The sequence below is a fragment of the Amyelois transitella genome, chromosome 6, assembly GCF_032362555.1.
Source record: "Amyelois transitella isolate CPQ chromosome 6, ilAmyTran1.1, whole genome shotgun sequence".
Taxonomy (NCBI): Eukaryota; Metazoa; Arthropoda; class Insecta; order Lepidoptera; family Pyralidae; genus Amyelois; species Amyelois transitella.
The window spans coordinates 2,914,292-3,058,470 of NC_083509.1; the positions used below are offsets into that span (position 1 = coordinate 2,914,292).

Sequence of the window (144,179 nt, forward strand, 5' to 3'; positions counted from 1 at the left end):
CAAATATGATCCTTTTAAACTCAATACAAAACGAAATGTAAGACGCGAATAATTATTCCCATATAATTATTATTATATTAATATAAATAATTATTTATTTATTTATAATTATAAAATACATGAGGTTGATAAAATTGGGTTCATCTTTTTAGCGATGGGCTAGCAACCTGTCACTATTTGGAACTCGACTTTATCATTAAGCTAAAGTGAACGTGAAAGTGTCCTATCAGTCTTTTCAAGTCTGTTAGCTCTGTCTATCCCGCAAGGGATATAGACATAATTATATGTATGTATACAACACAAAAGCTTAAACGAACAACGTGAATTTCATAATTCATCGAAAATTACTTACTGCTAATATAGTAACGTAGGAAGAAAATTTTAATTAAAATTTCCGAGGGAGCTTTTTCGTAGGGCGCCTTCTCTGTAGATTATTAGGAGCCTTATTATTTTAAGGCTCGGCCAAGTAATCAGTCGCTTTTATCTGGACCTACATAAATTACGTCAGCTGTGCTTGTACATACTCGTAGACTAACGATGTTTGGTGATAGATGGACGTTATTTATAAGATTATATCGGAAATTATATTTCATAATATATATTTGACTAAAAAGAATAGGACCGCACCATATTTGCCCACACATGTCATAAAAAGCGACTAAGGGAAGGGCGAATAAACTTGGGATTCTTCTTGTAGGCGATGGGCTAAAAACTTGTTGCCATTTGAATCTTTATTCTATGATTAAGATTTATAGCCGTAACGTGGCCTTTCAGATTTTTCGAGACTGTTGGCTCCGTCTTACCCGCAGGGAATGTGGACGTGACTATATGTATGTATTGTATTTGATATCATTTGTATTAAAATTGGCCAAAAGTCTTACGGCTTATATACTGCGACTATTGCTTTTGTAAGCTTACCACTATCATTAATTTTTCGTTGATTGTTTTTATCTATAAACGTATAAATGAGAACAATGACTGACTAATTAACTAACAAATCAATATACAGTCCAAACCATTTGGGTCTTTAAATTTCAATTCGCGAACTCGAGGAGTTATTTGACCTAGAGGTGCATTAACAAATGTAATTCCGGAATTTTCGCGGGAAAATAAATTAACTAGGTTTTTTGGTGGTGGAGCCTCAGTCTTACTTTATCTAGTTAGTAAATTATAATCTGTAGCACGGTCAACGCTTACTTTGTGATTAACAAGTCTACTCCCAAAACAAGTCAATGTGTCATAATGAGCTACAACGATATACAACGTTGCGGCGTTCGTTTTAAATATTTATAAGCGAGACAAGTGCTCACCTGGGCTTCTAGGATGCGTCTACTTAGTTGCTTTTTATGCCGTATTATGGGAACTTTGGAAGAGGAGGGCCAAGACGAGCCTTGATTAAATCGAGGATGTTTAGATATTGTTTGTGATTACTACTTCATTAGGATCACACGCAAAGACCCTCGGGTGGAAAGCATGGCCAGCAACTTATAACTAGTCACCCAAACATTGAGTCTAGATCAAGACGTGCAGGGGAGCCAAAGAACATTGTGTTAGAATGCCAGTGATCCCACGATACCCTTAAATGAGTAAGAATGGCGTTTGGAGAGGTTTTAGTGGGTTAACTGGCACAAGATGTCAGGAGTCCGTATATAAAATTTCTCCTTCGGGAACATAAAGCAAAATAGGAGAACGGTAAACTTACTAGCTTACATAAAGAGTGATGAATGTGAATGAAGCAATAGTATATAGAGATTGTGGCAAGGGGAGCGATGTAGACTCCTCTTACCCCTAAGAGCAAAAGGCATAGAGACTTTCTCAATCTCAAAAGTTACTCCTCTAAAGTTTACATCGTATGCAAAGACAGAACTTAATTCAAAACTTGTACAACCTTCCCACGCCCTTTCCCTTTGATAGTTCAAGATAAAAGAAAACTCCGAACTGGGACTGTAAATACAGTTACACAAGAGTTATTGAGAAATAGCTAAACTATGAAAAGGGCTTATAGAAAACGTCACATTTCAACACACAGAAAGGGTAGATTTACGTCACAAATTAATTCCAAATAGAAGTGGCATTTTATAGAACTTCGTATAGTTCTTTATTAAATTTTAAGAATGTCAGTAACAGTTTAGGCCCACGACATAATAAACTTAAAGAGAAAATATATTCAAAATTACAAACGAAATAATAAAACAAATTAATTAATGTAACTAATTTATTTCGTAAACATTTTGAAGTTCGATTTTTATCATGAAGTCATTGGGGGAGGCCTAAGTCAAGCAGTGGACGTCCTACGGCTGAAATGATTATGATGATGATGTGTATATTTAAGAAATTGTCAACATTTTCTTACCACCAATTGTATAAAAATGTGCTCAATTTGTATTAAAACAAAATAAAACACGTTGGTAAGTGAACACCGCCATTTTTCACCATAATCATTATTTTCTTGGCGTCCACATCGTGTTTTACCTTAATACAAATATGAAAATGTTATTGGTAAAAAATGACATATTTTTATGGGCTATTTCTCCGCCTACGTTATTTTATGATTGTATACATATAGTGAGGGTTCATACCAAAAGGTTTTAAGGTACAATTCCCATAAAGTAGCACAAATGGCGTCTGAATGAGAGTACTTTCCGAATCGACCGTTACCTTTCTAGTTCAATTTGGGTAAATTTCAATTTTGTGACATGAACAAATTGGAATAGACCTTTTTAGGTTTTGGATGCTAATACAGTGAGAATTTTCAGAAATTTTATGTTTTATTTTAGAATTTATTTCTGTGTTAATGGAGACAGCAATTTGAGACAAATCGTTGTTTCAATTAAAATAAAATTAATAATTTTAATGTTCAAAGTATTTAATACATTCAACGAATGTTATAAATGTTAACGTTGTGTTAATGTGAGGATTTACGTTTGTCTTTCTGGGAAATCTACTTTGCCAAGTTTGTAAGCCTATCCCTTAGTCGCCTTTTACGACATCCGTAGAAAAGAGATGGAGTGGTCCTATTCTTTTTTGTTTTGGTGCCGGGAACCACACGGCATTTAATCAAATTAACATTAAACAAAAAAAAAATACATGAGTTAAATCTATCGTTACACTAATTCGCATAGCAAAGTTTTCAATCACACTATGTCCGCTATAAATTTGAAAGCCACTTATGGCGATACATCGACGCGGGCGGAATCCTAAGCCGGCTAACAGCCTACAAATTGCTGGTAGTTTACTGTTATTTACGTGAGATGGATTCTGAAAAGTTGCTGTACGGGTGATTTCGTGTAAAATTTGATCTAACAAATCAAAAGTAATTAAATTCAAAGTATGTGAATAGGAAGATGGAATGGGAAGGCCTAGGCGAACGTACTTAGATCAGATCCTTCAAGGAGACATTCTGGCAAAAGGTCGAAAGAGTGCCCAAAACCGACGAGCTTGCATGAAGAGAGTTATGAATGTGGATGAAGCGAATGAAGTATGCAGGGATGGTGGCAACTGGTAAGATGTTGTCTCTAGAAAAGATGCCTGATATGTATGTAATATTATTCATGGGAATGACAGTTTGGACTTCAATTATTATCGTGAGGAAACCTGCACATTCAAGCAACTAAATGTGTAACCTTGATCGATCCAATACGAGTAAGGTTCTCCTGCAAAGGTTGCGGAGGTCAAATGGGAGTCGCTTCGTGTGAAAAGCTGACTCATCCAATCTAGGATCTATGGTCATAGGCATACAGCAGATGGATTTCAAATAGGAACAGTTGCTACCTGTCACTATTTGAATCTTAATTCTATCATTAAGCCAAACAGCTGACCTTTCAGTCTTTTCAAGACTGTTGGCTTTGTCTACACCGAGTGATATAGACGAGACGATACGTATGTATGTACCTGTTCTAATTTTATTTGCACGTCTATTTAGATCAATAATGTGATTTGAAAATATAACGACGTTTTTCTATGAACATTGCAAGCAAAAAAAATGCAGCGTGCATCCTTAAATAGTGGATTGCATGACTCTAAATTGGTTCTACTTTTATTGAAGTTGCGATGGAATTTTTAGAATAACGAAGAATATTGTGTTACTCGTAGATGGGTAATATGAAACAATGCGGCAATTATGCAAAATATTCTGCTAAGGAAGACTTACCTTTTTCCAGTCTCGGAAACATTTTTTTTTTGTACCTTGGCTTATGGTGAACGTTTTTTATTGAACAAAAACCTTTCTTAACAGATGCGTACTTTATAGTCATCATAATCTGAATGTATTCTCTTCCATATCTCGTATTCTGTTCCATATCTTTTAGTTGTATTTCTTCAGGACTCGGGGACCAAATACCTTACCTACCTGCTGAATTCACAAATAGCGACTGAAACGAAAAAGCCTCTGCACTCAAGAACTGCCTGCGTTTCCACTGAAGAAGAGCGGAGCGGAGAGGTGTTAAGAGACGTAAAGAGACTTGAATGATATAATGATAAGTGAAAAGTTGTGAGAGTTAATTTTATATGAAAATTCACTCCTCTCTGCTACACTGTTTCCATTAAAGTGGAGCGGAGATTTCGAGCATTGTGATTGGTTAATTCAAATCCTCCTCCGCTAAGCTACACTCCGCTCAAATCCGCTACATTGGAAGCCTTAAGATAATTTTTTGTTGTTTATTAAGCTTATATTTTTTATAAGTCGCATACAAACTTTGAAAAAAATTTTCAAGTTTCATTTTATCAACTCTAAACGGGTACCCATACATTAGTTTTATTTACTCGCCCGAATTTCTGTGACCACGCGTAAGCACGCGAAGTCTCACTTAAGATTTTTTCACCATTCGCTTCGACCGCCAAAGAAATGTGTTTACACCGTTTTTTATGGAATTCTTTTGACATGGCATCGAGTCATTAGATTGGTAGATTGTTAACACAACTCGTTGTATGGGAGGTTCGTTGATTAATTGTGATTTGAACGGTGTGGTGTAATAAAGAGTATTGGTCGATGTTATAATTATTGCATATAAATACTAGCTTTTACCTTGAGCCCGCATAAATTTACCACCATCTATTAAAAGTCGTGTGGTTGTCGGGACTAATATAGAAAATAATAGGATCATCTAGGGATAGTCTTATAAACTTGGGATTCTTCATTTAGGCGATGGGCTAGCAACCTGTCACTATTTGAATCTCAAATCTATCATGAAGCCAAGCAGCTGAACGTGGCCTTTCACTTTTTCAAGACTGTTGGCTCTATCTTTCCTGCATGGGATTAAGATGTGAGTGTATGTATGTATGTCTACTAAAAACGACAATTTAAATTGTACGCCATCTAACAAAATAACAACAAATTAGCGCTACAAAAGAAAAGTACAAAAGAATCCAGGTTTTTTTGCAAACCCATGCGAACTGCAATTTTTACCGGGATGAAAGGTACTCTATGTCCTTCTCCACACTCTTAATTACCTAATACATGATATTTCAAGGAGTTTAATTGAGTAGATAGCCTATTCACGGGTAACAAACAAAAAAACAAATAAACTTACTTTCTCTTTTTATAATAATACTAGAGGCCGCCCACGACTTCGTCCGCATGGAAACCTTATCAATCCCACGGGAACTCCGGGGTAAAAGTATATGTTATTCTGGGTCTTCAGCTGCCTACATACCAAATTTCATCGTAATCAGTTCAGTAGTTTTTGCGTGAAACAGTAACAAACATCCATACTGACATACAAATTTTCGCATTTATAATATTAGTAGGAAGTAGGATAAAATATCTATAAATATAACTGGCGATTGGATCAATGATGGCAATGGTCGCAGTCTAAAACGCTTTTTGGCTCCCATTCTGAACAGTTAGCTAAGTGTTTTTGTTACAAAACGTAATTAACTTAATTCCTCTGAAATGGCCGAAGTTGGACCGCAAGCAGATAGTTTTCTTAATCGCTAGTCTGGGAAAATACGCACTATGAAACTTCTCACTGGAGACGTCGTGAGGAATGGAAAATGGTAACGTTGTTGTCGTAATTTTATATAAATTTTGAAATGAATGAAACTAAGAGAGTATCTGTCTATTTCACTAGTATCATTGAGCTGTACCATTGTTAGAGAAGTGGTATATTGGTGCCGTATAGGACGACTCCATCTCTTTCCTATGAATGTCGTAAAAGGCGACTAAGGGATAGGCTTATAAATTTGGGATTTTGGGATTATTCTTTTAGGCGATGGGCTAGCAACCTGTCACTATTTGAATCTCAATTTTATCGTTAAGCCAAACAGCTAAACGTGGCATATCAGTCTTTTCAAGACTGTTGGCTCTGTCTACCCCGCAAGGAATATAGACGTGATTATATGCATGCATGTATGTTAATGAAGTGGGACAGTTTTGTCTCAGTATAATGCCAGAGGACAAGGGGGACTAACGAAATGATCTCAGTTAAATCCGATCATAGCTCAACTCGGGACTAGTTGGATAGATGGAATATTTTAGTTCCAAAAGTCCCATAACCATTATCACTTAATAAATGTAGTAATTTCAAAGTCATGATATTTTTAACATTTCAATGATTTCGCCAGAATTGTAACCAGCTAAGTACTTATGAAATAAATATACCAGTAAAATATGAAAGAGACATTTCAAATTATATATATGTATATGTTTCCAAACTATAAGTAGATGAAACTAAACGCTAAATTCAACTAAATTCGTTTTGTTCGCGCGTGAGCTAACGCATAAAAACGTCATGCGGACTCATGAACGATATCAATAAAGCGTTTTCTTTTTTATTTTGTAAACGAAAATCTACAACGAGTATTCATTTCAGTTAATGTTGTTCCGAAACGATAAAATGATGATTTGTAAAAAGATACACAAGTATTTCACGTTATTTTTACATACGGTAAAGACAGCGTATGTGCACAAGACACGAAAACCACGGTGTATTATATATACCTAGCTAAATACAGAGGAAGTGTCAGGTTGAATCACGTAGAAGACGTGAAGAGAGTTATGAATGTGGATGAAGCGAAGGAAGTATGCAGAGATCGTGGCAAGTGGAAAGAGGTAGTCTCTGCCTACCCCTCCGGGAAAGAGGCGTGATTTTATGTATGTATGTATGTTTAAGAATCCAAGTTTTTGAAGCCTAACATTTCATAGACTTTTACAATCTGCGTGAGAAGAGAACCAAGTATAACATGTTTCTTTGGTACCAGACTAGCTCGGAACCACAACCAATTAAGATTGACCTTGAGAAGTGTTTTACGGTGAGGGAAAACATCGTAAGTAAACCTGTACATTCAGGCAATTGAATGTATTACCATGATCCAATATGAGTTAGTTCCTCTGCAAAGGTTGCGGAGGTCAGTTGAGAGTCGCTTCGTGAAAAAACCTGACTCACCCAATCCAGGATCATAGTCGTAAGTGTGCACTTCGGGCCCCTCACCAAAAAGGGGTTTGTACCCGGGACTAACGCTAGGAAGAAGAAGAAGTGTCTCAAAATGATAAATAAATAAATATATACGGGACAAATTACACAGATTGAGTTAGCCTCGAAGTAAGTTCGACTTGTGTTACGAGATACTAACTCAACGATACTTATAATAAATACTTATAAACATTTTTTTATTTATTTTTTTCACCTTCATGCAAAGTAGTATTAAAAATTTCACTTGGGCAAAACTAGTTTAACAAGAATAAATTTAAAGGGTTGGTTTATTATGACTCGTGAGAGGAATATTCGCTGTAAATATAACACGATTATTGCGGAATAACGAGCATTTAGTGGCAATTAAATTTAGTAGGTTAAAGACGTCAGGTCAATGACCCGCAAATACCGCTCAGCACGCAACCCCTATACAAAGGCAGGGTAAGAACAATGGTTGCCTTATTTCGATGGAGAAAAATTATAATCACGTTAAGAATAATTGGAAAACAAAATGAATATGTAAAAACAAACTTAATGTCGATAAATTAAAGTTTATTATTAGGTTCCCGGTCTTTTTCTTCCTCCTAGATTTTTTCCCGGTTTCATCCTCTATGCATCCATCAAGGTCAAGGGTGGACCCGAGCTCCTGCCTTGACCATGGATTCTAGATTGGGTGAGTCAGGTTTACACAAAGCGACTCCCGTCTTATCTCCGCAACATTACCCGTATGGGATCGATCATGGTTACACTGTAGTATAGGTATCACTTAAGATATAATAAATTAAATATTAAAGACATTGGTTATATTATGATGTCATAGTTTGGAATGCATGCAAGTCCTTATAAGGCATAGTTGATAAAACATTATTGTTTATATTTAAGATCCGTACATCGGAATGTTAGGTACTCTTTTGAGGCACCGCTATTTGAATTAATATTTTATTTTTATTATTAAATGTAAACATCCAACCACCCACTTAGGAGGGTGACGTGTATTACTAGTATATAAGTTCCCTTATAATCAAATAAAAGTTAGTTACAACACAGCTCGTACTTGTTTTACTTGTGTCCCGATCACCCATCAACACATGGCGACCCTGCCAGTGCGCGCGCGTCCAGTTACTTAGCTCGAATCTGAGAGGACCTTCCAAATATAGTATACGACTAAATTCCAATCTATCTCGATATGTAATTTACGATGGGGAATCATCAAACTGCTCCAGTCCCGCCTGCCTCTAGCACACCTCCCGAGATTTATACTCAATTGGGAAAAAACAATTTAATTGAGCAACATTATTTAAGCCAAGGACTTAATAATATAAATTTATACCTCTGTATTGTGGTAGTTGCTGGATTTCTAATTATCATTTTTGTATTGATTCGTTATATCAATACCTGTTTAAACAAAAGAATTGAGAAACGTGCACAGGGAGAAATATTTAAACAACAAGTAAGAAACTAAAATGGAAAGATACATTAAGGCCGTAGAAGAAGAAATAAAGATATTGTGTGAGTCGTATAATCTCTTTTGTCAAGGCACAAACGTTACCAAGGAAGAAGGGCGCACAGCGATAGTAACATATGTGGAAGGACAAAAAGGTCACTATCGGTGGAGTCCCGAGAATATGACAGCAAAAATATTTGCGGATATTTCTAGACTATTGGACGTAGAGTTTGAAGATGGGACTAAAGGTATAGCCCAGATGTCCGAGGGAAAGTTATTATTTATATGGAAAATCGTGTGGGAAAGAGACAGCACATATGCTGAGTGGTGAAAAGTGTTAAAGTGCGTGTGAAAAGTGCACCTATGGACTCTAGGTGATATAAATTGTAAGTATATTAACTAGCCTTTATATTCATTAATTATGTTCTTATATTATGTATCATCAATTTACTTTATAAAAGTGAGTAAGATCTATGGCAGATATAGAACAGTTAATTGAAGGGTTAAAAGATATTAGAACGTATTTAATTAAATTGGGACCAACACGACGTAAAACTCAGAATTTAGAGATAAAAATTAAAGACGTGGAACAAAATTATTTAAAATTTAATGAATTAATTAAAAATTATAGTGATCTTATAAAATCTGGTACTATTGACGAAAAAGTAGTAAAAAACATTAATAAAGTAAGTGCAATATACATAGATTTATATGATAACATTAAAAATTTATTTACTGAAAAGAATCAAGAAGACATGGAAACTTTTAATATTAAAACAGCTTTAGGATTAATACCTGTAATGACAGAGGATGAAAAAGCTATTCAACAATTAATTGATAATATTGAGTACTATAGCTCAATGTTAACTAAACCGGAGTGTATATCAAAATTGATACAATTTATTTTAAAAAGCAGGTTAACACAATCCGCGAAACTAAAACTAAATAATGACTATCCTACTATTGTCGCATTGTTGAATGATATGAAGAGTAATTTACTTGCAAAAAAAAGTGCTAACGCAGTACAAACAAAATTACATAACGCAAGACAAAATAGTGTATCTATTTCCGAATTTGGACAAGAATTATCAGAACTTTTCGTTAAATTAACAATTGCACAAGCCAATGGTAATTCCGATGACTATAAAACATTAAGAGCAATTAATGAGAAAATGACAATTAAAAAATTTGCTGATGGGTTGCGAAATCGTAGGATTAGCACCATAATCGCAGCTAGAAATTTTGACTCCCTTTAAGATGCCATTCAGGCAGCAGTAGATGAAGAAACAACTGCACCAGGAGCACCTGAAGGTGTAAGTTTATTCTATCGTAATAACACACATAGAGGAACCTATCGTCATGCAGTAGGCAATAATCAACAGAGAGGTAATTTCAGGGGAAATTATTATAAGACATTCAATACTACTACAAATCGAAATAACAGTAATAATATGCGCTATAACCAGAAATTTCAACGAGGTTATAACGCATCAAAAAGTTTCCGGGGAAGAAATACTTCAAGTGGATACAATAGAGGTATTAATAGAGGTATCAATAGATATCAAAACAATAGGAGCAATCATCAAAATACATATAAAAATACGGGAAATATTAACATGCTTAGTAGTACATCAGGTAATATAAATAGTGAAGAGAATTTACAACTTGATGAGTTTTTTCGTGAATAATAATCACATATTTACAGTCGGCAATTCAATGACTATAGAGTTATATTGTAATGGTAACTTAAACACTTGGTTGATTGACTCAGGAGCCACGATATCAGCAATTAAATATGAATATATTAAGAAACATAACATAAAAATGCATTTTAGTGATTTACAAATCTGTGGAATTGGAGGTAATATAAAAGCAATAGGATATACTTATTTACGATTACAATTAGGGAATGACGTTATTACTCAAAAGGTTTATGTTTTCAATTCCTTACCATGTATTACAACAGGCATTCTTGGACATGATTTCTTATACAAAAATAAAGCCATACTTAATTATGAAACAGATACAATTTCGATTGCATTGAATAATCGCAAATTAATAACGTTAAAATTAAAGAATAAGTCATGTTACACATTAACACCACGTTCAGAATCTATTGTATATGTGAGATGTAACATAAATAAAGATTGTGTAGTTTGTGCTAAAGAATTAAATGAAGGAGTATTTATCGCTAGCACTATTGCCAAACCTATTGATGGAAAAATACCTATCTTAATTTTAAATACTACGAATAAAGAAATAAAATTAGACAAAATAAATACCACAGTACACGACCTTGATGATTACAATTATTGCAAATTCGAAAAACCTAATGAAATTAATGCTGATAGAGTTAAAACGTTGTTTACTCAGTTGAATTTCAATCATTTAGATACGGAAGAAAAAAAGGAATTAAATAAAATATGTGCCAAATACGCCGATGTTTTTCAATTACCAAATGATAAATTAACCGTCACAACATTATGTAAACAGTCGATACAATTAAAACCAAATATTGATCCAGTATATACAAAAAATTATAGGTTGCCACAAACACAAAAAAAAGAATTAGATAAACAAATAGATAAAATGTTAAAGGATGGAATAATAGAACCAACAAGAAGTGAATGGTCTAGTCCCGTATTATTAGTACCAAAGAAAGTTGATCCATCGGGCGAAAAGAAATGGCGCCTTGTTATTGATTACAGAAAACTTAATGACAGGATCCAGGATGATAAATTCCCTCTGCCTAACATAACCGAAATATTAGATTCCTTATCTGGTTCTATTTATTTCAGTCATTTAGATCTTTTTTCTGGTTATTACCAACAGGAACTCGAAAAAGAATCAAGAAAATTTACAGCGTTTTTCTCAGGCCAGTATCAAATGACTCGATTACCTATGGGTCTAAAAATTAGCCCAGGTGCATTTAGCAGAATGATAACATTAGCTATGTCAGGTTTAACGTACGAAAAATGCTTCGTGTATTTAGATGATATAGTGGTTTTCGGCCGAAATTTAGAAAATCATAATAGTAATTTAATAAGTGTTCTTGAAAGATTAAGAAAAGTTAACTTGAAATTAAATCCAGTAAAATGCGAGTTCCTAAAGAAGGAACTACTATACTTAGGTCATGTAGTAACAGCTGAAGGAATTTTACCAGATCCAGGCAAAATAGAAGCGATTCGTAATTACCCAACACCAAACAACGAAAAAGAGGTAAAAAGTTTTGTTGCTTTGGCAAATTATTACAGGAAATTTATACCCAAGTTCGCAGAAAAGGCTTACCCATTAACCCAGTTAAGTAAAAAAAATATTAAATTTCATTGGGACAAGAATTGCCAAAATGCTTTTTGTAGTTTAAAGAAAGCAATAAGTTCCCCGCCGGTATTGCAATATCCAAATTTCAGTGAAAACAACGAATTTATTTTACAAACAGATGCATCAGGATATGCTATAGGTGCGGTTCTTTCAAATAATGACGATCGCCCAATAGCTTTTGCAAGCCGAAGTTTAAATAAATCTGAACTAAATTATGCTACCATAGAAAAAGAACTTCTTGCTATAGTATGGGCAATCAAATATTTCAGACCATATTTATATGGTACACATTTTAAAATAAAAACAGATCATAAACCTTTAATTTATCTTTTTAACATGAAAGATCCCTCTAGTCGTTTAACAAAGTTTAGACTTCTTTTAGAAGAATATGATTTCACTGTAGAGTACATAAAAGGAAAAGAAAACATAGTGGCAGATGCTTTATCACGTACGAAAATCACTGTTAAAGATTTAAAAGAAATGAATGAATGTATAAATGTCATGACGAGAGCAATGAGAAATAGAATGGCAAAACAATCGAGCCAAAATATGAATCAGGAGAACAACTGTAGGACTGATCACCCGAAAGTTGTAGATATTAACTCCAAAATAAATGGATGTGTCGAATTACGTTTTCTAAACGTTACTGAGCTCAGAAAAATAAAAGCATTAATGCGCAGTAAAAACTATGATATTCAAGAACTAGGAAATTTTACATACGTTAAAAATCAAAATACTCTTTATATTAAACCACTTTCCTCAGAACAAAAGGTACGAGATACCCTTGTGAAGGAACTTGGTATAGCATGTGAAAAATGGAAAATAAATCAAATAACTGTTATTAAAGATAATAACAATAAAATGATAGTAGAAAAGCTAGCTAATGAAATAAAAAACGATGTTAATTGGACTAGTCCACAGTTATGTATACTAAAAAATGTATCAAGAGTAGAAAATAAAGACGATAAGAAGGTAATATTAAATGATTTCCATTTACTACCCACTAGCGGTCACGCAGGGATTAAAAGAATGTATAACAATATAAAAAGACGTTATTTTTGGATAGGACTAGAAGACGATATTAAAAATTTTGTGAAAAAATGTTCTAAATGTCAAAAAGAAAAGTTTTCTTTGTATACTAAGGAACCTATGACTATCACAACCACAGCCAGCACTGCATTCCAGAAAATTTTCTTAGATGTTGTTGGACCCTTAGACACAGATACAAAGAACTTTTCTTACATTTTAACCCTTCAATGCGACTTAACGAAATATATTGAAGCCTACCCATTAGTGACGAAAGGTTCAAAAGAAATCGCTGAAACTCTAGTAAGTAATTTTATACTACGTTATGGTGTTCCAGAAATGATAACAACCGACAGGGGTTCCGAATTCACTTCAACTATTTTTCAAGAAGTATGCAATTTGTTACAAATAAAAAAGAATACATCTACAGCATATCATCATCAAAGTATTGGGGCATTAGAAAACACCCATAAAAGTCTTGGCGCTTATCTTCGAATACAAACTGATAATAATCCAGAACATTGGAGTAAGTGGCTACCATTTTGGTGCTTCGCTTACAATACTTCAGTTCATACTGAGACAAAATTTACACCATTTGAATTAGTATTTGGTAAAAAGTGTAACCTACCTAGTAATTTAACATCTCAGATTGAACCTCTGTATAATCATGAAAATTATCCAATGGAACTTCGTTATAGGCTTCAAATATCTCAAAGAGATGCTAGGGAAAATTTAATTAAGTCTAAAATTGTAAGAAAAGAAAAGTATGATAAGTATATTAAGCCAACAGTATATAAACCAAATGATGACATACTTATAAGAAATGAAAATAGAAATAAGTTTACTAGCATATTTTCAGGTCCATATAAAGTTGTGAGAGAGTTAAGTCCAAATGTAGAGATAATAAAAAATGGCAAGATAGATGTAGTTCATAAGAATCGTACTAAGAGATATATACCCGATACTAATTGTACTAGTTAAAAAAAAAAAAATAATGATAAAAAAAAAATATATATATACATACATATATTTTTTTTTGTAATCGGTGGAGATGTAGTATAGGTATCACTTAAGATATAATAAATTAAATATTAAAGACATTGGTTATATTATGATGTCATAGTTTGGAATGCATGCAAGTCCTTATAAGGCATAGTTGATAAAACATTATTGTTTATATTTAAGATCCGTACATCGGAATGTTAGGTACTCTTTTGAGGCACCGCTATTTGAATTAATATTTTATTTTTATTATTAAATGTAAACATCCAACCACCCACTTAGGAGGGTGACGTGTATTACTAGTATATAAGTTCCCTTATAATCAAATAAAAGTTAGTTACAACACAGCTCGTACTTGTTTTACTTGTGTCCCGATCACCCATCAACACAACACATCCAATTGTCCGAATGTGCAGATCCGTCCTCACGATGTTTTCCCTTTCCGTAAGAGCATCGGTTAGCACCCTAACTAATGTTCGTGACTCAGAAAAGAGTTATTGATTTATGGCCGAGGTCAGATTTGATCAACATGTTCAAATATGTATGTAAAGTTGCACATAGATTTACCTTCTTTTATACATTTGTAACCATTACACGTTACATCTTCTCAAGAATTGGAATGAATCTAAACAGCGTATACGAAAAAAGCCGCGGGCAGACAGGCGCAGGCGTCTACAAACAATTAGATTCGACATTCAAATTAACACAAGGTTAATTACTGCCTTATAGAAAATCTGCAAACGTCTTCAAAGGTTTATTTTCCAATTATGTATAGAACACAATTTCGTTTGAACCAGTATTAATCTAAATGTAACATGATTTCAATAATTGAATCTGGCAAGTCAACAGAAATAATAATTGAACAAATATTGTGAAATCTAAATGAAGCCGTGAAGATAATTTCAATGGTTTGCTCATCAAAGGCAAACATATATTGGGAGAGATCATAACTGTAATAAAGCCCTGTTCATACTACGTGGTTTTGGACCTTTGATTTGACGTTTAAAATACTTGAGAGTATTATATACGGCTGCCAAATAAAAGCGCCGTCGCCGTGTGGTTCCCGGCACCAATACAAAAAAGGAATAGAACCACTCCATCTCTTTCCCATGTATGTCGTAAAACGCGACTAAGGGATAGGCTTACAAACTTGGGATTCTTTTTTTAGGCAATGGGCTAGCAACCTGTCACTATTTGAATCTCAATTCTATCATTAAGCCAAATAGCTGAACGTGGCCATTCAGTCTTTTCAAGATTGTTGGCTCTGTCTACCCCGCAAGGGACATAGACGTGGCCGTATGTATGTGTGTATTTATTCTTCTTTCAGGCGATGGGCTAGCAAACTGTCACTATTTGATTTTCAATTCTCTCATTACGCCTCACAGCTGAACGCAGCCTATCATTCTTTTTAAGACTGTTGGCTCTGTCTACCCCGCAAGGGATATAGACATCATTTCATGTATGTATGTATTAAAACGTACCTATAACTATAGATTTGTGTTTTCTAACCAAATTTCAAATGTTTGACCCGTAATAACTTTCGAACCGATAGTCTGTTTTTGAAGAAATTTTAAGTGTATGAATAATCGGGCAATAGAAATTTTAAAAATCAGTTAAGAAGATTTTGAGTTTTACATTTTTAAGTTATATTTCGTTACTTTATTTCGATCTGTTAGGATTAACTCTGAATTTAAGATACAAGCCAAAACTATTAATTGAAATTTAAATAATAATAAATACCTAATAAAAATATTTATTTGATAAATACGAAATTCCCACGGGAGCGAAGCACCGGGGCGCAGCTAGTTATCAATAAGCTTTATCATGAAAAACGTTATCCCGATAATTTGTATCCAAAGGCAATAATGTAAGGGGATTAATGTCTAGTCACGAGCAGGCTTAAGGAATTAATCCGATGTTTAAATTTTAATTGCTTTGTTCTAGGTGAAGATAGATTGCAGAAGAAAGGTTCTGTTAGAACAATCACGTTCATACGTTACTAATTCTACTCTGAAACTTTAAAGACTATATATACAAATAAATTGGTTTTTGTAGAACGTGACCTTTCTGTCTATTCGAGACTGCTAGCTCTATCTACCCCGCAAGGGATATAGACGTGACTATATGTATGTAGAACAGTAATACAGGATCGTCGTATGTCAACATTTATGCAATGACATCGGTAAGGTAAAATCCCGAGTACATGAAAAGCACAAGCACACAAAATTCTATTATTTTTATCGAAATAAGTACTATTGTTAAATTACGTTTGAATTCAGTGACACTATCAGTTTTGCAAATAAAAAATGAACAAACACGCTAAACAGTCGCCGTATTTGCGTATAAAATCATGGAGTGTTATTTTGGAAACCTAAAATAAACATTTGTATTGAACACAAATAACAATACAACACTTCAATTTACACTGTACAGGTTTAAAAGTAAACAATTGAAGCTTGCAAACAGAATGCAATTGGAACAAGTCTTGGTAGTAAACACAGTGTTTGAAGTACCGCCCAGAAGGCGCATTAAGGCGACATTCCATTGCTATGTATGACGGTGCTATACTTGCACGCTTAGCTAAGCTTCTGCTGAAATTATATAGATTACTCCATTGAGAAAATTTTGATACTATATTTACGCTGCGAATGTTTACGAAGTGATCGTAACTCAACAGATATTACAAAATAAATAAATTTGTTACTTCGGAACGTTTTCCTCCATGTGATAATTCCGCGGTTGTGAACTAGGTATGAAACTAAAAGAAAAATATTCCCATTAAGACACAAAGTCACTGTCAAGAGAATTACATACAACAGCAATATTTGAATCACGTAAGTGTATACAATAAAAACTTTTGTAAATAATTTATCAATACATATGGACATACACAATACATACTTAAAACACGCCTACCTCCCGGAGGGGTGAGCAAAGACCACATCTTTCCACTTGTCACGATGCCTGCATACTTCTCTAATAATTAATTAATATCGTGTTGTTAATTAAACTTGGTTTGTTAAAATGCGGCGCATTGCATCTCAAATTATTTCTGTTTATTGTCCTAGGGACCAAGACAATAAACAGAAATTATCTAAATAAGTTAGTTTAAAATCGCTGACAAGCACAACATAATGCATTGTATCTATGGAACAGTATCCCTATCACTACCCATAGCTCTATCATGCTTCAGGTTATATGAGCCGACTTATGGGAGGAGTGCGATGCTCTCGCGTTTGCTCTCTGACAGCGCACCCTTTCTTGATTCCCTACAGAATCTCTTTACTGCCCCTTTTAGTTCTATATTACTCACCCCTTATTCTATGTATCTTAGGAACAGTGGATTTGTGGCTTTAGCACAGTATTTGAAGGACCGCCGAGAAAGCGCCTTTATTTGAATAATTTGATTAAGTCACTGTTACAGACGGTCGTGGTCCTTATTGCTTTGAAATAGAGACTACTTTGTAGAATATGGCTATTGATCGAAAGATGTGGTCTTATTTGCTAAAATGTCGGAGTTTTGGAATTTAATTACAATTAGTAACCGACCAAATTATGTTTCGTTACACGTACTACGCGGTAAGTAAAAGTGTAAGACTCAAACTTGCACCTCAATCATTAGCTTGTCTAAATAGGCAGTGCAATAATAATCCAATGCGCTAAATATATTTTAGCGTGTTGAATTATTACTGAAAAGTTTCATGAAAATCCGTTTATTCCTTTTAAAGTGTAGTTCTAGTTAACAGTACTCGTAACAAACACATAAACATGCTTGCAAACTTTCGCATTTATATATTATTACAGTACAAATATAATACCTAAGTATAAATATAGCATCTAATTATGATACCTTTAATGAGAGATCCTTTGACATTATTTTCCACTCAGTATAGGTTTATTGCACTCCAATTAATTCGGATCGCGTTTTTGTGTTTATTTCTTATATTCTGGTTATTTTTGAGGCTTATTTCCAAACCACAAAATAAAGATGCTTACAAATATGAGTCATTTCTCCGGTCTGCTTGGCGTAGTGAATGTGTAGAGACTTTGGACTACAGGTTCGAATTCTGATTAAGTTATGATTGAAAAAAGACACTTCAGGTCTATCATAAAATTCTTCAAGTCTAGAAGTTATTTAGGAACATGATCGTAACCTATGGTTCAGAGCTAGAAGATTTTTTCTTATGTAACTCATATTATTTTTAACTCGCTTATGGTAATGGGAAATTTATTGCCTTTGTTATTTTTTTCTAATTTAAGTAAGGTAAGGTAATTTTCTGTTCACTCAATGTTTATGTCGACACTTAAGGGAACATCTTAAGAATTCCTTATTTCAAGGTTCAATGATTTTGTATCTGCGCCAAAGAAATATTCAAAACACTTCCCTACGTATTTATTTGGATATATTTTATCGCTGTGTTTATTAGAGCATTCATAGATTACGACTTCTTTTTAGACTCGGTTCTACCAAAAACATTTTTTTTTTCATAAATAGAGCGTATCTAAGACGATTTTTGATTCGTTTGTCAATAGTAGGTAGGAACAGGTTTTCTTTAAAATCATATTCCAACTACCAAAGCTATACTTCTTTGCGGGGATTCTGGTAAATATTTTGTAAAGACTAAGGATATTGGCAATAATCTATTTATATATAATATAAAAAATGTATAAGTTTTTTAATAATTTATAAATAAACAAATGGGCGTCGGTGGTAGAACGGTTATACCTAAATGTAAAAAAAAAACGCTTTTGCAACGTTATCCGATGCGTTTATCGATTGCTTTTTAAAGTTGCCTAATTGTGCAGCCTTTCATCAAAGCAACTGAATATATTACCATGATCCAATAAAGGTAAGGTTCCCCTGAGAAGGTTACGGAGGTCAGACATGAGTCGCTTTACGTTAAAACCTGACTCACCCAACCCAGGATCCAAGGTCAAGGGCCCCGGGCACCTCTCTCAGAGTGTGAGGAGGAACTGGGGTTAAAACCAGGAGCAGGAATACATACATACATAAAATCACGCCTATTTCCCGGAGGGGTAGGCAGAGACTACCTCTTTCCACTTGCCACGATCTCTGCATACTTCCTTCGCTTCATCCACATTCATAACTCTCTTCATACAAGCTCGGCGGTTCCGGGTACTTTTGACCTGACCCTTTACCAGGACGTCCTTAATTTGATCAAGATACGTTGGTCTAGGTCTTCCCACTCCAGGAATATGGGTGAGAATCACCTGCAATGTTTGCCAAGTTCAAATAGGACTCGCTTCGTGCACCTAAATAGACTTATCCAATACAGGGTGGTCACAAGCAGATGATTCCAAAGAGGTAAGGAAACAATTACCAGGATGACGAAAGGCCTCTCTATTGACATTAAAATAACAGGAAATACGGTAAACAAACAATGGAACTTAACAATGCGACCCATTTATAACGTTTGAACTCCCAAATGCATTGGTATACTGAAACTACCGCCGCTTGAATATCTAATGAGACGGAGCTATTATCAGTATGGCTCATTAAATTTTACAGTCAGAATACTCTTCGGCTATCTAAGCGATTCTAAGCTCTACGTTCATGTGTACAAAGACTAGTCAAGGTAAAGTAATCAGTTTTACGGGGCTTAAAAATCCAAAAAGAGAATTGTATTTAGCAAGTACTTAACACTTCTATTCCTTTGTTTTAAGGACCTTTTTACTTTAAAACACTTGGGACGCTGTGATGAGATGAACCCGGGAAATCCTTTTTCATTTAATTTTTATTTTGTGTAATGAGTTTATTTGTGAACCGGATAATTGGGAGATGAATTTAATTTTACATGTGAGTAGTGGGTTAATTCGCATAGTTTTTACAGGGAGCAGTTTTAATTGGGCCCGTGGTTTTAATTACGTTCGGATGGATGAAGTGTTGAGATTTTTGTTTATTATTTAAAACCTGTAACACGTATACTTCCTTGAAGATGGTCTTAGTTAAAACCGAGCCAACAGTTTTGAAAATACTGAAAGGACACATTCATATGTGTATATTCTGACGGCCTCTGTGGCTCAGCGGTAGTATGCTTGTCTGTGACATTGGAGGTCCCGGGTTCGAATCCCGGCCAGGGCATGATGAGAAAAGAACTTTTTCTGATTGTCCTGGGTCTTGGATGTTTATCTATATAAGTATTATATTATAAAATATAGTATCGTTGAGTTAGTATCTCGTAACACAAGTTTCGAACTTACTTCGAGGCTAACTCAATCTGTGTAATTTGTCCCGTATATATTTAAAAAAAAAAAATATTTAAAAAAAAAATATGTATAGCTTAATGATAAAAGTTGCGATTCAAATAGTTACAGGTTGATAGCTCGTCGCCTTAAGAAGAATTCCAAGTGTTTTTTTATTATTATTTACCAGTCTTTATCACTTTCTTTTTTTGCGTCAAAAGTAAATTTTATAATGATGTCATCTAAGTAGCTGAGGTTATTTGAAAAAATCCAAATTATCAAACAAATTTTCCGTTTACTACTTTCACAAAGGAAATTCAAATCGTATGTAAATACCTTTGCCCCTGGTTAGACTCGGCATCAGCTGGCATTATGCTAATTTATAAGAGCACTTGCTTCCGAACTGCGGTTAATCAAGTCATGGATATATGTGTTATAAGTGCGTCTGTATGTTTTGAAATGGGTCCTAAACACATATGTATAGGTACTTATATCACTTGTTCGTAAGGGATTTCGGACCTATAGTCATAGAAAGTATCTGATCACGTTTATATCCCTTGTATGGTAGACAGAGCCAACTGACTTGAGTTACTAAAAAGACATGTTCAGCTGTATGGCTTATGTAATTGAAATTCAAATAGTGACTGGTTATTAGCCCATCACCTAAAATAATCGCTTTTTTCATCTACGGGTACGTATTCTTCAGTGCCGGGCACTACACGGCAATGACCACATTTACCTGAATGGCATAGTTATAGAAATAACATAGGGCAAGTCAAAAAAAGCCCAATTTTAGGAGTTATTTTCTTAATTGATTCTTACAATTTGCACGGGAACAAGCTGCTGGAACACACTACATATATTTATGATCTTATCACTTATGAGGATGCAGACCGGACAATAAGGAAAACAAATGATAGAAAGCGGACCCAAGGTCCCAAAACATAGTGATGTTATTAAAAACACACAATAAAAAAAACATCACTATTAAAATAATTTCCTACAAAAAAACAATCACAAATTTAAAAATCAACATTGTAAGCTTGAAGAATTATTCGCAGTACCTCCAAAACTTTGGCTCGTAATCAAATTGGGGTTTACTCGTTTCGGATGCCATGAAAATAAAACTCAAGCATGAGAGCGTTCGGATCGGAACCAACTTTATAACGACATAAAAAGTCTCCCCGTACGGTTGTTGATGTCACAAAATATAAATTATAGGGAGATAAGGTCATCAAATCATCCTCCAGGTCTTAGTTTCGGTTACATCCTGACCGCTCTAGAAGAGATCTCTTGGAGGCGCGCCCACGAAACTGAATTGGGTAGTTTCCTTTTTTTTTAAAAAAGCGGCACCCGTCTGACCCGATTTGCAGGGAAACCTTATTCATATTAGATCATGCAGGTTTAATCACGATATTTATCTTCACCGCTAGAGTATCGTTTATTGAGCAAACAAAGATACAAAGACAAAAGAAGGTATTTCTTCATGAAAACTTACTTGAGAAATTTTATTTTTTAAAAAAGCTCTGCATTTGATTCATTTTTTAAATTACATACATATTATCACGTTTTTATCCCTCACAGGGTAGACAGAGCCAACAATCTTGAAAAGACTGATAGGCCACGTTCAGCTGTTTGGCTTAATGATAGAATTGAGATTCAAATAGTGACTGGTTGCTAGCCCATCGCCTAAAATAAGAATCCCAAGTTTATAAGCCTATCCCTTATTCGCCTTTTACGACATTATTTTTTTATTATTTTAATTAATTACGTTCAACATAATATTTTGACAAAGGTTTGAAAAGATACTTCTGTATATTAACTATTTTATGGTACTGTCAAGTAAATCCATCCGATAGAAGACATGTTAGAGAAGTCACATCAATAAACTGGTATTTGGAATTTTTTATCGAAACAATAAAAAACTGAAATTATAGCTGGCATCTTACAAGTGTACATACATATAGTCTAGTCTATATCCCTCGCGGAGTAGATAGAACCAACAATCTTGAAAAGACAGATACGCCACTTCGGCTGTTTAGCTATTTTTTATTCTGAGAAGAGCTGTAAGCACTCTGAATTAAAAAGAACATTCCCTTGGGAATTTATTCTTTACTTTATTAATTAGGGAATATATTTGCCAAATTTTAGCTTCCTAAACCTAGTAGATTTCGTTTATACATTGTCCATCAGTCAGTCAGTCATATAATAACATAAAGTGTATATACTGATGATTAGTTATTATTTTTGTTGAACTTAACCTTCAAAAAAATTGGCAGTCATAATTTTAACCCTTTATGAGTTGTTCATTTACATTTATAATTACGAGTGAAAATGAACATAAAAGCCCTACAGTGGCCTACAGGGATGTGTATATTTGAAATAAAACCCGACAGCCATTATCATAAGCTACCTCTCAAGTAATGATCATATTACGCATTTAATTGGCTGTGTTTTAGATTAGAGAAACAATGAGACATTTTATTAAACGCTCGAATTTAATTTATCGATGACAATATAAACTCAAAAATTACCTAAAAATGTAACTGACATCAACTGTATGTGAAACTTACCTTTATTGTAAAATCGTAAAAGCTGCATAAGATGAATGTGATATTTTATAGTCAAACCATTTGATACTATGCACACTTTTTTAAAAGAAAGGATTCCGTATTACACTTCAAAATCTTGCAGTTATTGAAGTACCTCATTTACATATCTATAGCTATCTTACGTTAGCTATCTTAAGTTATGTATTAAACTGCTACTTTTAATACCCCTCTTTTTTATTAAAAGGTTAATATACTCGGGCACCGTTTCCCTAAACGAAATGTTTTCACAAATCGAGAGCATTTTTAGGAAATAAAAAGCGGCCAAATGCAGACGGTACAAAACGAGACCCGGACTGTACCCCTGGGATTCGAAGTCGTGAACGTATAAAATATACTTATTTGGAACGCGCCAGCACGTCTTTTATATTGAACCTCTATTTGTTACTTAAAATGATAGCGCACTTAGAGTGTTTGCTAACATATGCCGCTGAAATTTCACTTTGTACCGGGTTTTTAAGTTATCTGTGTCTATAGATTTATTTAAGTTTTCAAATTAACTTTAAATACCGTTTTTTAATCTGATGTTATACAGGCTGTCTGATAAATCAAGTCTTTTTTTCTGGACTTAATAAATCATGAACACGATTAACTTTATCAAAACATAAAAAATAATCAAAATAGTATCATCATATCAATCATGGTCTCAGAATGTTTGGAATAGACACCCTGTTTTACTTCGAAATCAAACTGCATAATCGATTAAATACATACACATAATCACATTTTTATCCCTTATGGGGTAGACAGAGCCATAAGTCTTGAAAAGACTGATATGCCATATTCAGCTGTTTGGCTTCATGAGATTTAAATAGAATATATTAAACAATTAAGTATCGAGGACATATTTTTGCCTACCATCAGGTGGCTAAACCATCACCTAAAAGAAGAATTCCAAGTTTATTAATCTTTCCCTTAGTCGCCTTTTACGACATTCATGGGAGATGGAGTGATCGGATTCTTTTTCTATTGGTGCCGGGACCTACACGGCATTAGTGATGAAAATTATTTAAATATTTAAAAATCAATAGTTCCAACCGCGTTCCAACGTCTTTTACGACATCCATGGGAAAGAGTTGGAGTTATCGCTAATATTGTCAAAATAACATTCGTCGATACAAAAAAAGAACTTATGCAAAAGCACTCAATTGATATAATTTGTATTATTATTTCTAAAAACAGGTTACAATGATGTAAATTTAAATTGTCATTGAGCTTTATCAATGCACGTTTTCGAGAGATTCACCGAAATCAACGACTAAAATTATACAATAATCTAACTGTACAGATGTTATAACGATACTACCGGCACTATTAACAATTTCGTTTTATATTGAATAGATCCTGAAACACAAGTCCACCCAAAAACAATGACTATTCCGATAGTCGGACACCTCTTGTTGAGGGCCAAAGTTCTGGCAATCAATGGAGTTCATTAAGGCGGCTATCCATAGCTACGCATTAATAAATAACCTGTTTTAACTAAGTACTTTTTAATGTTTGTTTGTTTTAGTTTGGTATATTTTTGGTATGAACAGTCGAGAGCTTAAGCCTTGTTCATATCAACCAATGCCAAAGTGGAAGGCGCTGCCTTGGACAAATTTATAAATAAATATTGCTATTGTTTCAGTTTAACAAGGTTAATAAAAATAGATTACTTCTGATACAAGGAAATAAATTATATTGTCAGGTTGTCAGGTGATTTCTGATGCTCAAAATATATTTTTATATATTTCAGACTTATTTTAATCTTTAAACATTATCGGTTTAGAATTCCTTCCGCCAGTATGTCCCGGATTTCATGATTCTTCGTTGTTCATTTTCTTACCAACCCACTTTCATTCATTCTCTCCACATGGCTAATTCCCTAACTAAGTAAGCATTCCCATTTCTGAATTAGGTATTCAGAAATGGGAATGCTTACTTAGTTAGGGAATTAGTCTTTCTAATACTCTTGACATCGGAAAACGTAGCGCGCGCATACTCAGAAGTGGAACGCCGTCTTTATGCTATATTGAGGGAAGTTGTTGTAATCCAAGTGGATCAAGTAGTACGTGAGGGCTGATTGGCTCAGAAAGGGCTTTGGCGATTCCGTTAATCACTACCTAGTAATCAAACTAGATGTAGGTAGGTCTGATCGAGAACGCGAATAGGGAAAACTGGATACCAACCCTTTTTACACGACTGCGAGGGAATGTTTTCCTTCAGTGAATGAACGATAAGAAATCTTTTTGTTCTATATTTTTAAAAATGGAATCTATATTGAAATCAATACACTAAAAGCTTTGTTGATGGAAATTCTAGTAGCGTATAGTTCTTTTTTGTAAAAAAGCTTTTGGGCCTGAGTGAGCTTTATTTCGTCACAAATTCAAGTACAAATAATATTTTTTTTTATTTCTACATACATTTATTTATCCAAAAACATAGATAACTAAAAAATCAAATTTGTTTCCAGGTAAAAGTAATTACTGTACTTATATGTTTTTTTTTTAATTTTTATATTCATTTATTTATCTGCAATCAACAACCTAATTAAAAAGAACAAAATTTAATCGTAAAAGTTGAGCTACATCATAGAAAAGACATTAAGTTATTAATGTCACGGGAAGAATAAACGGGCAGTTAAGGGGAGCCCCCCAAATCTCTGTAATCTGTTAACTGCAGCCAAAGGGCGGGGGAGACCATAGGAACCCTATAAACTGCTTTCTGAACTTCGCCCATAAGAATTATGAAAACGAGCGGGGTCCCAAAATGGAAACAGTTTTTATGATATTTCTGATGGTATCTTACGTATGAGATACGTTTATTTTTATGTCTTGGTGTCATTTTACAAGTTTTTTATTTGAATTAGAGTTTTTTATAACTTTATGTAACTCGTTGTATTCTTTAGTATAGGGTAAATCTTGCAAGTAGATATTTGGTATAGGTAGATATTACTATCAGTTTTGAATTTAATAAGCTGATCACGTAATGACGCATCATATATATTTGACCACTGCGTCAATCGGCATCTAATCTTATAGTTTCTATAACAAATTTTTACCTTATACATTCCATTACACTATTTAGAAATAAACGTCAAATCCTTCTTTCTAAAAGCTTCAGGACGGAAATTCTCGGGAACCGACTCTGAGATCAATAAAACAGAACAAAATAATTTAAAAATAATGCTGGTATTAAGCGCGCACGTAACTTACCTTTATTTTATCTCGGACGTTTCGAATCGTGCTAAAATGATCCGTATCCACCGAGCGACTGAACGAGTGGGCTACTGATTCGTCTGGTTCTACGCATTTAATACCTGTATTATAATATAGCTTTTATCAACGCGAGTAATCCAAATCTTTGGTTATGACTAAAATATACTAGTTATTTATCGTAAAAATGCACCTCCTAAGAAAAAAGACTTTACCGAAATACTTCTGCCGTTCCAAAATAATAGAATTTCTAATGAACTTATAAACAGTTGCAAAACGAATCTGTACGAACGAATCAGCGTTCGAAACCAAACCAAAAAACAGTGAAATTCATTAAAGCCCTTTTTGCGCTATTTGCCTACAGCACTATATACATATATTATATTCGTAAAACAAATCTTTTCCCCTCCTTTCAAATAAAATATTAACCAACAGAAAGGGTTGAATGGTTATTCTTAGTAATTTCTCGCTCACCCTTATATTTTGCAGCCCCTGTCTCAAGGCCTCCAATGCAGCATATCTCCTACAATAACAATCCAATGGGTCCTTTTTGACCCTCCGTTTTTAGTAATTTTATCTGAATACGTCAGGGAATAATTTAAGATATGCTATTGGGAAGGACAGCCCTAAAGGGATCTGCTTTCCTTTATTGCCCAATGCACATTGTCGTTGAATGAAAAGGAAGGTCGGTATTGTGCTGGCGGATGGTACGTTTTGACAAATAAACTTTGTGGTTTATTGAGTTCAAAGTATGACGTTCTTTTGAAATGAATCTCCCTTCAATGTACTTACTAACTTTTGTTTATGGATGTGATATGTCATCGTTAAAACTGCTATGAGATAATAGTAGCATTCGTTAATATACATATATACATATAATTATGTTTATATCCCTAGCGGGGTAGACAGAGACGGTGACTTTCAGTCTAGAAAAGACTGATAGGCAACGTTCAGCTGTAAACAGCCGAAGCTTAATGACAGAATTGAGATTCTTTGCTAGTCCGTCGCCTAAAAAAATAATCCCAAGTTTAAAGCCCTGTCCCTTATTATACATACATTTACATACATCCCGCAAGGAATATCCTTGCGGTATAGACAATGTAGAACAGAACCAACAAACAGGCTAAAAAGATTAAATGGCGATTATCCGTTGTAGGGCTTAATGATAGATTTAAAAAAAAGTTTAGTTTATTAACAATACATTTAAATAAACTGTCTGAATAAAGAAGCCATTAAGCAAACATTTGATTACCTAATTAAAATAATGATTTAAATAAAAAATAAATACGACTACCTATTCCGACAAAATGTTTTAGTAAATTCTAGTGATTTTGAAACGGTTATTTCTCGTTAATTTTAAAACAACATACATAGTTCGCACATTTTGCAAATGCACTGATAAATATGTGTGCAATATATCATTATTAATTAATTATTCTATTCGTAAAGTGAACGCAAATGTGAAACAAAATTATTCAGTTATTTGCTTTTAATATCTGCGTTGCGCGTTAGTGCTTACATAACTGAATTGTGCATAAATATCATTTAGGTGGTAATTAATAAAACGTTTTCATTTTTAACCGACCTTTTAAAAGTAAGTGGTTCACTCTGAGTTGAACGTTTATCGTTTGTTTTATTGACATACTTTATACACACCGATCTCAATTAATATGCAATATTTTAAAATGCAATAGTGAGTTTGTATAACTTGTTGGTTAAGTAGTTTATTAGGTGAACTCAAAAAAAGGAAAGAAAAAAGAGGAAAAAATGAATTTTTCATTAACAATAAACCCATGCAATCACTACAAATATAGTAGTGCTAAACAGGTCAAAATGTTTTTTAAAAAACCCTAAAAAATAGCGATTGTGTTGATGAGCAAGTTAACAGAATGTGTTCCAAAATTTGATTAGATTCTGATGATAAATAATTTCACTTTTTTAATTATCTTAATGCAAGCTCGGCGGTTTCGGGTACTCTTGACCTGACCCTTTACCAGGACGTCCTTAATTTGATCAAGATACGTTCGTCTAGGTCTTCCCACTCCGAACTTACCCTCCACATTCGTTTCATTTCTAATGTGTACAATATAACACAATAATTATTTATATTCATTTTAACAAAACAAGTCCGTAGAGACGTCATAAGAAATCATTCCTTACCATGAAATAACATAATATTTGTATACGTCAGTTACGCTCAAGGGAAGCGGCGTGGCGTCAGCGGATATATAGCCATAAGTTTTACTTTAGCAGAAAATTGTTCTGCTGTCGGTCCTTCCTATAGACATATATTGATAATAGACAAGATTTATACTAAAATAAAGTGTTATTTGAACTTGTTAATGCGAGTACTAATAAACAAAGATTTGCGATCAATATTTACATCATATTACATATTTTTTACCAACCATTGGATACATTGTATATATAATTATTTCGAAAATTTCTTAGTTTAACCTACTATACTATATTTTTATGTCATGAGAATACTACTACGAATTTATTTTAATGCTAAGACTGAACGTCATATTTTAATTTATTTAAATGAGATAATGTTCCTATCACATGCTGGAGGGCCACTACGTTTGTACGGTTAGTTCTTGCAGAAGCATGCGAGAAAGAAAGAGAATAAAAGAATTATTACGTAATAATATTATAAAATTAATAATGACTGACATTCATAACTTCTTTGCAAATATGTCGACTACAGCACAATATAGCAAACCCCAAAACCATGCACAAAAATATATTTTAGCTTTACCAAATACTAGCATGATAATATATCCTTATCCATACTTCATGCATATATATATGCAAAATTTCAATCAGATCGGTTTAACTATTATTAAGTGACAAACAAACTGACTTTTGCATTTATAATATCAGTATGGATCCGCTGTCTGTTGTCTTAAAAGTCAATGGTATTTCCTTCGGATATAGTTTTAGTGATGTGTGTGGGATTCTGTCGAGGTTTAACACCTGGGTGAATCTGTTATGGCGTGAGTTCAGTCAACCGTGAATACGAATGTATAGGTGAACATCTTCTATCAATAATAATGATTTATTTAAGTAAAAAAATATTGATAACTAGCTGTAGCTGTTGACCTCGACGTATTATTCCAATTTCTAACCTATAAAGGTTAGAAATTGGAATAATACGTCGAGGTTGCCGTGTGGTTCCCGGCACCAACAGAAAATAGAATAGGACCACTCCATCTCTCTCCCATGGATGTCGTAAAAGGCGACTAAGGGGTAGGCTTATAAACTTGGGATTCTTCTTTTAGGCGATGGGCTAGCAACCTGTCACTATTTGAACCTGAATTGTATCATTAACCCAAATAGCTGAACGTGGCCTATCGGTCTTTTCAAGACTGTTGGCTCTGTTTACCCCGCAAGGGATATAGACGTGATTATACGTGATGTCTAACCTTTATTACTGCAAATTTTCGTTAAAATTCATACTCGTTTTTGCGTTTAGGAGTAACAAACATACATCCACACCCCTATAAACTTTTGTATTAAATTATTAGTAGGATAGAAGCAAATTACACAATTGATAAGATTCTGACGATAAATTATTCCACTGGTTTTAAAATGTTTTGTAAACAAAGACTCATTTTTATTAAATTTCATTAATATTTTATACTGATCATAAATTATTCCAACTATTCTGAAAATGTTTTTGTTTTTTTTAAATAAATTTAAGTCTTACTAACCATAATATTTATGCTACTATAGTGTTAATTACACGAAACAGCTGTTAAGATGTTATCAAGTGACTTGTAAGCGGAAGTAAGCGGAAGAAGCGACACGTACTATGGTCTGACCATACCGGAAGTGCACCAGATAACTTCAACCACCCTTTCATTAAACTTGGTTTGTTGCCAGGGGTCACATTACGCTGGTTTATCGAATTAAATGAAAAAAGAACAGCCATTCCAATTGCATTTATGTAAATAATGATTTTTACGGTAATAAATACCGTACATAAGTTGTATATCATGACGGAACAGAACCAACAATCTCAAAAACACTTCAAAAGCCTAACTAGGTATACCTTAATCAAAAAATATAAAAGAAATCAAGTTAAAATCATTTGTATTTTTACCTATTGTGTCATTTACGAATATTAATAATATATAATATAAGTTAAGTTATGTTTGTAACAGCGGTATGTAAATGTTTTTGGCAATAAATGTATTTTTATTTTATTTTATTTTTATAATATTTAAAGCTTTTATTTATTTTTAATATTTAAAGGTAACAACATTGCTTTTTAATTTATATGAGGATGCTTTATAAATATCAGGATATATTAATAATTTTCTACGTCAGCTGTAAATTATCATAGGCCTCAGAATTCGCAGAAGTGAAATAATAAATTTTTACTTATTGAAATACATAACCCCGATTTCAAAGAATACGATTTCAATAGAAAAATTCTAGGTAACAATTCCGTTTTCAAGAAAAATAAAAATTCGAAACAAATTTTCAAAGTTTTAAGTACCTATCAAGAAAATGGGAATACAGTAATGTAATCAAACCAATTTCGGCTTCAGATTGAAAAGCATAAGGTTGAATTTTCGATGTTGCATTTTGTGACCCGAATTCGCGACGCTAAATATAAATGTACCTTTTATTAGGAGTAAGTGGTGAAAGTTTTTGAACTCGGTAATTTGTTGACGTCTCTCACATGTGGCTAAAGCGAGACGGTTGCTCATTAACTCCATTTACCCCCACACAAAAATGAGGGTTATTATATTTTTTCCACATAGAAATCGGAATATAAGGCAATAGAAATGCCACATTACACTTGAAATTTAGAATTGATGACATTTTGCATCGCACGCATTTTTCTGCGCATGTAAAATTATTAAATACATTTTAGAATTGATATGCATTATTCAAACTTTATGGTGTCACAACCATCACTTTTGACGTCACTTAGTATTGGATTGTGTATGCTTGCTTGTACCATTGTACCAAGAACGAACCGATTAGACAAATCACAAATATAAGCTAGCTTGAACAGTGTGCATGCTTGGGTACAACACATTATTCTTCTTCTTCCTCCTAGCTCAGTCCCAGTTGCACCCTCACCGCTCTAAAGAGGAAACCAGGGTTGAAAAGACTGAATGGCCACGTTCAGCTATTTGACTTTATGATAGAATTCAGATTCAAATAGTGATAGGTTGCTAGCCCATCGCCTAAAAAGAATCCCAAGTTTATAAGCCTATCCCTTAGTCACCTTTACGACATCCATGGGAAGGAGATGAAGTGGTCCTATTCATTTTTGTATTGGTGCCGGGAACCACGCGGCAAAAAAAAGTTAGAGAAAACATCGTGAGGAAACCTACACATTCAGGCAACAGATCCAATATGGGTCACGTTTACCTGTTAAGGTAGCGGAAGTCAGATGGAAGTCGTTTCGTGTAAAAATATGACTCATCCGATCCAAGATAAATGGTCAAAGGCGTACCCCGGGCTCCTCTCCAGAATGATGAAGATGTTACCGGCCAGGGGAATTAGAAAGAAGGGAGAAATGGAAAAATCTTGTTTTAGTCCACTAAGTAGAAGTACCTACTTCGCTACGTTACATTTGAACATATACTACACTGTAAGTACATTTTATTGTGCACATTTTCAGTGTCTTCGCATTTTCCTGATGCATTGTGTGAAATGCTCGCGTGGGATTGTTGAAAGTGGATCGTGTTTTATGTAGCTGACTATATCTATGACAAGTCCGCACACTTCTTGTCCGACTTCCGAGAAAGGGAACTGTTTATGCATATAGTCTAATCTTATTTTTCTTAATACAAACATACATACAAATAATCATTTCTATATCCCTTGCGGGGTAGACAGAGCCAACAGTCTTTAAAAGACTGATATGCCACGATCAGCTGTTGGGCTTTACGATAGAATTGAGATTTAAATAGTGACAGGTTGCTAGCCCATCGCCTAAAAGAAGAATCCCAAGTTTATAAGCCTTTGCCCTAGTCCCCTTTTACGACATCCATCGGAACAAGATGGAGTGGTCCTATTTTTTTTTATTGGTGCCGAGATCCATACGGCACTTCTTTTTTTTTAATTTAAATTTTTCTTAATTATCTTGGTAATGGTCAAATTTTATTTGCCCTGACGTATGTCATATTGTTACAGACGGATATTTGTAGAGATTCACATATATATGTATATATATATATATATATGTGAATCTGTACAAATATCCCAGTGTGCTTGAGTATACATCCCAAAACATAATCAAATGAATGTTTATTCCGCAGGTTCAAATCCTAGTAAAAGAGTACCCGAAACCGCCACCGCCGAGCTTTCATGAAGAGAGTTATGTATGAGGAGGAAGCGAAGGAAGTATGCAGAGATCGTGGCAAATGGAAAGATGTAGTCTCCCCCTCCAGGAAAAAGGCGTGATTTTATGTATGTATGTATTAAAATCCTACTGCGATGATGTACCAATCAATTTTTTTCTGAGTTATGTACATCAGTTTAATTGGCTACCAATACTCTAATGGTAAGAAAAAACAATCCAGAATCATAGTCATTGGTGCACCCTGGACTCCTCTTTAGGCAAGTGGAACGAAGATTCGATTTCCCCTTTCTAATAGTAATAAAAATCGAAAGAAGAAAGCTACGTTTAGTTGGCTGACTAAATAATGGAAGTAAGATTCAGAGACTTTTGAGTTTATTCTTCAAGAGAAAAAAAAGGAAAACAATTAACCAACAATAATACGGTAAATTGTTTCGTCAGTAAAACTCCTAATTAGAAGAAATAAAGTCAATTTAATACAAAGAAAAGGGAACGTGACTGCCATTGTTGCGAGTTCATTTTGAAAACACGCTGAATTGTTACATTTATTTCATACAAAACAGCTATACGACTTGGCTATCTCAAATAAACAGCAGTGATAACCGCCGAGCATGAAGAGATTATGAATGTGGATGAAGCGTAGGAAGTATGCAGAGATCGTGGCAGGTGGTAAGAGGTAGTCTCTGCCTACCCCTTCAGAAAAGAGGCGTGATTGTATGTATGTATGTATGAACAGGTTCAGAACGTTGGTGGTTGAATCGGTAAGGTGCCCGGGTCAAATGCGTGTAGCACTTAAAAAGTAAAGGTTCCAATCGTACCTCGGCCATGTAACTACCAATAACTATTTTCGTTACGTAATATGAAGTCATGTACATTAGTTTTGATGTTAACATTATATTCAAGCAGATGGATATGTAATTGTGTAACCATAATCCACGGAGTTACGTTTCACTGCAAGGGCGCTCAGACGGGAGTTGCTTCATTATAGATCCTGACTTCTATTTGAATCTCAATACTATCATTAAGCCAAACAGCTATTTTCAAGATTGTTGGCTCTGTCTATCCCGCAAGGGATTATATGTATGTATGTTCTTTTAAACTAAGCATTCTTCTTTTCAGTCACTTTAACTTTAAGTCTGTACTTAAAGTTTAGAAGTATACATACTTCTTTCGCTTCATCCACATACTGAAGCTGAACGTGGACTACTGGTTTTGGGTTTATTAGTTCTGCCTACCTTATATAAAAACCTTGTTTATGATAAAAAAAACTGATTATTTTTGTGTATGCATGAAAATCTGTGCAGCATTTTATAGTAAATCTGTTTCGTACTTTAAATTAATTTGCTATTATTATCTTTTGAAAAAAATCCTGTATTTTTCACTTTTCGTTGTGTAAATTAAACTGTTTTTGTTTTCTGTTATTAGCGACTTTGCCCCGAGGAACAATAAGATCAAACGTTTTGTTTTGCTCCTTATTTTCTTAAATTTGAGAGTTTTATTTATCAATGGTATTGTTAACAAAATTTGGAATAAACAAATGAGGTACATATTTTGATATTGTGACTCATAATCATAATTTACTGTTGCATATTATCTCACCTCGGCTCATTGGTGTGTGAATACATATATAACCAAAGCTTGTTCATATTATTTACTTGCGAAGTTATTTTTTTATAAAATATTACACATTCTTTGACATTCTGACAATCATATCATTTTCTAGACATTCGTCCTAATTGGATATAAACTAAACGAAAAAAAAACTCAAACAATCTAAGTATTCTTTGATAAAGTTATAAATTAGACGGTCTTAATGTAAGTAAAAAGTAAGATTGAACAAAAACAATGAGACTTGTAGTGTTGCGAACGTTATTTATAACACAAATCCCCAGGGTTCAGTACGTGAAACGGGGAGATGAGCTTTTATTTCTACGAAAGATAGAAGCAGTTCTATCCCTTAATTTGTTTTACTCGCGAATTTATTTTTAGAAACATTGCTATTCTAAATTCCGTCATTAAACCATTCAACTGAAAGTGGCTTTTAAAATATCTTTAAGATGAAAAATATTTTAGAAGCTATCTTTAAAATTCTGTCTTTAAGAGTATCGGTGGTGGAACGGTTAATGTGCCTGACCAAAATGTGAACAAGTAATATAATAGCATAGAGATACAGGTTCAAAGCCTACCTATGTATCGTTTTTTGTGGATTATGTGCTACAATGTAGGTACATAATCCAGAAAAGAGTTACAAACTAATATTACAGTGGTAACTGATACTCATATGGTGAGGGAAAACATCGTGAGGAAACCTGCACATCCAGGCAAGTGGATGTGTAATGATAAGTTAGGCTTAGTTTAGTAAAGCTTAGGTTCAAAATATGGTAGTAGCTTCGTATTAGAATCTGACTTCTTGTTGGAGCCTTGAGAATGGCCACACCCTCAATTTTGTCTGTTTTGCCAATTAAAAAAGAATATTGAAAATACAATATAATGCTACTAATTTGAAAGTGTACTTTTATCCTCCACTTCTAACAGTCTTCAGAATCCATATAATTATTATATCAACTAGAATTAATATTCATTGTCTTTTGCTTACATAATTAAAATACTTGGTGCCGCCAAAACAGGATACTTTCTTGAATAACTCTATCTTTATCAGGGCTCAATGAAGATGTCATGGCCAGACATTTATTCCCCAAATAACTTACTGATATTTTATCGTTGACCGAGATGTTATTTGCATTATTAATAGCTTGAATTACCACGAATATGAATGGTCGTTTAACAATTGCCTCCAAAAATATTCATATAACGTTGTTTTTTTTTTTTATTAAAAAAAAATACCGAAAGTAATAAAAATCATTTTATGTATTGTTTAGTGAAACCAATTATATAAAAATGGAATTGATGTAGATGTCTCCTCTGGGTAATTACATCGAAAGTTAATATATATACTTTGTACTTCACTTTGCATGCAAAATTCATAACATACCTGTATGAAAAGTACTGTTTCGAAATTCTCTTTAATACGCTCTGCTGTCTCAGTTCCGCTGTTTCTTCACTATAAGACATGTTTAGACTAAAACTCATTGATTTTCTTATTTTAGACTTAATGATGTGGTCATCACTATATATCACCTTGTTTCTCGTGGCAGCTGTATACGCAAGTCGCAATCAATATTCCTGCCTGAAGATCCCAAGAATTTATATAGATCGTTTCGATTTATAGTATATTTATATGACTATACAAACGACATAATCTGTAATCACTTTATCATTATCAATATTATTTTGACACTGGTTATTTTTTTATTCTAATTCCGCATTGAACGTCTATTTTGTAGTCTAATGACGTTAGATGTATGAAAAGTTTGTATTTTATTAGGTATTGGTTATGCATGTTTTCAGTGAGTGAAAAATCAAAACAGACAATAAAAAGTCAGTAATAATCAAGACTATTAACCTTGCTTTTATTTATAAGAAAAAGTATGAAGGCATCTGAAAAAATTTTGCACTATTTTGCTGCATTCGCAAACTTCTTAACATCTCAAACTTCTTACTGCGAGCAACATTTCAGGGCGACGTGATTAATATTTTCCTACGCTACAACTTTCTTATAAACTGCGACTTTTATGGCCATAAACACTGCACAAGTTTTTATTTTCGAATTTACATTTTGTTGAAGTATTTTTCGTTAGCTTTGACCGTTGATTTTTAGGCTTGGAATATAATACATATATAAATCATGCTTCCCGAAGGGGTAGGCAAAGACCATATCTTTTCACTTACCACGATCCCTGCATACTTCTTTCACTTCATCCACATTCATAACTCACTTCATGCAAGCTCGTCGGTTTCGGGTACTTCTGACCAGGTCTTTTGCTAGAACGTCTCTGATTTGATCAAGATACGTTCGTCTAGGTCGTACTCCAACAATTCCATTCACGCTCCTTTTGTATATTTGCTTTGTCAACCTGCTTTCATTCATTTTCTCGAAATGACCAAACCATCGGCGCATTCTCTTTTCAATTCCTGTCACTATATCTTCTTTCACTTCACATTTCCTTTTCAAGCTGTTCCTTGTCCTGCCACTCTATTTTAAACATATCATACTCCTAAACGCTCTCATTTTCACTAGGTTTATTCTACTTTCATGCTTTTTATGCCACACCCAACTTTCACTTCCATACTTTTTGTGGAATATGAGGCGTACATTTTACTTATCCGAATTAGGGAAAGATCAGATCAAGAATAACTTGAATTTTCTTGACACATTATTATGTTATGAATAAGTTATGAATTAACTCGTATATGAAGCGAAGAATGCAGGGATCGTGTCAAGTGGTAACGATAAAGTATCTATATAATAGGTATAACAATTTATTGGCAGTCAAAGTTATCAAATACAAACATCATTATTCGTCTATAATGGCAGGAATCAAAACATTGCTCGTACTTTCTAAATGATGATAACTTTATCGATATTGTTTAAAGTTCAGGGTCGAATAGGCCTGGAATCAATAGAATGGAATTCTTTAGCCAAACTCATAAAAACCTAGGTAACTTGGTCACGGAACTTGGAGCGATAACGATACTTTTATCAAAACCAAATTCAGGCCAGCTAATTTTCAATGTTTTTTGATTTTGTGGCTTAATGTCCCGATATGTAGCGAAGATAAAAAAAAATATTGTAAAATATGTATTGTAATTTTATTATATTTTTTTCTATTAACATAATACATTAATCTTTAAGTTTACAAATGAATACATAATTAACATAAGCTCTCTTCATCAACTTTGTGTGCTCCCCTTAGGTATTCTTCGGAGCCTGGGATCCAAAATAAGCTAACTAGTTTCAGATAAAACGAGTACTTACGATGAATGGAAACGGTTTAAGTATTTATATATAAACTCTTGTTCCCAAACATACTTTATCTAGCGTAGTTATCATAACGCCTACGGCCTACAAGGTGGGCGATCAGAACGTTTTAAAACTAACAACTTACCGCGGATGGTATCGGTTCGTTATTGCCCTGACCTCGAGCTAGTTTTAAGGTAGTTGGGACACTTGGTTCGTAATACCTGAACTCACAGCTATCAAAAAATAAGGAAAAAATCGTTAATTTTCTTAAGCAACTGTAGACAATGTATACATTGCACTTTAAAAATTCCATATAATTTATGTGGAATTGAAACAAAAAATATGATATTTAACACACAAACAAACGTGACATATTTTGTCGTTCCGTCTCTAATTAGACTTAATAATTTATCACTACAGCCAAGTTTTGAAAAGAATTAATACCATTTTATTTACAACTAGTGGAACATAGTCTTAGGACTACGCTAGACTAGCTTACGAGTCTTAGTTGTTACTCCCAGTGTGACCTCAGATTTTCTGTGTGCCTAGTATAGCAAGTCACGCGGGCCAATTTGGTGAAACGCGCTCGTGGGTACGGCGTAAGTATAAGGAAATAGGTTCAGGCAAAGTCGATGGGGTCATTATATCAAACGGCGATTTTGGGAGCCACGGTGGAAGAGTATTAGCGTTTAAGAGTATAAAAAACGTGAACTTTACTCATTTATTAGATGTTTAGAAAAAAAGGATTATTTGATGTTGCATACAACTTTTTTATAGTATTTTTTTTTTTTAATTTCTGAATGACAACTTTTATATTTATGTCGGATCTTAGATTTGTATCAATATAGGCCGACAACATACAAACGTTTTACAATACTTTACACGAACTAAATTACTATACGTAATTAGAATTCAGTGATGATAACATTTTAATGTTTAATTTTATTTAACTTGGTATTTAGTTTTTCGAGACTGCAGGCTATGGCTCTTTTCCCATATAGAATATAAACGTATTAGGTAAATGTATGTACCTATACGTAGGTACTTAAAACATTATAACGCATTAGCATTATTAAAAAAATGGGTCAAATTAATATTTATTGTATTCAAATTCATTATGAACGAATACGAACCTTACGGTTGTAGCGTTCGTTTTTTGACAGACTCATACAAATGTTCTTCCTTACCCGATCCATCATCGACCCAGCGGCCCACAACCCCGAACGGGTACCGCCGGCTATCAAACTTTTCTACATAAACAAGGTCTTACTAAACTCTCGTAAAAATTACTTCGACCCAACTCTGTGGTGTGCCCACAGACATATAAGTAGCTAGATACTGCCAGATCGCTTATATGGCTATATAACCATGATCTTATATGGGTAAGGTTCCGCAGCAAGGTTGTGAGACGGAAATCATTTTGGACTCCAGGATCACTATCATAGGTCTCTCTTAGGCTCCTCTCCAGAAAAGTGATGAGGCGTATTATGCATTGTTAAGAGCTTCCAGCGAACTTAAGTTAACGTAGCCAATTACGGAAAAAAGTCACTTGTATCGTATGGTTGTACCCAAAAATTTTGGAAGATTCATATAGAGTTAAATACAGCGCATATATATTGACCTGTTGATAATGATTATATTGATACATAATCGGATGTATTTTGCAAACAAAAGAGTCTACAGACTTTTGAAGATATCCATAAATACACAGGCAGGGTCTATTTAGCTCTATGTCTACGATCGTGCCACTCAGTAATTCCTTATACGTGCGTGCCGAAAATATCAGATTCTATAATGATAACGGGCATGAGCGTCAACTTTTAACATTACACTGCCGCCGCGTGCCGTGGGGAATATGAAATTGTAATTTTTTTATATCATTGACACGTGTTAGTATCGTAAGCACGAAAATAGTCATTGACGTGTTTTGGTGTCAGCTAAATGTTTAAGTCTTTGTGTTCATGTTTGTATTGATGGGATGGCATAGGATTTTTTTATGAGAGTTGAAACTTATCTATTTCTTTCTCTATGGGTTTTGTTGAGTGGCCTTTTTTGAAAAATTATGTTCGTAATAATATAATAATAATGTTTATTTCGGACATAATCCATATACATACATACATACATATATATGGTCACATCTATATCCCTTGCGGGGTAGACAGAGCCAACAGTCTTGAAAAGACTGAATGGCCACGTTCAGCTATTTAGCTTAACGATATAATTGAGATTCAACTAGTGACAGGTTGCTTGCCCATCGCCTAAAAAAGAATCCCAAGTTTGTAAGCCTATCCTTTAGTCGCCTTTTACCATATATTGTAAGAAATTTAAATAATATAGTAAAACTTCAAAACAATATTTTATAACTACCCATCTAGTTTCATTGCGTCGCAGTAAAAAGATTCATTAATAAATTTTAATCTAAAGCCAATCTTTTTAGAAGTAATTAAAAAAGTAAATACTAAAAAAATATATCTGATTATTTTTTATTAAATCTATTTCAGGCCTCATATTATTTTGGTAATAAAGTAATTACATCTGTAATTACGTTATTAACGAAAATTGATAGTTATTACGACTGTAATATTAATTGGCTTTTTGCTATTTGGGTTCGGTTGATACAACGAACCTCTTGATATAAATATAATACTATGTTAGGTTACATCCTCACCCCTCTGGACAAGAGCCTAGGGTGCGCCTTATGACCATGAGCCTGTAATACGTGAGTCAACTCACATCTGACCTCCGTAACCTTTGCAGGGGAATTTAACCCATATTTGATCATGGTTACATATCCAGTAGCCTGAATGTTTTGGGTTCCTCACGGTGATTTCCCTACTGTAAGAGTATCGGTTAGCATATAAACTAGTATCGGAAAACAGTCATAGTACGTGGTCGAGTTAGGATTTGAACCTGTACCTCCAATTATTATGCGCATTAAATACGCATTGAAACGGACCACTTTAACCGTTCAACCATCGACTCCCAATGGCATAATCTAGTCTTCCAGTCTTGCATTTAAAAAAATACTTAACGACGATGTCTGCTATTATAACCAGATTATACTCATGTCACTCTCTCAGAGAAAATACGGGGTGTTCAAAATTTTACGACATGTAAACAATTTCAAAAGGCTGTAAGTATACCGAGTGATTCGACGTTTTTCCAACAAAATATTATGCCTGGTGTAACATCACAGATTAAAAAAAATTCTAGATAGGGTAAGAGCAATTTGGTTATGTCAGAAGGTACAAGGTTTTATAACAATGTGGTGCCACTGAGTTATTTCTATAAGGGAAACAAAAAGTACATACCTACTCTACTCATACATACATCTACATCCCTTGCGGGGTAAACAGAGCCAAAGTCTTGAAAAGACTGATAGGCCATGTTAGTACAACAAATAACTTGAATACATACATACATAAAATCACAACTCTTTCTCTGAGGGGTAGGAAGAGACCACATCTTCCACTTGCCACGAACCCTGCACACTTCTTTCATATAATTCATTCGCATACATCTTTCGCAAACTTCTTTTAGAAACAGGGTGCCTTATATTAGTTTTGGGGCAACGAATCACTCTTTAATACAAACAAAGTATGCCACATCAAGTGATACGCGTGTCTGTGTATAGCATATAAATAAGTCGTGGAGGATTAGGGAAGGCATCTTTCATCTCACAGCGATTAGATATTCATAAGGCGCGTTCAGGGTCGTTTCGGTCGTGTTTTCCATTTTTGTAATATGTAAACAAAAAGTTCCATAATGTTTTTATTTGTTGAGTTTTGAATAAAACTTGTGAAAAGTTGCGATTTGTTGTTTTAGGAATACTTGTCTTGAATAATTGTCCGAGATATGATATCTACATACAATACCTTTGTTTTTAGTGTCTAAAATTTATGATTGTTTTGTTTAATTTTTATTTAAGCTAAACATTAGTTTGTCCTCTGACCTTTGCAGAAAGAGTGAGTTTCTGGCAAACAAAACCCAACCACATTTATAATATCTTCTTTAAAGAAGCTGGTTATATACTTGGATTTCTTTTATAAACAAAACAAGGCCAACCATATTTTTCAAAGATCAAAAGCCACCAAAGAAAGTTTTTCCAAAGAAAACGCAATTATTTTTTTAAAACTTTATTGTTTCTTTATAATGTTTATTACACATGTAATTTATATCGCGCGGCGAGCCGCAACATCAGGTATCATATACATACAACAAGTTTTATACTATTGTTACTTGTATACAATAATAAACTTTTGACATAATAATAACTGGTTATATTAATCAAGATCTGTCAATAGCCTAATTCAAGAAAAACACTTCAATGAAATAGTTTTTTCGTTTCATAGTTTTATTTTACAGTGAAATAGCTGATTTAGCAGAGTTTGGACAGCGTTATTATTTACAACTAGATTTTAACCAAGGTTTTTCTTTAATAGATGTCTACGTCACCATAAAAATCTGTGTGTCAAATTTCAATCAAACTCATTCAGTCGTTTCTTCATTGTAATGATAGGTCTGTCACCTCTTCTTTTAATATGTACAGATTTCGTACTAAAACAGAAATATAATTATTTTTTTATCGACAGCATCTGTCTGGAAAGCACTTCAATTTAATCTCAATTTGTTTATGAGATTCAGTTTACTCGAAAACGATTAAGGACGGGGTATCTACGTTATAAAACAAAAATACATTTTGTTACAAAAATAATTTTACACAAGTATTTTTTTTTTCGATAATTTTTAACAACTAGATACTGTTCTTAGAAAGAGCATTAGGAATTAAATATAAAATAACAAATAATTTACCTTAAGTCCGATATTGTAATTCGTGTTGTTGACATTTATTAGAAAAACTATAATAACTATTTGTATAATACATACACATATAGGATCATTGATTTTTATGTGCAATGTGGCATTTTACTGAAAATCGGATATAACATCAACATTTATGCCCGATTCCGTTAAGGAAATACACTTTTGTCGAACTATTAAAATAATCAAATAAACCGGGTGACTTATCACCAGCCATTTTTTTATAATAAATAAAGTATGACACAGAAACTACGGACAGAAATTTAAGAAGTCTATTAGGTATTTATAAGGCTTTTCATAAAAAGTGGCATCAGATAATAGGTCTACTTGTGTGGGAATTAAAACACAATTTTCATTACAAATAGATTTCTTTAAGAATACAATCACATTTATGAACAAAACTTGACTGGTATTTAACATACATACATATATAAAATCACACCTTTTTCCTGGCATTTTCTTTTACTGGTATTTTAAAAGACTATAGATCTCGTTTGTCTATGAATGTCAACACACAAACTTAGTTTAAATCCGGAAAATATTTATTTAATCTAAATTGGAAATATACCGGGAAGAACATTTACGTACAAACACGTGTATTCAAATAAGAACATTTCTAACTAATCTGTAAAATTTATATCTTTCTAATACTTATATAGACCTTCTAGTCTGTATTTTATGTATTAATTACAGTGAGGGTATTATCTTCAGGTTTTCATCACCTATTTCACTTTGCCTTTATTTTCCTTTAGTCTCTTTAGCCTGTGATTTATTCACGTCCCATTACGTCCCAAGAAACCTGATAATAATGCCCTTTAGTTTATTTACATCAGTATTAAGAACCACAGTTTATTTACTAGAAACTTAAATACAATTTACATACTTATTTAAGTACTGTTAAGCTAGGTCTAGATAGAGTGATTCGTATATCTTTATATTATTATGTACAGTCCTTTTTAATTTCTAAACATTTGTGTTTTAACGTAGTATTGTCAGCTGTTTATAATTTTCTGTGTACATATTCATATTTCTCTCAACGGATCGTCTTTCTTCAATATAATAATAATATATTTAATATGATTACAATCCAAATTGCCCTTGCCAATATAAACTTTTTCTATTTTCAAACGTATTTGAAGTAAAATTTGGGACTTAATTTAGGATTCCATACTATTGTTATTCACTGATTTCGATTCGAAAATATTGGGACTAGGGAACATAACAGTGACTCGCTAACGTTAAAAGATCGAAAACCAATAGTAACACCTTTAATACTTTATAGTACACTATATACAATTCTATACGTTACAAGCGTTGTAGCTACTTGCTCAGGGATTTAAATTTATATTTTACATAACACAACCCACACTATAAATAGCGATGTTTCAGCTGCTCATAATGACATTTGTTTAAGTTTAACGTTTTTGTCAAATGTTATTATAAATAGTTGAATATGTCAAAATGTTTGTATTTACATGTTTTTCAGGAACGGTATATGTCAAGAGAGAGTTATAAATATGGATATAGCTAAGATGATGCAGTGTGCCGGTGAGGTAGGGGCGAAGGCCTGTCCGCCCCGCTGCATGGCTGCCGGGTACTCACCTGACAAAGGGAAAATAGAATTTGCTTCTTTGGCAAAATTAAAACTGCTCTGGACATCACAATTACACGTATTAGTAATGGAAATGAGAGATTCAGTTTTGTCAATTATTAACCTATTAAGCGACTGCCTACCAGGTTATCCTTCCGATAAATTATTGGCATATCTTATGGACAGAGGATAGGTTAACCTATCAAGTCTGCGATTAAAATTCAAAATTCGATATCTAAAATAAATAATTCTGAATATATATTATGTATTATATATATTATTGCCCAACCGCAAAATGGTATGCGGGAACCAGGATTTTTGACTATTCCTAGATTCGGTAAGAAAGGTTTTTACACCAAAGCAACTCCCCACTGAACTCCGCATACCTATGCAGGACAACCTGATCCATATTTTCTTCTTCTTCTTCCTGTCTATAATCCCGGTTACACTCTCTGGAGTGGAACCCAAGGTTGGCACAAAGACCATGGATCCTAGATTGGATGAGTCTGGTTTTTACACGAAGCGCCTCCCATCTGGCCTCCGCAACCTTTGCAGGGGAACCTAGATATGTAGGTTTCCCCGCGACGTTTTCCCTCACCGCAAAAGCATCGATTAACAAATAAAATAAAATATTTATATATTAATCTACTCACCATTAAGCACGTGTACTACAACGCTTTTCGACTGTGCGTTGCTCGGGTTACACTGGTAGGTGCCAGAGTCTGAAGGCCTGGCTTGCTGGATAAGGAGGAACGAGGTCGTCGTCTCCCCCTTCTCCGTCACCACGGAGACACCCCCTCGGGGGGAGTCGTAGCTTATAATCTGTGGATTTAGATTTAGGTTAGGAGATTCAGAGATGTGAAGTTCCGTGTTTGTTAGGGATCGAATCTCGGCGCGAAAAATGATAGTCAAATTTTTTTTGTAATTGTTTTTATACTGATTTTTACTTTCCTAACCCAAAATTTTCATTGAATCGTGGGTTAGGTTAGAAATGTGAAAAAATATTTAATTGTTATATGTAATTTTATTCTGGCATCATTCATAACATACTATTTTTCCTTTAAATAATAGATTTATTCGTCACTGTTTCAACTGAGTTTTCTCTTATTTTTTAATATCCTTAATTAATTTAATGTACAGTATTTTCACTGTATTTATTAACTTTTTCAAACTTAATATGAAAGTCACACAGCCAAATGTTCCACAATAACAGAATTCCACTATTCTTTCCGACAACGCAATCAGTACGATGGAACTAACTGATTGTTTTGTTTACAATTTAAACGAAATTGACCTATTTCGATTGTCTGAGTTCTGGGTAAAATGGAAAGTTTCCATTTACGTTTACCCGTGACTTCGTATTCGAATCAGGAAATGAAAATCCGAATCCACAGCGAAATTTTATCTTTTATTTGATTTATTTGTTTCGGAATCAAAAATTGATAGCAAAGTAATTTAATATGTTGGATGACATATTATATTTCAAACAAAAAATGTTAAATTTTCTTGTTTTTGTATAATATATTTGATAATTCGTTTTATTGATAAAAATAAATGAACTCATCGCTTACAAAATGCGTGTAGTTGCGCAATTTTTAAACACCCGACACAAAAACGACGGAATGTTAAAAGTTTGACGTGTCTGTCTGTCTGTCTGTAGCATCGTAGCTACCGACAAATGAACCGATTTCATTTAATGTAAAAGCTGAATCAACTGAGAGTATTCTTAGCTATGTGTTTGACGTTTAAAATGGCCGCCATTACAAAATGTTGGTCTTAATATAATGTTACGTTACCACTCCCGCTTTATGAATATTAAAAAAATTTGACAGGAGTAGTATAACACTATACTTGCACTATGAAAAAGTTTCTCCGGGAGTTTAATTTTTTTAAATATAATTTTAAGCAAACTTACCGCATCATTGTGATTCCAAAATATATACGCTGGTGGCTCTGGAGAATATAGTACCACACACGTCAGGTTTATGGTACTACCCCGGTCGATGTACAGGTCGGGACCACCGATGATTTCCGTCGTTGGTTCTACAAAAAAAAAAACTGATGGACTAAAAACATCTGAGTACGTAACTCAAGTAAACGAAGCGAACTTTCTCGAAGTCTCGAAGACCACATTTTAACGCACTTTATAATGCAACGCGAAGGTTGTGAATCAGTTTATTTGAATTCTTGAAATTAGATAAACGTTTATTGTCTTTTTAAGGGTCGCTTCGTATAAGTATATCGTGGTTACATCCGGACTCATCTCCAAAGATGCGAGAATGGAACTAATAAATGAATATGCCTTTTAACTAGAACTTTGAAATACAAACATACATAAAATCACGCTTCTTTCCCAGAGGGGTAGACCGATCTTTGCATACTTCTTTCGCTTATTCATTCATGCAAGTTCAGCGGTTTTGGATACTTCTCTTAATCTATCCTTTTGTAAGGACGTCCTTAACTTTGAAATAAAATCACATGGCAAAATACTTATTATAGATACTACAAAATATTAATGAATGACCAAATAATAGTGTTGGATAAAATGTCATTGAACCTTTTTATTATTTACGTCGTAAAAAAAATAAAAAAGCGCTCATCAAAAGTAATAAAAATCGCGCGAACCGACAGCTCTCTGAATTCATTAAGATTTACTTTTGAAGCAATAAAAAAATATCTTGCATCAATTTTTTTATATAAACGATTCTCAAAAATTAACGCCCTGCTGGAGTTTTATTGCTCGATATTAAATATTCTGTTTGAAACATAGTAATAAATGACGAGTTTATTATTTTTTGGAATTTTTACGATATATTTTTCTTGCTGTAATTGATAAATTTGTTTTTCAATAACGAAAATGAATATTTTTCTAAAACAGTACGCAGATTACCCCAGAGGCGATATTATGTTTTTCGTGAGCATAGATTATAACAAAATATTCCACATAATATTTTCAACACAATTTAAATTTTAGTACGTTCGTTTGTAAAAATCAATCAATCAAAGCATGTCCCGAAATTCTTGCGGGAACATTTAATTGCGTCGCATTGTGCCGTTCAATGCGTTAATCGCGTCGCATTATGCCGTTCAATGCGTTAAACGCGTCGCATTGTGTCGTTCAATGCGTTAAACGCGTCGCATTGTGTCGTTCAATGCGTTAATCGCGTCGCATTGTGTCGTTCAATGCGTCAAGAGGTTTACGCTTCACCCGTCAATGTTTGTGTTTGAGGTGAGCGTCGCAAAACTTCGTCTCGTATTGTTTACTTGTCATGTTTGAGAGAGCCGGTTAATTAAGTGTGCTGTATTAAAGGCACGCACGCAAGTTATGGGGTCAAAGAAAAACAAGAGCGCAAACAACTGCCTCCTGCAGATTGCGAGGGAAAGGAATTGATTTTAGTTGTGTTGAGATAATACGTAGTAACGGAAACTTTTTGGCGGCAAGAGTTATTTGTTTATAGAAGCCGATTAAAGTAATAAGGGTATTTTTTTTTGTTTTAAGCGATTTTATGTAATAATGCCTTGCGGTAACGTGGATATTACTAAATTTATATTTTTTGTTTAATTATTCTAGGCCTCTGTGGCGTTGCGGTTGTGTGCTTGCCTGTAACACCAGAGATCCCGGGTTCGGAAACCCAGCCATTATGAGAAACCAATTTTCTCAGATTTTTCTGGGTCTTGGATACCTATGTAAGTATTTATTATAAAATATAGTATTTTTGAGTCTCGTAACACAAGTCTCGAACTTTCTCCAAGGCTAACTCAATCGGTGTAGTCTGTCCCGTATTTATTTATTATTATTTTATTAAGATCTAATTGCATTGAGCTGGTTAGAGCCGCTTAAGATTTGTTTAATCTGTAATTATGTTTTTTGTATCCATTTTCGTCATTTAAATGAAATATTAAAGTGAATTCAGAAAGTACTTATCTGACTGAATTACTTAAAAGGGTACTTACCAACGACATTCAAATGAATAAAATGGCTCATGTGAGGGGTAGACGATATTTGACATTCGTAAATCCCCGAGTCTCTATGTTGTGGGTATTTTATCTGAAAGAGAAAGTTATCATCAATCAATCAATATATTTAAAACTCTTACGTTACTGAGTGATGTAATGACAATGTACAGGCAAATTTACTGGGCGGAGACAGCTGAAATTTGGAATGTAATATGTTTCTTGGGTGTGTACTGTTTCTTATGTGTAAATTTCTGTGCATTATAGATAGATATTACAAACAGACACAGAAAATAAAAAATATTTGACGTAATATTCGTATTGAAGACATTACTTTTATACTCATTCATATTTTTAATGGAGATAATGTGCATATGTCCATGATTTAGATTTAAGAGATATTTTTTAATTGACGCCCGGTGAAAATGCTGCAGTGTAGTTTGTTCCACCGCTTCTTCTACACATGCGCTTTGGTAGCGGTAGTAGATATAATTAGATTATATATAGATAGATAACAATTTATACTCTAACAAAAAATAATTTTACTGATATAAATCAGATTGAAACGGGCAATGCCACTGACATTATCTAGTTACATTACATTATTCGTAAAATATTTCGAGACAAGACTCAAATTATTGCAATTCAATTTAACGGTCTGGTAGACATAATATTTTTATATTAAAATTGTGAAGCGTTTCGAAATTTCTTCACATCATTCATAGGATGATATTCATTAAGGCTAGAGTAGTAACAAGCGGCTTTTATAACAGAACGTGTATTAGTCAAATAAGATTTAGAAGATTCTCATTTCTCAAAGTCTCTGTAAATAAATATTTTACGCTGTACTTCATTTGCAATATATTTAATGACAGTTATTACTCGACAAAGTTTAGTCTGTTTTTTAGAATCTATATTTATATTAAGGTAATAAGTTTTAATTTGTTTTTTTTTTTCTTTTTTCAAAAAGTACATTTACAACTCGTTAGCTGCTGAATGTACGAGTAAAAGGAACCTTATGGAGACAGCGCTGGTGTAATAAAAGTTCTGGTTTGAGAAATTGATACGAAAATAATGAAAGAAAAATAATGTCTTGTTAGAAATATCCGAAAAATTTCTGGCATAGGCAACATAACTATTAATTTTGCCACGCAAGGACCGTACAGTTTATAAATTTAGTTCTTCACCAATAAATATTTCTATTTTCTAGTTATAAGTTTAGTAATTTTTTAACTCCTAATGTAAACTGACTAATGTGCCTCTACAGCGTTTGTCTACGTCAAAATAAATTTTCAAAGGACCTTTTTGTCTGAAAATGATACGGTGTCGTGTGGTTTCCGGCACTTAAGAATAGAACTATATCTCTTCCATGGATGTCGTAAAAGGCGACTGAGGGATAGTCTTATAACTTGGGATATCTCATGTAGGTAGATTATGGGCTAGCAACCTGTCACTATTTGAATTTCGACAGCTGAATGTAGGCTAATGGCGTTCTTCTTTCTTGACATGTCAGTAATTTCAAGACTGTTGGGACTGTCTATCCCGTAAGAGGTATTGACGTGCCTATGTATGTTCGTATGTAAATGACACGGATTTGGTCACATTACAGTATCGCTGGCATGTCAGACAAGTTTCTAACAGTTATCCTAATTTATCTCTGACGATCAGAAATGAATAATCGGAGATAGCTAGCTATCTTAAGAGGTAAACTTTACTCTTTTGAACTAATGGCGGTCTTAAAAACTATACTTTGTGCCGTGTGGTTCCCGGCACCAATACAAAAAAGAATAGGACCACTCCATCTCTTTCCCATGGATGTCGTAAAAGGCGACTAAGGGATAGGCTTTTAAACTTGGGATACTCCTTTCAGGCGATGGGCTAGCAACCTGTCACTATTTGAATCTCAATCCCATCTTAAAGCCGAATAGATGAACGTGGCCTATCAGTCTTTACAAAACTGTAGGCTCTGTCTACCCCGCAAGGGAAATAGACGTGATTATATGTATATATGTATGTATGTTAAAAACTTTAAGTACTCACCTGAAGGGTCCAATCGTCAGAATGTGGTAGATGTATAGCTCTAAATCTCTGGTCACTCGTATAGGTGTACCGACCAACTGTTAGCAGGTGAATATCCCTGTGTCGCACCCAAGACACTTGCATGTTCTGCAACTGAAACAATATGTTTAATGTTACTTTTGAAAGGATAACGAAAAGTTGGAAGGCACCGAATTAAAGCAGTGGAGACAGATGTTGATGATGATGTGAGACTTGATGATTGATCGCATTTGATTGACGTATCTAACTTGTCAATTTAAAGTCGCCTTGTTTTTAGGCATATAGCGAAAAAGAAACAGTATATATATATATACTAGCGACCCGCCCCGGCTTCGCACGGTTGCAAAATTATAAATGTTATTATACATAAAAACCTTCCTCTTGAATCACTCTACCTGTTACAAAAAACCGCATCAAAATCCGTTGCGTAATTTTAAAGATTTAAGCATACAGACAAACAGACTAAAATAGTGACTTTGTTTTATACTATGTAGTGATGTACGAGATACTATTCTTCTTGTGCCGTGTGATTCCCGGCACCAAAAGAAAAAGAATAGGACCACTCCATCTCTTTCCCATGGATGTCGTAAAGGGCGACTAAGGGATAGGCTTATAAACTTGGGATTCTTCTTTTAGGCGACGGGTTAGCAACCTGTCACTTTATATGAATATCAATTCTTTGAGTAAGCCAAACAGCTGAACGTGGCCTATCAGTATTTCCAAGACTGTTGGCTGTCTACCCCACAAGGTATATAGACGCATTGATGTCGTGAACTACACGGCATATAAAAAAACTATAACATGACAATTCTCTATTTTGGCTTACATACTTCGCAAAAAAAGATAGTAAAAACCAAAACGTACATGTCAAAACCATTCCTCGGCAATGGAATTCGTCGTGAAATCTAAAATAGTTCTCGTATTCCGGCAGCGACGTCGAAAAATTACTTGTGAAAGTTAGCTCGGGAAATGAGTTCAGTGTTTGCTCAGACTACCTACAGTTTGTCCTGGCACGTTTCATAAATATGACCATATGTATATTTAAAGCCACAGTTTATCTCATCCTTTGGAATTTCAAGTGATTTTGAATATAAGCTCGGATTTTAATATTAAATTTACTTTTCAGATTTTTTTACGTATAAGCCTTAACAAGGATGATACTTTTCAGTGGTACTAGATAGATAGATATATAAAGTCTTTTTTTCATCATAAGAGTAAAACATACAAAACAGATAGATGGTACAAAGGCGGTTTTATCGCTAATGCAATCTCTTCTAGTCAACCTTTGGTGGAAGAAAATCAAACTGGCACACCAAAAAATAATTAATGGTTAGACTGAATATAAAACACAAACATAATATATATCTGTAAAAAATATTTATAAATACACTAAAATAAATACGTCACAATTACATAGAGTAGAAAGATAATAAGACTTAACGAGACTTTTAAATCTTTCAGTAGTCTTGGTATTCATGATATCTATAAAAATAAAACAAATAACAAATATGTTCTTACAAAATAGCTTGCAATAATCTAAAGACACTTAGCAAAACCTTCCCTCTCCTTCGATCATAATCGAAGTGCCTCTCCAAAAGAATTCCCAGTGAAATCTAAAACACTGCCAAGTCGTATTCTAAAAATTACTTCTGAAACTTAGCTCGGGAAATGAGTTTAGTGTTTGCTCAGACTATCTTCTGTTTGTCTTGGCACGTTTCCTACCTATGACTCGGCGATAGTGTTTTTACAATCTGCTCAAAACGATTTGAGTAAAGTTTTCAGAGAATAATGTCCATATTTTAATGGGGAACTGAAAGCTCCGATTATTTCGTTTATTTCAATTTGGGTCAAGCGTGTTTCGTACTTTCAGTAAGCTCGTGTTTTTTTTTTTTTGCTTTTCGAATATTTATTCTACAAATCTTTTCAAGGAAGCAAGAATAAAATGAAAACACTTAAGATCAGTGTCATGTGGTTTGTACTTATAAGTTTACTTTTAAGTTAGGACTACTATCTCCGGCCTATGAATGTCGTAAAAGTCGACTTGAGGAAATATAAACTTTGGATCCTAGCAGTCTGTTTAAGCCATACAGCTGAATTCAGTCTTTGTGATACTGTTGGCTCTGTCTACCCCGTAAGGGATGAAGATGTGGGTATATGTATGTATGTACTATATATCAGATCACATTAGGTGTTTTTACTAAGTGATGTAATGGTTGCGGAGGTCAGACGGGTGTATGTTCGTTCCCGTACTCCTCCGAAACGGCTTAACCGATTGTCATGAAATTTTGTGAGCTTATTGATTAGGTCTGAAAATCAGCCAACATCTATTTTTCATACCCATTAGTGACCATTAACTTTTTTTAACTAGAAATTACTTAAAAATTATTTATATGACAAACCACGTTCGTCGGAACAGCTAGTAATATAAAATCATTTATTTTTTATGTTATTTTATATTACTAGCTGCATAATGCATTTCTAAACACCATGAAGATAGTACAAAAGAAAATAAATACTCAGCCATATTCTTGCTAACAAAGCGGTAAACACGCGAGCTAAAACTATAATTAACATTTACAAGTTTCAATTGTAAGTGTGAAAATGGCATGAAGCCATCCAGCAATGCTAAGTAAGAACATTCCGCGATATTTGCATAATTCATGTTTTATTGTACGCTAGTTGCAGTCAGTCTAGATGTAACCTTTGTATTTTTAGTTTTAATAAACAGAGAAAAATATAATGAACTTATGGTTAGACGTCGCGAAAGATGATGTGCAAACCGATTTTATGCTGAGGGATGCCGAAGACTGAGTAAATATTATTTTATAAAAATTGTATGGCGGAACCCGGGTCACGAAGCATTGCGGTAGAGAGTGCAATCAGGTTTATAAATATAAGACAAAAAATTGTGTAACTTGATGATATAAAATTGCTATAAAGTACAAAATCTTTTTGGCGAATCGATAAATTGGATGTTTTTGTTTTTTAATTTTAAGTCCCTTACAACACAGTTGATTTTACTCAACGCTCTTAACTCAACTAACGCAATAGGTCTATTGATATTGTAGAACATCTACAATATCAATTGAGATCATCTATCGATAGTTAAACTATCGATAATTCGGCAACGCTAAACACACACTAGTCAACATAGCTGTACAACTTTAAAACTACTTCTCGCTGGGTGGCTTAATAACATTTCTCAAGGAAGCATTAATATACACAATAGATACATAATACCTAGATACTTAAATAATACCAGGTGTTTTATACCAGTGATTCCAACAGAAATACGTAATATCTCCATGAAGCACTACGGAGTACTTTAAATACAACAAAGTTATCTTCAACATTTATCATAAACTGCAAGAAGAGGTATGCAACAATTTCAAACTGCTTGGAGTCTTAAAGTTATGGTAGAACGTAATTTCTATTCGCTCCGAGCAGTAAACTTCCTTAATATTATATTCTTTACTAAATATTAAATATTTAATGTTCTTCACCTGGGAATGATACTGTTAATGATTCGTTAAAATATGCAGTTGATAAAAGAAAATGTGTTAAATATATAAGAAATTGTATTAGTATCTGGAGCGCCTGAACATAGGTTTTAAGCCACTTTGTGTAAAAACCTGACTTCCGTCATATCAAATCCAGAATCATACCTCGTCATAGGCGTGGACTTCAGAGAGGTCAAGGCTTACCGGGACTAATGACAGAATAATAAGTAAGTACCTATATTATATTACGTATGCAGTTTACTACAATACCTACCTAGGTGAGTTTGATTGCTTATCTTTAAGAACAATAGTATGCAAATACCAAATATCAAGATAAGATGTAGTACAATGAATGGAGAGGAAAAATACACAGAATACAGAAGTGTGCTGCTCTCGGGTTTGCTCTCTGATAGCGCTCCCTTGCGACTTGACTCATACATACATATCCTTTGCGATGTAGACTGAGCCAACAGTCTTGTAAAGACCGATAGGTTCACGTTCAGCAGTTTGGCGGAATGATAGAATTGAGATTCAAATAGTGACAGGTTGCTAGTCCATCGCCAAAAAGAAGAATACCAAGTTTATAATCCTATCTCTTAGTGACCTCTTACGACATCTATGGAAAAGAGATAGAGTGGTTTTATTCTTTTTTTCCATTGGTGCCAGTAACTACAATTCTAAGCCTTGATTCCATACATTTCTTTTAACATGCCTTAATTCAGTATAAATTAACGAACGGAATGAACTGGATGAAAAGGTTAATGTATTCCCCACATTCTGGTGTCATATTTTCTGATAGAAATTTCTTATTATAAACTTAGCCCGTTCAAAGTTTCATCCAAAGCTTTGATTTCCACTTAGCAGTTGAATCAGAACGGTACCTTCATAAATCGTTACAATTGTCAAGGCCAAGAGAACTTTTGATTGAAATTATATCAATAAATTTAATAGCGAAATTAAATTAGCAACGTTTGTTGTGAAACAAGATTGTCGGTCGCAGGCGTCTGAGTTATCACGACTTTGATTAAGTTTTCATCTCGAAATGAAAATTGTGTTGTTAATAATTCAACCTTGGTATATTTTTTATTCCCAATTTGTATTTATATACCTCATTATGGTATTAGTTTTTCAAACTTTTATGATTTCTTTCTTTGTTTATTTATTTAAAATTTTATTACACAAAAAAAAGTACAAAAGGCGGACTTAATGCCGTTTGGCATTCTCTACCAGTCAACTTGCTGACTAAACAGAAAAACTTTAAGTTGGTGGTACGATAAAGTGCACATGCACACTGCAAAACACACACATTACAAAAAAATGCATTAATACATACAATATACATAAAATATATACATACATAAAATATCGAATTAGGGATGACCCATTATTTATCAGCCGAAGGAAAAACCCATCTACAGCATGTTTGAACGCAGAGTGACTAGGAGCTCTCCTAATCATTTCAGGAAGACCATTCCAGAGCCTTACAGCTTTCTCACATATTTAAGAATTCTCAGATACACCCTCAGGCCTTCATTCGCTGATCAACACATTCCTTTCCATTTTGTGCGACCTTGTTTCATTGTCAGCTATTTTTTTTTCAAGCCTCGGATTCTACTTTAAAGGGCATCTGAGGGATACTTAATAATTTTAAATTCCATGGCAAAGATTTCATTTGCTTTATGCTGTGATTTTGTTATTTCAACCTCTAGGGATATAAATACCATAGTGTTCCTTTTTTGGAGCCGTGTGGTTCCCAGCACCAATAGAAAAATAATAGTACTACTCCATCTCTTTCCAATGGGTGTTGTAAAGAGCGACTAAGAGATAGGCTTCGGATACTTATTTTAGGTGATGGGCTAGCAACCTTTCACTATTTTAATCTCAATTCTATCATAATGCCAAGCAGCTGGTCGTGGCCTGTCAGTCTTTTCGAGACTGTTGGCTCTGTTTATCCCGCAAGGGATATAGTTTTGACTTACTTATCAGAAAAATTGTAGAAGAATATGTTGTCAAAAAGTATAAGAACACAGTAGGTTACTTTCAGGAATTTGTTTGAGATAGTAATTATATCTTAATATAAAAACCCAATTAATCTCAATTAATAATTATGTTTAACTAACTAATTTGTTACCACATTTGATTTATCGACCAAGAATATAGATAGCGGTTTGATGAAGGCGTCAACTTATAATCAAGTTTCTGCTCCATATACTAGTACAGTCAACCGCACGTGAACTTTTCCAAATTCACTGTGAACTCATCTCTATTACTGCGCCATAGAGTTCAATGCAGAGTACGCGTAATTTGATATGCGGTTGGCTTTACATACAAACTCGATTATGAGTTAAATTTCCTAGGTATAATTATATTACACTTTTATACAGGCTCAAATATCTATCGACCTACGAGGATTATCTTGAAGTAGGTTGGTTCCAGCCCCACATAACCCGTCCGGCTTTTCGTACCGTGCCGAGAAGACGAAGGTCGCCCAGGTTAAAAAAAAGTAAGTAGGTAAGAAAGGATATTACACAAAGTGTGCTCTGTGTGATTTCCTTGAAATCAGACAAGAAGAAATTTTGCAAAAACGTATAAAAACCTTAGTTACCTACTACACTACAGGATATATCATCCATATCCATACTTAGAGATCTGCACATTCAGTAAACTGGTTGCCTCATCATGTTAACAGTGAAACATGATGAAGCAGATAGACTCAAAAAGGATCATATTAATAAAATAATGAATCTTGTTTAAAAATATTACAAAATTTATTTTGCAACACCAACAAACCCTCTCCCTTCTCGTTAGTCGACGTTTTCACCACGATACGGTTACACTAATTACTGGGCAGAACATTTATACCATCTCTTTCAGAGCAGTCGCAAATGAAAGAAATAGAGATATCTCGTTAGCCTTATTTATGTAGAAGATGTGGCGTCGTCTAATGAGACTTTTATTTATAAAGTTGAGCTCACAATGGGGACTTTAAAGTTGCATTGTGCTATTGTTACGTTTCATTTTAAGCGTGGTTGTGGCACACCCGTATGTAAATTGGACGTTGAAATAAGGACGCTAGCGTGTGCTCTCGACTTCACCCGTATATTTGTGTTATGAAACTGAGTGTTTGCAGTTGGCTCGGTGATATAGAGTGACATTTCCATTGTAATTTCGCTTGAATGTCGTGTGTTTTACGAAAGTGAGATCAATTCTACAAAATTATTTTTAAAGAGGTTTGTTTTTTGCCTATATCATGAGCGAGTGAGCTATTAACTTGTCACTATTTGAATCTCAATTCTATCATTATGCTTAACAGCTGAATGTGGCCTATCAGTCTTTTCAAGACTGTTGGCTCTGTCTACCCCGCAAGGATATAGACGTAACTTTATGTATGTATCATGTGTGAGTATTCCAAAGAGGCGATCGATGTGTTATGACCTGACAATCCCAAAAGCGTAAGACATCTTCTGATGCTAACAGACGTGTTGGCATTTAGACAGATGATTTTTAAAGTATGCAGAAATATTCCACAACAAACATAATTAACTTCTTTATTTCTCTGCTCTCAAAGGATGACTGTTATATAATGCATTAAGCATTAAGCCCACCCATTGTATCAACATTGTTTTTATAAATAAGTTAAAATAAATAAATGAACAATGAATCACAAAATAAATAATGCACGCTTTAATAACGAGTGTATTTGTAATGAGGTTGATAAACCCAATGGCCTCTTACTAAATTTATAGGATTGAAATTAATGCTGGTAGTTATCCTTCAAGAAAAAATTCAAGTATACGCCATTATATATAAGCCTTTCCTTTCATTAACCTCTACAATATAAACGGAAAGAATGAATGAATGCCGTGTGGTTCCCGGCACCAATAAAAAAAACAATAGGATCACTCCATTTATTTCGCATGGATGTCGTAAAAGGCGACTAAGGGATAGTCTTATATACTTGGGATTCTTTGGGGTCTGTCTACCCCGCAAGGGATGTAAACGTGACTTTATGTATGTATGTAGTTATCCTTGAAGAAAAATTCCAAGTACATAAGCCCTTCCACTCATTTACCTCGACAATATACCCGGAAAGATAATGAAACCAAAACAAAGTCACTTACCGTTTTGTTTCCTAAATTCTTTACTCTGCAATTAAGATACGCCGTTTTCCCCAATAACGCCGTGACGTTCTTCGAAGCCACCAAGTCGAAGTAGGGTCCGGACCTGGGGGTCGAGCGCGGGGGGTCGACTGCGGGTACCCCGGGCCTGATAGCGTTGTCCACGGACCCCGCCGGGGCCACTGTCGCCGACTCATTAGTGGGCGAGCCTTTGCCAAGCTCTCTTTGTGCTGATAACACTGTGGGAGAAAGAGTTTTTTTTTAGTAAACAATACTTTATTGCATTAAATAATTATAAAATTTAGAGACTTTTTCAGTTTAGAAATCAGTCGAAAAAATAATTTGCAGTAATCTGAAAATTGTTGGAACAACTTTAAAAATATTGTCTTTGATTATACGAGGCTTTGTAGAAGAGTAGGATGATTTATCTTTGTATTTGAGAATAATTGGTTGAAAGAAATAACTTCTATGTTTTTGCAATTGTAGGTACTCTTTGTTACAAAAATTTAACACATCATAATCTATATATATAAAAATGCATTTCTGTTCGTTAGTCTCGCTAAAACTCAAGAACGGCTGAACGGATTTATCTTATCTTAGTCTTGAATTATTTGTGGAGGTCTAGGGAAGGTTTAAAAGGTGAGAAAAATTCGAATAATTGCCGGGAAAATCCTCAAAACAGCATTTTTCTATTTCCCATACAAACGTTTTCTAAATAATACGTTCAGTCAATTTGAGCTTTATTGCTAATGTATAAAGTTCACTGTTGTCTAAGCAATGTAGGTCTAATAGATATGAACAAAAAACTGTAATATTACAAATTTTTTTGACAGAACGAAGTCTGTCGGGTCCGCTAGTCACGAATAAAAATGCATTGAAAATAAAGTTTTGTAAACGTCAAAGTGACTTTTTATTATTTTGATCTAATAATACGGGTTTTATTTTACTCCTGTTATAAAGTGACATAAAGTGGGATAAAATGAAAATAAAAGAAATTATTTTCAAACACAAACAATTAACATTTACAAAGCGTTCTCGTATTTTCTGTATAAGTCGAGAAGGGTCGTGGTGAGTCCAGCCGACGTCCTGATTCTGCTAAGCTCCTTAGCTAGTGTATCTACGTAGGTATAATGATTTACGACATGATCCCCCGCGGGACCTAAGTCTAGAACTACGTAATGTAAGCACAGCTTACTCAAATATTATGAGCGTTATAATAAAAGCTTGGAGTAAGTAAGTACTCACATGAGTTAACACACATTACACATACATACATATTATTACGTATTTATCCTTTATGGGATAGATGGATCCTACAGTCTCGAAAAGACGTTGTTAGTTGCCTTATATGAAATCCCATACAATATCGCAATCTCCAATAAAGTAATTATTGCAGATTGCAATATTGCATGGGTTATCGTATAAGGCGACTAAGGGATAGGCTAATAAACTAGGGTATTATGTTTGTAAGCTGATGGGTATGATTGTATGTATGTATTTATTGCAGCAAGGAGTTAAATCGATACAAAAGACGGCCTTATCGTAAATGTAATGCTTGGAAAGTTTTATATGATAGATTGATAATATATTATTTATATATTGATATCTTGTCAAATTTATAATAATTTGACCTTTTTTACCAGGGCGTATTTGATCAAAGTACGTTTGTACGTTATTTATAAAAGAGGTGTGAATTCTGGCGTCAGACTAATCAGCTTCCAATATGAGCCTATGTATGTAGTTTAGGTTACGACCTTACAGCCACTACAAATAGGGTTCTTAGGTAGTACCGTGCCTTTGAAACGCTGTAACAGATAAAAATTTTTTTTGATCGAATATCTTACAATTTAAACCCAACTCTATGTTAACAAAACTGGAAACAAGTTCTTAAAAAAATAAATCATGATTTCTGCACATTTAAAACTGCTGGTCATTAAACAAAGCCTTAACCACTGGGCTATCAAACGCATTTTATTATAGGAAAATTCAGGACAATTGTTCGTAGCGTGCCTAAGATTCCAACAAAGGATCTCAGAAAAAAATGTTGCTTTAAAACCATAAGAATAAAAGAATCCCATAATTTTGACCCCGCAATCCCTCAAAAAGCGCCTTGAAGCATTTATCTCTTTGAGATTACATAAAAATGTAGTTAAGACTCCTCCGTCATGACTTTTATCTCTTATTCCGTTGCCTTTCTTTTTTACACTCATTCACATGCTTTGAGACAAAAAGAGATAGTAGATACTGTATCGAGGGGCGAGGGTGCCAATCAGAGTGACGCGGAGCTGATAATCGGCTACTTTCATTCAGATTGTGTCATTTTGTAAAGAATGGAAAAGACATTTAAGTGGCCCATTTTTCTTGTAGGATTAGAACATTTTTGTGTCGGTATAGTAATGATAAAGCTATACTATGTATATCTGCATAGTATATCTTTTATTTTTTTACTGACTTATCTTCGGAACTAATCATAATGTTGAAAAGAACATCTTTTTACCATGATAAACCTATTATTTTTTTAGGTTTCGGTATAGCTACGTGTCGTGTGGTTTTTTATCATGGATGTCGTAAAAGGTGACTAAGGAATAGGCTTATAAACTTAGCATTCTTCTTGTAGGCGATGGGCTAGCAACCTATCACAATTTGGATATCAAATTCATCATAAAGCCATACAGCTGAACGTTGCCTCTGTCTATCCCGCAAGAGATATAGACATGACTATTAGACCATAAGATGCGAAAAAAATAAAAGTATGCTTTAACTACAAGTAAAGTTGAGTACGTATAATAAGTACATATGTATTTAAAAGTTATACCTATAAATTAAGACTATAAAAAGTATATAAATTTAAGACCTCATTGTACTCTTATTATGCAAACAAAAATTTGAATTTGGAAGTATAGATTAAATAGAACAAGATCTTTCATATCAAAACAATACATCCAAACTTGCCAAACATGTTTTCCTTTTTCCATCGGCAAAAAAAGTCGAGATTAAACAAAACGTGCGCAGTAAGCTCTGCCAGCGAAAGCACTTAGAAAGCATTGGAAGGGGAAAAACAAATATTATATTTGGGTGGGCACTAAAACGGGTAGGGAGCGACCTTCATAGGGCACTTACACATTGCTGTATCGAGTTACTGCGTTCGTATTTTGTAGTTATTTCTTGTTTGGAAAGCTAAGTGTGAGCAGGCTTAGAAATAATACTGACTATTTCTAACAACTCATTGTGTCGGTCAAGTGTTGGTTTAGGACTTTGGTGGTGGTTTAGTTAATGTCGGTAGACACTTATCTTTTTAAGAACACTAGCAATATGCCCTGGCTTTGTACGGGTAGCATTTATGGATCAAACCTCCCTTAGAAAACTCATTTTCCGACATTTCAAACAGGAACAAAATCTACCCAAAATTTTAAGAGATTAGCATGTATTGACAGATAAAATTCGAAAACTTTACTCCGTAATATAAATGTAGTGATAGGTATTTGATTTCTCCGTCCGTTATATTTAACGATAAATTGGAAAGAATTTTCCCTTATTCACTTATCTAAATAAAACTATGATTAATTGCGTATGAAAGTTTCACAAGTTTAGATTTAACATCAAGTTGAAATAATTTTGGACTACTTTTCATTAAGTATAACTTATCACTTATAGAATTTCTCTTTTAAACAACATTTACGCATCTAAATATAAAAATGTAACTAAAAATATAATTCTATTTATGATTTGCTTTCTGACCGCATTGACATTTCCAGCAGTATAATGAGATGTGACGTCACGGCGTCCACTCACGTGATTAGCCGAGTTTCCGCGCGGGCAAACCAGGATAATAGCGTTAGTGATAATCGTGATCATGTTAAATTTGCTTGGAAACAAAGCGGCTGATGAAAAATTGTATACAGATTATTGTTAAATAAAACCTAATTAATAAAACATCTACTTAATTAAAATAAAGTGGACATTTTGGCGACGAAAATAATTTATAAATTATCAGAAATGTTTGCTATCATATGGTGCAAAAATAATGATAATTATTTTTATTGATAAGTAATAAACCCTGGACAGTAGTATTTTTTTTTATTTAGCACATTTTAGTGCTGGTTTTTGTTATAAAAACATTAATTATACCTTTCATTATTCTATTAAGGTAAAAGGATTCAATAAATACTTGTCCTTTAGTTTTTGTTTGTCTGTTCGTTTATTTCATGATATTAGGTACATACAAGCAATATTTCTAATTAGAAACTTTGAACTAGTAGAACACATATTATGCCTTTGAACATTCCTTATTTAGTATTTTGATAGGTAAGAAATATATCAACTTGTTCATAGTTTTTTTACAAAATGATAAATATTAATTTATATGGTATGGTAATGCAGAAAAATATTTTCTTTCTTTTGTAAAGTTAATAATTACGTCATCAGTTTTTTCAAAGTAACTACAAATTAAGAATGACATTCTTAAATTGTAACATCAGCTACGCTGATGACATGGTGCTGCTGAGTCCATCGATGGGTGCCTTGAAGAAGCTTTTGCACATGTGTGAAGAGTATGCAGTGGCACACGGGCTCAGATATAACTCGCTTAAAAGCGAGTACATGGTTTTTGGAGCTGGGGCCGCGAGGAGTCAGCGCAGTGTGGCTTGTGTTACGTTAGGAGGTACTCAGTTGAAGAGAGTGGAAAAATTCAAATATCTGGGTCATTGGGTTACTGAAAGCTTGTCGGATACGGTTGATATTGAGAGAGAGCGTAGAGCGTTATCTGTTCGCTGTAATATGTTGATTCACAGATTTGCACGCTGTAGCAAACAAGCCAAACTAACACTTTTTAAAGCATACTGTCAGTCGTTCTACACGTGCGGCCTGTGGGTCGACTTCACGCAGCGGGCATATGGCGCACTGCGCGTTCAGTACAATAACGCGTTCAGGATGCTGTTCGGTCTGCCGCGTTTCTGCAGCGCGTCATCTATGTTCGCTGAGGCGCGCACCGATTGCTTCTACACAATCATTAGAAAGCGGTGCGCGTCGTTGCGGGCGCGAGTGCGCGGCGCGGCGAACACCGTCCTGAGCGTGTTGGCTGACCGATGGGACTCACCATTGTTTTGCCGCTGGATACAGCTTCTTGCTCCTGCTACTAGCTACCAATGTCTATAGTACAGGAATATCATTGGAAGCCAATTGTGTTACTTAATTATATAATATTCAATTAAAATGAATTGTTACTAACCCTAGAATAAGTTAAAATTAATTTGTACTAACATAATATGGATGCAAAATCTGAAATAAATTATTTTATTATTATATTATTATTATTATTATTTAGATATATTGCTAGAGAGGTCTTGATTTAAGTACTTTCGAATATGTAAAAAGTTAGCTGAATTCGCTTTTTACAATTACCATCTTCTTTACGATGTATGAGTTTGAAAAAAATATGTCAAATTTGCTGTTATGAAATAATGTTTGCAACTCTTCCTCATTCATGCGTTGTTCCACCCCACTCCCGGCGCCATTTTGGGAAATTCAATACTACAATAACATCGGCCTGCGGCCTTGTATTTTATTATCATGTATGTTTAGAGTATACTATGTATGTAATAACTGTTTTGGTTAGCAGCCAGCGTAATTGGAAACAAGTAGGCGCTAAGTTGATTTTATATATCACGTTATTCCTTAGGGGTAGACAGAGTTATGAGACTCTTAAGCCACGGGTGGCTTTATGGTGGCATTGTAATATAGTGATAATAGCTGCCCATTGCCTTAAAGAGGAATCCCAAGCTTGTAAACCTTTCTCTTGAATAACTATAGCTCAGAATTACATAATTGGGACCACATGTATTTTTGTCTGTTGCAAGTTTTAAATACACGACATTAACGTGGTCCCAAAGGGACACATTTATATATTTTCATGAATTTAGATATTTGCGAATCAAGTAGGTACGGATAAATAGTTGAGGTTAAAATTTTGATTGGAAATCAAATGATAAATATTACTTTTCATTTTTACGGATTTCTGTACTTTATAAAACAGAATAAAATATTCAGATTGCCAAAAAGTTTGCCCGCCCATTAGAACTAAGTTTTAACAGCCAAGCCGAGAATTCATAACTTATTAAAAATCTCTATCAATGCGGTCGAATTCTCAATGTGACTTCTAAAATAGGTGACCTAGCGATAGGAATTACAGTACGTCGTTCGAACAAAGGTCAATTACCAAGCATATTAGTAACACGCCATTCGATAGTGCATGCTTCTAACTTGACTGGTAATTGGTGGTTAGAATAAGGAATATTGGACTGAAACAGTGTACTGATGTGTACTTACTAATGTTAGAAGATGTAGTGACAGGAATGGAAAAGGGAATGTCTAATTGACTAAGCATATATATGGAGAGTGAGATTTGGAACATTAGAAGGGGAAGGTCTAAATCATTGTGTCTTGAATCGGAACGTCCTGGCCTAGGGTTAGGTCATCCGACCTTGCACCTTGGGAATGATGAATGTAGATGAAGCGAAAGAAGAATGAAGGGATTGTAGAAAGATGTAGTCTCTGCCTACTCGTCCCAGAAAGAGGTGTGATTTTATATGTAACAACGAACAAGCAAAGGTCAATTACTAAGCAAATTAGTAACACGCCACTCGATAGTGCATGCTTCTGACTTCGCTGGTAATTGGTAGCTAGAATAAGGAATATCGGACTGAAGCAGTGTAATAATGGCTACCTGTAAACTCGAATTAGAGAGGAATGGCTACTGTGGATTCTAAAATTTTCTGTAAAACTACCTTTTGTATAAATAACGGAGCAATGGTTACTATGAGGTAGTTAAATAACTTGATATGGCACTTTAATTTGCTAAATTATGAGGAATTGTGGGCTTAAATTCAAATAATATTTTTCACTCACGTGGGAAATTCAGGACAAGTTGCAACATTCAATATAGCATTTATAAGCTTAAGAGAGTGCTGTAGGAAATATGCTCTTCGGTTTCTGTGGCGGAGCGGTAGTACACTTATTTGTGACAACGGAGGTGTCAGGTTCGAATCCCGGACAGGGCATGATGAGAAACGATATTTCTTTGATTGGCCAGGGTCTTGGATATTTATCTACATAGGTATTTTTCATATGCATATACCATGGGTCCAATATGAGATTGAGAAATGTAAAATACTTACTCTTCTATAAATAATGAGTTTCATTTTCAATAATAGAGAACTAATATCTCATGAATTATAAATAAATCTGTTTTACCATTATATTACGATCCCCTCTTATATATAATAAGAAGTTGTCGCTCTCAATTCGTCCGCGTCTAATTACTCGGAAACAGGACGCATTGATCTTCATTGTTCTAATCCATTTTATGTGATACTTCGTCGGTGACAAATTGGGTCACTTAGTAGAATTAGGATTGATTATATTTCGTTAATACTCGTAATCTGTTTGAAAACTTGTTTCGCCTTTATGTGAGATTGGGGCGGGACATTTGTCGCACATAATAGGTAAGACTGGGCTTTGATCGTCTACATCTTAGGCATAAAAAGGAAAAAAATTCAAGACAATAGCTAGAAAATGATAATTCACAATTCGCTATGACCAAATGTCGCTTAAAATTTGACGACATTCAAATGTTTTGGAAATCTTTCATTGTCATTATAATATTACCCAAATAGATTAAGTTAAAGACTAAGTAGTTTTAGTATACAATAAGTCAATCACTAATGATGTGCCTTAATGTTAATTCCAACTCACAGTCGGCCTTATTAAATCTCTCAGTGGTCACTTGTGCAATATCGATAAAAATAACCGGAACAATACGTCAGTTATACTCGATTAGGTAATATCATTAAATCGGTATAATCCAGCATCCAAACAAAATAAATGCGACCGACAGTCTGCTATAAAACTGACCATTACGAGAGTAAACAATATCAGAGAAAGACTCGTAGCCATAAATCTGAACAGAGCCAAGGCGATAGCGAGCCAAATTGTGGTGAAAGCATTGAGTACGGCACTTTAGAGATGACTTACCATTTCGCTTGGATGACAGTTTTTGTAAGTAAAACCTTGACTGAATATTCTTTATCCGATTTTTTGGTAAAATATATGAGTTGACCGATTTTTGACAATTTGTTTTCCGTTGATATATATGTTCACAAAATGTGAAATATCTCTCTTGTGTTACTTCCAGGGCAGAAATATAAAAGTCAATTAAGGCATGGCATAAACTTTGATTTGATTGATGATTATAGCAATCAATCGAATCTTCTCTGAAACTCAATGCCATCACAAAGTATTACAGCTAAGCTTGGCTTAAGTCTGTGTTTGTATGACATATCTTTTATTTTCTAACATGCACTTCATTTCTTCCATTACAATAAATTATCTTATCACAGATTTCGAGAAAAGAAAAACACACCCCTTTTCAAAAGTTTATTAACAACCTAGTGGAGACCCTCGCATGCACATCATTGTGTATGCAACAACTGTTCAACATCACGAACGTCAATTTTTTTTCCTTTTTATATTGTAAATGCGAAACATTGACTTTTTTGATGGATATTCATAGAGATATAAACTTTAGTTCCAAAGTCTGCCCGTGAAGGAAAACATCGTGAGGAAACCTGCACATTCAGGCAACTGGATGTGTAATCATATGATACAATACGGGTAAGGTTCCCCAGCAAAAATTTACGGAGGTCAGACGGAAATCGCTTCGTGTAAAAACCTGACTCACCCAATTCAGGATTCATGGTCAAGGGCTTACCCCCGAGCTCCTCTCCAGAGTGGGGATGCAACCGGGACTATAGCCAAAAAGATGCAGACAATAGCAAGAAACTTTAATTTCAAAATATACCTGACTCAGGATTATAAATTGTTCACTAGCTACACGTATAAGGAAAAGGCTTTGATGTAAGGATATAGTGACATATATAGTAAAAGGAATGTAATAGTTAGGTCATGTGAGAGGACGAATGAGGGCAGGTTGACTTAGTTAATATACAAGAAGGGTGTGAACAGGCTAACATGATCGAATCGAGTACGTTCTGGCAAAAGGTCTGATAACGAGTAACTTACAAGTTACCATGAAAAGAATTCTAAATGAGTAGAAGCATAAGTATGCTACGCAATGATCGATCGTGACCTGATCGTGGCAAATGAAAGGTGTTACCTCTGCCTGCCTCCACAGAAAAGAGTTAAGTCTATATTCTGATGTCATAAACATATCTACATGTCAATTCTATACATTTGTCTCAATGTACTAGGCACTATGTGATACACAAGTTAGATTACACTGTCCGTGGATCCTTCGGTAAGATAAGGAGAATTTGTTTTTGTAAACGCCGCTAGGGTGGCCGCGATTGTTTTGTTACGAGTATGACAAGCATGTATACTGTATAGTGTGTCTATGTATGCCAAAACGTTTTGGCTACATGGAGTAAACAATAAACATAGCAATCCTATCTTATATCGAATATTATAAATATGATTGTGAGTATGTATGTGTCATCTATACATACATACTCACACTTTGTTACTTTTTCATGCAAATACTACTGAACCGATGAGATTAGGTATGTAGGTATCTGAAGATCCAGAAAAAAACCTAACGATAATAACGAGTTACTATATAAAAGGTGCCGTGTGTCATGTGGTTCAAGGCACCAATAAAAAAAGAATTGGACCACTCTTTCCCATGGATGTCGTAAAAGGCGACTAAGGAAAATGCTTATAAATTTGGGATTATCCTCTTAGGCGATGGGCTAGCAACCTCTCGATTCTATCATAAAGCCAAACAGCTGAACGTGGCCTATCAGTCTATCCAAAACTGTTGGTTCTGTCTACCCCGGAAGGGATATATACGTGATTATATATACATATGTTTGTATATAAAAGCTATAATTATCGCGAGAGATAAGCCGCGTACGGCCGCTTACATAAATGGGAGAAACTCCCATAAAAGGGCCGTCTCACACTCAACATATCTCATAAATAATTGCGTGTCTCGTCAATAGATGACGCTAGCAGACGCCAGCTGCAACTGATCTGAAAGAATCCTATTTTCTTTGACCTCAATAGATTAATTTCTGGATTCCGTTTCGTTGATTGCGCAACTCATCCTTTGTACTTCCGACCTCAATTCGTGGACGCATTCACGGCAAGATTTATGAAGTTTAACGTGCCTGAGGTTTAATTATGTGAAAATTTGGATTAATTAATCATAAGCGGCGTGGTATTGATCGCTTAGCGTCGCTGTGGCGTGTTTAGACCTTGTTGTATGTAAACACAAAGGCTGTTTAATGTTTGGGGCGAATATTGTGACAGCGAAAGTTAATTGTTTACTTTTTAAAATTCGTGACCTTGTGCAGTAGGTCAGAGGAAAATGGTGTTGCTCGGAATTTTATTTGTTGTCTTCGTGGACTTGGGAAATTCGCAACGAAACTAAGTTCGTATTTAAGCTTGAATTCGTTTCTACTTCAATTCATTTAATACTCATTCCAAAAGTTTTTTTATTTCTGATTGTCAAATTGTAAGGTTATATAAATTGTGTTAATTTATTAATATTAAAAAAACTATATTTCAAAAGTTAAATCAAAGAAAACCGAAATATTTCCCAAGCCAATGGTGTAGCCTGGAAGAAATTGCATTTAAAAGAAAGGAAAGATTTTGTACTTTTACTATTATTTTTATTCTAGCTACGTTTTTTGTATGGTTCAATGTTTAGCATAAATGATCACAACACTCTAAAATTCTCGCATTGTATGGTTCAATGTTTAAACTTACTTAAATGATCACAGCACTTTAAAATTCTCGCATAGGAATAATATTTTACGCAACCGTAAATGAATTATTGATCCAAAACCCTACCCAATCTCATAACTAGGTTGATATCTAGTAGGCTTTCACTTGTTTCCGGTAGGATTATTTCTCCAATATACCCTTCGCTTATAATCGTAGCCCTTCCCACAAATAGGACAGGTGATATTAAGGCTTACTTTACACTGTTACTCTTACATTAATATTAAATACAATCTTTTGTTTGGAGCTTTGCTCACGTGAAAATTTCCATAATCCTTCTTGACAGACATGCGTATTAACCGTTCCTTTGTATTTCATGTTACTAAAATGTATTCAGTAGTTTCGGGTATGGGTTATGGAACAAAAATCTTAGACTTTTATTTTTATCATATTAAATTTACCTTAACAACCCATAAAAGTCCGCTAGTGGACTAAGGCTTCCCCAGAACTGGGGGGATTTTACCCAAAGTCACCACGCTGGGCAGGCAGGTTGGTGACCGCAGTGTGAATTGATTCTGGACTATGTTGTCATATCAGCGTAGGAAGCTCTACTGCCCACCTTCCGCGTAATCCCTCAAACGCCTTTTACGATACCTACCCACGGGAAGATATGGAGTAGAATTATTCTGCCGGCACCATACGTCCAAATTAAATTATTTAACGCGTTGAATTATAATTGAACTTTCAAACCTCCATGTCGTCTGATCACTTATCAACCATTTTGATCCCATTAACCCATATTGGATCTGCCAAACAGGAAAACACAAAAAAAATATTTTTTAAATTATTCTGTTTTACATAAAACAGCTAAACGTAAACTTTTAACGTAATCATTATTAACATAACAGATCTAGAAGTAAAATAATATTTAATAAAGTGTAGAAAAAGCCTTTACCGTGATACATATTGAAGTCGGCCATGCGGTTATCGATTGTCGAAATTGGATCATGGATGAAACCTGGATGTATCGGCTTCTATTATATATCTTAACTATAGCCCGCGGCTTCGCCTTATTTCCTTTTTCGTGCTCCACACTATAACATTTCATGAAAATTTCAGATTTGGTTGGTGTGTTAAGTGATTTTGTGCCATGTGATTACTGGTATTTCAGAAAAGGATCACTCCAATCTCTTTTCCATGGATGTCGTAAAAGCGACTGAGGGATAGGCTAATTAACTTAGGATTCTTCTTGTAAACGATGGGCTAGAAACCTGTCACAATTTGAATCTCAATAACGCCATACAGCTGAATGTGGCCTTTCAGTCTTCTTAAAATAGCTGGCTCTGCCCACCTCGCAAGGGATAAAGACGTGACTTTATTTATGTATGTACTAGCTTTCCGCCCGCGGCTTCGCCCACGTGTAATTCGGTTATATATAGCGTTTTTTAATGATCTCGACAGGGCTTTTTCTTCCACAGGCTGAAATCTTGTTACAACTGGAATTAAATATAGCCTGTGTTACTCAGGTATGATGTAGCTTTCTAATGGTGAATGTTTGAAATCGATTCAATAGTTTCGGAGTTTATCGATTACATGTGTAAACAAACAAACATTTAAAAAAATAGATTGTTCCTCTTTATAATATTAGTATACATACGAATCTATATAGAAAAAGTAAAGCGAGACAAAATCATCGTCTCAAAAGAAAAAAAAAACAGGATTTATAAACAGGATTTATGGACCGATTTACGTGATTCTTTTTTTGTTCGGTAGAGTATACTTTCAAGTTGGTCCCGTTGTTACCTAGTCAGGATCTGATGATGGTATTCCAGGGAAATAAAGGGCAAACCTCAAATTTACAGGCAATTACGTTTTTGACAATTTCATAGATCTGTTTGCGTCTGATAGTCATCATCCCATGTGAATGAGCTGATGATGGAAGGTACAACTCCTCAACGGTTAGGAGTTGAAAGAAAATTCTTACGAAGTTATACGTACGGTCGCGTTCATAATTGCAGTCATAGTTCGCAAAACTTTATAGCTTGCACTCACCGCTGTCACTCACACATTCACACAAATAACACAATAAACAACAAGCGGTAAAGCGTTGGGTAACGCGCCATCAAGAAGAGGGTAGTGTAAGTAAAAGTCGCCGCGCAGCGGCCGTCGTCCGCTAATCAACACAGCGACACGCCACACAGCGGAGATCCATGGTGGATCAGTACGAAAATAATGGCTTCATACCGACCAGAACATTTGCGGAACAGTTCGACACATCAGTGGTTACTGTTGTTAATTGCACCGTGAGGGACTACACCACAGACAGCCAGCAAGAAAGCCGTATTTATCCGAAATAAATAAGCAAAAACATTTAGAATTTGCTCGGCAGTATTTGGATTTTGACTGGAAAAAAGCAATATTTACGGACGAAAAGTTCGTTTACGTCATCGCAACACGGTAGGCTTCATTTATGGCGAAGAAATGCAACTCGGTATGAAGAAAAAATATTGGGCCAAAGATGGAGTCTGGACGCATATCTGTAAATATGTGGGGCTGGATGAGTGCTGCTGGACCTGGGGAACAGGTGTGGATAGCAGGACGCGCTACAGCTGCTCATTATGTGCAAGTGCTGGACGAAACCATGTTACCAACTGTGCGGTGTATTTATCCGATTGATGATATGCCAACAATATCATTTGTGCAAGACAACTGCCCTGTGCATCGAGTCCATATAGTGCGTGAAAGGTTCTGCCAGTTTATATTAAAACCACTAATTACTTAGATAGTATTTTAAGGACAGCTTCAATATCTTTTCTTTATGAAAACGAATAATTAAGCTGTAACCTTAATAACAGGAGATAAGTAGATGATATAATTAGTGTAATATGCTGTATGTATAGCTTTATATAATCATCGATATGTAAACAAAACTATAGGTAAACTGTTTCAATAAAATTTACTAATTTTAATTATTGAATGTTTTATTTTGATCCCTCTTGTTTAATATTTCTTGCTGATTTTCGTGTTTGAAGACGCGGGTATTGTAATTCTTAGATATCAGTTAGTTAGTTAGTCAGTCAGTTACTTAGTTCAAATGGCACCTTGAAACATTAAAAATTGTCAGTAACACAATTTTTTTTTAAATAGACAAAAAAAATCCTTGTATAACTTCGGAATCCAAGTAACGCTAGTAACTAGAACAAGCGAGTGTGAGCAAGCGAGATTATCTAATATATCTTAGATCTCACTTGCTCACACGAAGTAATAAGGAACCACTACCTATGTTAGGGACGTGTGCAGACAAACTTTCAACCTTATCGAATTGACATAAGTCTGGCAGTCGCAGGCTTCTCTCTATAGGCAAATCTTATGCAAATAATGAGAGACGACGATATCTCGATCGACAATTATCGGGCCCAGTTCGGCCATCGTTGATTACCGTCTCTTTCTGTTTTGTTTTGTTATATGTCATAGAATAATAAACTGTTTTACTTAGTATTCATTGGTATTAAAGACCGTATTCATTTGATGGAATATTTATTCTTTTTAAATATGCATGTGTGTGTGTATCTACTGGAACCACAGTGCACGCTATTTTAACCCGTAAGAATTTTAAAACTATGACTGCAGATATGAACGCGATCGTACATGTGAGGCTATTAGGTTGACCTGATAATAAATAGTAAATCTCATTAACGTTAAGAATTTAGGTGAAAATGGATGCGGACAAATTTCGTAGCTGTTTGTATGGGTAGTGTTAACACAAAATAGGGATTTAAAGGCGTGATGTTATTAATGTTATGCATGTATGTACATAATTATGTATGTTATTATGTATGTTAAAGAGACGACTGAAAGTTGTCATACAAAGTCTTTTTTTTTAAGGATGGGAAATCATCAAATGACCTCTCCCGCTCTGGGTGGAACGGAAGGGAGTGTCAGACTTTTACTGACTAAAACCCACCTCGTTCCTTCAGTTGCCCTTTGCGTTCCGGGGCCACGGTATCTCGTTAGAACTTTCCCGCAGCCCCGGCTCAGTTTATCCCGTTTCCCCCCCTTGGGGGTTGACATTTCAAAAATCCCTTCTTAGTGCTCACTTATGTTACTAAAGGAACCTCTGTTCAAAATCTCAGACTCTTATACCGAGCGGTTTCGGCTGTGCGTTAATAAATCAGTCACCCAATCGCACCCCCTAAATCACGATTGGAGGGTAGTTTGAAAAAACTTAAAATGTCAAACATATTTACTTGCCTATGTACGTGTTCATGCCAAGTTTCAAGTTTATAAACCCAAGGAATAAGATTTTTCATAGAAACGTTTTTACCCCTTTTCCCCCCCTTGGGGGTTGAATTTCCAAAAATCCTTTCTTAGTGCTCCCCTACATATCCCAAGGAACCTACATTCCAAATTTCAGCTGTCTACGACCAGTAGTTTCGACTGTGCGTTGTCTGTCAGTCAGTCACTCAGTAACGGAAGAGTTTTATATATATAGATAAGTTTCATACTTTTACACCGAATACGTCTCACGTATCTACCCTATAATAAAAACATAGTATATATTTGGACAAGCTCGAATCTAACTTGAACAAGTTAATTTAACTTTCCTTGTTTCGTTTCCGTATGAGCATATTTCGGAGTTATGAATAATAATTGTATGGTAATACGCAATGGTATCATCATTACATTTGGAAATAAAATCTACATACAATTATTACACGACTGTGTATTTTGGCATTTTTACAAGGACAATTTATATGATTTTATCGTTTCCTTTTCATCAAGCAAATGTATTCCATTTTTTTTTTGTTTTTTTTTTTATTTTCCATAGTGAATAATGTCATGTTATGCGGTTTATGTGCCAGCACTTAAGAATAGAATCACTCCGTATTTATTTCAGTGTAAATTCTAAAAAAAACTAAAGGCATTGTATGTTGCAACCATAGAAGTCAAATTGATATATCCTATTATTCCCATTACAGTCAATAAAGTCACGAAGTCAGACATGAGTCTGACTAACTTCTGACATATTTAGGTCTCCTGACCCATCGTGGTTATAGACCGCCCCAAAGGATCTATAACTACTATAACAATCGCCAGAAGGAGTATGAAGTAAAAGCGAACGTTTCGTGATCTTCATTTTCACCAATTAGGCTCTGCCTACCCCTGTAAGTATAGAAACCTGACAGCAATATGTATATTCGCGGATGCATCAACAGCAGTATAGTGTCAGAGCCTTAGGTCATCTATACTTCATAACCTAAGAGATTAAATAAAGTACCCTGGCTTGAACCCAGAGCGAGAATAGTCCTACCGCAACCAGAAAACTAGATATAGAATAGCTTTTATTATGTTTTGACATTTTTACTAAGTCCTTGCGATCACCATATGATATGAAATACCTAAGTTATATATCAAATATAATATATATTTGTGCACTTCAATATCAAATATAACTTTGGTATTTCATCCACTATTTCGCTCCGACGCAGTTGAATGCAAACAATTGTACAAAATCTGTTGAACAATATGACAGCTCGGCAACGGGCCTAGGATTAATTACCCGGTAATAAATCGACGGAATCGGCTTATGGACGTCGCTAATGCAAATTAAATTTGACTATGAAGCGAGAGTAGAAAGTGTGCTTTAAGTATCTTTTTTTTCTTATAAATTTTATTCCAGACCCAAATTTTCATGATTGTTATGCATTTTAGGGAAACGATAATTTAATTTTAAGTTAAAACAATGCTTCCTCAACTTAGGCAATTTAACACATTCCAATATAGATATCGGAGATAGGAATTGGTTGATAGATAATATATGTAAATTGACTAAATAAATAGAAAAGTCACAATCACGAAATGATTTTCTAATAGAAAAAATTCCTTAGGTTTTTCCCACAGAAACCAAGCCTCATGAAGAAGATAGCAAAAGATAAATCGGAATTGTTTCAGCATGAATCGCAACCAATATGCACACAGACCAAAGGTCTATCTATTTATCATTGTATCACGCATCACTGGGCCAAACGGGAAGTGGACCGTGTCGTTCTAGATTACAGAAATAAGGAAATTTGTGTTCTGAAATGGGCCATGGGATATTTAGATAAGTAATGTTCTCAAATTAATTGAAGGAAAATAGTAGTTAGTCAAGAAAAACATTGTTAAGTTCAGGCACTAAATATGTAACTTTAATCCAAGATAGTTAGTTTAAGATCAAAGAAGGTTCGCACAATATCCTGACTCTCCTATTCGTGTAATGTGGTCATGTGTACCCAGGGTTCTTTCCAACAAAGACAAAACTAGAGCAAAAGGCTAAATTAACTATAACGATTTTAGAGAATGAAGATATACTTAATGAACTATCTTTTACTATATAGTTGACGTAAAAAATACAGGCTCACAAATAAAAATTAAATTCAGCAGGTATATTTGTTTATTATGCTGATTTCGCGCAGAACTTATATATACTTGTATAAAGGTGTATGCTATTTTCATATTATGGAATACTTGCTTCATGCACCTAAGCTTACTTTTTATTGTAACTATGCTTAGTTTGAAAGTTACCCACATAGAAATGAAGAACAACAATTCACGAACTATTTTCAACACCATATCTCCTCAGCTAACTTATCTACAACAATGAATCGTCAACCATACAATATGATTACGTCAGCTAGATGGACAAAATGCATTGCTTGGGGCATCCATGACATGAACAGATAATGATACAAATACAAACAAGCAGTACTATCATACATACATACCACCCATCCCAGGGTAGGCATAGACAAGACTACATCTTTTCATTTGCCACGATACATTTTTCGCTTCATTCCCATTAAAACTCCCTTCATGTAAGCTCGGCGGTTTCTTAAACTCTTGACCTTACCTTTTACGAGGACGTTCTTAATTTCATCAAGGTAATGTTCTATCATTACAAAAATAACATATGAATTTATTTATCTACCATTGAGGTTTGTTTTGCGTACAATATCGCTTATTTTTTCTTTTGTCCAGTACCTTTCCCAAGATTGATTTATTAATATGGCTTTCGACTAATTGAAGCAAACTTTTTCGTTGATCGCTTCTTTTTCTGATCACACTTCTTTTGTGTGTGGGCCTTCGATATTAGAGGGTGCTTTTTTGAGGACGACGATCATTATTATAAACATTTATTTTCATGTGACGAAAATATTATAAACTTTAAAAGTCTTGATAATTTCCAGGAGAAAATTAACGTATATACGAGTACTTAAAAATTGATGCAGTATTTTACCAATCAGATTTCAGGTTTAGATAAATCAACATGAAAATCCGCAAAAATGTTGCATATGCAACAATATATAAACTAATGAATTAACATGAACATATTTACGAATATCAAATAAGTATCATGAACCTGAAACGCTTTTTATATGTGTAACTAAAACGAACCATCTAACATACCCCGAAGGGAATAATTTTGTAGGTAATTTGTAAAACAGCTCGCATGCGTTCAGAGTACAATTTTCTTGTCACAAGATATTCAAAACTTAAATAGTTCGCAGTCTCCACGGTGCGTGCAGCCAACTAGGTTTGTAACTACCGCATTGCTGTGAGCCACAATTTGGTTAATCGACTCGCCCGCTGGTAGGGGAGTTAGGGGGGAGCCTAGCCAAGCCTGCGTGACTCCACTGGATTAGAGCACTTTCACATTAGGTTACAAGTAGTGCGGCAACTGCGCGATAGTAGCAGCGCGTCAGCCGCGCTGTTTACAGGCGGGAAATTTGTTTATTAAAAATTTCTGCGCTACCCGTGATTTACCATAGTGAACAGCCGCATGCCATCAGTCGGCGGCTTTCAGTGGTGCAAACGCTTGTTCAAACATAATTTTACAATGCGCAAAGTCACGCGACTAGGTATATTTGCAACAAGAAGGCATTCGTGGCTGCCGCGCCGCTTCCTCACTACCTAATGTGAAGGCGGCCTTACACAGGTAGCCGCAGGCTCAGTAATTGCTCGGGGATGCAAATGGAAGGGCTGTCTGTTCGAATTAGGAAGTGCGTGGCGTTTAAATGAGGCGGGCTTTTGGTGCCTCAGGAACTGGAAACGTCACGGCTTAGTTCGTTGAAAATTGCGGTTGTGAGAGGGAAAATGGTCCAGCAGTGATGTTTTAAAGGTGGGTTAACCTCTGTGGACATCTAAAAGAAGGAAAATTAAAACATATAATTAAAAAAATTAAAAATTTTTTGGAGTTCAAATAATGGTACAAGCTTCATCGTCTTAAATATTAAAGGCAGATGAAACTAATAGGTAGACATCTATACGTCTTGGAGTTTGTGTAAATTTTACTTGAAATATGGTTTTCTTCTTTCTCAGAAATTAGTTATTTTTTAGGCTCTTCTATATTTTAATTACGAAGGTAAAATAACAATTCCCAAAATAACGTTATAGCATCCTAGGAAATGACTGTACGTAAAGTAAATCCCAAGAGAAGCTTACTTTCAGAATCACGTACAAGCTTTCTCAACATAGTTCGTTGAACTCTGAATCAACTAATTAAATAATTATACTTGCTAATTATAAAGTTTATCTTATGTTAAATGGTCAGGTCAAAATACGCTAAACTGACGAGCTATTATGAAAAGATTAACAAATATGACTTAAGCAAAAGAGGTATGTTGAAAAAATTACAAGTGGAAAGATCCAACCTCTCCGGGAAAGGAGCGTGTTTCACTGTTCATTATTCGACTTTTTAGGCAGCATGCAAGAAACAAAACTGTTTGCTCTGTCTACCCCGCAAGGCATACTTGCGATGAATAATATTCGTAACATTAAACAATTCCCAAGAATAAATTACCTAGTAAATAAATTACTACTAGGAATATCGACGCCTAGTTATTAGCCGAACTGGGTCGCGGCGGAGCTTTGCTGGGCACCCAATTTTCGCTATAATGAGCCTTGTGCTCATGCAACTTTATTTTGCATATTGACATTGTTTGCGAAAGGTTCTCGTTACAGGAATATATCCTGAAAATGGTGTTATTTATATAACATTATCAATGCACCATATATTATTTAGTTATTCACCAAATATTGAAAAGACTTTTATATTTGGTGAATAAGATATTTGGCTTAATGATAGAATTGAAATTCAATTTGTGACAGGTTACTGGTGTCAGACGGAAGTTCTAACTTATTTAATCTAGGATCATCGTCAAAGAGTGCACCCAGATCTCTTCTCCAGTGAATGTAACTGGTACTAATACCCGAACAAAGAAGAACTTTCTTCTACTTAAAAACTGTCAACATGACGAAATAGGGAATAAAGTCTCTTCTTTAAAAAAATACTGTTTTTAAAAAGAGGTTCAATGACTTTACTTTGCCACGAAATTTGACACGCAAATATGTATAGTACTTATGAGTATACACGCGCGTGGTCTAACTACATTCAAATCTATGGTATTTATATACACGGAAAGCATGTAACGGCTTAACATTCTGTGAAAGAATATTCACGAACGAAGAGACATCTTATCTTCCTTTATATTTTTTTCATTGATGTAATAGAAAAAGATATACATGATAAGTTACGTACTTTTGAATTTGAATCCCCACGTTTGAATACCCAGGTTGGTGTGAGTTTTACCCGATGAAAGAGTCGAGCAAGAAACGCGAATTTGTATGTGATTTGATCAGTAAAAACTAGTGTTAACGCGATGGTACTCCTAATAATACAATTGTATACATATTCGCGTCTACTTATTCGATTCGTTTAATCGAGTTAAACTTGTACTAAAAATCCTGAGTGAAATTCCCCACACAAACATAAAGAACCTACGTACTTCCAAGGTTTTTCAGATAGAAACAATTATTTCGGGTATTAATGTTATCAAATCATACGTTAGACTTAGCAAAGCGTAATCGCCCAGTTGCGTGCTCCTATTGGGCCGTATTTCGGAATGGCCTTAATTATATTTATTGGTCAGACTCCACCATTTTTTATGACTTACCAGTTTTGTAATAAACCAAACTTCTTATTTATTATCACGCAAAAAGTATTATAATATTATAACTTCCACCATTATATTCCTCGTTTGACTGTTATAAACTGAAAACAAACCGGTTTCTTGCTTGTAAAGATATGAATTTTAAACTACAAACAATAATTATGAGTTATTACGTAATTTGAAAACTTTTCTGTCCATTATTGCTTGTATAATTGCAGCAATTTCATCCGTAAGGCTGCAAGTCTGGCTACCGATTTTAAGTTATTTCATTTAATGTTTAGGAAATTACTTTATTGTAGGTACTTTAACAAGATTTCTTGTTTAAAATTTTTGTTTTTGTTTATTAGTCAATTTTAGATTTTTGATTTATTTAACATGAAATTAATAACATAAATTATTTTTTTAATTAAATAAAGAAGTAAGAAATTTTAATAAATCTAAATATTCTGGCCCAAACTTTTAAGCCCTTTTTACGATGCAGGATGTCTTTATCAAACTCCCTGCCTCAGTAGTTTGAGTATTAATATTTATGTAATAAAATAACTTAAAAGAAACATATATTTCCAACGTTTTCTGCACATCTTTAAAAAATTCTGATAATCTTACATGGGCTAGCGACAAACTTGTTTTATTATTAAAATTAAATTGTCTATGAGACTGATCTTCGAAGAAATAGCAAAGACCAATTTATTAGAAGTAAACTATACTGATAAAAATATTCGCAAATGAACATGAATCTAAACACGTACTACGAACACCTTCACAAAGTTTGCTCGAAATTCTCCAAGCGAGTCGCTTCAAGCGTGTTTTAATTTTTGAAGCACTGAGCGCCTTCGCCGGAGTACGTGCCCGTATTATACAACGGGCGTCGGTTAACCGGCATATTTCGATTATGGCCCGAATCAACTACACCGACTAAGCCCTTTGAGATAAATTGAAATATTTAAGCTATGGTTTAAACAAAGTTACACATTGCTTCTGAATGAACAATATGATACACTTATTTTTTACTGTAAAAATATATTTCCAACATAATTTCTACGAAATATTTACACAACAAAAAAAATATATATCAATGATTAACTGTTTTGTTTTATAATTTGCTAATAAAACAGTTCCAAAATAAATGGAACGAAACACACGCGTACTATTACCCCCTTCAACTAAGTTTACTCAGTCTTTAAGCGTAACGCTACAAGCGTGTTTTAATTTTTCAAGCACAGAGCGCGCTCGCCCTTGTACGTGCCCGCGTTATAGAACGGGCGTCGGTTATCCGGCTTATTTGGATCATGGCCCGAATCGACTACCGACACTGAGCTCTTTGAGATAAATTGAATTTTTTACCGCCATTGTAAAAAAGACGTTTTCTATTGAGCTTGAAATAATTGAGAACTAAATTGATTTAATGAAATAATTTTTGATTTATTTCGAACTGAAAAATTAGCCAATAAAGTTGTTAGATTCTTGTGATTGAATAACTACTTTCTTTAATAAGTTCTTCATTAGAATGAGGTAAACCGGCAAAGCATGGATCTATCATAGAGATGGTGTTGATAAACCGTTTAAAATACCATTAATAACATTAGATTGATGATTGAGTGAAGTAGGAAGAAGAATGGCGCTGTTTAAAAAGCAGTTGCGCAGAACATGTCCAAATTGAAATCTTGTTACCATCGCAGACTCAGTTTGGCATATCTCTTCACCTATCAAAATGACCTTTTCGCTTATCATCTTTTTAATTTTTTTTTTTTAATAATTTAGTAATAATGGATATAGTACCTATACTATATCCATTATTACTAAATTATTAAAAAAAAAAAACGTCGAGTAAACGTCCTAACGTTTACTCGCCTGTGTCTTGAATTTAGGCCAGGTTGTATATTGTCTGTTAAGAGAAACGTGCATCGACAACAGTAGTAGAACGAAATGTGGAAAATTCCGGATTTTCAGTTGTACTAGTAATATCATGTAAATGCGCTAGTAAGATAAAAGTAATTTATATCTGGCAATTAGAAACGATTTATTGTAACTATTTTCCTCTGTACTTTCGCTGGATATGGCCACTCGTGAATTTAGCCATTATAAAAAAGAAAAAAAGGTATGAACAAAAAATATGATATAATGTCGTTTCATATCTGACTAGAATTATAAAGATCTTTGTATGTTTGTTTGTCCGTCTTTCACGCGAAATCCTCTGAATTGATCTCCATGAATTATTTAATACATAATTATAGTGTGGAGTACAGAAGAGGATACTGTTTAATATAAATAAAAAATTATTACTTATGCCATTGACACTTGTTATAAAAATGTTAAAAAATTCTATCAAAAACGCAGTTAAACATTAACCTGTATAAATAGTCAAGTTCTAAAATCGACAATAGTAAAAAATACGATCAAATCATTTTGCGCAGTCAGAAAAGAGCTACATAAGTACAAATACGGCAATTTCAGGAATCGTTTATTTATGATGTCAGAATAATTTAAAAAGCCGAGCTCTGCGGCAGTAGACTCAATAGAGTTATATTTTATTCAGTTTGTTCGCATTTATGTTTCGTGGTCAGTACGTGGCATGTATAATACAAACGAAGTTGGTTTTGTACGATTATTTTAAGTTGAAATTTTATTTTTAAATAACATATAAGATATTTTTTCAGGTTACTGATGCGAACACGATACTAATCTAAATCAATTCAGTAGTTTCAGTTGTCATTTGACCAAACTGTAACTACAACCTTTTGCACGCGGCTTCATCCGCGTAGTTTCACGCAACTCCCACGGAAAATGTACTAACTTTAAGTAGATAAAATGTGAAAAACGTCAAAAAACAGAACATCAAATTTAAAATAATAAAAACTTTAGAATTATTATTAGAAGAATGGGAAGTACTTATAGATTCCTCTGATCGATTTACATTAACTCTGGTGTCCGATTTGTTGTAATCGTGTAATTCCAAAGGTTCCTTGTTGACTACGCAACCCTAATTAACACTAACTACAAAATGAATTGGTGGTCCAGAGGCGACACGTCCGAAACAAATTAAATAATTACTTCCACATAATCATTTATCACGTACTGTTTAATTGTCGTTTTCTAACTATACGTGTCGAATAACAAACGGACCATCGGGAGAGAATACTGGATAAAAATGACTCTTATGTCGTAGGAAATAAGGTTGCTAAAACAAATTTTTATCAATACAAACATTCCTTTCCTAGTTATGAAGTTCTTCAGAGCCGCGCGTGACCCGACTCTCAATAATATTTAATTTATATATTTTTTACTGCACGACCGCTTTCTCAAGTTATGTTTGATTTTTACAAACCATTTGATACACTCGGTTAAACGAGGAGAATATGTAAAAAGAGGTGTTTAAAGAGTCAAGATTTTACATTTAAATCAGTAATCTCATACTTATAATAACATGGGAAAGGATTTGTATCTTATTTGTAAAAAATAACTCAAAACTGTGGACCCATTTTGATGATATTTGGCACAGACAAACCTCCAAGAGTATTATAGTTCACTTTTTCCGGGAAAATCCCATGAGAATTACCGCGCAAAAACCTCTTTATTTTTAGGTCTATATAAGGTCAAATAAGTAGGAGTTGTAAAACTCGTGTAAACCGTATCATTTTGCTATTAGATTTATTATTTAGTAAATTATATTTTGAATCTTTCTGAGGATAAATTTGATAAAATGAAAACGATTATAGTCCTGTAGTGATAATTTTATGAGTTGTATTTTCATATTCTATTAAGTTTCATTTTCATTCTTCAATTGTAGTAGTGTATGTATATACTTTTACGGAGTAGGTTACAGCTGCAATGCAGATATTTTTAAAGGACGCACTTTCGGCAAACCTACTATTGTTTCTATAGATATTTTTTATCGGCTCTCGTACTTGAAATGTTTACTTTATAGAAATCTTAATTAAATTACTGTATTACTCACCTTCAATGTTAAAACAATATTTTTTACTAGGTTTTTAATTCTAGTAAAAAAAAATATTTTTTATCATATTCAAATCTCAAGGCTACCTATTTTTGTAGGCATTATATTCAATTTGGTTTAGTATTTAAAACAAAATACTTACTAAAAGTTTTTTTTTTAATTTTGTTAAAACAGTTTATACAAGAAAACAAAAATATGTAGGACCTAAAATTTATACCCCTTTAACCAAAACAGTAACCCTAATTTGCTACCACTTTAGTAGGTATACTTCAGTGTTACCAGCCTACAAATATAAACAAGCCAGTCCATAGTCTAACCATACTAACAAATTGTTTCAAAATCCAATTATCCTTTTGCGAACCCGAAAATTTTCCGAGGATACCTTAACTACCGCGTTGCTTTCAAAAGTTTTGTTAGCTTACTGAAACAGAACTAGTTCAGGCAAATTTGGACGTGGGATCCTGAATGTCGATCATGTAGTTTTTATTCTATATAATAAATGCTAATAAAAAATTGGCTTTTGTGATCAAAATAACTCGAAATAATGTCTGTCTGTACATATAACTAATCATCACATTTTAATGACGCATACACAAAAATAAACCCGAAGTCTCACAACTTCATATTAAAGAAAAATACGTGGGTATAAATAAATATGACGTTCATTCACAACCAATAACAAAGGCTGTTTACACAATTCCGGAAACGTTGTAATTGTTTGTAGAATAAAAGCGGTTGATTTGAGAAAGGCAAAACCCTTTATATAATTTTATACTAACTATTTTTAGCGCTTGTTGACGTCAAAGTTTAAAAGAAACCTTTAGGCTATATTTAATTATTTTGAATACATAAAATGGCAGCGAATGCGTGAATGTTTTTCATTTGCTATGATATTCCAAATATTGGGTAAAATGACCCTTTCCTTTTTGTTATCAATGATTTATGTTTTGGAATTATTTTCATGTTAATTCCTAAACGTTACAATTTATTTGTTGGTACACTTGTACCTACTTGGGAAACATAACTTTATGTTTCCCAAGTATTTTAAGCGCATTAATTAAAATGACACTCTTTCGAAATAGAATAACAGTTTGAGTCAAATCAAAGACCAATGGTGCAGTAATATTAGAATTAGTGTTTATATTAAGTATGAGTACCTATATGTTTGTTATAAACTATATTTTCATTTTCACGTTTAACCTTACGGATCCCTAAAATATAAATCCGAAACCTTTTAAAAACCAAAACAGTAACATGACCACAAAAATCCAATGTCACTGGCACAAAACATAAGCCACAAATCAATACTTCCACGCAACAAAGGAAAAAAAAAATATTCCATTTTCAAACGAAAGGGTTATGAAGTATGAAAACTACTTACCGTACTCCGGGCAAATGATGCATAAAGCCGCGGCGAGAAAAAAGCCGACGACCTCGCCAGGGAAGCCCTTGCCGCCCATTTTTCCTTTTATTTTTAACCCACACTTGCTTTCACCGACATATTTACTATTACTTTGTGCAATTTTCACCAACAACTCTTTGGAACGATCGTCCTTTGTCTAGAGACTTTGTCTTCCGTCATTGTTCGGCTGGATTGTCACTCAGCGTCGGTCACATCTGGAACGAAAGAAATGTACTGTCAATGTGAGATCCTTTATTGGGTGTGTAGATGGACTTGAAAGGGAATTTACTGGATCAATGGACTGGAAATTAATGGGAAGTAGCTGTTACTTAAGGCACCGCAGGATTTCTTTATGCTTAAATTTCAGCTACAGACTCAAAATAGTACGCCCAGTTAATGCAATCGACCTGTTTAGAAATAGTTTCATAACTTTTGAAATAAATTTTAATCAATTGTTTACTTGAAATCTGTAACTAATTGCAAATGCAAAAGTTTTGTCACAGTTAAAATAACAATCTTCAAAATAGAACTTCATTTTGCTTATAAATATTTCTAAGATTTGTTCGCAGTAATTAAATCAGTTAATTGAATTATTCAAAACACTCCTCTTGAATATACGACTTCTAAGTCTTCTAGCCTACTTTGATAAATAATCTAAGGCTATATTTACACTAGACGTACTGTAACAAGTCGAGAAAGCTACTTACAGATTGCTTTTCAATTAGGTATAATTTTGACATGCTTATTAATCTATTAACAAATAATACAGATATTAAACGCCCACGTATGTACCTACCTTTATTTTATCTCAACGTTTATAAATAGTATAATGCAACGCGACAGTTTAAATCAGTTACAAGTATTCGAACATACGTCTATATCCCTTGCGGGGTAGACAGAGCCAACAGTCTTGAAAAGACTGATAGTCCACGTCCAGTTATTTGAAGAATAACAAAATTATGAGAAAAACGTAAGTTTTAATGTAGAAACAGTAAAACATTATATTTATCAAAAGATTTTATTTTTGTTGGCAATCTGATAGTAAATCATGGTGTCATTTTCATTATATTTTTTAAAATATCATGGATCTCAGAAAGATTACAAGATAAAACTTATGTGTTGAGTCTACAATTTTTTTCTATTCTTAATTCCTCTCCAGAGTGGTGAGGGTGCAACCGGGACTTAAAGCCAGGAGGAGTACCATTTTTTACTCTTTACCTAACTATCATGGAAACGTACAATACATAAACCTGCTTATTTCTTTAAATCCATAACACATAGATCATAAACACCTTTCCCCGACCAATCCTATAATTATTACTGAATACATAAAATGGAAATGACCTGAAAAGTGTGACATGTATTGTATAGAGGCGTCGCCTGCAGAAATTGTATTGTGTCCCGTTGCTTTATGCCAGTGCCGCTTCTGTTCAGTGTTTGTTCTTTGTTGTCATGCATTTAGACGAGTTTGTTACTTACTCGGTTTCTTTAGAGGCGGCAAATGGACCTGGTTAGAAATTATGTGAGCACGTTAAAGTTTTTCCGTTGCTTTTAGTTCACTATCTGGGTGGAATGACTAACTCGATCTATTATTAACTAACTCTCTTGTACTGACTAGTCTCAGTTCGAGTCCTGGTGAAAGAAAAGATTAGTTATATCAAGTTGGTTCTGAGTGTGTAGTGCTATTGAATGAACGTATTAAGGAATCAAGTCCATTAATGTCCCGTGTGGTTTCCAGCACTTTGGAGTAAAACCACTCGACTGATGTATAGGCTAAAACTTGGGATTCTTCTTATAGGCGATGGACTAGCAACCTATTTGAATTTCAAATCCATCATGCAGCTGAACTTGGACTTTCAGTCTTCGAGACTGTTGCCTTTGTCTACCCCGCAAGGGGTAAAGACGTGACTGTATGTATGGATGGTAATGAATTAAGTCCATGAAATAAGCAAAGTAATGATTATGATGTCCAATTTGAACATATACATAAAAACATAAATCACATATTTATCCCTTACAGAGTAGGCACAGAAAACAGTCTAGAAAAAGCTGAAAGACATATTAGATACAAAAAACAATAAAGTAATTCTGGAAGTTGATATAATTTTGTATTTTCATTAAAAAGAAACTTAAATGGGCAAACATATGAACTATCTTATAATTTAGATAAATATTTAAATTTTTTTGCTCAAATACCTACTTAAAAGTATTAAAACCAGCCGACAAACAAATTAAATTGATCAGTTTATACTTAAAAATTTCTCATTTCACCTAATCCTAATGAAGTAAAATAAATAACGACGCCGAAATAAAAAGGAGGTTGTGATTACTCAAAGAGACAGCGAAATCCTATCATTTCTTTGCCTTGCAATCTTTTTTCCAATTTGTCTTAATGTTAATGCAGAGGAAACAAGATTTATTTCACTTCAGAGCTTGCTTTGCTCGATGTAAGTCCCTTGAAACCTGAAAAAAAGTCTAAGTAGGTATACGACTACATGTGTTTCTAGTCAAATTTGTAGATGTATTTGTGATTTAGTAACAGAAAAATACTCTCGTCTCGTGTAAAAATAATAGCACCGTCTTTCCCATGGATGTCGTGAAATGCGACTAAGGGATAGTTGCTTTTACGACATCCATGGGAATGAGACGGCCCGGTCCTATTCTTTTTTAATGGTGCCAGTACTTATCGTTAATTGTATAGTATCCTATTCCAATTTTATACAGCCATTGCATTATGACTGAGAATAACAAGATCTAGGATAAGGTTAGTCAGGTCAGGTAATTATACCTTTATGGCCCTGTTAACGGCGGAAACTAACCCAGCTTTAATGATACCTAAAGCTTAAAAACAGACAGTTTTAATTACCTTACTTAAGCAATTTGACAGGATAACTGGTCACCTTATAGAAAATCTCCCAACTGGCCATAAAAATCAAAAATAATATAAGAAAAGAAGAACATTTCTGTAACTGACACAATTTCTATTAATAAAGTTTCTTTTCTCTGTAACTGACACAATTTATATTTATAAAGTTATTGCGTTAGAAATGATCTTTGTATGTCGGCACACAAAAAATATCCCTCACGAAAAAAGTCTTCATACATAATGTCACAAACAAAATTAGGTCTTTCTACTTCACGAATGGCTTCAATTCATATCTATACGCCCACACATCACAAATTTCCGCCAATACCGTATCCATTCTACACTTTGACGTATAAACAGATAATAAAAATAAGTTTTGTATTGAACATAAAACGTTTTATAGCGGAGAGGAGATAGCTTTCGACGAACACAAAGTCAAACGCTATGATTACTCACTAGAATTTGTTGAACGATATTGATAGACTTTTTAGGAAGTAACTGGATGTTGTAACATTTTTGTTTCGATTAAACTAACATCGGAACTATCTTTATATATTAAACCCTTCAGTAACTATGCGAATGACAACGCACAGCCCAAATCTCTGGGTCAAGATAATTGAAATTTGGTATATAGGTTCAAGGAATTCCCGTGGGAAAAATTCCCATTTTCAAGATTTTTTCGTCGCACGCCTGGACGGAGTTGCGGGCGTCCTCTGGATTCGTGTATTGTGCTATGCAGATCAACTTGTACTCGTATCTATGTATGTCTATTGACCTCATGACGATTGTAACAGTTGTATATTCCCTAAGGAGCACCTCCTGTGAACAGCAGGAGCTAACCAGATCGAGCTACGGCTACACGTTCACCTGCCTGAATGTAAATTTTTCCAGATCTCACCATAAAGTCATCGTTGGCATGAGAGTAACGTTGTTCATACAAGTTAATGCTATACCTTGATAAGATTCTAACGTTGTGCCTGTTGTTTAAGATCCTTATCTATATCTTAATCTGTCATACATGTACAATAATAAATATATAAATATAAACGGGACAAATTACACAGATTGAGTTAGTGTCGAAGTAAGTTCGAGACTTGTGTTACGAGATACTAACTCAACAATACTATATTTTATAATAAATACTTATATAGATAAACATCCAGAACCAATCAGAGAAAGTTCGTTTCTCATAATACTCTGGCCGTGATTCTAACCCTGGACCTCCGGTGTCCCAGACGAGCGCACTACCGCTGTGCCACAGAGGCCGTCACAATAAATTTATTACATCTTTTTTATAAAATCATGAGAAGGTTTAACACCGAAACTTCGCTATGATACTTAACAATTCAACTTCAGCTCACTGTTTAAACAATCAAAAGAACTGCTAAATAAGTTAAGGCATTGTCACGGCCAAGTTGGAGTGGATTGGCGTTGTCACGGAAGACAAGATTTAAAAGGCCAGTTACAAAGCTAATTTGCATTACAACAGTGTAAGTCAAGCTGATGTGGAAACTTTACGTTGACCGCACCTCCAACTGAATTTATGGCAAGCAATATCTTTTAGTTAAATGCGCTGGCTGCTAAGTTTGAGAGTAAACTTGATATACTGCAACAAAAAACTGTGCTGTTCTCTTTGCTGGTAACCTATTTTCTCCTGGTGAGGTCAAAGTCCGTAGTTCGGGTAAAGACAAGACGCTACTTATATAATAAATTTGAATGTGTTTTTGAGTGTTTATTTCCATTTTTTTAGTACGGACAAAGAGTTTTCACGCGCGTGGAGCAGCAGGTAATTGCTAGTGACAATATTCTGTTTGTTTTGCACAGTGTTTATGCTGACCGTACACTTCGCACCTTCTTCAGCCAAATTAAACATTGTAAAAATTTGATAATTTTTGGAACATTCATTGACGCGAAAAAAAAGGAATCTTTGATGTAGGGGGAAGTCCCGTAACGCCGGACGGCACCTAGCGCCGGACACTCGTACTATCAAGCGAGTACAAATCAGTTCGTTTCAAAATACATGTGAAAGGGGTGCTGGGGCACACAGGAACAAGATCACGCGCCGTGCCTCGCCAGTGACGCACACGGCCGCGGCAGGAGTAACCATTTGCTGTTTTAGGCTCGAAATCACTGCGTCACCTAAATATCAACGTAAGTAATTCTAGTATATTTATGCATTTACATTTGAGTGGTATTCAAAGATAAAATCAGTACTCGATTGTTATCCGTAAAATGGTAGAAAATTATTACATCTTTTAAACAATTTTAGTAGGTACCATCTAATGAACGAAAATGTGTGTTCCTTAGCACCGGACACTAAGTCGTCCCTTAGTGCCGGACAGTAAACATATTGATATTTCTTGTAAGAAATTACGTATTTTATTCTAATTATTTAATTTTGTTTTAGAGTATAGAAGAAAGAAGATAGTTAAAATGGAAGAGAAGAAAAAGAAAGGATCCTGGGATCCACAGAGCTTACAAACTGCTATTGATAAAGTTATGTCAAAAGAACTGAGTGTAAGACAAGCTGCAATGCGATACAATATTCCTAAAAGCACTATACATTAAATAAAGGCCCTAAATCGAGAAGAAGTAACAATGAAACCAAAGTTGGGTAGATTCACTAACACCTTCTCAGCAGAGTATGAAGAAGTCTTGGTGGACCACATTAAAGATTTATCGAATAGATGCATGCCAGAAAAGAAGTTTCTTAAATTAGCATACGACTTAGCTGAAGTCATGAAGATTCCTCATCGATTTAATAAAGAAAAAGGCAGTGCTGATAAATAAAAAATAAAAGTCGCAATAAAAAAATACGACTTCATGAAAAGGCATTCTGACATTTCGTTGAGAACACCGGAATCGACAAGCATGATGCGCCCCGTAGGATTTAACAAACCACGAGTGGATTTCTTCTACGACAACCTTGAAAAGCTGATGAAACAGTACAACATTCACACCCTCAAGAATTTATAACTGTGATGAAACTGGTGTCAGTTGCGTGCACAAATATTCGTCCGGTACTAGGTGCCACTTTTTAAAATTATGTTTTTTGTTACCAAAGTTTGTTTGATAGTATTAATTATTTTTTAGCAGAGGTTGCATTTTTGTTAAATTAATTTGATTTCTAACTTTGTTATCTAATATAAGTCATAATTTTATAAACATTCCTTAAATATTTTATGTTTTATTTTGAAATAACCTTAGGTGTCCGCCACTGGGGGACTTCCCCCTAATGTATTTTTACAGCATAAATAAAATTCTCCAAGTAGGAAATATTAAACTGAAACTGTAAGATGATTATGATTGATTACAAGTATTTTCTTCCTTCAGCGAAGTAGACAGAACCTTTAGGATCTTTAGGACTCTAATAAATTTTATTCATGAAACATTATTTTACAAAATCAATCTGTTTTTCTATATAATAACGCCACAATACAATGTCACCGCCAGCAACGTAGAACCCAATAAAAGGCTAGTTTGCCCCACGAAAAGTAGTAAACCCGAACGAAATTGGTACAATTATTTATTTATGGCTCACCAAGTTTGTTTTAAAACACATAATGCTCCCTTACAGTCACGAAAGCTTTCTTGAACGCGCAACTAACATTGCGACTCATTATAACTTGGCTGTAAGCAAACATTCTCAAGTGCGCTCCGAAACTTCTTCAAAGTAATGAGTGAAGCTTTAGACAATTAATTCTATTGAACTATCGATAAATATATACATATGTTGAGTTCAGTAATAATTTAAAATTACTTATTTTAGGTGAAGGGGTCCTGTCACTATTTTAGAGTCCCATCACTAAACGTGGCCTTCGAATCATTCATTATCCTCCTGGTTAGTCGGTTGCACCTACACCTCCCCGGAGAGGATCCCGGGTTTCCCCCTGACCTCCATGCTGGATTAGGTAAAAAGTGTCAAAATTTGGTAACATGGTAACATCTCTCCTATAGCTCGTGAAACAAAATACATCATAATGTTATAATTGTATGCTACTTGATTTTATTGTTCTTTGTCGAGTCACCGAATTCTAAGTCCTTATTAACTAAGTATATCATTTCATGCCTACAATAATTTCTTTATTTACTAATCACCAAATTAATATGTTATAACGTTGCTTCTTTTTCAGAATCCTATTATTTCAAGTAATATAAATAGAGTTTGCCAAAGTTATATCATGTGAGCAAAACCAAAGTCTGATAAATTTCATATCAGCCAACTTCTTTCTAACTTATAAATTACTTGATGAAAAGATAACTTATCAATATTAGCTAAGCCATTTACAAGAAATATGAAGGTCACGAGACTGCGAAACTCCCTGGAATATTATCCATGCTTTCCGATCTTATTTGGAGATAAGACGACGGAAAATTAGTTAGAAAATATGGATTAAAATAGGTTAGAAAATTAGCAAATATAGATTGCATATTCTTTTTGTTATTGGCCTAAAGTTATTAAAGCAGAAGTTTACATTACACTTTGATTTGGTATTAAAAAAAAAATATCTCCAATTACAACACGTTTGTATATAGATTGCATATTCTTTTTGTTATTGGCCTAAAGTTATTAAAGCAGAAGTTTACATTACACTTTGATTTGGTATTAAAAAAAAAATATCTCCAATTACAACACGTTTGTATGTCCTGAACATAATGCTGTGTTGCCCAGATATTTATCCTTACACGTTTATGCCAGGACATTTTAATTCAGGTTTTTGAGATTACAGTATAAGATGATTATTCATTATTCGTAATCTATTAACGTTCGTTAAATTTAGTATTGAAAATATTTAATGTTTCGTTTATATTTCTATAAATCATATAAACATACGGTTTACATCACGTAGGTATGCGATTTTAACTCGGATATAATAATTAAGAATATATATGGAATTGTTTGGCGTCAATGCATGTATATTAAATAATCTTTATGAACTGCTGAGCGATAACAGCCAGTCTAACTGTTTCTTAGTCTATGGCTCTTTCCAATATAATCTTGCTTTATGCTCTTATTTTTTCAGTTCTATTTTATCAATTTTTCACTGCCATTAGACATTTCACTAAAGAACTCGTAGCCTTAAAAAACAGATCACTTGACACCACAGATACTTATCTTGATAATTAAATAAAATAGATAGGGTTCGTTTAAAAGCATTTGAATGAAAATAAGTAACAATTTTGTCATTGTAAGATAATATTTTTTTGAACAGTACTGAAAGCGAATTCATAACCATAACGGATAAAATTTGAGAACATTTTAGATATAAGTGAAATCGTGTGATGTTAGAATAAAAAAATAAATTTTGCTATACGTAATATCTTTCTTTTAATTTCATACTATAACAGGTTTATTGTACCTATAACCGTTGTAACTTGCGGAAATAAACAAATAATATTCAGTGATCCACTAATAGGTACATATCGTAACTCAGTAAAAAGCCTAGTAGAACTTAAAATATAACAAACTAAACAATACTTTAAATCGATAATTTGAATTCATGCTATCAGCACGACTTAGTTTACATTTTACAAACAAACTTTAATTGAGAAAAACATAACGAAAATTTTACATAATACATACATACATACATAAAATCACGCCTCTTTCCCGGAGGGGTAGGCAGAGACTACCTCTTTCCACTTGCCACGATCTCTGCATACTTCTTTCGCTTCGTCCACATTCATAACTCTCTTCATACAAGCTCGGCGGTTTCGGGTACTTTTGACCTGACCCTTTACCAGGACGTCCTTAATTTGATCAAGATACGTTCGTCTAGGTCTTCCCACTCCGACCTTTCCCTCCACACTCTCCTTGTATATCTGCTTAGTCAACCTGCTTTCATTCATCCTCTCCACATGACCGAACCATCTTAACATACCCTTTTCTATTCCTGTAACTACATCTTCTTTCACATCACAACATTCCCTTATCACGCTGTTCCTTATCCTGTCACTCAATTTCACACCCATCATACTCCTTAACGCTCTCATTTCCACTGCATTTATTCTGCTTTCATGCTTCTTTTGCCATACCCAACTTTCACTCCCATACATTAATTTTACATAAGACCATCACAAAACACTATATCCAAGTAGAAGTAAATCTTATGCTTCAAAGTCACAAGTATAATCTACACAAAGATTACTACAACTGAATTCCCGAACATACAATTTGTAATGTAATTTGAAACTTGAATGTAGCCACGTTGGAATTAGAACGCGCAAAATGAGTCACATAAAACAAAAGTTAAGACAGTGCACAGACTGTAACACAAAAACATTAAACTTGTACAAAGTTTGTGAGTCCCCTTACTTGATTTATTGTTATTGAGTTGAATTATATGCCTAGTTTATTATCAAAGAAAAATAGAAACTGTGAAGGGTCAGAAACTTGAACTTAATGCTAATAGCATTCTTTACCAGTCAATGTTTAGAAAATGGCAAACGGCTAAATTATCACCGGGACTAAAAAAAATTATTGCGTGAGAAACTATCGCTGTTTCGCATTAGATTATGACGTGAAACGAGACAGCGATGGTTTATCGCAGCGAGAATTTATAGTTTATTTATCTAACCGTAAGACAAAAGAAATGCTCCATAGAGGCCGACTATGTGTTTTATATCCAATTTTGGGAGATACTTCTTTTTAGCATTTTCGATCCTAAAGGTATCCTAAATGGTACACATGAATGTCAAATTCTTAACAAGAAAGACTTTGCACCAATGCTACGATGCGATGAAGAATCGATACCAATACACAGTACAATACAAATGTTATGTAATATTTTGAACATACATACAGCAGGAAATAAATAAAGACGTGACAGCACTACGGACGGACGTGACAAACCAATGCTTATTCTGAAAATCAGGGCGCTATCTTATTCAGAATATCAAATCAGATCTGGAGTCGTGGAATTCAGATTTTCCTTTGGTATACTGCATCTTTTTTTTTAATATTTGATCCGAAACTATCGTCGAAGCTTCTTGCCCGGTAGATAAGATCTAACCATCTTTACTTATTATATACTTGATTTATGTATATTTCTTATTAATTAAATTTTCAATGTATGTTTATTATAATTATTTGATTTTGTGTAGGTATAAATGTAATAATTTAGTTTGACCCTACATAGGGTTCTCTGTCAGACCCAATGGTTGACTGGTAGATAATGCTCCTAGCATAAGTCCGCCAATAGAACTATACTATAAATTTTAAATTAATATAGAAGAAGAAGCTAAGAAAGTCACTACTTTACACTTGAATAAAAAGCGCTTACCAAATAGGCGTTTTTCTTATATCCTATTATACCTGAGAGGCTACTGAAACTGAGCTGAGTACTAACATAAATTAAGTCCTATAGAATTAATATCTAGTAACGACCTTGATAATATCTCTTAGTAACTCAATTCCATGAAAAGAAACCTTATTATAAGAATATTGTCAAAGAACACACTAGACAAGGTAGCAACAGTTCTAGACCAAAAGATATTCAGAAAATCGACCTGAGAAGTCACATAATAAATGTCAAGGTATAATATGACATAACGGGAGTGATGGTCATGTCTAACATCACATAACGGGAATAAAATAAATTAAATCATAGAAGAATAGCTTTTAGTATAAATGAGAAAGACAATAAATGAAATCTTATTTTAACGAAGTAAAATGTAAATAGTTATTTAATGATGAATGTATATCTTTATTAATATAATCAAGAGAACATCTTAGTAAGTAATCAATGCTCTAACCGAATTAACCGATTCGCGGGGTTTTAATAAAAGGAACATATGTCTATATGTCTGCTTACGGGGTAGGCAAAGCCAACAGTCAATCAACAAGTCTTGAAAAGATTGAAAGGCCACATTTAGCATGGATGTATGGAATTTGAGATTCAAATAGTGGCAGTTTGCTAGTCTGTCGCCTAAAAGAATAATCCCAATTTATGAGCTTATCCCTTGTCGCCATTTACGATATCCATGGAAAAAAGAGGAAGTGGTCCTATACTAAAATGTCTTAAACTACACGGCACAACTTTGTACCCTCGTTATTCCACTACGGTACCCGGATACTATTTGGAATCTACAAGTAATGGTGACACGAATAGATTTATAGAGAATGTCCCTTTATACGCATTCTCGTAGGGAACAGTTGGGTTTGCGTTTTGTCGTCTTTTTACGACTGAAACTTTATGGGTGTGGAATTTCGCCGTGAAAATATTAGGTTACATTTTTTGTTACGTGGTCATAACTTTCGGTCAATATAGATGTTGATTTACTTGTATATTCAAGCTTTTTCTTTGAGTACAAGATAGTAAATTTATTTTAAAGTTACTTTTTCATGAAGCCATACAGCTGACCGTGGCATTTAGGTCTTTTCAAGACTGTTATCTCTATCTACCTTGCAAGGGATTTGACTATATATATGTACTTTTGTGATTCCATTCACAACAGAAGATAAAAAGACAACTTTTTGAACCTTTCAATACGCAAAACGTCAAGGTGCAGAGATATAACATTGACTATGAACACATTCTATAAATTTCATTTTATTTAATGATTGATCTAGGCTAGTCATAGTCATTCAAAGATGACATGCGAGTTAATGGACCTAAAACTGAGGACACCTAAGATTTGAACAAATTTCAACCGGAGCCCTGGGGTCGCATTCGTAGTTTTTTTCTCTATCAGAAAATTCAGAAAGCGCACCCGGGCCTCTATTGAAAAACCAGGTTATCTGTAAAGCGACAAGCGGTTTTCTGCGGTTGGGGTTGGCCGCTAATAAAAAAAAGTAACAAACGCAATGACCAATTCAATCAAATGCTTCATTTTACCATAAATACGAAGTTACTTAGTATAATAAAACATTCCGTGTTTATGTTCCCGTTAATATTGACGCAATAACTTGAAGATTACTCGCGAAGAGAGGGGAACGAAATGAGGGTGATTATTCAACATGACAGTAATATTTTTCAGAACAATTTCGCAATTTTTAAGGGTAGTAACGTCGTTATACTAATGCGGACTAAGCCGGGCAAATAGGCTTGTTAATCTTTAAGATATTACATCAAAGACTATGTAGCAGCGGAAAGATAAACAAACATGAGTTTTTATTTGTTATTTAATCTTTTTTACAGTTAGTGTCATTTACCACGTCTTTATCCCTTACAGGGTAAACGGGGTAAACAGAGTCAGAACTCTCGGAATCGAAGGTAACCGTCATCTGGATGGCTTAAAAAGTATGGAAAAATATGTTTTTTTTGGTTTGGAAGTACCTCGGGCTCTTCTTCAGTGAAGCTAATAAGAAACGATGCTTTAATTGCCAATACTTTAAATCCTACAATTTTTACTTATATAATTTACAGACATTGAGTTGTGTTGCCCGGCGATACCTGTATCCGCATGTCGACGCAGTCTACCCACAAGAATTTTAAGCTGTACTTACTTTTATTATTTTATTTTGTGATGTGATGTCAAAGCTAGGTTTCTTTTTATAATTTTATCGCTAGTCACTTTTTTCAGTAACCGAATTTTTTATGTGATTCTTATGAGAATAAAATTTTCTAAACCCTAATTGCCCAACAAGTGTAAATCAAACCACCAGTTAAATCACTATAGATTGAAAAGTAGTACAGTCCATTTCCCTAATCGCTATTAAGCTTAATTAAATTCGCATAGAAGCCTCGCCTTGTTCAGTTTCGAGCACAATAATAAATAATTAAAATTGATGTTGAAACACGTTATACGCAGAGAAATCGTTATAATAAAGCCTTTATACACTGCTAAGGGAAATAACAGCAATTTAACACCCCAAAGGGATTGTAAATCTAAGTAATTTATATTAATAGCCCTAAATTCAGGTTAGTTTTGCAACGGCGGTGTTGGGGACCGATTCGCTAACTAGGCGACGCTAAATCATATTGTTTTGTGTGGTTTTTGGATAATGAGCCTACTTTTGTTATGATAATGGAGTGATGATGGTGTCTTGTTTTGTTTTAAATATTTTTAGCAGGCACTTCTGTTTTGCCGGGTAAGAAATAAGTGCTTCACCTAGTGCAACAACTATACTTTAAGCCGAGTTGGGTATGATATCTATTAGCCTGTATGTCATGCTTCTATCTTGGACCCTTGGATATCTTGGAAGCAGAGACTACATCTTATCACTTGTCACAATAATTGACGCGTCAAGTTACTTTTGTTCTGACCTTTCTTGTAAATGATGTCCCCGATTTGATCATACAACGTCTTTGCTCTTCTTGTAATACCCATGTTACTCTCGAAACTTTTGTGGTATCTGTTGTTCTGTTCATATTCAAAGTGGAATTAGAAATGGCGAAGGTCTCTATAACCAGACCTCACAACCTATAAAAATACTAAGCCATAGAATATCTATTAGATATACCAGAACGAAATAAAAAAACATCTTCTCTAATTAAAACTGAAACTACATACGTCAAGGTAGAAACTTGCTCTTCATTTTCACCAACTAATTAAACGGGAACATTATTCTCATGCTCCAGAAAAACCCTTCGAATAAAAAGTTCGTCGACCTGATGACCTAACATTGGGCCCGGAGCCAACTAAAGGCAGATTTAGATTCATCTAGTATGGACCCCTGAAATATGGAGCCAGCCGGTGTCGTCCTATATTTATTTAGGGAAACGTTTAGGGAAATAACATTATGTGGAGCGTGTACTCGGAATTCTAAATTTTTAGGCTCAGTTTTTTGTCATTTCTTGTATTCTAAATGCTCCGTCAATCTGTTGAGTTTTAATAGAAAGAAAATGATAAAGCGGCGTTGTGGTCCTAGCTCTCACGTGGTCACTGATATATGAATTAGAAGATAATGGTCAAACTTTTATACTTCATCCACAATATCTGACCTTACAGCAAAAATTTCTCGACTTGATCTCAGTACGTTTCTGATCCTGCCCTTTCAATGTTGCTTTTTACACTATTCTAGTATTATATGCTCAGTTGGCCTGCTTTAATTCATCTCCCCAACATGACTTACTTACCTTAACACATTCCCTTTCCTATTCCTGTCACTATATCGTTTTAGCAATGTAGCTCTCATATAGTGAATATAACAATAGAATAGTCTTAATTTCATCGTGGCACATAAGTCTTTTCGGGACTGTTGAGAATGTCCACACTGCAAAAGATAAAGACGTGATAATTGTATTCTATACACACATACCTAATCATGTCTTTATTCTTTGCGGAATAGACAGAACCAGTCAGTCTTGAAAAGACTGAAAGGCCGCGTCCAGCCGTAATGCTAGAATTGATCACGGATGTTATTGATAGAAATTATTTGGATATACATATATAAAGCCAATAAAATATCCATCAATATATAAGCCTGATGTACAAATACACAACAAACTATAGCTAATTTTACGTCCAGGTACGAAACAGGATGAGGGGTGACCCATTTCTGTCAACGTACCGTCTGCAAAAGACTTTTGTAGAACACAACACACGAATCTGTCCGAATTTATCGCAATTTAGCAAATAGCTCATGTTTGTCCATTCAGTGTTTGTTATTGTTGACTGTACTATGTCGATGTTTCCATTTTATAAAAACGTTATCTAGCATTTGATAAATCTTTGATTTGATTTTGGTATACTTATAGAGTTTTCTTTTTGAAAACAAAAACGTTTGATTTGGTTTAACCACTGAATCGATTAAGTTGAAACATAGGTAATCTGATAGTTATGAATCATAATCCTGGGCAACATCTAGTCGTATTTAGTTTTAATTTTAATATTTAAGTATATCGTTAATATAATTTAAAAAATCTTAAATTAAAAAAGAAAACAATAACCTTGTTTTTTTTCTTCTATAGTAATAAAATACTCTAACTATTGTCTGAACCCTAATTGAATAAGGTCCCCGAGGCTTGAGACTATGCCCACCCCGTAAGAATTTGAACTGCATCTAGATACAATAAAAAAAAATGCCTCCTTATTCACGAATGTTAATAAGGTATAAGTTAACTTGCTTCTCACTATCGTTGAAGTTAAACGCAGAGTAAAAGAAAGAGGGAAAATCTGACATGTATGCAAGGAAAATAGACGTGATTATATGGATGGATGGATACATGTATCGTACTTGTGTGTATTATGTTTAAAAGTTTTCTCACTTTCTTAGTTGTCTGTACATTCGCCCACTATGTCAACTCATCTCAAGGCAAATATGTACACTGGCCTGTACAAGGACGCGGCCTAGAACAGCTTTTAAAGGCAGCCCTTTCAAAGCAAATCCACTTTCGAAACATCTTTGAGAAACTCTATTCAAATACGTTTTTTTATACTACTTAATATTCATTGAAGCTTTGATCCCAATATTCGTTACTGTCACTGATTTAATTTAAATACGTACTTTTAATTTTTCCGGCTTTTGTATATCTTCTTTTATATGTTTAATTGTCATTTAGTCAAAGAATGCTCATTGCAATTACAATCTCAACTAACCTTATAATTGCGAAAGTAGGTTTATTTATTTGTTACCTCTTCACGGATTAGGTATACCTTATATCTCGTATATATTATTATGAGTCTGGTCTGTAGAAGGACATAGGGTACCTTTTATTATTTCGGTAAAAACTATAGTTCCCGTGGGTTTTGCGAATAACCTGTAATCTTTTGCAGGTGACACTGAATTCGTCGCTTTTTGTAGGTAACGTGCTATTTTCATCGATTTTTGTAGATGGAGCTAAATTCACACGGGCAAAGCTGGGGGTAAGATCTAGTTAAAAATAAGGAAAACCATAGATATACTTAATGATCACTAGTAAGGCCAAATGAAAGGCCCCATAATTCCCACTAGTAATTGTACAATTCCCCACATTTATTATAATCATAAATCGTTTAATGGGGCAGTTTCTACTAGTCTAAAATTCGGTGTACTAGCTCTGCTCCAATAAAATGAGTACTTATGAAATCTATATCGATTTTTGCTAAAAAACTGTTTAGTACCTACAATTTTGTAGAACATTTAGTAACATCATGTTGAATAAATAATTAATAAACGAAAACGCTTAACAAAAGCATAAAGGTAACATGAATTCCTTGTACGTTGTAAACCTTGACTTAAATAATATCAAGGTAAACTAAACGGCCTACTAAACTTACTAAACCCTATAAGTTTGATATGGCTCAGGTATAAAATAACTGAGTGTAAGTTAAGTCGTAAACATGAAACTTGGTCCATGACGCTGATTTGATGGAATCCCTTGGCGAGATCAAGTATGGTTCGTTAACTCCCGTTCCGAGTAACTAAGTTACAAAAGAGGCTGAGACAAAATCTGTTCACTTAAGATCATCACTTGCAAAGGGTATTAACAATATTTGTTTCGAAAAACGGAAGGTGAAATTGTTTACAGACGTGATTACAGTTGTTTGAAAGGAAATTTTAGTCTGCTGACTTTTGGTTGGAATTTTGTACTTTCTCTAGTAGCTAATAACAAAAGTCTTTTTTTTATCTTTTTGTGTCCTCAGTATATTCCAGTAACCCTATTCACCACTGTCCTTAAAATGAAATTTGATCCAATTATAATGAGAAAAAGCATTCTATCATGTCGTAATAAGTTACTATCTACGAGATAAATATCTTCAATTCGCTAAATACCTTCTTAACTCTTTAACTATAGACCTTTATTAAAGTATCTGTCGTAATAAGTTACTTTCTACAAGATAAACACCTTCAATTCGCTAAATACCTTCTTAACTCTTTAACTATACACCTTTATTAAAGTATTAATAAATATGTATACATGAGCAAAACCTAGGTAATTATCACTGTTGTTAAAAAGAAACCAATACTTTATTTCATTTATTTTGTAAAGCGGACTATTAAAACTTTGAATATTTTTAAAACGAATAATAAAGGTTTAGCGAGAACTGAACAAAGTTTGCTTGCCTTAACTTTGGAATCAACATTGTTTGAAGGTTCTATTAGAAAACTTTAATGTTACGGATATTACTGCAAAATAGTGAATTACATCAACTTCACGTGTATCGAAATAGTTTCTCAAATAAAAACATTAGTTTCTCATTGTATTAATGACGTACAGTACCTAGGTATATCAGGCAGTACTAGGTATTACTTGGTACAGTACGAGGAAGTACAAGGCAGTATTAGGTAGCAGAGTAATTATTGCTGCGTTATTTATTAGATCACATTGAGGAGTCCCCAAGTCCATCTTAGCCCATGATCTAAGAGTTTAAATAATCAATTATAAAAGGAAAGCGATACGTTCAGCATAAAATATTCCTAATATTTGTACAGATTTTTGATTTCCTCAGCATTTATTGAATTTAATTACAACTTGTAATTAAAATTTACAATTCATGTCCAAATAACAATGCTCGCAATATTATAACTTGTTATTAAAAGAAAGAAATTGTCCACGTTTCGTCTAAACCTTCAATTATAAAAGTATCCATTAACAGTGATTACTAATCAGAGTTAATGGAACTACCGTATTTTGCTACATTTTGTCATGTCATGTGTTCACTTTACAAGATAATTTCGTGGTGATGTTGAAGTTAGGTTTTTAATTAATGGTTCTAAAATTATATTAAAAAAATTAATAATAAGCAATGTATTTAAAATATATGTTAAGACAATTAATAATCAGAACATTATAATTTTGCTAACCTTAACGCATACATTTAATATGAAACTTTAAAACTGAAAGTAGGCTTTCTTCTAAAAGGAACTTAAATCAAGTGATACCATCTTAATCAACAATATATACTGAATAAATACTATTGCGTTGCATTTTATTAGTGCTTACTTTAAAAATGTCAACATGTGTGTGTAGCGGAGGCGATGATTAGACTCGACCGCCACCAATCTTTGTTTGCGCGATTTAGACTCTTCGCTGCTATTGGCTGAGCGCGTCAATTTCTTCGCAATGATTGACAGTTTGTGTGTGACATTAGTGATGTTGCCACATGCGAAAACTCATTGTTTACATTCCAACCTACAATTTAATCACCATAACATATATCTTTACTCTCAAAAATACCTCCTCAATAAATAACAGATAAGTTATTTTTCATGCACATCACAGCTTTGCGCCATCACTCGTGCTTGCTATCAGAGCTATAAGCTATCAAATTTTCCCCTCCGAACGTCTTTAAGGGTTCCTCCACGGAGAGGCAATTTCCTTAAGCTGAATTTCATGAGCCATACCTACTTCACATATCACGTTGTTTCTGCTAACGATCAAATATTTTAGCGCATTTTTAGGGTTACACCCTCGAATAAGTGAGGAGGAATAATACCTGAAGATTTTATTCTTGTTAATAACTTTCGAGAAATGAACGACAAAGAAAGAAACGTGGAAATTTGTGGAAAATATAAAATAAAATTTTAATATGGGATTTTATTAAAATTGGTCCAGTTATTATAAGATTTATTCGTCGATAACAAAAAATACAGATCTTTTCTATTTATACATACATAAAATCACCTTTCTTACCCTTAGGGGTAGAAAGTGACTACATATATTTATTTACCACAATCTTAACCTTACATACTTTTTTTAATTCATCCACATAATTATTCTTCACACACAAATTTGTAAATTTAGAGATTTTATGTAAAAGATTGATATCATATTATTTTGCCAAAATTACTAAGAAGCTTTACAACATTACACATATAGTCATCGACTTAACTATAAATTATCTCTTAACCTATAATGCAGTAGGGTTTGAAATATGACCGGGCAATAAAATATTCAACAGAACATTACAGTTAGTAGCGGCTGCAATAGTAATGTGGGACGTAAAATGACACATTTATTTAAGTGGCATTTACGAGGCGCTCAAGCCGACGCTGGAATATTTGGTTATATCGCATAACGACCAAAATATAATATAGGGTAAACGATTTGTAATTACCGATGTTGTTAAAACTAATTTAGAGTTATTTTTAACTCGTTTTACGCTTTTATCGTGAGCTTGGTAGGACTAAGATATCTTAATAATAATTTGAAATACACACTTTAAATCACGCTTCTCTCCTAGAGGGATATACAATGACTACCATCTTGCCACGATCCCTACATACTTATTTCGTTTCAAATACACTAATTACTCTCTTTATGCAAACACGTAAGTTATATCTCCAGATTGCTTGATAGCTATATTTTTGGATCTTGATTCAATCTGGAACGTCCCAGATTTAATCAAGATCAAAAGAGGCTTTGTTCAAATGTGTTCATCAATATTTTTTTAATTACTAAAAATAATACAGTCTAAATATAATCAAATAATAAGTGTTAAATATTGATAACGTTAATCCCTCAGCTGAACAGTTCTAAAATTATTAATTCGCGACCCACATCAAACCAGGAACCAATGGACCGAAAAATGCCATCTCAGATTAAGCTCAGTTTAACATTCCTGATTACGCAGCATTTCGGGGAGATAACACCCCTGGTGTTAGAACCCTCGATATGTACTAACTGATACGTTATGTAGGTCAGGTTACACTGGATTAGGGTTAATATATAAGACGCCATATTTAACTACATTAATTTGGAAGCATTACGTATCTGTGGAATTATATTATTATTTGAGATAGATTGGTTATTTAAGTTATTTGTCTCAAAATATGTAAACAATGTTCGAGTATAACAAACATCGTACAACAATATTTATATACATATTTGTTTTATTTGATGAATATATTTAATTTACGCTCTTTCCATCTAGCTAGCATCGTCTTTTGAAGACTTTTTGCCGTAAATTACTACATACACGTATTTCTTGCTTATTGAGTTAAATTTATTCAAAATCCACAATTACAAATCAAGCGAAAGAAGTATGCGTGACAAGTGGAAAAATGTAGTCTCTGCCTAACTCTCCAGGAAAAAGGCATGATTTTATGAATATATATCTATGACTAACAAATAAAAACAAAGCTCCCAAAACCCTCTCCCGTTATAAACATTTCATTGACTGCGCAATGAGCCAAAGCGTTGCGTGTTACCCCAATTGTCTTATGTTTAATCATGTTGAAATATGGTTCCAGGAAACGTGAGTCTTGTAATGTACAAATAATTGTGTAATCATTCAAACTGATTGATACTACAGGGCACCAGTTGAGTTCCATTATCGTAAGGACGGCACTAAGCATAATTTGTTTTTTGTAGGCTATTTTTAGTGGTCGTGAAGCGTCATTATTTTTGTAGGTTTAAAATTATATGTATTTTCGGATTTACGAAGCATTTGTTGTATCGATGATATCAGACTAAGTTGCCCTTTGTGTGAGATCCACTCCAATCTTGAATTGATGATTGATGATAATTGATCTTGCGCATCAGAAAGGGCGCAACGTGGTGAACCGCCATATTGATTTTACATCTACCTAGTTTTTGGAAATTGAATTCTTCTGCATTAATATAAACTTAAGATTACTTTATAATAAGTCCTCATTTAAGGGACTATTTAGAAACTCTGCCAAGGCAAAATATGTCATATCTCTTCTTTTCCAACAGGAAGAGAGAGAAGGAAGGAAAAATATTGAAAGATAAGAGATACGAGTATATATGCCTTGCCCTTGGCCGTTTAGTTATTTTACTGCATTAATATTATATCATTATCGTAAAAAATGTTGTAACAATCCTTCTAGTTAAATCTGAAGTTATTATCAAACAAATCATTAGTAACAAGCGTTACCCCGCTCGCTTTTGTAGAAATGTTATTGCAATAACGTGATCCGATAGAGTGAGTTGATACAAGTTGCTCAGTCAGCGTTCAGAAGCGCTGCGTCACCGTACATTAGAAGGGAACGCGAATTGGTATGAGATAAAAGAGTATAACTTGCTAAGAATCATAATATTGTACAATGGTTTGCCTTGCAAATGGTGATTTTGATCCGGGGGTAATACAGCAACTGTGTGTTTCAAGCTGAGTGTACACGTATCACGTATTTTTATTTCCTACGGGGTTCAGAGGACTTAATGTCATAAGATTCAGCTGGATGATTGAATGATGGTTTATATGTTAAAGTTATATAAATTTATTTCATCACCTATAAGAACGTCGGCGGTCGAACCGGTAAAATGCCCGGTATCCCACTTCCACCGTGTACCAATAAATATTTTTGAAGTTATGTACATTATTTTGGATACTTATGCTCTTACGATGAGCGAAAACATCGCGAGAAAACCTGCACATTCAGGCAAATGATCGATACAAAACGACGGGTCACTTGTTCCGTTGGTCAGATGGGAGTCGCTTCGTGTAAAAACTTAACTCACTCAATCCAGGATCCATATGGATATATGGTCAAAGGCAAAATGATTTGGCAGTTTATCGAATCGCCTGCCTGTCGCTCAGATTATAGGTCACTTTAAATTCACGCCTTTAAAATTGTCCAAAATGACTTAAATAAATGTTATTTAACTTGACACAAAACCATGCGGCAACACTCCTAGATAAAAATATAAAAGTTTTAATATTGGGAAACTATAAATAACGCGGGTTAATACAGCAGGAGTTAATATTGAAGGACCATAAAGATAAAGATCAGAATGGATTGGTTCGGGTCGAGGGGGAGGGGGAGAAGGGGGGGGGAGGCTAAGTTGATATAGCGCTCTTGATTAAAATTGGGAAAACATAAGCAAATATATATTTTCGTGTGCCAGTAGGCAATTGGCGACTGAAGATATTTTGTGAATCGATGGCCGAACGGTTAAGAAAACTGACTAAAAAGCTAAACCACTGGTTAAAATCCTACCGGGCTATACTAAAAACTTTTTGTGCATTAAATAGGTAGGTACATTGGTTTTATTGCTCTTAATGTTTTCGGATTCGCAACGGATAAAGACGTGACTATATGTATGTAATCCCTTATTGTCAGGTACATCGTGAAGAAACCTGATCTTTCAGATAACTGGATGTCATTCCATAGGGATTATATTTCCCTACAAAGGTTGCGGAGGACAGACGGGATTTGCTTCGTGTAAAAACTAGACTTACCTAACCCAGGACTCTGGTCGTGGTCATAGCCGAACGGCAGACATGAAATAATAAATAAATATGGGTGGATGAAACAATGCAGGACTGGTGGCAAATGGCAAAATTATTTAATTAACTCATTTATGTACACAAAAAATATCGAAACTGATAAACACAAGAAACAAAATTACAAAGGTTCTGATTATTTCAAAAGAAATCTCTTCCAGCAGACCCGAGATAGGAGACATGATGGAAAGGGATTATTATTTATTATTATTCAGATTATTATTTATTAGCCCAGTAATTTTCATATTCTGTATATAAATACAGAATATGAAAATTACTGGGCTAATAAAATAAAAATTGTAGAAGTTTTCATATTCATAAATCGCGTCTTAATCCTCTATTTTATTCTGCTTTTGATATTATTCATAATCACACTTTTTCAATAAATACATATACAAAAATGAACATATGTTGAAAAAGTCTTTTACTATTATTATTTAACAACGTTAGATAGTTTCTGTTAAATTTACTGGTTCTCTTTATTGAAATTTTATAACATTAATACAAACTACTAACAAATTTAAAACTTGTAAAAAAATATTTTTTTTTAACTGGCTTGAAATGAAAAATAAACGAATTAATTTAATTAATCCAACTTTAAAACGGTATTCGATCGATAGTTACAAAGGTATTGTGGAACTTAATTAATTTGAAAACGGAACAGCTGGAACAATATAACGTTTTTCCAATAGGATTATCAAAGTAATCGAGAGGGTATTGTTCAACGCAAAGATTAATTAGCAGAGATTTCACGGCTATTGAACATATAGTTTAGGGCGGGTTGGATTGGGCTATTGAAATATTTATGCCATTAATATTTTGCTAAGTAGGCCTTTGAATTTAAATTGTAATCCCGTTTTCGGCCTGGTTGCATTTTCCATAGAGAGGACGGTGTCTCAGAACACTATTTAGAAAGTAAAGCTTTTTTTAGAGCACAAGGAAGCGAGGACCAGGCAGGTTGATAGACAGTTCAACATCTGGTTGATGACATTCGAAAATGATTTGAAAGAAGGCAAGATAGACCACAATCGTCCAGTGTTAAACCAAGTAAAGCTGATCCCAAACAGGATAATGTTCAGAGGAAGAAAATTCTAATTCAATTTATGAAGTTAAAAAGTAACGCTGTCTTTTGGTCTTATTACCCTAACTCTGTTAACAGGAAACCCTAACCAGATTGGATGATCAAAAGTATTAATTATTTATACGAGTAGTATTAAACTACTGTTAACTCAGCAATCGTCTGTTACATTATACGCCAAAACCTTAACGATTTATCACCGACACCCTTTACTAAATGACTGTTAAGGTATCTTTTAAGATATTTTTGTGATAAAGGTGAAGTTGAAAATTTTACATCGGTATCAAACCAAAAATAAAAAAATCACCATCAAATATTTGGCCAAAGAAACGTGAAAGCTGAAAAAGAAACAATGAAAATTTAATGTCTGTAATCAATAGTTCCGAGCGACGGCAGTCTTCGAGCCTGATTAATAATACAAAAGACGAGTTAACGCTACCAGCTTACAGCTTAATTTAAAGTTTATATTTCACATGTGCTTTTCGGTGTTCGAAAAGTGGTGACCTGGATTTTTAAAACCTTACAGCTTTTAGCCTTACAATTATTAGACTATGGTTAATTTCTAGTATACATGTACTTGCCGGTGATTGACAGCGGTGTGTAGTTTTTTTTTTTACGAAAATCGTCTAGTAGTTTTACCGGTAAAGCTCAGCCTTACCTTAAATAAATAAAATAATGTTATTATTATTATTGCATTCGTTGCGACCTTCTTAGATTGTAGTCTATCCATCACTATCCCAAGGCCCTTTTGATTTCCTTGGCCGTGGTAACATTGCAAAAGTTCGTTTTTAGTCGACTTTTTCAATATTAATTGTTAAAAATATATCTTTTTGTTTCCACGCCCGATTGCTAAATTCTTTGACGAAATTTACTCATCGAAATATCAAAAAACATGATCATTCATTTGATTCACCGAAATTATTACTTCAAACAGACATTTGATAGCGAAATTTATCGCTGCCATTCACTCTGCTTTCATTTCAAAATCCAATTAGACGACATAATAAATTGATGGCGAATTTTGACATTACAGGGGAATTATTTCCTAGTGACATTCGCTGTACGGAACAAATTCATATCTTACAACACTATGACAAATTATATTTTGAGATATGTGGGAGGAATGAACGCATTAATTTATTCATAAGTATGTTATCTCAGATGTCGTGGCAAGGAGTAATATGTTACAACATGTTAGTATAATATGATTTCATCGTATAAATTGTGAAACTTGACTACCTTGTTAAGTGGAAATTTACCTGGGAGATAATTAACATGTTATTTTAGGATAAATTTCTTATGCGTATAAGTTGGATTGGTCTTTTTTGGTCAAGTTACCATTATTCTTGATTGTCAATTCCATTATTCAGCTTAACGTGGCCTTCGACTATGTCATAGTTGTAGGAAAAATTGTTGTGTTAAGTACCTTTAAAATAGCCTTTCAAATTACTTTAACTTACTTCATTACATGTATCAAACATATAGTCACGTCTTTTTCTCTTACGGGGTAGACAGAGCCCACAATCTCGAAAAAAACATGAACATACACTGCACAATAGTGTAACTTACAAATGGCAATATACAATCGATCGGACATTCCAAGATTCCACACATACGTCGGTTTGTGGAATTCACGTCAAACGACCAAATTTGGAACAAATTCGATCCTTGCTGAAATTCTGATAAACGAAATCTAATCATCTATATAATAGTGTCACGCAGTATACGCCCGGGAGGTGACGGAAAAGTAATGAAATATTGTACGTTATTTCTATATTTTCTATATTTATTGACATTGTACAGAAGACCGTGTGGATTATTGGCAAATATTTTCACAGTGCGAAAAGTGTCTCTTGCATACGAGTATAATGACGTTGTTTTTGTAAGATTCACAATTTCTTTATGGCTTTTGAAATGGTACAATATTAATTTCGCATTTGATACTTGGAACAGTCTCCGGTGCAAAATGATTAATAAGACATTTATACTTAAGTTAATATTTATGTAAACCAAAACATGTAACGGTTAGCCAGTTATATGTAAAAATGAAGATGTTGAAAATTAATATCTTATTTTTTTTTTTTGTAAATTCATGACTATAATTAACTGGTAAGGCTGAACGTGTCCTTTTAGTCTTGTCAAGTTGATGCAACTACCCCGCAAGGGATACAAACGTGAAAATGTATTAATGTATGTATGTCTTGTTTCCCATTGGGGTAGGCAGAGACTATGAATTCCCACTTGCTACGATCCTTACAGACCTCTCCTGCTTCCTCTACACTCATTACTTTTTACGTAATCTTTACGGGTAATCCTAACATCTCCCTTTTCCAAGACTTTCGCAATTTGGTCCTTGAAAGTTCGACGTACATATGTATGTTATTGTAAGCTGTTAGATATTCTCAATAAACAGACCAACGGGCTTCAACTAGTGTAAACAAAGCACATGGAAGCCAGCCATAAATAACGTATAACATTTTATCCTGAAACAGTGTGGCGCCCTGGGGTCGTTTCCTGCGACTCCCGCCGACTGTAATGGCTGGGTAGTTTAGTATGTAACTTTATATCACCCCTTATTACATTTGCTTTAATGGTACATACATATATATATACACATAATTGTAACTCTATGCCACATCGCTTCAATCATTTGGGTTGCATCCCCAAAGAGATAATATATGTAATTATTGTGTAGTTACATACACACATATAGTCACGTCTATATCCATGGCGGGGTGGACAAAACCAACAGTTTTGAAAAGCCTGATAGGCCACGTTCAGCTTTTTGGCTTGATGATAGAATTGAGATTCAAATAGTGACAGTTTGCTAGCCCATCGCCTAAAAGAATTCCAAATTTACAAGCCTATCCCTTAGTCGCGTTTTACGACATCCATGGGAAAGAAAAGAAGGGGTCCTATGCTTTTTTATTGGTGCCGGAAACCACACGGCATTAGTTTGTAGTTTATTATATTAGTATCTACATATATGTAGATTTATCCGATAATTACTTTAACAACCACTTAATTTCTCTGCTTAACCCAAAGGTTCACTGTTAGATACTCGTAATGGATTTAGCATAAAGTCCATTCATTGTATCAACGTTGTTTGTGTATTAAAGTTTAAATAAATAAATTAAATAATTTTGTTGTAACTGTTTTGTATACCTCCCATCCAACTTATATTCAAAAGAGAATAAAAAAATATATTTGAAAATTGGAATTTTCTGTCTATAATATCACAACAATGTTTTTACTTAAGTGTTTTGTAATAACAAATAAATTATATATCTTACTATTTAACTCAAATATTCTTAAACTATTTTAAGTAAATTAAAAACACATACAGAATACAGCTAAAAGTGAACTTTAAATCACTTCAAGTTTATTGGTTCTGTCTACCCCGCATGGGATATGGACCAACAGTAGTTTTTATATCTATCTAAAAACTTTTGCTCCAATTTATGCGTTTTTCTTAGATGTATTAGGCTTGGTCTAACTTAAAACTGGTATGCAAAAATGTCTCCCCCCACTCGTCTTGTCCGTTCCAGGGCGAACGAAGGCGCGGGCAATAGCTAGTATCTACGTAATAAAATTATTTTTCATGTCAAATAAATCGATTCTTGGAACCCTGAGTGATAAAGCGAACTGATAATGACATCTCGAAAGTCTTCATAATATTTTTTTGACATCATGAACCCTATACAAGTTAATCCTTCAAAGAAAAAATAATGAAGCATATTAATGAAAATGTATAAATAGGTATAAAAAGAAGCTCAATGAAAAAAAGCGTTCATTTTACTGATCAAAAATGGTTTTAACGCAAAAAACGTGCAGAATGTCCAATTTCTTGTTTCTAAAATTTGTTTTAATTTTGCGCTTCGTGTTTCAGAGAAAAATACTTTTCCGACTGTTCTCTTCAGCTTCTCTTTAATTATAAAGTAGGCATGCCTAATTTAGTGTGACTTGTTCGTTTAATCAGAGTTCATTTTGTCCGAAAGATAAAACAAGTGCGTTTTTGCTGAATCTTGGAAATTAAGATCTTAGCAAATTAAGAGCGAGGTAGGCTGTAATGGTAAATATTATGAACCCTCTTCATCGATTGAAACATTTAAGATATATATTCAATTGTCAAATATTCAATTTTATATACTTGCTCGATATAACTATGTTTCCCAGCGACTAAATCAATTTATTCCTTGACAGAGTTTGAAATTCGAGGCTCATTGGAATTTCTTTAACCGTCGAGGAAATAAAAGATTTTGCTGTAAGGCAGTCCCACTTAGATTAAACGATTGACATCTACAGACGTTCTTAATGTTATTATAATCATAAGTCAATATGCATAATTAGGGTTAAAACAAAGATCATCCAAGAATTAATGCTTTTCCTAACCTTACCAATTTTATGACAGAATGTGGTGCTAATTGTAATTCCGCTTCTGCTGTCACTGATGGATCAGCTGCCTGTTCCGGAGTGATCCCGTTACGTACGTCACGATCCAGTTTCAATACCGGTAACGTTTTCCAATTTGTTTCTTTATTAGAATTCCCAGCGCGTTGGAAACCGAGAGAGTACGAAACAGCAACTGTATAGAAATAAAGCTTCACAAATATGTGCAGCTAGGAAACAAGTGGTATTATAAATAGTACATAAAAGAACGGTGCTTCCTAGAGTGATAGGCAGAGATCACAGCTTTCTATTTGTCATGAAATATAAAAAAAATAATAGATTACCAGCTTTTACCCTCAGCTTCGCTCGCGTGAATTAAACGCCAGCTACAAAAATCGAAGAATTTAAATTTAACGCCGTCAGACAAATAAGCGACGAATTAGCACCACCTACAAAAGAATTCAGATTTTTCGCATTCGGTTCGTGATATTTCAAGAAGATAAATTCAGTAGATAACCCGTGTGCCGTGTGGTTCCCGGCACCAATACAAAAAAGAATAGGACTACTCCATCTCTTTCCCATGGATGTCGTAAAAGGCGACTAAGGGATAGGCTTACAAACTTGAGATTCTTTTTTTAGGCAATGGGCTAGCAACCTGTCTCTATTCGAATCTCAATTCTATCTTAAAGCCAAATAGCTGAACGTGGCCTATCAGTGCGCTCAGGACTGTTGGCTCTGTCTACCCCGCAAGGGATATAGACGTGATTATATGTATGTATGTATAACCCGTGAAGAGGTTACAAACTAATAAACTCACTTTCGCAATTATAATATAAGTTAGTTAGTTCTTTTCTGACGTCACACGAAGAATTTATAGAGAATACTGTTCGTGTGAAAACGAAATGACAGAACACAAACATGAACCTTATTTCTGTCTCGTCGTTATGTCGTGTCAAACGGCAGTTTGTCTGCGGTCACCGCAATTTCACATTTGTTTTACGCGTATTTTCTTTTAATTCAGAACAAACAATAAATCTTTTGCGGTTCAATGTTTTGTTTTGAATACATGGGTGTTCTTGCGCCAATCGTGCGTTGTTCGAGCCGGAAAACATGTGTTATAAGGACATATAAATCTTATTTCATGCAACAGATTGGAAGAAAACGGTTGTTTTGGGAATTAAAGAGCAAGTTCGAGTCAGAGAAATATGGATACTAAGTATTTTGATATCTGCTTCTTCCTCCTGGATTAAGTCTCGGTTGCATCCTCACCATAATGGGGAGGAGCCCGGGGAAACCTTTGACCATGGACCCTGGATTGGGTGAGTCAGATTTTTACACGAAAAAGCGACTCTCGTCTGACCTCCGCAGGGGAACCTTACCCGTATTAGATCGATCAAGATTACACATACAGTTGTCTGAATGTGCAGGTTTCCACACAATGTTTTCCCTCATCTTAAGAGCATCGAGTATTTTGACTTCTGCGATTGAAACTTAACTAAAACTAAACTTTTTATAAAGAATACATGTATTAACATACGTATTTATAAATAAATATAATGCAAAGCGAAAGGTTAAGATCAGTTAAATCTGTACTTTGTTTTACTATAAGCATTTTCTTTCAGTGTTACAATGACTGAAAAAGAAATGGATCAATGTTAACTATATATTTGAATAAATTTTGTATTAATGAGATGATGTCGAGCGTAATAATTTGACAAGGTTACCATGGATCGTGGTAAGCGGAAAGGTGTAGTCGCTGTCTAGCGGTCGGAGAAAAAAGTGACATTTTATTTTATATATGACCACAGTCATGAGAAAAAAATGGTCTTAAATTTGAATTAATAAGAGTTTTACTATAATGAAAAAGATTTTCAATTAACTTTCTTCTTAAGGTCCTTTTTCTCGCAATTACTTAAGCACTCTCCCTTTTCTATAAAATACTAGTATCTAGAAATATAACGCCAAAGTTTGCTTCACAAGAGAAAACATTCCATTCCATAATTAATTAACAGTAACGTTGTTAGTTTATGCGCATTAATGGAACGAACAGTCGTATATCAACGTACCTTAGGAACACTAAACAAGAACTATAAAGTGGCGTTCACTGCTGAAGTAATTACTTGTGGAATAAAGTCAAGCTGTGGAACACATTCCGATATACAGGGTGTAACGGAATTCTATGATAATCAACTTTCCGTTACACCCGGTATATGACTAGATGATACCTAAGGCTATTATAATTCTTTGAGAATTAACATTTTCATTGCTGTGTGGTTTCTGGCATTTTAGAAAAAGGCACTCCATATCGCAGATTCATCTAGTGTAAGCTTCTGTGCTGGTCAGGTAAAGAAGAATAATCATAGTGTGGGCTGCTTCTCTTTCCGTGCAGGATTTACAAGGCAATCAAGGCAATGTCTTATAAATTCTAGATTCCTCTTTAAATTTAATCTGACCATACGGACGATACGGACCGATCAAATGGAAGGTTTGCGGCTACCTGAACTAAGTCACGCTAACGAAAATTTTTTAAATGCTTATGCATCAATTAGTACCCACAAGTTACGGATTGCCCAAAATTGTCACGGTAACGGTAATAAATCAGGTTTTTCGTGGGCGAACTCGTAAGCAATGCTTTATAGTAAAGAAAAAAATAATTACAATCCCCCAGGCTTATAATATACAAAAGAATATTCAGTACGCCAGATTGTCTGTAAGCAGGAAAATTTATTATTAGATATTCGTTATTCATTTGTTCTTTCCTTTGTGAAAGCGATACTCCATATTTTATATTAACTCCTGACCTAAAAGAAGGATATATGAATGACCCGAATAATATGTTTTCTTACAGATCATTAATAAGTTAGACATACATACATATTACATATGGTCACGTCTATATCCCTTGAGGGGAACACAGAGCCAACAGTCTTGAAAAGACTGATAGGCCACGCTCAGCTATTTGGCTTAATGCTAGAATAGAGATTCAAATAAGGACAGGTTTCTAGCCCATCGCCTTAAACAAGAATCCCAAGTTTTTAAGCGAATCCCTTAGTCGTCTTTTACGACATCCATGGGAAAGAGAACAATTGTTGATTACAAGCTATAAATTGTATGTTTATTTTAACCATGAACCAATATGGGTTAGGCACCCCTGCAAAAGTTGCGAAGCGCTTCGTGTAAAATCATCATCATGCCTCTTTCCTGAAGTAGTAGGTAGAGAATATTTATTTCCATGCAAATCAACTAAAGGCGTCTAATAAGTATTCACGACTGCTATCTAATGATAACAGCAAGCACCAATTACTTGGCATGCCTTCCAAAGTACCTACGGAGGCGGTCAAAAAATATTATATCAATGTAACGTCAACTTGACATCAATCTAATATCTTAATAACCAGTGGAAAAAATGAAGAACCATTGATAACACTGAGGGGTTTGTTTTATAAGAAAACAGCAGTTAGAAATAATGAAACTACATGTACTTCAATTAATTACCTATTTGCTTTTTGTATTCATAATTTCAATTGCGCGCATATATTTTACTTTTTACTACTGGCCAGTTATAACCAGTGATTTTTTGTTACACAAAAAAAAGGTTAATACTGTTAAATATTTCTAACCTTCCAAGCATCCAGTAAGTAATTCAGTCAACATTCAGATCCAGAAATGTGATCAAACTAGTCTCTGTTGAATGGCTGTAATTGAGTTTCCTCCGCTTAAACCCTAAAGACGAAACAAGAGATTGTAAGCCGGGCTATTAAACAATTGGGAGAAATCTTGTGCCAAGACTTTGTGGGACAAACGAAGGCATGTTACATTTAAGCACCGTAACAATGTTTATGTCACGTCTCACAGTTTATTTTGAGGGCCATTTCTTTTGTTGAAACGCGATATTTCTTTCAGCCTATATGCCTGTGTATTTTAGTACGAGTTTAAGTTTATGATTTTTAAGCGGGCTGGGTTCAGATTATTCGGTTACAAATTAAAATGCGTGGGATTTCCCGATTTCTGTGAAAAAGCTTTTTATTTCAGGAATAACAAACATTTACACAATTCATGAAATATTGTGCACAATTTTACCAATTACTGAAAATTTATCCCTTACGCCTTTTATTCACTCAGCATAATAAATATACCAAACTTTAACACTTAACCTCCAAATATTTCGAACTTTAACGAGAAACAACAAGAATAATAAGTTTAAAAAAATATGTTTGTCTGTCCTGATTTTACCCGAAAATTGCGCGATAAATGAACAAGTCATTACCGCAGCCGTTATGGAAATATTATTTGCATTTCTGTATTAATGTCACTTTTTCTGTTTCATTCGCATTCATGTCGTTTATGTTAATATCCGCGTGCAAATGCGATCCATTTGTTTCACACGATTGTGAAACACAATTTTGTTGAGCGTTTTTATTAAAATATGAAAATGCGATGAGATTAAATTGTTTTTGTTTTTTTTTTGGCAATATTGACTCAGCTTCTTTTGATCGTAATCGTCGTGGCCTGCATGAACGTACCAAGGACAATTCTTTTTACCATATCTATGCAAATACCTAAAATTACAACACTTTCTCGGAGAGGTCGGCAGAGACTACATCATTTCCCTTACCACGATCCCTGCATACTTCGTTCACTTCATCCACATAATATATAATTCTCTTCTCTTATACGTAGTTTCTTATACGTATAATAATTCAATGTCAATTCGTTTTTATACTACCATTTACAGATATATTTTCCCCAACAAAACAGGAGAGTCTAATTACAAAATTCGATTGCTGGTTAAACAAAAATAAAAACACATAAAAATTACATAAAGATGAGCTGTAACAATTGTGGTATGTAAACGACCATGCTTACTGAAATAAATCGTAATGGATTTTCTTCTGTTCACAAAAAAAAAAGAATAGTTCGTCTAATAAATGAACAAGTCCTAAAATACTGAGCTATAAATTGTCATCTTTTAAGAAAAACAAATAGCCTAAAATTAAACAGTCTTTTTTTTCATGTCACAAAAATAACGAAGCCAGTATTTTTATCTTTGGACTTATTTTGTAATACTGAATTTTCAGGCTCTTTAAAGCTTTGCGGCTTTTGTGGTCAATCCGTGGTCTATTTTTATAACCAGATTGAATTACCGGACCGTAAAATTGAGAACGAAATGTATCCCGTTTTTGTAAGAAAAATATTGATAAATATTATCTGTTCATTTCAATTTACCATTTGAATGTAGTAATTCATTCATATGATCACGTTTATATCCCTTGCGGGGTACACAGAGCCACCTGCCTTGAAAGCTGAAATGCCACAATCAGATGTATTACTTAATAATGGAATTGAGTTTCAAATTGTAACAGGTAGCCAGGCCATTGCCTAAGTGAAGAAGCCAAAGTTTATTAGCCTTTCTCTTGTAAAAACTTACAATTGACATAAATGATAACTATCTATACCGCAGCTTATTGAAATAATTATTTCCAGCCGTAGTATAACACGCGCGACGACGTTTTATTGTGCGAAAATCTATCGCTGTTTCACTTTTTTATTACGGCGTGAAACAGGACGGCGATAGTTTCGCGCGCGATACAAATGGCGTCGCGCGTGTCATAGTACGGGAAATAATTATTTCAATAAGCTGTCGCATTAAGAGTTCATGTATTATGTATTTATATTACGGGGGGAACAACTGAAAAACAAAACATAGGTACTCAATAAAGACAATAGTCCTTCATTTTTATTAGAACAATTAAAATTAAGCGTTTCCTGATATCCGTTTTGGTGTGGGAAAGTGTATTATAGTCACTTTGTGTTAAATGATTGTAAAAATAGCCATGAAACTACCGTGTATAGATTACCATCTCTTAAGTGTCGAAAACAGTGTTTTTTTTAAATGTACATTTATTCATTTATATAATCACGTCTATATCCCATGCGGGGTAGACAGTGCCAGCAGTCTTGAAAGACTAATAGGCTACGTTAAAAATGTTAGGCTTGATGATAGAATTGAGATTCAAATAGAAAGTGACAGATTGCTAGCCCATCACCTAAAAGAAGAATCCCAAGTTCATAAACCTTTGCCTTAGTCACCTTTCACGACATCCATGGAAAAAACATGGCATCGTTCTATTCTTTTTTATATTTAATATACTATATTCCTTAATTCCAATGGTAACAGGAACAGTAAACAAATGTTTATTAGAAAGATGGCTAATTATAGATAACAAAATAAGAGTTTCCAATAGAACATCAACAAGACTACTTACAACCTTTTATTCTATTTCTTTAGTCACCTTTCACGATATTTATGGGAAAGAGATGGAGTAGCATTGAGCAACATACCTTTTTTAAAGGCCCGAAAAACACAAAGCTATTCAGGCAAACTGGCTTTTCAGTCATCTTCTGACCCTGATTTCTGTCTACCCCATAAGGGATAAATACTTGATATTATGTATAACTTGCTTTTACCCACAGCTTCGCTTGCGCTTTCGCGCCACTTACAAAAAAATACTGCGTTTTCGCAAATTATACGGGAACCGGTGTTTCCAGAATGAAAAGCACCCTATGTCCTTTTCATGACTTTTAATGTATTATATATACGCGAAATTTCAAGAATTTTGGTTAGATAATCCGTGAACTGAAAACAAATAAACTTTCTTTTGCTTTCTATTTTTAATATTAAATGGGACTTCATATTAAAAGTCAGGGCTTATTTAAGCTACGAGTATCATCTGTCAAACACACGCTTGACCAACAAACGGGTCTGCGTAATAACAATAAATAAACTCCCACGCGATCGCCCAACGCTTGCTAGGTAATTACCGAAATCCTATTTGAGGCGTCAATGTAATGCCCACGATTTTGTTATTTGTAGAAAGGTGTAATATGTCGGTATTTGTGGGAAGAACTATTGGGCGTGATATATGCTTTGGTTGTGGATTTTGTGGCGACATCTCTACGCCACAAGTCACAATCACGCGACGCTATCAGCCAATAACAGTGAAGAGTCTAAATCGCGCAAGCAAAGATTTCACGGATTGGAACATGTATACAACCTACGACCATAACGCCGTCGGAGCTACGGTTTCCTAGATATAACACCTCGCCTGGCGTAAAGTCTTCCCTGTGTGTATTACATTTAGATAGCTATGACCGGAAATAATGTTGGCTCTGTGTAATGTACCCCTGAAGACACATATTTATTAGATTTTAACGAAGGTTGCTAGTCCAACTGCAACTTGAAAATCTTATGAAGCAAATTATATAAGAGGCCTAAACTGCTGTAAACAGTTACTTATATTCTTTTCCCGACTTATGTGAATGGAAAATTTTATATAAACCATTGACGGACAATCAAACACACTTCCATTTTTTTATATTAGTATGATTACTTGATCTAAAATTTAATTGCCATATAAGGCTTATAAAGTTAATTTAAAAAATACGTCTTATCCAATTCCAAAATTCCTTTTATTTCAAGGTACTGCGAAAGCTGCGAAACCGCAACGAACTGCTACGAAGATCTACGCAGTGCTACGAAGATCTACGCAGTACTACGAAGAATAACAGTTTTGACGAACACTTCACAAACCTAAAAGAATATTTCCTTAGAGTTGTTCTATTATCCGAGTTATAATATCTTACAGATGAATAGCCTTTCAGCCTTTTCAAGGCTGTTGGCACGATCTACCCCACAAGGGATATAGACGTGACTATATGATTCAATTAATCCAATAAAAGCCTGTTTCTACAATATATATCAGAAATAAGTTGCCTAGGTTTGAATAGAAACGCAAATTCTGATGGATAGAATGAAAAAGATACAAACTATGTTATTTAATTATGTTATTTAAGATCAAAAACGTGAGATATAATGTCAAGCGCTCAGGTAGAAATTCGAGATGAAAAACGTGTGATATGATTTCAAGCACTCAAGTAGAAATTCGAGATGAAAAACGTGTGATATGATTTCAAGCGCTCAAGTAGAAATTTGAATGAAAAACGTGTGATATGATTTCAAGCGCTCAAGTAGAAATTCGAGATGAAAAACGTGTGATATGATTTCAAGTGCTCAAAAAGAAATTTGAGATAAAAGCGCTCAAGTAGAAATCAAGTTATCTGGTTTTTCATGAATAATTTTTTTTTTTTACAAAACTGTTTTTTACTGTGTTATATTTGTATTGTGTCAATTAATTGTTTTTTTAATGGTTGCGTTTCACCATAATTATATTTATGACAAATTTCAGCGAGATATAATTACCTAGTGGTTATATGTTGACAGTAATGGTTGGCCACCATTGACATTTGCATATTTTTATACAGAATCTTACCTGAAATCATATATAAATTTACTTTATAAGGCATATAAAATATTTTACTCAAAAGTGCGCGTCACATGGCCGCAGGGCTTTTTTTTTTAATCCTGGTTTTAACTATGGAGTTATTATATTATGATGTAATAATAATGCAATTTCTCTGGCGTCTGTTTAATTTTTCTTAACCAAACAAAAATTTATAAATAAATAAAAACGACGTTAATCATACTTTAATTATCAGGCTAATTAGCCAAACGATAATCAAATCCTAATCCACAATCGCTGCACGACAAAACAACTTTTCTAATTACAATTTTATGCGGACAGCGGACAAACGTTAGGGTTACCGCAGCGTGATTAATTATCTCCGCCATATCTTAACTCTATGCTAATTTCCATATTAAAACACCGACTTACCGGCTGTATCCAACAAAACACTGAATTCACACACTATCCGTACAAATCACTTGTCCACTTAGGTCGGTTTCACACGCATGTGCGTTGCTCACTCATTCACGTCACTGCACTATGGCTCCCTAGTTCATTTTTAGAGGGTAGTTGCACGAGCGTTCGGTCCCTCGCCGCAGCCCTGACTGGCTGGGGCGACTCTACCGCGCCGGTCCAACCCCCACCCTCCTTACCTCGCCGCGGGGAAATAGAAATAAAGTATGCGCTATAAGGACAGACTGAAGAAAAAACGGATCTACATGCCTGCAGGCTTCGAATAGTTGTTTTAGTTCTTAGTAGAGGATTTATAGAATGTCTTCAATAAAGGACTTAGTTTTTGAGCTGGTTCATGCGCTAGAAGATAGTCGATGATTCGTGCGGAAACTTTCACATTCAAGCAACGCGGTGTTCATGATTCAAATGTGGGTTAGGTTCCTTTGCAACGGTTCCCGTACTAAGCCGAAGGTCTTACATAGCTAAGTTAGCAGCGTCAGAGGAGAGGACGAAGATTTTTAAACTTCCTGGTGATATTTTCTGGTAGTTTTAAAAAAGTATAACGGGTCAAACCTAAATAATACTAAATATTTAATTAAGTAATATCGTTTTTGTAGAAAATGCCACAGGTAAAGTTGTTTGTGTGAGCGAAACCGCTAAAGGTATTAAGTTTAATGACAGTTAAACCGCTGTACTGATTTTGATAAAATTTTGTATGAGTTTATTTATACTTACCAGAATTAAAACATGGGCTCCTTTTATTCATGAAATTCCCACGGTAGAAAAGCCCCGAGCCAAAGCTAGTCAATACATAAAATATTCTCCACAAACCTCTCAATTCTAAATTTACCTTGTGAGACCCAAATCAGCTCTCATTAACCTTAATTACGTTTAAATTATCGATCAGCCGATTATTGAAGAAATTTACCTGAAGATTCTGTAATAAACCTTAAGAACTTTAACATTGACCTCGAATGTCACTGAATAGGCAGGTCGATGTAACAACGTCACGATTAAATTTCAACTCAATATGTAGAACGTTAAGAATGAAATTTGGTTAAGAGGCAGTATAACTGAATTTAGGATAAGCAATGGTTTATCTCCGTGAATTTATTTAAAAATCCCAAGCCTACTCATTGATTTATCGTGCTCAAACCTTTAGGCGTGAATCTAAGGTTCTAAATTCATAGTATTTAGGTATGATTTTGTGATAAAAAAAAGCTTATTTGTACGTAAATCTAAAGAACTGAAACTGTATTCTAAGCTGATACGTAGCTTGAGGGGAAATATGAATGTTTCTTTCGAAAGAAAACAAGACATGTTAGATTTCTAAGAAAACAACCGCAGTATTATCCAATACAACCTTTCAAAGGATTTACTATCGTTTATAAAGCATTGTCTGATTGACATACATATAAAGATGTAGTAAACTTAATATTTTTTTCGTGGAACCACGTGGAAAATGTAGGTTATTAGAGTAGTCATTGGAGTAAGATATTGCAATTTCATATTAACGGGTTAAGCTTAAGGAAGAAAAGATTGAAATCATTAAAGGATGTATAAATGTTATGATTAAATTTTTGTTCCAGAGATGATTTCACAAAACTTAAAAGATAGATACGTATATTATATTAAGATTACGATAACTAGATACTATATATATCCATAACCACTCCATCTCTTTCCCACGGTTGTCGTAAAAGGTGACTAAGGGATAGGCTTATAAACTTGAGATTCCCCTTTTAGGCGATGGGCTAGCAACCTGTCACTATTTGAATCTCAATTCTATCACTAAGCCAAACAGCTGAGCGTGGCCGCTAGGGATATAGACGTGATCATATGTATGTATGTATATATCCTTAAACTCTTGACCTGACCTGTTACTAGGAAGTCTCGGATTCGATCAAGGTAAGTCTGTTAGTTGTGTCAAATTAACCAGAGGGCTAAATTGACAGCTTAGCGTACCTTAATTGTCTACTTATCTATATATCGGGCCAGCAGCCCTTCATAATTAGAGCCAATCATGTAAATTATAATTGATATGATAGCTCGAAGTCAACAATAGAAGATAGTAATCGATAACACTACATGACTAATAAGGAAGAAATTACATACATACATACTTACATATATATGGTCACGTCTATATCCCTTGCGGGGTAGACAGAACCAACAGTCTTGAAAAGACTGAATGGCCACGTTCAGCTATTTGGCTTAACGATAGAATTGAGATTCAACTAGTGCCAGGTTGCTAGCCCATCGCCTAAAAAAGACTCCCATGTTCCTATCCCTTAGTCGCCTTTTACGACATCCATGGGAAGGAGATGGAGTGGTCCTATTCTTTTTTGTATTGGTGCCGGGAGCCACACGGCACAGGAAGAAATTTGATGAAAAAAATATATTTTTTAATTATAATTACTTAAGCAATGAACCGGCCCTTAAGTCTATTTAAGGTTCATCTCCAAATCGGTTTAACGCCAAAATCAGCACCTCAAGAGAGGGCCATATCAAATTCAATTTACTTTTCGCGATGAAAATATACAAAAAAGCCTCACAAGGTTGCTGATAAAAAAAACAACGCACATGGCTTAAGCCGGCGTTTCATCGGCTAATGTGATTACATGGATACGCGCCGTCCTTCCTTTGTTTTATTATCCGAATGTGCTAATGAATCCTCAAGAAGGAAGACGCATTAATTCAACACCGAGACGTAAACAAAAGTCATGTTTATATGACAATATTTATTTCGTTTCATAAAAATATAGTACCTGGGTGACCGAGAGGAGCTCTTTGCTTTTATATTAACTGTTTCGAGGTTAAGAAACCACAGTTATTATGATCGCGTATTTAGGTCGTAACCTAGGAACTTTCTCATACCTACTGTTAAAAATGATTTTGAATGAAAATACGGATAAATAGAAAAGAGTATGTTAAGATAGTTTGGTCGTGTGGAGAGGATGAATGATGAGTGATGAGTGTGGAGGAAAAGGTCGAAGTGGGAAGGCCTAGTATCATGATTAAATTAAGGACGTCCTGGCAAAGGATCAGGTCAAGAGTACCCGAACCCGCCAAGCTTGCATGAAGAGAGTTATGAATGTGGATAAAGCGAAGGAAGTATGCAGGGATCGTTACTAGTGAATAGATGTGGTCACTGCCTACCCCACCGGGAAAGAGGCGTACTTTTATGTATGTATGTAGGAATACGAATAAAAAGATTTTATCTAACGCGAGACCCAGCTACATCGATGCCCCCTAACACCACCTTCACCATTTTACTCATATATCAAATTTCAATAAAATCGTTAAAGCCATTTTCGAAAACGCTAGCACCAGTAAATTTAGCGCCACCTACACTCTCGAATCAAGCGCCTAAACTACACACCTACAAGATTACAGGTTTTTCGCAAATTCCATAGTCCTTCCGTTGCCCTTCTCCAGACTCTTAATTATACGCAAAATTTTAAAACAGTGATTCAGTAGATAACCCGTGATGACAAAAATAACAAATGAACTAATAATTTTATAATTAAATTATTAGATGGGATTAAAATTATGATTCTCAAATATCTCAGATTCTTCAACTTTTTTTATACTTATACAGATTAACTCATACATACATAAAATCACGCCTCTTTCCCGGAGGGGTAGTACCTCTTTCCACTTGCCACGATCTCTGCATATTTCCTTCGCTTCATCCACATTCATAACTCTCTTCATGCAAGCTCGGCGGTTTCGGGTAGTTTTGACCTGACCCTTTACCAGGACGTCCTTAATTTGATCAAGATACGTTCGTCTAGGTCTTAACTCATATTTCAATATAAGTACATAAATTCTTTCATAGGCATAACAAAAATTTAAAACTTTATGAAACGGGTTCGGGCTCAACTAACTCTGTATAGTGGTCCGATTGATTTATTTCTATTTTGGACACGGTCAGTGACGTCTGTTGTTCGTTTTGACGAATTGGATTGAAAGAGCATGAAATTCCACTTTCAAGCGGTGAATGGAGTTGAAAAACGTTAAAAATGTTTAATATTAGTTTATCTACAGTTTGCGACGCCATCATTCTTCCTCCTGGGGTTGCATCCTCACCACTCTGAAGAGGAGCCCGGGGCATGCCTTCGACAATGCATCCTGGATTGGGTGGGTAAGGTTTTTACACGAAGCGACTCTCGTCTGACCTCCGCAACCTTTGCAGGGGACCCTCACCCGTTAAATCGTACCTCATAACACATCCACGAACACCACACCACAGCCTGACGTACAGGTTTCCTCACGATGTTTTCCCTCACCGTAGAAGCATCGGTTAGTATTCAAACTAATGTACATAACGTAGGTAGGTAAATGTAGGAAGAAATTATAATACACATGTATACATACATTATTATCACGTCTATATCACTTGCGGGGTAGATAGATCCAATCGTCTTAAAAAGACTGAAAAGCTACGTTCAGCTGTTTGACTTGAGTTGGAATTGAGATAGTGACACATTGCTAGCCCATCACCTACAAGAAGAATACCAAGTTTTCCCATTGTCACCTTTTACGACATCCGTGGGAAATATATTGCGTGGTCCTATTCTAAAGTTCCAAGAACCACACGGCACTAAACACATAATGTGTTAGCCTTGGCACTTCGATTAACTTAGAAATACTAATCTTTTTAAAATATTATTAAACTCCCAATCCGCTTTACAACAAAGTTGTAACAACTTCCACGTCGACTGTACTTATAAATAAATAATGTTTTACTGTTTATCTAACTAGCTATTGTTCTCCAAAATTGTATCGGGTCTAACAAACCACTTGTCAGTGTTGCGAATAAGATAAATACAAAGGCAGTGCCCTAAACGGAATGTAAAGCAAGATTGATGTTTCCACAAAGGGATTTTAAACTTCTTGATCGCAACATTTCCCTCTGAGTGGTGCAATTCATTGGATACCAGCGGTTTTCAAGTGTCGTGTAGTTCCATGCACTTAATACTCCATATATTTTTTTTATCTCCCTCATTATCTTTTTCATGTATGTTGTAAATAGCGACTAAGGGTGCGGCTAATGAACTCGGGATTCTTTTTGTGGACGATCTCCATTTGAGTTTGAGATAAGTACAGTTTATTCAAGACTTTTGGCTTTGTATACCTTACAAGGGATATAGACGTGATTATATGTATGTATTCAAGTGACATTATTATCGTTTAGATTTTTACATATGATCGGTCTGTATGTTGGTCAGTAACCAAGTGTATTTATACATACATAAAAGCACGCTTCTTTCCCAGAGGAGTAGGCAGGGACTACATATAATCTCTTTATCCCTCGCGGGGTAGACAAAGCCAACAGTCTAGAAAATACTGAGAGGCCATGTTCAGCGGGTTTGCTTAATAATAGAATTTAAACTTAGGTAGTTTCAACCATCAAACAATATCAATCCATCAAAAAATATAACAATTAAATTATGAAAATGCTTTTTTAATACTCTCAAAATTGTTACTAATTTATGCTTCTAAAACTTTGTCAACAACCCTACTAGTCACAAGATACTTACCTATCTTCTTTAGGAAAAAATGTAATCAGCAGGAATAAATCAACTGAATGTTTTTTTAAACGACTCGAGGAGTACATTTACGTAAAAAAGTATAATTTAATGACCGTTAGGAAAACTCCAGATTGCTGACTTATTATATTTTAAAATTGTTAATTTTTTACACCTTTAGCCGTATTTCTTAATATTAAAGTAGAACCACGCTGTGAGAAAAATTTACTATAAATGCAATCTTTTTCTCGGAGGGGTAGGCAGAGACAAAATTTTTTTACTTGCAATTATTTCTGCATACTTTTGCTTCATACAATTTTTTTTTTTTCACACGCCGTTGAATTTATTTTATTCTTAATCTGATCTTTTTCACGAATAACAGGGCTTTAGTGTCTTAACTTCTTTTTGAGATTAACTGCATTGTAAAAAAAAGGGATTATAAGAATATGACGTATCAACATTTGTGAGTCGATCCCCAGACCTTCTAAATATGATAACTTATTTATTCATAGATACGTAAACGATATAATTATTTTTGAATGAATAAATACAAAGTCACAATATTTTTAGCCCAAACGAAAATTACGATGTTTATGCAAAAATAAGCAATAAGCAGCTTTTAACTTCTACCACCGTACTTAACTCGGTCCCAATAGAAACTGTTCGGAAATAGAACTCGAAAGAAAGATGGACGGCGCTTCGAAATATAGTTAATAGTCGAGTGGAGACACTGCCATTCGAATAATAAGAATCGATTAATATTTAAGTCGATGAACGGAATGAAGCAATGGATTACCTTTCAACTATAAAAATGTTGCCGATTTAGTCGATTGGCTGCCAGAATTATTCTTATTTGACGACCTCTGTAGCACAGCGGTATTGCGCTTGTCTCCGTCATTGGTGGTCCAGGGTTCGAATCCAGGATAGATGCGAAACGAACTTTCTCTAATTGTCCTGGGTGTTGAATGTTTAACTTTATAAGTATTTATTATAAAATATAGTATCGTTGAGTTAGTATATCGTAACATAAGTGTCGAACTTTCTTTGAGGCTAGCTCAATCTGTGTAATCTGTATCATACATATTTATTTTTTTGGAATCAAGAGGGGTTTTGGCGTCGGGTATAAAAATAACTATAAGTCATAAATTTAAGGCATTTCTTTGGTTTTAGTGTGGATTGGATATAGTTCGGTACAATAACAGGTGACAATAGTAAGAAAAATATAAGAAGCGCAAAAAAATATTTGCTTACGAACAAATGTTGGTAATGACCTTGACTAGGATTCGGTTGTCGGTTTAGTAATAAAATGCAAAAACTTTGGTTGGTAATATCAATTGATGCACTAAAAAATACAAAACTTAACTACGAGTATAATTCCACATAGGTATAGTTATGAGAAATTTTTAATTTTATTACTCTAAATACCCGTTCACTTGTTTAACTAATAGGCTTAAAGGTATTTTCAATTTAAACTAAACCCATTTCACAAAAATGCACATCTACTAATAATTCGATTATACGCCAATCGGAAACTATTCCGTAACATTTTTTCAACGAAACGGAACTAGTTAAATGTCGGCTCAAGAAAAATAGTTGAAATTGAAATTAACGGCTGCGAGTCGAGAATCGATGGATTTAAACGGCAGGCTGCTAGTCTATTCGATCTGAAGTCGATTGATTCAAATCGTCACTTTGTAGTTGTAATGCTTTTATTTCAATTTTGTTGCTTCATCGGCCGCTCCGATTGAAATATTAGATTTGTTCGAGTTTCTTCAATACTGTTTTACTTTTTCTGGGTCGGTTATACGAGTATTTTTTCGATGAAACGGTTTTGGTAATACTGATAATTCAACTGTTGTTTCTTTTTTGCAGCTAGTAACTATTTTCACACAAGATGCACTCATGGGCAAATATGTTTTTGTTACATTGTAATATTATTCTTATTCATTATAACGTCTATATGCATTAACTATTGAACTAATTCAAACATGATCCAATAAGGGTAAATTCATCTCCATAGGATGTCCAAACGGGAATCAGTTTGTGTAAAAACCTGGCTTATCCAATTCAGAATCATGTCATCATCATATTTTGGGTTCTTGTCCAGAAAGTATAACGCAATCGGAACTGACACCATAATATGGATAAATTACTGTAAAAATTTTTAAACTTTCACGTTGCATGTTTATTAATATATGATTATTAATATAATGTATGCAAATGAGAATTATCGCGAACATACCGGTTTTCTGACGTTTTGACCTGGTTGCACCGACCGTGGTCACAGGATGATATGATGACAATCTGATCAAAAAAACGGTATGTTTGCGATAATTCGGTTCGCATAGATTACTGTTACGTAGAAACTTTAATAAAGGTTCATTCATTACATCAATTTTCAAACATAATTATGTATATTCAAAAATATTAAGTTTAGTAAACCCATACCTCGCAACGCAAAAGGCAAGCATAATTTTTTTATAGAACCTTCCAAGGTACATTCAAATTCGCCTCCCAAAAGGCAGCAGCGTATCCCTGCTCCAGTTATTTAATATTTCACGTAAAGCACTACGTATGTCAATATCACACGAGGAGGGTCGATCCGGGACGCCCGATGTGAGAATTTTTCATACTACTCGCCTACGCATTTTTTTCCACGAGCAACACCGTATTATGAACGCAGCAAAGCCTGGATTTGAATAATCCTTTGTGTGCATATTTATATTGTTGTCAAACGTAAGGTTTTGATTAACTTGCCCTGTGAAAGTGAAATATTATATAAGGAATTTGAAGTATTTTTGTCTTTAATTTTAAGAACACGCCTCACTTTGATAAGATGTTTTATACAATTTCAACTAAAAGGCGACTGAAATTGCTCATGCTGCATAAATCTAAAATACTTAATTATTGTACGAGTAGGTATTAATATTTTTTAGACAAAGTTTCTTTTGAATTTCGTTACCGTAACATTAGGAAGCAAACACGTTGATTCTCAATACGTTAATAATGCAACTCTTAATCTCTCGAAATATTTGCGTTCTAATTCTGAAAATAGTTTGGTCGAACTGAGCAATTGCTGTAACGCCATGTTTACAAATGAGATGACAGCGGTAAAATTTCAGCAATAGTATCAGTTCATCTAATCCAGCTGCCAATATGTTAGAGCTGGTATTACATTTATTTATTTATTTATTCAATACATCTTACAAGCTAACAGATATTACATCCAAAATGCTTACAAGATAAATTTAAAATAAAATTGTATACAATAATTATAACATTATTGACATTAAATTACGATACATTTAATATTGGAATAATGAATTGGAAAATTGAAATTTTTCTCGTATTCTTTAATTATAAAGAAGACACTGACTTATTGGCTAGCATATCAACGCACAGACTAAACAATAGGTTTTAGGGATTTCAAATTTGGTTTATAGGCTACTTAGGTATCTATTATAAGGGTGGATTAAAAAAGGATTTAGTAAAATTTCCGCGGGAATCGCTTTAGGCTTGTAGAGCCGCTTGCGTACTCTAGTATTCAATTAAAACAAAAAAGGTTACAATTAACATATCAAAAAAATATACCTAAGGGAACAGTAAAAAGACTTGTTTTAAATAAAATGAGGTCGACAAATCTCAACTTAATATACGCCTACCTTGATTACAAACTTCAACAAATAGTGACATAGTTAGCGACAACCTACGTAGAATTACATGTGATCCAAAACATCTGTGTCATTTCCTCAATATCCAACCACTGCGGCCTACGACTGTAAGATAAGATAGAGGTCACATTAGCAAAGAACGGCAGTGTTGGGATTAGGTATAAAGATAAGATTTCTGTTCGCTTTTACGAAACCTCTGGACCAGTTTGTAAGAATATTTATTCGACTATAAAAACTTGAACATTGACTACTTTTTATCTGAAAATTTTTACGGAAACATGAGAAAATGAAAACGAAGCGGAGATGTGGACAAATGCTAGTTTTTCATGTTTTATACTTTATGAATCAGAGTTGACATTTCATTTATTCAGCGTTAGCGAAAAGCAGACAATCACACAACGTATAAAAATGAAACTGTCAAGTCGATTATTGGGATGAAAGGAATCGTCTAATTACCATTCAACTATTACGCAAAGACCACTAAAAAGCGTGGATAAATGTAAACATTTTTAAAATTAGTTATGCTTAAGAGCGAATAAAAATTTACTGGGGTCATTCTGAGTAAAGATTTTCATGTGCTGGGAAAATCCACCCGCTCCGCTCATCAACGTAACACAACCATAATGAATGTTATGTAACAGATCGCAAACTACGGGGAAGGCGCAATAATACCACCGCTACGCTCAGCCGATACAACTTGGCGGAAATTAACAGCTAGCGCCGAGCCCAGTGGAGAGGTAGCGGAGGCGGGCGTTTGAGCGGGACTGTACATCGATTTATCGGTATTTGTTGTTGCATTTCAAGGTGCAATAGATTAATATTAGGAAGTTGGGGTGAAGAAGGCTTATCAGCAAAATCAAAAAGCGAGTTAAGTCAAATCAAAATGGCATTTTGGAGATGCAATAATTAATAGATACATAAACTCTTACTCCATCCTCGTAAAAGGAAGGTAAAGGAACTAACATAAGAAGAATGATAACCTGTTTTCTATTTTCGACCCTATTTTGGATCTAAGTTAATTACACAAGATAAAAATAACAACATCACATTAATCATAACATATCTCTCTTCCTTAATTTGCTAAACTTAAACTTCATTACGCAAACATCACACAAATAGATTGAAAAATTTATGAAAGAATTGCCACTACAATTTAAAATAAATTGTAGTCCGTAACAAAACTCCAGTTGAAAATGTAATATTAAATATTGTTCAAAGGCTGGCACTGACAGCTACCTTTGCCGAGTTAATTCCGCAGTAATGTGCTACGGAACTTGATTATACCTAATTACGTGTAATACACGCCACACTTGACCGGATTTAACGGCGCCGAGCACCGATGCAATTTCACGATAACCATTCATGGTATTGATGACAGTTTTTATTAACCACATCGGTATAAAAGGTTAGGTCGAATCTTTATTCATCAGTAGCTGTTTTGTTAGTAATTTTTATTAGTAAAAAGACAGAGAGCTTGTGTTACCTAATTACGTGTAATACACGCCACACTTGACCGGATTTAACGGCGCCGAGCACCGATGCAATTTCACGATAACCATTCATGGTATTGATGACAGTTTTTATTAACCACATCGGTATAAAAGGTTAGGTCGAATCTTTATTCATCAGTAGCTGTTTTGTTAGTAATTTTTATTAGTAAAAAGACAGAGAGCTTGTTTTACCTAATTACGTGTAATACACGCCACACTTGACCGGATTTAACGGTGCCGAGCAGCGATGCAATTTCACGATAACCATTCATGGTATTGATGACAGTTTTTGTTAACCACATCGGTATAAAAGGTTAGGTTGAATCTTTATGCACCAATGTCTGGTTAGTCATTTTCATTAGTTAGAAGATAATGAGCGCGCTTTATCAAATTAAGTGTAATACACGCCACACTTGACCGGATTTAACGGCGCCGAGCAGCGATGCAATTTCACGATAACCATTCATGGTATTGATGACAGTTTTTGTTAACCATATCAGTATAAAAGGTTAGGTCGCATCTTTATGAACCAGTGGCTGTTTTGTTAGTAATTTTCATTAGTTAGAAGATAAGGAGCGTGTTTTATCAAATTACGTGTAATGCACGCCACACTTGACCGGATTTAACGGCACCGAGCAGCGATGCAACTTCACGATAACCTCTTTTTCTTTGGTGGTGACAGAGGTAAATAGTGGTACCCAGTTCAAATCCTAGTATCCATGATACAAAAGTTGATTAATAATATACTTGACCGGATCTCGTTTCCGGAACAGGTTTTCATTGGGTGTATTAATGTTTTAAGTAGGTTAGCAAGAGATATACGGTTCAAATCCCACTAAGGTCACGTGCCATAGCTCCTTTTAGATTACGTTGAATGCTTACCGATGTTTTCACTGGGGAAGAAAATATTGAAACCTGCACTTTTTTAACTGAAGAATAAGATATTTTTGTATCGCTTGAATTGTGATAGAAATTATTTATGTACCAAATGGAAAATAATTATGTCGTGAAACTGTCGTATTCTCCATAATCACGTCGATTTCCAAAAAAATAAAATAAAAACAAACAAAAGAGAAAACAAAACAGAATACGTGAACTACATTCAAAATACCAAAGGTATTTTAAACAAATATTACCCGAGGTAAACAAACTAGGGACTAAGAAAGCGTAAAACACGATTACTGCCCCGGGACGAGCGACCGTGCTATTGAAATAAGCCGGGCCGATCCTTGCATAATACGATGCAGTTGCAAATTTGTGATAATCAACGGAAAAGTTTAAATCTTTTTGTTAGTTTGGTTCATTTACAGAATAATAAAACTACTGGACGTTTTAAGGTGCACTGCACAGGTTCAAATCCTATTGGCGGTCGTGAATATAATGCCGGTTTTATGGGCAACATATGTTCTGTACATTCAGGCAAAGGGTTCTTTACAAGGTTCACCATGATGGTTATAAGTAGAACCGATGTCGTCTTAAAAAAGATAGACTAACGCCAGGATAATTATGACTAAAACTAATAAACTAATGCCTGAGTTTTAATTATCTACAGGAGAAACAAGAACCTATTTAGGTGACCCTCTTCTTGCCTTAAGAATCCTTCATAAAAAAACAAACCTTCCCACTTAGTTTTCGTGTCAACACATTTGTTACGACCAAAATAATTCAAGTCCACAGTCTCGCTAACGGCTCGTAACTCCATTTACTCTACTGACGTTTACGTCAGACTTAACATAAGTATTTTACTGCTCTGTGTGCGATAATATGGGTGTGGTTGTCTACAGCGAACAAGGAGCGGGTCCTGCCTCCAGTATTACATTTACATAATGTACTTAGTGAGAGAACCCGCATACAAAGGCTCTCCCTAGAAAGTGATGAGACGAGATCGTGTCAAAGAAAACTGGATTCTTTTAAGTGGCGTTTAAATTTATATTTCCGTGTCTGAGAGTATTTTTATAGTATTAAATTATTACTCGGTATTTTACTCCGGTTGAATGCGGCGTTTTGTGTTTTTCTAAACTTGCCCCGCTGAACAAATTTCGCAAATGGTAAATTTTTGCATGGTACACGATTTTCTGTAAACTATATCTACATGTATGTTTACTGTCATATGTGGTAAGAACTTTCAAATTTCAAAAACCGTCGCTCAAAGTCTTTCATTGAAAAGGCTAATAAACATGGGATTCTTCTTTTGGGTGATTGGGTTAGCAACCTGTCACAGTTTGAATCTCAATTCTATCTAGTTGAACGTGGCCTTTCAGTATTACGAGACAGTTCTGTCTACACCCATTAGGGCTAAAGACGTGATTATATATAGTATGCACTCATACTTACAACAAATAATAAAGTCTACTGCAATTTCATATCCCAAGCAGTGCACTGAAGGTAATCTCGTTCGGAAGATGAATAAAACTCGTTCAGATTCTACAAGATCCCTCGGGATACATTCCTGAACATAAGCAGAAGGGTAAAAACGCGATAAAAGTGAAAATATGGTCTTTGTAAAGGAGCAGAGCGGACGTAAAGGGATCCATCATACTTAAATTCAAATTTATACTGCGTAGGTATTTATTTCACATAATTTAAAGTACCGTGTGGTTCCCCGCAATAATAAAAAAAAGAATATGACCATTCCATGTCTTACCAATGGATGTCGTAAAAGGCGACTAAGGTATAGGCTTATTTACTATGGATTCATCTTTTAGGCAATAGGCTAGCAACGCGTTACTATTTAAATCTCAATTCCATCTAAAAAGCCGAACAACTGAACGTTGCCTTTCAGCCTTTTCAAGACTGTTGGCTCTATCTACCCCGCAAGTGATATAGCGTGTATGTATGAATGCGCAAAAGAATACTGTTTAGTTTTTACTGGGATGAAAAGTACCATATATCCTTCTCCAGACTCTTAGTTATTTACACATTTTTTTTTAAATAACGCGTGAAGATCAATCCACTAACAAACTTACATTCATTGGGATTCAAATCGGCTCTATCGTATTACATACAAAAATACATAGGTACATATTGTATTGTACTTTTCTTTTGCAACGTGAGATAAAAATAATGACTGATAAAAATAACATTCGGAAACATTACTTATTTATGTATACAGTGCATCTCAGTCTATGCATAAGTTTTAATCTTCCCCCGACGGGATCGCTCCACTAAGCCTTTCTAAATTAAAAACTGTATAACACGCTCCGAGATCTCAAAGTTAGTCTTCAGGTTTTAGTTTTTAATATATTTTTTCATTAAATTGTATAGAAGACGGGATTGAAAAAACAATTGTTACGTGCACTCTATTTCTCACATTCAGTCTTGAGACTCTAGGCTTAAGGCTCTGTCTTCTCCGTAAGGAGAAAGGATATCATTATGTGCACCGTATGTTTATATATTATTCAATGTATGTCTCAACTTTTCCTTTTTCATATTTTACCAGATAAAAGTTAATCTGAACTCTAAAATACTAGATCATGCATTAGGCTCCATCCTCGTTAAACTAAATATCTCCGTGTGGTTCCCGGCACCAATGCAAGGCACTAAACTCATGGATGTCGTAAATAGCGACTTAGGGATAGGCTTATAAACTTGGGATTCTTCTTTTAGGGAATGGGCTTGCAACCTGTCACTTTTTTAATCCCAATTCTATCATTAAGCCAAACAGCTGAACGTGGCCTTTCAGTATTTTTGGCCTGTTGGCTCTATCTTCCCCGCACGGGATATAGACGTGATAAATATGTATGTAATATATACATATCACATAACTATAAGAATTGCACTGAATTACTTACTTTATTTTCTCGACAAGAAACACCTTTAAGTAACGAATAGACACGAAAAGTAACTGAAAAACAAAATCCTTAAAGGCGGAAATTAAAAGTAAACCTTAGCTCCTTCCCTTGGCAAATTAATAAAGGTACCTTAGGTACAACGATCTGTATTTACGTTTCTGCCTTTGATCTCTACGATGCCTGGTAGTATTCAAGTTTAATCCATCGGCAAACGTTTATCGCTTTTAATTGAGACTGGGTTTTACCACAGACATATTCCAAGATTTAGGTAAGCATTACTGGTCAAATTGGTATAGTGCCTAACTAATGCCTAAGTAAGCCGCTTGGTTTGAATCCTACCAATGACTCTGTTCTGAGTTACGTACATTAATTTATCTATAGAAGTATTTATTATAAAATATAATATCGTTGAGTTAGTATCTCGTAACACAAGTCTCGAACTTACTTCGAGGCTAACTCAATCTGTGTAATTTGTCCCGTTTATATTTATTTATTTTATTTTGTTTCAGTGCTAATCGATGTTCTAACAGTGAGGAAAAACATCGTGATGAAACCTGCACATTCAGGCAAATGGACGCGTAACCAAATTCTGGTATGGGTGAAGTTCCCCCTGTAAAGGTTGAAAAATCAGATTAAAGTCGCTTCGCGAAAACCTGACTTACCCAATCCAGGTTTATTGTTAAAATGGCACACCCTGGGCTCCTGTTCTGGAGAGGTGAGGATTTAATTGGTATGAACGCTAGAATTAAGAAGAGATTCTATCACTGAGTTAGTATTCCGTAACATTCCAATCTGTGTGATTTGTCGTGTATTTTTATACACTAGGCTTTGTCTTCTGTGGAGCAGACAGGGGTAACAGGCTCGATAGGATTGAAAGGCCAAGTTCAGCTGTATGGCTTCATAATGGAATTGAGATTCAAATAGTGACAGGATGCTAGCCAAATCGCCTACAATAGGAATCCCAAGTTTTTAAGCGAATTTCCCTTAGTCGCCTTTACGACATCCGTGGGAAAGATGTGGAGTGTTTCTTTTCTACAATATTATAATTATATTTTGGTACATGTAAAATGTGAAGGGGCCATAGGGTCATTTGGGAGGCGTTCATGGGGCCGAATATATATATTATTATTATTGAGCTTCCAAGAAAAAATAAACAAATCTATTGAACTGAATTACACGCTTTCTTGTCACTGAGCTAAGAAATGCCTTCACAATATATTTCCAGGGTCTCGCATTGCTGTTGAGTCATGCAAAAACAAGGTAAGGTCGTATTATCCTTTCCTTGAAGTAATACACTTCATTTAAGATCCTTTACATCACCTCAGAGAATAGCCTTTTATTTATCAACAGCACATAACTGATCATAAAAATGTGATCAAGGTTTGAATTTATATATAACTTTTGAACCGTCGGTCTGATTTTGATTAAACTTAAAATCTGTGTACAAACTGTCAATTTTAGGTTCGTGGGGCATCAAAATCGGTTAAGTAGTTTTTGAGTATTTCAGAATTTTGTAAGAATTTGAAGTTTTCACGAATAATGATATGGAACCCTTTGTGCGCGAAACCGACTCGCACTTCGCCGGATTTATAGATTGTGAGTATCTTAACAATATTTTCCATCAAAATTTGTTCAGAATTTTTAGTTAAACCTACACGAAATATTTTTATTATTAAATTAATGAAAAATAAGACGTTTAAAATAAATTTTCAAATAAAAATACCTTTGATCCTTTTTATAGAACAATTTTTACTCATCTTGGTGTAAAAAATGAAAATGAATGAATTTTACTCGACTGTCATAAAACGGAATGTATGTAATCTGGAAATTCAAAGAAACTTGTAAAGTAATTTGTAACAAAATCGGTGATGAAGTCCTTTACTAGATCTTCTTGCTTTTGAACAGTATAAGAAAGTACGCAAACATTTAAACTGACTGTGGTCTGACCCCGATGACCCTGTTACTCTGTGCAGTCATAAAGAATATTCTCCATTAGTCACAGTCATATCGGGCGTGACAGTGCAATTGTTGGAAGCTCATATATCAGTCTTACGAGGAACTAGTGGGCGGCATCCCATTACCATTTTTACCTGATTTCCCATGAAGAATAGTTATGTTTTTTAGTGTTTTTGTTTATTTTGGTACATTTAGATAGTAATTTATTAAATCTGTTTTTATAACATTTACAATTTGTGTAGTACAATGGGCGGACTTAATGCTAATAGCAATATACATTCAGTCAGAAAAGTATCGGGAATGGATTATTTATTTATGGTTCCAAATTCGAATTTTTGTTTTTTTTGTTGTTGTTAGATTGGCACAACTGTTTTCCATTTTGGCGCGGAGTTTGAGTTGCATCTGTTGTTTACATTAAATACAGTGCTATTTTTAGTTATATCATATCTAGTGTGTATTGCTAATTTCATAATGGATAAAAACATCGAACAAAGAGTTTGTCTTAAATTTTGCATTGCCAATGGAATATCGTGTTCGGAGTCACTGAAAATGTTACAGAAGGCTTACGGTGAATCGACTTTATCAAAAACTCGTGCTTATGAGTGGTACAAAGCGTTCAAAAGCGGTCGAGATGTGATGGAAGATTTGCCTCGCTCTGGTAGGCCATCAACGTCTGCAACTGAAGTTAACATCGCAAAAGTGAAGGAAATAGTGACTGAAAATCCTCATTCAACTTTGAGAGAGATAGCCACCGAACTTTCTGTATCTCACGAGTCGATCCGTACCATTTTAACTAATAATTTGGGTATGAAACATGTTGCCGCTCGGCTAGTCCCAAAAGACCTGAATTTTTTTCAAAAACTCAATCGCATGAGATTCGCTGAGGACATGCTAGAACGAGTCAATTCCGACCCAACATTCATGAAACGCATTGTTACTGGTGACGAGACGTGGGTTTACGAGTTTGACATGCAAACTAGTCAACAAGCTTCGGAGTGGCGCCTTCCAACTGAACCGAAACCGAAAAAACCACGCCAAAGTCGTTCAAAAGTCAAAGTCATGTTGACTGTTTTCTTTGACTATCGCGGTGTTGTGCACTCGGAATTCTTGCCAGAAGGTCAAACGGTAAATAAGGAATATTATTTGAGTGTTATGCGGCGTTTAAGAGAGCAAATCCGACAAAAAAGGCCAGATTTGTGGAAAGAAAATTCTTGGATTTTGCACCATGATAATGCACCTTCGCACAAGGCCATCATTGTGAACGAATTTTTAACCAAACACTCAACAAATACCATCGAGCAACCACCATATTCACCAGATATGGCTCCAGCCGACTTTTTTCTTTTTCCTAAACTCAAATTACCACTTCGTGGCACCCGTTTTCAATCGGTAGAAGACATAAAAGAGAATTCGCGGCGAGAACTGACCTCAATTCCGGAAACAGCGTTTAAAAAATGTTTTGATGATTGGATTATTCGTTGGCGTAAGTGTATCGTTTCTAAAGGAGCATATTTTGAAGGTGATAAAATAAATTTGGATGAATAACAAACAGTTTGTGTATTATTGATCTTTTCCTGCTACTTTCTTGACAGAGTAGTATAACAGTCTATAATTCATCTCTCTAACACAAGTCTTGAACTCACATCGAGGCTAACTCAATCTGTGTTATTTGTCCCGTATATATTTATTATTTATTTATAATTGGGTTAAGCAGATAAGCTTTGTGTGGTTGATAATAAATAATGTATAATAAACATACACACATTATGTATATACTATAAACCCATGCTATATAAATATCTATATTAAATTATTATAAATATTGTTGATTAAATATATTTCTTGCATTTTTATTGCACTGAAAAATTATTATGGTCAATTTTAGCGCTGGAAGAGATCTCTTCTAGTAAAATAATAAAATAAAAGCAAAGTAGTTAAATCATGCCTTGTCCAGAATTCGAACCCGGAAACATTTTCTGTCACAGTTTCACTAACGCATGCACACTACCAAGTACAGTTAGTGTTGTAAAATTTGATTCCAGGATACATTTGCAATCTCTTCAAATTTTAAAGTCAATTTAGAAGTCTGGATACTATTGTCAATGGAAAAAGAATGTACCTAATAACTTGAAACTCAGAAACTCAAAACTTTAATAAACATCACATCTGTCTCAGTATCTTAAATACAATAATTCTATGTTACGTTGAAATTATGCGCTAAGTTTTCGACAAATAGCTCTCCTTGTACTCGCTTTAAAGTAAATCACTCTAATATTTTATGCTAGCTTCAAGTTTTAATTTTCATTAAACATAAGAGCAAATATTTAGTACTTTCTTTTTATACCGGAAATGAAATAAATGAAAACCAGAAATACATTAATTATTCCATTCATTTGGTATAGCATGGTATAGCAAGTTACTATAGGTCTCTCAGAAGATCTTTTTAATCTAGACTCTAGAATCTTATTTTTGAGGCAAAAATGAGATCATAGTACCACTTTTCTATGCTGCGCTTGTCGATGATATTTATAATTCTAGAACCTTTCTCACTTTTTATATGCTTTATGATAATTATGGAATGATTGAATAGACAAAAAATGTCGGAAAGAAGACTCCAGGCTCTGAAACATGGCGGTGGTAGGTGAAACCGCACAACATAAAAGAAAGAAAAAGTAATGGTTGAGTTCGAGACAGTAGGTACTAACAAAGTTTTGACAACCATTAGAAAATATATTGATCTAATTGCAGTAGCCAAAACTGCTGTTGAAACGCAATGTCCTGGACTAAACACACTGAATAAGTCAATACAAGAAAAAAGCTTTCATCCCGAACATTCCCTTAGACTTTACTTTTGTTTAAAAGTCTAGTGTGCAATTAGCTTTACAGCTCGCTTTGTACACAATTTTACAAGTTTCTCCTCCTAACGAGAATATGCAAACATTCAAATTAATTATAAGACTCGACCTGAACAAAGCAAACAGTTTCCAGGGCTGGGTTACTTAACGTTTTATGTCTCAGATAAATTGCTAAGAATAATTTAAGGTGTCACCTCAATGTATTAGGAAGGAATATTTTTCGGGTTTGCTTAAGAATAATTAAGTGGTTATCTTTCTTGTCTGTTTTTCTAGTAGATAAGTAATCGAGTGAGGTCTACAAATATAGACGAAAATATCTGTATGGTCATAATATCACAGCTCAGCTCACACAGCTCTTGTGACTACTCGATTTGTCTTCCCCTTAAGGGATTAAGACGTGTTATGTGTGTATGTTTTTGAAGTAAATTTACAATTGAATAAATTCTAAAATGCACATTTGTGATTTCGCTTGTATATTTTCTCCTTCTTGCGATCACTCTATCCCTTGCCGCAATCATTTAATAAGACGTAATTATTTTATAAAACAATTCCGATTTACCAAAACTTTGAATGTGCCTAAAGTAAATCACCGCTACGTTATCTTACACGACTTTACATATTCACCGCGTGAACAATTAGTAGATAAATTTGTTACAAACAAAAACATATCCCGAAGCTAACACATATCAATTCTGTGACATCGTAAACCAGTCGCGACATAATTATTAAGATCTAAAGGCTGCCTTATCTGTTATTTCGTTTCACACACATTCTGACTCCGTATCTCGTTACTAACTTAGTACAATTCGACCTTTTTGTTCCAACCCCCGTTCCGTGTTCCCTTTGTTTTGCTTCCGACAAAAGACGCACCTTTCTAAAGGAAATCCAAAGAGCGTGTTATGTAAATTAGAAACAGACTTTACGCTTGCGAGCGTATTGGTATGTAATTGGGTTATTCTGATTGACAAGGATATATCGATTTTGATATTTGAAACATGGAGATAATTATTATTGTCTGCGTCATTTGCAAATTGAAAGTATTGACGTTGAATTTGAATTAGTAATTTTACAGCGTTACTGATTATTTTTCGCTTGATATTTATTATAATAAAATACATTTTTGATTCAATCTATTGCACTTCCTTTTGTGAATAGTCTTCATATCATTGTATTTCATTTAATTTAACTATTATTATTTGTTTTGTCATGTCAAACAAATTTTGATTGAAACACCAAAATTGAAATCGTTAAAACTAAAGTACCTTTACCGAAAATATAATTTTGTGAACTCTTATTTATTTTAAAGGTTCTTTCATACAAGTAGTTATGCGCATGATAAAATTACACTCCAATGTATACATATGTATATAAAAAAGGAAATCTGGTCTTATTGCCAAAATGCAAATCATAGTCAACGCAGACGTAATCCTGCGATCTTTGCAATCGTGTACTCATATTATTCAATTATTTTTTTTTATTTACAAAACAATTGTATCGATGACCTGGCATAAAATAAATTCAAACAAAAATATTGGGTGCGTGGAAATGAATCGTAATTTGTTTGAAATAAAAGTTGAAAGAACATCATAGTGAAACAGCACATCCCGACAACACGATGTATAATCTAAATATTGAAGAAGAAAAGAATGACTAACTGACATATCAACACACGGCCCAAACCGTTTGGACTAGAAACTTGAAATTAAGCGTGTACGAGTAGGTTCTTTTTGTGGTCTTGGGGTGCATTAAGAGGGGATTCCTAGAAACTCCTGCTGGAACGAGAATGATGGTGATTTTTCGTTTTACGCGGATGGCACCGCGGGCGTCTTCTAGTCATATTCTAAGATTACAATGTGGTAATAAATTTTCGTGTTAAAAAGGAAAACTCCACAAGGACAAGGACACTCCCGCATTAGAAGATCCTGGCTTATTTCACGAAGCCACTGCCTTCTCACCATCGCAACTTAGCAGGGGTATGTTAACCATAATAGATCATTATACACGTCCAGTTTTCTATTAATATACAGGTTTCTTAACTATATTTTCCCACACCACAATAAAACTATTGGAGAAAAGCCTATTATAATTCTATTATTTAGGGAAAATAACATCTACACAATCTATATTTTAACACTTTAACATGAGAGCTCTCAATTTTGACACCAGTAGCAGGGGTTTAATGAAATTTTTTGATTACAATCTCTATTTGCAAAGAGACGCATCACACAATAAATCTCTTTATTACGGAATGTGGATAAAATTTAATCAGGACATTCCGCCTGCTGAGAAAGTAACGGGGGAAGAATATGGAGTAAATAACAGAATGATTTTTGAACGCGATGTTTTACATTGTGTTCTAGAAATGTGCTGACTCTTTTCTGAGAGTGTATTTCATTTATACGTCACTTTTTTGTAATCATTTCATATATATTATATAATTACCTACATCTTAGAAACGAGTGAGATGACACGTTCAGCCATTAAATGATAGAATGTAGATTCAAATAGTTACAGGTTGCTCACTTATCGCCTGAAAGTAAAATCCCAAGTTTATTAATAAGCCTTTCCCTTGATTGACTTTTACTTGAGGTCGACAGAGCCAACAGTATGTGTAAGCCTATCTTTTACGACATCCACGGGAAAAGGAAACATATGAAGTGGTTCTATTCTAAAGTGCGGTAACCTCACGGCCTGGACCTTCACATTGCCTTCTAAAGCAAGAAAAATACTCCCTTATAACTAAAAACGTTTCCTTTGGGATTTGAAACATCTCAGGATCAATTATGCAAATATACTTTTTAATTACATAGCCATATACAAATATAAGATACGACTATACCTAAACATATTCCTTAATATCGGTGAAAAGAACCTTCGACGTTTAATAAAGAGACGAAAGATATTCGAAAATATCTGTACATTTTTTAGGAAATTGAAAATAAATATCAATTCTGTCACCAACGAGGTAAACCCACTAGCTCGATCTCGAAAATTATCCCGGCCGTTTTGCGAACAATAACCTCTGTATCTAAAAACGCTGAATATATTATAAAATATTGCGAAGATAAAGTCAAACGAGCTTACTGCTAATGCTTCATGTAACCCTCTTCGCCCCTTCAGATCATAAATACCGTGGAATCCTGATAAGCCCCGCTAAAAGAAAAATAACTGGCCAAGTGCGAGTCGAATTCACACAGAGAGAGGGTTCCTTACCATCCATATATTATTTTTTTTAATGATCAAGCGTCTTACTTATCAATATGGAGAAAAAATAAGCAAATAAAACTCACGTCTGAAGGTAGCCCCCTTTAATATTAATGCCATTTCAATGTAGATATTTATTTTTGAACCTTCTATAAAAATATATATTCTGGGATTATTTTGACCGCGTACCTGTTGCTTTTATCAAATTGTAGCAAAAAAAACGATTTTATTTTAAAGGTGCATCATTTCAGTTTTTAGTATTCGTTGTTGTAGCGGCTATCGGTTACCTTTGAAAATTTCGACTGTCTAGCTTTAACGGATCATGAGATAAAAGCCTAGTGACTTATAGACAGAGAGCGATTTCTCAGTAAAAGGGTCCCATATTTACCCTTTAGATGCGGAACCCTAAAAAAAAAACTTTAGTGTCTAAAACCCAAAGAGGGAAGTTGAAGGTAGTTTCGTCTTTCCGACCCGACCTTTGTTTGAAAGTTGATCGGATCTCAAATTTTCTTTTTATAACAAAAACACCTGTAAATCGACTCTATAATTGATGTACTTTGATGCCCTGTTTATTTTCCCTTTGCCCATACTGTTGAAATAAAAGTTACCGCCCGTAACATTTTAATTATAAATTTCGATTAATTCAGGCGATGAACGAGTTAAAATTTACGTGTTTTGTTGTTATATTGCCAGATTCAATGATTACTTTGAAAGTGAATTTTCATTATTATTATCAAAATGATCGACATTAAAAATAGTGGTATTAAAACGTTTCAGAGAGACGGATAAATAACATTTATATTAGCGCTTCTATTTTCATTTTAAACTTATCACTCTGCTTTGTATAATCCCTTTCGGAGAGGGTATTCCTCACTATTATATACCTTACTAAATCTATAATGAATAAATAAATAAACGTATACGTCAGATTACACAAATTGAGTTAGCCTAGAATTAAGTTCGCTTGCGTTACGAGATACTAAACCGACGATGCTATATTTTATAATAAATTCTGACAAACATATAGGACACACATAAGACCCAGGTCAATCAGAGAAGGTACGTTTCTCATCATGCCTTGACCGGGATTCGAATCCTCCTTTGTCACAGACAAGCGCACTACCGCTGCGCCAGAGGACGTCAAGTACTATACCCATACAATAATTTATATACGACTTTAATAAAAACTTGACTAAAACGCAGCCAATTTTCAAAACAACATTGCATGTTATACATTCTGGTGCAGATAACTAATCCTATAAATTTTTGCATAAAACCGAAACCGTTTAGAACATATTGCTACGTAACAGCGTTTTTCCCATCGTGCGGATTTTACGCAACCGTTCGCGTAAATGTTACGTTGCTACGCTAGTAAGCGCAGAATTGCTGACATGGCTACAACTATCTTTTACTGGCGTATTTGTAAGTTTTGTAGCCTTTTCTGTATTTAAAGATGTTGAAGAACATGCCTTGTTTAAATGTACAATTATTGATTTGACTTATGAGGTTAGTAAACTGTCTCGTGGTAATAGACAGACTTTTGCAATAACACGTGTTCCTATACAATTGTGGTCACGGTGATCTTGTTTTGTTTAATTATTAACAAAATTAAATAGGCCATTAGGTATGCCATATCTCGACTATTTCTTATGTGATAATCAATGAGTTTACGAGTATGTATTTATTATACACATTTTAATAATAAAGTTTCATCATGAGCCTTAAATAAGAAACACATTACCATATAAATCGTTATGCAAAAACACACCATCATGTGTAATGTTACCAAGAAACAGTTAAAATTACAATAAAACCGTAACATAACATTATTTCCAAGTTGAAAACCTTTTTGCGACACATGAGTTAGGTGTAGCAAATTGAGACTCCATTAAACTGACAGTGTACTTTGTTGTCAATTGTAAATTACCAGGGTTGTACCTAATTTACAGGGAATTTGATCTTTTGTTTACTTTTAACAAGTTATGCCTTGTATAAAGGCGAATG

General features: G+C 34.3%; 2 protein-coding genes across 2 annotated transcripts; one reads left to right on the plus strand and one right to left on the minus strand.

Annotated features, from left to right (window-relative positions):
• Positions 1 to 43,723: 43,723 nt before the first annotated feature.
• LOC106134554 (lachesin-like) lies at positions 43,724 to 83,587 on the minus strand. Its single transcript, XM_060944776.1, has 7 exons — positions 83,509 to 83,587; positions 57,450 to 57,685; positions 49,811 to 49,942; positions 47,771 to 47,864; positions 45,732 to 45,859; positions 44,470 to 44,638; positions 43,724 to 43,854 (listed from the first exon to the last, which is right to left on the minus strand). Exons 1-7 carry the CDS (start codon positions 83,585 to 83,587, stop codon positions 43,724 to 43,726), a joined length of 969 nt encoding a protein of 322 aa, XP_060800759.1.
• A 3,586-nt stretch (positions 83,588 to 87,173) lies between these two features.
• LOC132901846 (uncharacterized) lies at positions 87,174 to 89,632 on the plus strand. Its single transcript, XM_060944720.1, has 5 exons — positions 87,174 to 87,272; positions 87,960 to 88,034; positions 88,146 to 88,204; positions 88,332 to 88,546; positions 88,803 to 89,632. Exons 1-5 carry the CDS (start codon positions 87,174 to 87,176, stop codon positions 88,961 to 88,963), a joined length of 609 nt encoding a protein of 202 aa, XP_060800703.1. The 3' UTR covers positions 88,964 to 89,632.
• The last annotated feature ends 54,547 nt before the right edge of the window (positions 89,633 to 144,179 follow it).

What these genes read in the sequence shown, in the direction of transcription:
- LOC132901846 (XM_060944720.1), top strand. Translation starts at nt 87,174, where the DNA reads ATGACGATTGTAACAGTTGTATATTCCCTAAGGAGCACCTCCTGTGAA. An exon ending in ATTGCTAGTGACAATATTCT is followed by an intron (nt 88,205 to 88,331) that starts GTTTGTTTTGCA and finishes TCTTTGATGTAG; the next exon opens with GGGGAAGTCCCGTAACGCCG. An exon ending in TGCGTCACCTAAATATCAAC is followed by an intron (nt 88,547 to 88,802) that starts GTAAGTAATTCT and finishes ATTTTGTTTTAG; the next exon opens with AGTATAGAAGAAAGAAGATA.
- LOC106134554 (XM_060944776.1), bottom strand. Translation starts at nt 83,587, where the DNA reads ATGGGCGGCAAGGGCTTCCCTGGCGAGGTCGTCGGCTTTTTTCTCGCC. An exon ending in CATCATTTGCCCGGAGTACG is followed by an intron (nt 57,686 to 83,508) that starts GTAAGTAGTTTT and finishes TTTCTCCCACAG; the next exon opens with TGTTATCAGCACAAAGAGAG. An exon ending in TATTCATTTGAATGTCGTTG is followed by an intron (nt 45,860 to 47,770) that starts GTAAGTACCCTT and finishes TTTTTTTTGTAG; the next exon opens with AACCAACGACGGAAATCATC.